Source organism: Neltuma alba, unplaced genomic scaffold (assembly GCF_004799145.2).
Source record: "Neltuma alba isolate B1F8T4 unplaced genomic scaffold, ASM479914v2 tig00012135_pilon, whole genome shotgun sequence".
In the NCBI taxonomy this organism is placed as follows: Eukaryota; Viridiplantae; Streptophyta; class Magnoliopsida; order Fabales; family Fabaceae; genus Neltuma; species Neltuma alba.
Window position 1 is genome coordinate 140190 of NW_021636686.1, and position 129318 is coordinate 269507.

The 129318-nt window shown below is 35.3% G+C and overlaps 16 protein-coding genes, 1 non-coding gene and 2 pseudogenes across 19 annotated transcripts; 7 read left to right on the forward strand and 12 right to left on the reverse strand.

Annotated features, from left to right (window-relative positions):
- Window positions 1-11241: 11241 nt before the first annotated feature.
- Window positions 11242-12177, reverse strand: LOC114723332 (uncharacterized). Its single transcript, XM_028909527.1, has one exon. The coding sequence runs from the start codon at window positions 12175-12177 to the stop codon at window positions 11242-11244; it is 936 nt and encodes a 311-aa protein (XP_028765360.1).
- Window positions 12178-20707: 8530 nt separating this feature from the next.
- LOC114723333 (putative disease resistance protein RGA3) lies at window positions 20708-23514 on the reverse strand. Its single transcript, XM_028909528.1, has 2 exons — window positions 21007-23514; window positions 20708-20761 (listed from the first exon to the last, which is right to left on the reverse strand). Exons 1-2 carry the CDS (start codon window positions 23512-23514, stop codon window positions 20708-20710), a joined length of 2562 nt encoding a protein of 853 aa, XP_028765361.1.
- Window positions 23515-25746: 2232 nt separating this feature from the next.
- LOC114723385 (poly(A)-specific ribonuclease PARN-like) lies at window positions 25747-29580 on the reverse strand. The gene is made up of 8 exons (XM_028909579.1): window positions 29234-29580; window positions 28717-28847; window positions 27600-27797; window positions 27413-27525; window positions 27168-27281; window positions 26973-27087; window positions 26657-26872; window positions 25747-26419 (listed from the first exon to the last, which is right to left on the reverse strand). The coding sequence occupies exons 1-8, from the start codon at window positions 29542-29544 to the stop codon at window positions 25794-25796; spliced, it is 1824 nt and encodes a 607-aa protein (XP_028765412.1). The 5' UTR covers window positions 29545-29580; the 3' UTR covers window positions 25747-25793.
- Window positions 29581-31440: 1860 nt separating this feature from the next.
- Window positions 31441-44192, reverse strand: LOC114723374 (serine carboxypeptidase-like 20). Of its 2 annotated transcripts, XM_028909566.1 has the most exons (15): window positions 37597-37784; window positions 37322-37497; window positions 37078-37223; window positions 36562-36638; window positions 36286-36408; window positions 36076-36178; window positions 35956-35993; window positions 35788-35889; window positions 34907-34987; window positions 34582-34824; window positions 32999-33064; window positions 32645-32766; window positions 32072-32185; window positions 31826-31871; window positions 31441-31745 (listed from the first exon to the last, which is right to left on the reverse strand). In XM_028909566.1, the coding sequence occupies exons 2-15, from the start codon at window positions 37471-37473 to the stop codon at window positions 31662-31664; spliced, it is 1497 nt and encodes a 498-aa protein (XP_028765399.1). In that variant the 5' UTR covers window positions 37474-37497; window positions 37597-37784; the 3' UTR covers window positions 31441-31661. The 2 variants fall into 2 exon arrangements, with proteins under 2 accessions (XP_028765399.1, XP_028765400.1); XM_028909567.1 differs by lacking the exons at window positions 37078-37223; window positions 37322-37497; window positions 37597-37784 and adding exons at window positions 43753-43898; window positions 44021-44192.
- On the reverse strand, window positions 38048-42449 carry LOC114723375 (serine carboxypeptidase-like 20; annotated as a pseudogene).
- Window positions 44193-46174: 1982 nt separating the features above from the next.
- LOC114723373 (monocopper oxidase-like protein SKU5) lies at window positions 46175-52508 on the reverse strand. The gene is made up of 9 exons (XM_028909565.1): window positions 51807-52508; window positions 51035-51144; window positions 50678-50948; window positions 50459-50597; window positions 48741-49101; window positions 48247-48612; window positions 47878-47956; window positions 46861-47057; window positions 46175-46382 (listed from the first exon to the last, which is right to left on the reverse strand). Exons 1-9 carry the CDS (start codon window positions 51945-51947, stop codon window positions 46274-46276), a joined length of 1773 nt encoding a protein of 590 aa, XP_028765398.1. The 5' UTR covers window positions 51948-52508; the 3' UTR covers window positions 46175-46273.
- A 1814-nt stretch (window positions 52509-54322) lies between these two features.
- LOC114723377 (uncharacterized protein At4g29660-like) lies at window positions 54323-56863 on the forward strand. 2 transcript variants are annotated; one of them, XM_028909569.1, is made up of 3 exons: window positions 54323-54434; window positions 55234-55437; window positions 56487-56863. In XM_028909569.1, exons 2-3 carry the CDS (start codon window positions 55255-55257, stop codon window positions 56592-56594), a joined length of 291 nt encoding a protein of 96 aa, XP_028765402.1. In that variant the 5' UTR covers window positions 54323-54434; window positions 55234-55254; the 3' UTR covers window positions 56595-56863. The 2 variants fall into 2 exon arrangements, with proteins under 2 accessions (XP_028765402.1, XP_028765403.1); XM_028909570.1 differs by lacking the exon at window positions 54323-54434 and adding an exon at window positions 54966-55134 and having other exon boundaries at window positions 55235-55437.
- Window positions 56864-58968: 2105 nt separating this feature from the next.
- LOC114723391 (small nucleolar RNA U30) lies at window positions 58969-59055 on the reverse strand. The gene has a single exon (XR_003738232.1). It is a non-coding gene; the product is annotated as a small nucleolar RNA U30 (small nucleolar RNA).
- A 688-nt stretch (window positions 59056-59743) lies between these two features.
- LOC114723376 (uncharacterized) lies at window positions 59744-60650 on the forward strand. The gene is made up of 2 exons (XM_028909568.1): window positions 59744-59870; window positions 59996-60650. Exons 1-2 carry the CDS (start codon window positions 59863-59865, stop codon window positions 60573-60575), a joined length of 588 nt encoding a protein of 195 aa, XP_028765401.1. The 5' UTR covers window positions 59744-59862; the 3' UTR covers window positions 60576-60650.
- Window positions 60651-64226: 3576 nt separating this feature from the next.
- LOC114723334 (UDP-glycosyltransferase 83A1-like) lies at window positions 64227-66922 on the reverse strand. The gene is made up of 3 exons (XM_028909529.1): window positions 66439-66922; window positions 65013-65874; window positions 64227-64332 (listed from the first exon to the last, which is right to left on the reverse strand). The coding sequence occupies exons 1-3, from the start codon at window positions 66920-66922 to the stop codon at window positions 64227-64229; spliced, it is 1452 nt and encodes a 483-aa protein (XP_028765362.1).
- A 4762-nt stretch (window positions 66923-71684) lies between these two features.
- On the reverse strand, window positions 71685-73606 carry LOC114723335 (UDP-glycosyltransferase 83A1-like). Its single transcript, XM_028909530.1, has 2 exons — window positions 73123-73606; window positions 71685-72568 (listed from the first exon to the last, which is right to left on the reverse strand). The coding sequence occupies exons 1-2, from the start codon at window positions 73604-73606 to the stop codon at window positions 71685-71687; spliced, it is 1368 nt and encodes a 455-aa protein (XP_028765363.1).
- A 1083-nt stretch (window positions 73607-74689) lies between these two features.
- LOC114723325 (GPN-loop GTPase 3) lies at window positions 74690-79591 on the reverse strand. Its single transcript, XM_028909519.1, has 10 exons — window positions 79260-79591; window positions 78168-78318; window positions 77933-78041; window positions 77761-77842; window positions 77392-77477; window positions 76942-77045; window positions 76714-76844; window positions 76535-76628; window positions 76035-76090; window positions 74690-75155 (listed from the first exon to the last, which is right to left on the reverse strand). Exons 2-10 carry the CDS (start codon window positions 78210-78212, stop codon window positions 75056-75058), a joined length of 807 nt encoding a protein of 268 aa, XP_028765352.1. The 5' UTR covers window positions 78213-78318; window positions 79260-79591; the 3' UTR covers window positions 74690-75055.
- Window positions 79592-86032: 6441 nt separating this feature from the next.
- Window positions 86033-88348, reverse strand: LOC114723371 (probable anion transporter 5). The gene is made up of 2 exons (XM_028909563.1): window positions 88231-88348; window positions 86033-87912 (listed from the first exon to the last, which is right to left on the reverse strand). Exon 2 carries the CDS (start codon window positions 87756-87758, stop codon window positions 86445-86447), a length of 1314 nt encoding a protein of 437 aa, XP_028765396.1. The 5' UTR covers window positions 87759-87912; window positions 88231-88348; the 3' UTR covers window positions 86033-86444.
- Window positions 88349-93923: 5575 nt separating this feature from the next.
- Window positions 93924-97777, forward strand: LOC114723370 (DAR GTPase 3, chloroplastic). The gene is made up of 9 exons (XM_028909562.1): window positions 93924-94142; window positions 94863-95003; window positions 95080-95196; window positions 95452-95595; window positions 95677-95763; window positions 96238-96353; window positions 96592-96773; window positions 96945-97002; window positions 97121-97777. The coding sequence occupies exons 1-9, from the start codon at window positions 94005-94007 to the stop codon at window positions 97242-97244; spliced, it is 1107 nt and encodes a 368-aa protein (XP_028765395.1). The 5' UTR covers window positions 93924-94004; the 3' UTR covers window positions 97245-97777.
- Window positions 97778-101031: 3254 nt separating this feature from the next.
- On the forward strand, window positions 101032-103280 carry LOC114723337 (oleosin 1-like). Its single transcript, XM_028909531.1, has 3 exons — window positions 101032-101055; window positions 101275-101311; window positions 102925-103280. Exons 1-3 carry the CDS (start codon window positions 101032-101034, stop codon window positions 103278-103280), a joined length of 417 nt encoding a protein of 138 aa, XP_028765364.1.
- A 1827-nt stretch (window positions 103281-105107) lies between these two features.
- LOC114723338 (uncharacterized) lies at window positions 105108-108632 on the forward strand. The gene is made up of 12 exons (XM_028909532.1): window positions 105108-105194; window positions 105324-105395; window positions 105496-105617; window positions 106399-106500; window positions 106578-106694; window positions 107043-107111; window positions 107353-107419; window positions 107697-107750; window positions 107833-107922; window positions 108112-108171; window positions 108251-108289; window positions 108516-108632. The coding sequence occupies exons 1-12, from the start codon at window positions 105162-105164 to the stop codon at window positions 108630-108632; spliced, it is 942 nt and encodes a 313-aa protein (XP_028765365.1). The 5' UTR covers window positions 105108-105161.
- A 397-nt stretch (window positions 108633-109029) lies between these two features.
- Window positions 109030-114202, reverse strand: LOC114723326 (ubiquitin-like-conjugating enzyme ATG10). The gene is made up of 8 exons (XM_028909520.1): window positions 114081-114202; window positions 113882-113947; window positions 112309-112399; window positions 112169-112219; window positions 111809-111892; window positions 111579-111681; window positions 110550-110647; window positions 109030-109651 (listed from the first exon to the last, which is right to left on the reverse strand). The coding sequence occupies exons 2-8, from the start codon at window positions 113893-113895 to the stop codon at window positions 109451-109453; spliced, it is 642 nt and encodes a 213-aa protein (XP_028765353.1). The 5' UTR covers window positions 113896-113947; window positions 114081-114202; the 3' UTR covers window positions 109030-109450.
- Window positions 114203-118320: 4118 nt separating this feature from the next.
- LOC114723339 (TMV resistance protein N-like) lies at window positions 118321-119774 on the forward strand. The gene is made up of 2 exons (XM_028909535.1): window positions 118321-118826; window positions 119543-119774. The coding sequence occupies exons 1-2, from the start codon at window positions 118321-118323 to the stop codon at window positions 119772-119774; spliced, it is 738 nt and encodes a 245-aa protein (XP_028765368.1).
- A 6096-nt stretch (window positions 119775-125870) lies between these two features.
- Window positions 125871-128836, forward strand: LOC114723389 (TMV resistance protein N-like; annotated as a pseudogene).
- The last annotated feature ends 482 nt before the right edge of the window (window positions 128837-129318 follow it).

The following is a 129318-nucleotide window of genomic DNA, read 5'->3' on the forward strand; positions in this document are numbered from 1 at the left end:
AATACTTTCAAGAATTATTGTGCATGTCTGACTTTTCAAGATCTACTATTCCCATATTTTAATAAATAAAAAATTCAAACTTGAAAATTATCATTACTTGTTAAATACACAGTTACACACACAAACACACTAAATTAATCAATGCAAGAAAGCAATTTGTGAAGTAACGTTGTTCTTCGCTAACACTGACAATGGATACCATGAATTTAGTAACTAGGCAGTACCTTTTGAGAACTTTTTGTTTTTTTGGCCCACAATCTTTTGAAAATATATCCTTTCAAACATTATCAATTTTACCTCTCGTTTGTAACAAATTGATAATACCAATATATGCATACAAAATCCCTCTAGTAAAGTTGGTTAACTTTTTTCACATATCAAAAAATAAAAGTTTAGTTATTAAACATACCTGAAGTAATAATTTTTTTTTTTACTCCTAAAAAATGTTGAAGTTACTTTTAACGTTAAATTAATTATCTTTCCTCTCTCCCCTATATTTAATAGGGTTAAAAGTAAAAAAATTACATTAATTATTTTAACATCTTATATTTTGGATTATAATTTTTTTTTGTAACTAATCTTTTATATTATGAATTGGAGAGAGTATTATAAAAATCTGATTGTGACAGCATGATGACTCAACCACACAAGGCACCAACAAAATAAATATCAACACAACTTATAAATGGGAAAATTCCACTTAGTCCCCGAAGAAGAAACTTAATTTCCAATAGTCCCATAAGATTTTGAAACTTCATTCCATCCCTTTTGACAAAATTAAATTAAATATTATAGGTGGAGAGACAATTATGCCCTTACATTATTTTTTTCTTCCAAAAAAAAAAGATCAACCCACCACAGTTTCAGCAATCGGCCACCAGAATACCAGTGGTCGGATCTCCAATATTTTTTAAATAAGGTGGCTAGGGATTTGACCGGTTAGGGGCCATCTAAGCTCTGGTTGGCTGATCTTTTTTTGAAGGAAAAAAAATACAAGGGCATAATTGTTTTTCTCTTTAATATTTAATTTAATTTTGGTAGGGGTGGAATGAAGTTTCACAATCTTATGAGGGCAATTGGAAATTAGGTGTTAAGTGTCTTCAAGGGCACTAAGTGAAGTTTTCCCCTTGGGAATTGGTCTTTGCATTTTCACAGACGAAGATGATACAACATCGAATATAAAAGGGTTTTGCAAACACCTGAAAACTATTAAATCATTATTAGTTTGACTTGGTGTCACGTCAAGGTTAGATGCATTTAATTCATTGTCACCTAGGAAGCTTTTCTTATGTGTCAGGGTGGCCTTGGCATAAAAAGATGGAAGTCAAAGCCTTGCTTGCAAAATATATTTAGTGTTTGTTAGCACCTGCAACAAGGACTCCTTACCCAAATGTATTTCTGAGAAAGACGAAGGAATACGATCTATAGAATCCCAGATGTGGAAAAATATTAGCAGTGTTAAAGTGTTAATCCTTGATAATCTAGGATGGAAATTGGGAAATGGTTCACAAATCAACCTCTTACAGCTGCCTCCGGTGGCTTTTGCAGTGTGTCCGCCCATTGACAATAATATTAGTGGTTGACTTGTTACTACACGATCAAAGATGTTGGAATGTGAGACTTCTCAGGCTCCTTCAATAGAAACATAGTAAAAGAGATTCTTTACAGCCCATTTTTAGTGCTCCAGTGTCGTGATGAATTAATATGGACAAGTAATTGTAGTGGTAAATACTCAGTGGCAAATGGGTACAAAACTCTGGTAAGTACTCATCTTGCTTCTGATAATTCCTAGGAGATAATCAATAAATTTCATCTCCTCCCTCCTATTGCTTTAATTTGTTCATTTGGAAGCTCTTGTACCATGCCACACCTGTCAAAGATATCATGATTAGACATCATATAAATATGGATCCTAATTTTCTAGTTGGCTGCCCAACGGTTGAAACCAGAGAACACTTGTTTCTACTTTGTCCATGGTCTAGAGCTATATGGTTTGGATCACATTTATCCTTTAAATTTGATACTGATCAAACAATTTCTGTGGATGTGTGGCTACATAATTCACTCTCACGTGTAGATAAGGTGTTTGGCAAGTTCATATGTCTGGTTTTATATTACATCCTGTATTTTAGAAATGAATGCCTTTTCAGAGATGCACGTATTGACCCAAGCCAGGTTCTTTCTGTTATATATGCTGCCAATACAATAGGTAGTCAATGGCACCATATGGATCAACAACAAAGAACTCCTAAGACTCCTAAACCTCAGTTGTAGGATATAATTATGGGGACTAGTTGGACAATAATAGTTCATACGATAAAAATTCACAACGCCAAGTCTCCCATGAGGATCGAAATTAAGATCTTTTACCAAGGGGAGCTCTTTCGTACATTCTCTTGCGATAAAGGTAATTATCTAAATTGGTTTATTCATCTATCTGCATTAAGGCGAGCTAGTAAAACAGGCTATTATCTCCTCGCCTACATCCCATGCTTTGCACATCCACTCTACAACTGACAACCTGATCAAATTGCTTCAGCAGTAACTAAGTATCCAACATCATAATAATGTCCTTTTGGAAGGCTATTTATGCCTAATTAGGATGTTTAGGTCCTGCTCTTATGGTTAGGCAGTTTTTCTTGGAAATTGCCTAACGTCGAAACGCCCATGAAGTGACGTCGCCAATGCCCTCTTAAAGCTGGCCTTTCAACCATGTGAGGTACCGACCCATATAATTCTGCAATTAATTAATCAAAAGAAAGCTCATATATAATGACATAATGGAAGGACCAACTATTAATTAAACATCCATTCAGTTCCATACTTGCAATTGATTGTTCCGAAGATGTGTAATAGCAGTAAACATCAGTATTTTTCTTAATAAGCAGTCCCTTGATTCGAAAGCACCGTCAGTCCGTTGTTACTGTTATGAGGAAGCAAGACTAAGATCACACATATTTTCTTATTAAGATGGAGGTGGGCAAATGAATAAATTGCTTAAACATGAGGGGATTGTATATTTTGTATATTGTAATTCCCATGCACATATGATGTAATTCACTTACCCTAATATTTTTGCCTAAGGCCGAAATGTAAGTCAGAATTAGTTAATGTAATCAAGCAACGGCTAGGGGAGTAGTGCGATGGAAAACGCTTGGAAATAATACTACATTTGATTCTTAATATAAAAACTAGTTTGACTTTAATTTGATCTTAAATATAAGGCCTTAATGTACTTTGTCTTTCATATTTATTCTTTTTTTTAGATAGTCCTTGTAATAATTGTGTATATTTAATATTCCATCAAATAGTAGTTTTAGCTAATGCACATAATTAGTAAACATATTTTAGGAAAGAAAATACTTATTTATTATAAATAACTAACTTAATTTTCTCAAATCAGTCAACTAAGTCTTATATTAAGGATTAGAGGTAATATATAGATAGTCTCAATGGTTTCTTTGCCAAGGCCTAAGGACAATAGAGACCTAAGCCACGAGCACCTAGGAGAAGGAAGAAGAAAGGAGAATACAGATGTTAACATTATACGTGTTAATTATGATCATTAATCATGTTGAAAAATATAGCAAGAACTTGTTGAGAGATGATCATGACTTATTTCACAAGAGTATTAACATTATTAATTGGCACCCAATGTTTTGTGAAAGTAACTAAAGCTTTTATATGTATGATGAATAGTTTGTGAAAAAGTTGTCATCGGACAATGCAAGCTTTTATATCCACGTTATTTCATCCACCTTGAACTCCATGTATGATTTCCAAAATCTGGTTCCATAATTAAAAAAATTGATAAAATTAATAAGCAAGTTATTAATACCTCCAATCAGTAATATAAAATCTAGATAACTAATTTAGAGATTTAAAAAAAGTTAGTTAAGTTGGTTATTTGTTATATATGTATATTGGTCTTCTTAAACTATCATCTTTAATAATGTGTAGTGAATGATTGAAATTATCTCTTGATAGGAACCTCTTACAATCAATAGGAATATTTTGAGAAAGATGAAAAGACAAAGTGAATTGAAATCTTACATCTAAGACTAAATCTAATTTATTAACTAACTCTTATATTAAGAACCGAATGTAGAATAGTTTTCTCTATTTTTTAATCATACTCTTATAATTTTTTTATTAGATGCTTGTAATTTTACCTTATTTTTTTTATTAAGTCCTAATAATTTTATGTAATCCTTTTTTGGCCAGAACATAATTTTATCTGATTTTCAATTAGGTTTTTGTAGTTTTTTGCTCCCTTCTTTTGCCATGTCTAATATCAAGTCCATGTGGTGACAAGGTGACAATGACCTGGCATATTGAGTGTCATGTAAGAGTGCCATGTGTCTTTTAACAGTCAAAAACATTGTGATAACCATGGGGTGACATTGCTACAATGTGAAAATTTTTGGCGTAACAATATTGTTCCTAAAATTTTTTTTGAATACCCATATCTCCTAAGTGAAAATTGTTAGGACAAAATTAGAAGTTATGCTTTTATAATAATTTGATTAAAAATTAGGTAAAACTATAAGAACATGATTAAAAAAAAACTATACGGCTCTAATCAAGAATCAGATAAGATTATGAGAACCTACAAATTAATTTCCTCATAAAAGAACAACACACATGACAATTTTGAAACAAATATTTTTTGGAAGTGTAAAATATGTAAAGCATTTTTAAAATTTGGAATATTTTTTTTAAATGCCAGTAAAAATGAAAATGCTAGACCCCGAATTCCCTTCATCTATAGATAGGTGTTGGTCCTGAGGATTTTCATTAAACATGGAAGCAAGGATAATATCCGTAATCCAATTCTTGTCTCATCAAATGTTGATGAAACTCTTTAATTGTATTTTATTTGCGTAAAATTCATGGTGTTTAGAGGGATTATACCTGAAAATTTTAAGAAAAAAATATTTTAAGAGCCGTGATATTGTTTCAGATTTATATATTTAGAAAAATCTCAACAAAAAAAAAAGAATGTTGAATTTTAAAATTTTAAATTAGTATTTGATTACGATATTGGTAAAGAAAATGACTACACTTGAAAAAAAAATGACAACATATTTTTATAGTAACTAGAAATTTCTCTCTCGTGCAATACATGGATTAACATATATGATTAGATTTAAAATTTTAATAAATTGTATTATTTAAGGTGGCTCAAGATTTACTTCTTATAAGAGTAAGTTTTTTTTATTTATTCAAATGGAATTTAGATTAGAGATGCAGAATTTAGAAAAGATAGATAAAAATTTGAAATTAATTATTTATTTCTCCATTTAAGCCTTTGATTAACATATCATTTAATTATGATGCTCCCTATTTAATTCAATATATTCAAATTTTAATTAAGATATTACTTAATTCAAATTCAAAATTAATTATTAATTTTTTTTCCTTGAGCCTTCAATTGAAATCTCATTTAATTTAACATATTCAAATGATCAAATCCTGATTAAGATGCTATTTAAATATCATTAATTGAATATATTTAGATCCCATAATATTATACATAATTTATTTTTAAACTGAATATTACAAATTTTTAAAAATATACAAATTTTTAAAAATATAACTGATTGATGATTGATGGATCGATTATTGATGGTGGAAGTGTACTGACCAGCTATGCTCAACTTGTGGAAAGTCAATGTGCACATGGTGGACACGTGAGTTGCTCCTTCTCTGGCCGTGAGTTGAAAGTGAACAGAGGAAGCTTCGATTTGATTTTAATATCATCATTCTTCGTCATTCCTGGATTTTTTTTTTTTAAAGAGAAGTCGAAAATAAAAAGTTTTAAGTAAGCAGTTATCATTTAATATTTTAGAATTTGTGCTATTCTATTAATAATTATTAAGGTTTTTTTAGTAATTATATTATTTATTTGGGATCTATTGCAATTTTTCCTCTTCCTTTTTTTTTTTTAATCTTCTTTCGCAATCTGCTCAATCTCTTGCCAAGTAGCTATCCATACCAGAGTACCTCGCCGTGTCCTCCATGGCTAAAGATAGCTCGAGCTTTGTAAGAGTTGTTTTCAAATCCATGAAGAGCTAATTTCGCTTTCTTCTTGGCAGATGAACTGATGCCTGAGCTTCTACACAAGAGAGGGAGTCACTAGATCCTTTTCTCTTTTAGTTCATGAAGATCTGTTCAGATATTGTGGTTGTACTGTAGATGCTTGGATCTACTTCTTTGTGTGTTTGATAATGCGTTTGGAACTCGCATTGCAGTTAAGTGTCTAATGATTCTAATTTAGAGGAGATTTATTCATATTGAAGACTCGTTCGAATCTAATTTCATGAGTAATTGATTAATTAGAGCTATTCATTGTTCAATGGCAAATAAGAAGTTTTAATTGCTGTAGTTTCTTTAAATGCTCATTGAAGTAGGACCTGTTTGGAATAACTGATAAATAGCTTTTCAATTATAATTTATGAAATACAAAAAAAATATGTAAGAAGAACTTTGTCTCAATTTACATAAAACGTATTTACAAGTGATTTCAATCGTGATGACAAACAGAGCTGTAGTATCCAACTTCTTTCCTATGGTGGCTCTAAAAATCCATAAGCGATGAAGGCTAAGCAATTCTTTAAGGGCGGTTGTTAAGATTTTTTTTTTTTGGTGATACAAGGAAAACAACACAGATTACACGTAGACTCTTCTAGGAAATTCCACTCCAGCACTATCTTCGTGCAGAATTTCAATCACTTCACGAGGTGGCGTGGCCCATTCTTGCCTTCGCGTTCCGATTTTTCCACTGAGAGAAGCAAGCTTGTCCGCACAGCGATTGCTCTCCCTGTAGGTATGCTTGATCTTCATTGTCCAGTCTCTATTTATTAGATCCCTGATCTTCAGGGCTAGCAGCTGGTTATAGTTTACCAGCCTCTCACTGTTGATGTCGTTCACTAATTTTTCTGCATCACTCTCCACAATGACTTTTTCAAATCCAACTTCCAGCATAGTCGTAATCCTTCAATAATTCCCCATAGCTCCGTGCTCGCGACATCTCTCTCTCTTAATTTCATTGCAAATCCTCTCAACCATTCTCCACAATCACCCCTAATTACTCCCCCACAGCCCGAGTCCCCTGTTTTTGAGTGCATTCCATCAACATTGATTTTACACCAGCCCTTCTCCGGGGTTTTCCATCCCACCATAATGATCTTCTCTTTGGTTTCTTGGGTTCCCACCGGTTCCCAACGTTGTCTAAAATTCTCAAGATGCTTCTTGACCACTTCGGCTCCATTCCATGGGTATCTCCACTCCTCTCTATGTGTAAGGCAATTTCTCCATTTCCATAGATGCCAACACCCTGCAGCAAATAATTCTGGCCAGCGCACCTCCTTAAGCCCCATAGCTTGTTTTCTCATGTTGCGGTTGAACCATTCTTTCCAGTTTCCAGTAGTGAATTTTTTCCATTGATCTCTTGGCACTAACTTCCTCCATAGGAGCTTGGCAGCTCGACAGTCACGTAGTACGTGTAACTGGTCCTCTTCATGTATCTCACAGATTTTGCAAATGTTATTGCTTCCAGTCCATTTACTCGTGAGGACTTGTGTTGGAAGACGGTAGTGACAGGCTTGCCACATGAACATTTTGATTCTTTCAGGTACTTTTAGCTTCCAGATATATTTCCAGTGTTTTCCTTCCATTTCCTTGCTGCTCTGCTGCATCCACTTATAGGCGCTTGCTATCGTAAACTGCCCATCCGGTGTCCATCTCCATTTTACTTTATCCTCCCCTCCCTCTGGTTGTGGGGGAAGCATGAATATGATTTTGTCCACCACTTTCCTCGGTAAAGCCCCCTCTAAAACATCTATTTTCCAATCTTTATCCTCACCTATAAGATCCTTCACTCTCAAGTTATTATCAAGCTTACTTCTGTCTGTCACGTAGGTGTATAAGGGTTCTAAAGCTTCCAGCCATCTGTCTGTCCAGACTCTTGTGTTGATGCCATTTCGAATTTCCACACTTAAGCTTTCCTCAAAAATTTCTTTCAGTTTCATTAGTTCCTTCCATAGTCTTGAATCTGCTGCAGCTGCTCGCAAGTTCCAATTCCCCTCGTTGTCTCTTCTCATATATTTTCCTGACAGCACCTTAACCCACAGCTCCTCTGGTTTGTCTTGCATTTTCCAGATTAGTTTTAGCAAAAAAGCATCATTCATTACACTGAGGGATTTAATCCCCACTCCCCCATCATCCTTTGGTTTGCATAGAGTATCCCATGCAATGGGGTGCCATTTCCTTTGCCCATCCTGCTCTCCCCATATGAATTTACGTTGATCCTTCTCCAGCACTTCAATAACATTTCGTGGTATTCGTTCATGCTGCATGGTATAGAATGGGATAGAGTTTGTGACTGCATTGACGAAGGTTATCCTTCCTGCTAATGAAAGGCTCGCTGCCTTCCATCCACTTAACTTCCTCTTCACCCTTTCCTGGATGCTTCTGAACTTATCTCTTCTTCTCCTAGGAAACGCAATTTCTGCTCCCAAATACCTCCCTAGATCCTCCACTTGTCGAAACTGGCTCATTCTACATATTTCTCTTCTTGAGTGTTGTTTCACATTCGGAGAGAAACATATCTGAGTTTTTTCAGCACTGACTCTGTGGCCTGACATTCCTTCGAATTCCTGTAGACAATTTAGAATGATTTCCATTTGCTTAACATTAGCCTCTGCAAAAAGAACAAGATCGTCAGCAAACATCATATGGGATATTATGGGTGCACTCTTTCCAGCTCTCAAACCTCTCCATTTTTTCTCTCTCACTCTATCCAGGATCATATGTGTGAGTTTTTCCATTCCAAGCACAAAGAGATAGGGCGAAACAGGGTCCCCCTGTCGGAGTCCTCTTGTCGGTTTGAATTCTTCCATTCTTTCCCCATGCCACAAAATTTTTGTTGACGTAGATGTCATGCACATCATTATTCGTTCAGTTAGCTCCTTTGGCCATTGGAGTTCTTGTAGTACCTTCTGCAAGAAATTCCAGCTCATTCTATCATATGCTTTTTCAAGGTCTACTTTAATTGCCATAAAACCCTTTAACCCTTTCTTCTTCCTCATCGTATGTATTGCTTCGTTCACAATAATGATATTGTCCTGTATATTTCTTCCTGGGACGAAGCTTACTTGAAATGGGGAAACTGCCTCCTTCATCGCCTCTTTCATTCTCTCTACAATCAACTTGGAGATGCATTTGTATAGGACGTTGCACAATGAGATTGGTCTTGGCTGTCCAACTTTCTCAGGTTGGTCAACTTTAGGAATCAGTGTGATTAACGTCTGGTTCACTTCACACACCCTTTGAGGTTCGTTCCATAAGCGTTTTACTGAATCACATATGCTATTCCCAATTATACTCCAGTTCTTTTGAAAAAAGAGTGCCGGGAAACCATCTTCTCCTGGGGCTTTCAGGCTTCCTATGGAAAAGATTGCCTTGCGGATATCCTCATTGTTGATTTCTTTTTTCAAGACAGCTTGAGTCTCTGCCTTCATTAGAGGCCACGAGTGCACTGTTTGGTGCCACTCTCTTTCCTCATTTTCTTCTGTGAAGAGTTTTTTGAAGGCTTCATTGATCATCTGCCCTACCTCTTCCTTTCCTTCTACCCATTTGCCGTTTGCATCTTTTAGACAGGTCACTCTATTTCTTCTTCTTCTAATGTTTGTCTTAGTATGATAGTACCTTGTGTTTCTATCCCCATCTTGTAGCCATTGGGTTCTCGCTTTCTGGAACCAAAGTAACTCTTCTTGCTCCAACACTTCACGCAACTCAATTCTAAGCTCTTTTTCCAGCCACTCTAATCTTTTGCAATTTCGATTCTGGAGAGCTTTTTCAATTCCCTCTATTCTTCTTTCCAGCTCTTTTTTCCTTTTTGCTATATGCCCGAAAACTTCTACATTCCATACTTTTAGATGCTCTTCCATCTCTCCCAGAGCTTTCCAACTCTCCGTGTTATGGTTCCACTTTTCCTTGATTACTCTAGGAAAGTCTTTGTGTTTACACCAGGCTGCTTCGAACCGAAAAGGCCTATTCTTTCTATTTCCCCTGTTCACTGTTAAAGCTATCAACAAGGGGTGGTGGTTAGATTCCAGTCTTGGGCCAACTTTCACTACAGCTTCACTGAACTGATTCCTCCAAGACGTGTTACATAATGCCCGGTCCAGCCTTTTATAAAGTCTATTTCCAAACTGAGTTATTGGGCCTTTCCAAGGGAACTTGGGCCCTTCTGCTCCCATCTCTAACAGTCTACATCTTTCAATGTTCTCATTAAATCTGGCCATCCTTCTTGCGTCCCCACTCCCTCCTCCTCTCTGTTCTTCGTGGGTCCTAATGTCATTAAAGTCTCCCGCAACAAGCCAAGGCTTGTCCATTTTCTTGCTGATTTCTATTAATTTTTCCCAGAGTATTTTCCTCTCCATCTCTTTGGGGCTTGCATACGTTGCTGTGAAGATCCACTCTTCTTTACCCATACCTTCCACTTGACAATGAAGGAATTGTTTATCTGATTGAAGCACTCTTATACGAATCTCATCATCTTTCCAAAGTACCCAAATCCCACCAGACATTCCTTGGGCTTCTACCACAGCTTGGTACTTGAAACCCATCTTTCGGATCACTTTTTGAGCATTCTCTCCGCTACATCTTGTCTCAACTAATACTACTATTCGAGGTTTAAACCTCCTTGTCACTTCTTTTAGGGCGATACCGAAATCTTTTCCGGCGGCCCCTCGCACATTCCATACTAGAATCATTAAGACTTGAAGCTAATCACGACTAGCTTAGCTCAATTCGACACTGTCATGTGCCCAACTCCTCCTTTCGGCTCCACTCTATTATTCTCTTTCAGCTGCTCATCACATATTATTTTTTCCACGTTCGACAAACTCAAGTAGCCTGTAACCTCATTTGGGTCAGGTGGTTCCGCATAATCTATCAGGGGGTTCTCCCCACCTGTCTGCGGTAGGCTTTCAAGAAAATTCTCCATTATGTGGGCTTCTATCTCCATTCCCTCACTGTTTCCCTGTTGCCCATTCTCCTCTCGTTGCTCTAGCATTACTTCAGTTCTCTCCTTTTCTGGCCCATTTTTCAGCTCCTCATCCTGGCCCATTATAATGTCCCTCGTTCTGTTTTTGTTTTGGGCCTCCCCCTTTTGAGAGTTCCTTTGATTTTTATTTCCCCCCTTTGACTCCCTTAACGTACTCGCAACTGGATTCATTGAAGCGTCACCAATCTTTTCCTCCACCTTTTTCGCTTTACCATAACCCTCTTTTTTCCTACTCGCCGCTCTATTTTTCCCCCTTCTTCTGCTTTCTTTTTCTCATTTGAGGTATCCTTCAGAGCTCTTCTCTCCGTACTCTCCTGATTTCGTTCCATCTCTGCCACTGGCTCATCTTCTAAGACAGCAAATCTGGACTCACTGCTTGTTTTTCCGTCTCTTCGGCCGCCTCTACTCTGACCCACCTCTATCTTGTCAGTCCTAGGTACCCCTTTTCTTCCTTTTCTCGAGTTCTGTACCACCATCCACCCTCCATACACCGCCGATTGCTCCTCCTTACTTTTCCGGCTGTGTTCTCCTGCTCCGGTACTCTTCTCAGTTTCCTTCTCTTTTGCTTTTGTCGTCTCTCTCTCGGATGATGGTTTTGCTGGGCAGTGGTCAGCATCGTGCCCAAATTTTCCATAGTGAAAGCATATGAGGTGCAGTCCCTCGTATTCTATTCTGAGCTTATTCCCATCTATACTATAAGCCGATAAGAGGGGAACATTCAGGTCAATCTCCACACACAAACGGGCATACATGGTTCTTGCTCTTGTTAAGGTCATTTCATCAACCTTAATAGGCGTACCTATTTGGCTCCCCAGGTTGTAGAAGAATTTTTTATCATAGTAGTCCCCAGGTAAACCAGGAAGCCGGACCCAGGCTGTGACTTTTTGAATTTTTTCATTCCAGGGGTTGAAATTGCTTTTCCATGTTTGTACCGTGAGGTAATGGTTTTGAATTAGCCAGGGGCCACCCTCTAGAGCAAAATAATAGTCATCTATATCTGTAAAAGTAGCAGTCATGTACCCATTACCGATATCGGATAATGTCACAGTCCCTGTCTTTCCCCACATTGCCTGCACTATCCTCCTCATCCTCATGAAACCCATCGAGCCTCCTAGTAACTTCACAATTAGCGTACTCTACCATTTCTTCCCCAGTCTGTTTCTTTCAGCCTCCGAGAAAGTGATCTCTGGGCCTCTTTCAGTATTAACAATGGTGACTCCCTCCTTTAGATCAGCATCATCATACACAAGGAGGCTTCCGTCCCAATCCTCTTCCACATCTTCTCTGTTCTTCTCGCTTTTCTCCTTTTCTTTTCCTGATCTTGGTTTCAGTATCTCCCTATAGGTGATGGGTTCCTGTGCAACCAAGTCTGGAACTTCCATCTCTTCTTCCATCCAGTCCTCGTGTCACGGTTTCAAAACACTATCTCCGGTGAAATTTCCTACTATTTTTTGTAGTTTCCCCCTGTTTTCCAGCAACTCTTTGTCCATTTTTGAAACTTCTCTTTGTTCTTCCAGGTTTTCCCTTATCGCGTTTCTCTCTTCAGTGCTTGGAATGGTACTAGCTCTCCCTTCTGCAACTGTGTGATCTCCCAAAGGACGATCAGGTGGTTGCTTCCGGGACACGGAATCCTCAGCATTCATGTTCACTCTCACAGCTTCTCTCTCTAACTTTCTCTCTCTTTTTTCAAGTGCGGTTGTTAAGATTTGTTTGCGTGTTCTTTCGAATTTGATTGCATTCTCTCTCATCAATTCGATTTCAGCAACTGTGTTTCGTACTCTCTGAAAATTTTTGAACCAATTATTTGAATAAGATAATTTTTCTTCATTTTAATTTGTTGAAGCACTCAACTCACTGATTTTCCAGAGAACTTTAGCTCCTCAAGAGTTCGACTTAGGACATTCACAATTTACTATATATTTGATAAAATTTGATAAGCTCAAGCTATAGAGTTCATCAAAGGTCCCATAACTAGTGTTCATTTCTAGTGTATCTATTTCCAAACGTGTTTACGCGTCATTAAAATTTCCTGCAAGTTTTCACCTATATTTTACAATGTAGATTATGCAGGTCAAATTTAGAGTATTTGATTTGTCAAATATCAAAATATTAAAAAAAAAAAAAAAGAGCTTCTCTACCTCCATTCTATCAATGTATAAAAGTAAAAATGATACCAGATTTAACGTGAAAGCCCTCTGATACCGAGGGTTTCCACTATATCCAAGATCATTACAATCCTTTTCGGAACAGTACACTTTTAAGTAAAAAGATAAGTATAACATGTAAGCACTCCTAAAGTTACAATCGGATTGATGAGTGCGAAATGAATAAAAACTCGACCTCACTTATGATGATTCCACAAAGTGAGTGATATTGCTCTTTTTAATTCTTTTTTGCCAAATATATGCAATCTGAGATTTACAAAAATCAGCTTTTGACCCTGCAAGGAAAAAAAACCAGGAATGTAAAAAAAGTTCAAATTTGTTAGTTACGAATTTGCCATTTTCTCTAAATTTCCCCTCTAATTATACCTGAATAAGAACTTAGGCATCTCGTCATTCTATTCAACTGCCACTTACAGCCTTTAATATAAGACCTTATTTAACTTTTATTTTGGTCCTAAATATAAGACCTCAATCCACTTTATCTCTTATATTTATCCATTTTTTTCCAAGATAGTCTTTCTAATAATAGTAGTTCTAGCCGATAAACTTGATTAGCAAATACTCCCTCCGTTCCTTATTATAAGAGACGAATAACCGAATTACGTTGATAAAAAAAACAGTTAAAATTAGTTAAGAACAATCAATGTGTAAAAAGTATAATCTTTTTTCCAAAAATGCCCTCATTAATAAGGAGAGAGAGCATGAGAGAGAACAATTAAATTATTAAAAGAAAAAGAAGTGGGTGGGAGAGAGAGTGTGAGTTAGAGACAATAAATATGGGTAAAATAGGAAACCAACACAAAAAAGTAGAGATAACTTTTAAGTGTCTCTTATATATAGGAACATGCCATAAGCATCAAATGTCTCTTATAATAAGGAACGGAGGGAGTATATTTTAAGACAGATAACACCTATTTATTACAAATAACTAACTTAACTTATTTTCTTAATCTACTCAAATTAGTCAATTAGCTCTTATATTTAGGACTGGAGGTAGTAATTCATAACTCCATAGAATTAACCTCATGCATGCACGGTATTTTATAGCTAACGAAGCATCTTTATGCAGCATATAAATATTGATTACGGAATGTCACCAAAAAAAAGGCGAAAAATGATTGCGGAAAAAATCAAAAGGGTGTGAGACCTGGAGTTTATTCTCATTTGGCTTCAATCTTCTGAAAGCAAACTGTTGGTTCTCTCGGATGAATACATATTGAAAGAAAGATCTATCAGATTTGAAGTCCGCTAGCTGCAACGGCTTCGCTGGACAGAAATCTGCATAATTTGTTGAGCCCAGTGAATCTTTCTTGCATTTGAGGCCAGTGACTCAAAAACTATCGGAAAAGAGATAAATGGAGAACAAAACGAAATGTAACCAGACACATTGAAACTGTAGATTTCAAATAAGCACATCTAAATATTAGATGGTTTTTTATGGAGTTCAAAATATGTAAGCTTTCAAACTCAAAATTTTAAATTCCTTTGCAAATAATTCATTGCAGCCGTATTCAAATTCAGGATAGGGATGTAGTTTGCTCATCATATTCATCGACTTCTGAAATTGAGCAACAAACTAAAATCATTTAATTAAGAAGACATGGTGATATAATTTGGAACCCAATTTTTCATTAGATAATGTTCTTCAGAATAGGCTTTCATCATAAGTATATACATATTACCAATTTCATATTTCAACTCAATAAGAAAACAACTTACAATGCAGTAGCCATAACTCACAAGATCAATCTGAGCATAGCCATCTTGACCTGAAATTTTCATTGACACCTAAATATTTAGTTATAATTTGATTTTATAAAAATGTTATATTATCCTATGAAATTAGTTGTCAACTGACACTGTCTAAGTTGTCAACAGCTCTACTTGGATTGTTAATACTTATTGTTGAGGTTGTCAATGTATTTTCACATTAAAATTCTACTATAATCCTACTGAGTTTAGTTAAAGTTCTTAATGCCTTTGAAAAGCCTCCCATTTCAGTGTTAAAGTTGTTATATTATACTATTTGATTATAATTTATTCTTATATGGAGGTTATGTGATCCTATAAAATAAGTTATCAACGGATACTGCTTAAGTTGTCAACAGCTTCTCATTAGGTTGTTAATAGTCACCACTGAGGTTGTCAATAGCAATGGCAGAGAAAACGTGAATCGAGAATCTGAAGGGTAGTAATGTTATTTTACAATTAAAATATAATATTCTAAGATCCCTTGAAACCTGCTAGTAATTTTGATATTTTATAAACTTTAGATAAATAAAGTCTACTCTTGAGAAAACCTGTGTGTCGTTTTCCCAAGAATATCTGTCATTTGGGGGTAAGGAACGCGTGACTGTTTGGAAAGGCGGCGTTTGCCGATCCAAAAGGTAGAACTGCCGTATTAGGATTAAATTGCCACATGTGGGCGTCTTCTGACCACAGATCCAAACATGGACTCACAATTATTCCTCTAATTTTATTTTCCTAATTTTAAACGGAAAAGAAAGAATCAATTTTTGGAATAATAATTTTTACCAAAGTCCACGCAATAGACAGGATGTGTATGGCGTGACAATGATTGTGATTTTATGGAGTACACGATCATTATAGTTTTGTCTTGTCTAATTTAATACACAACTATGTAGAGACTAGAGTGATAAAATTGAGTGTTAAAATTAATTAAAATACACTTTTAATTAATTTATTGGGTCCGTTTAATTATTTCCGCACATAATTTTTTTCACAAATAATAATTAACCAAAACTTCTCGATGAGAATATCTAACTATATATCTTCTTTTTTCCAAGGTAATTCTATATCAAATATATAACAAAGCTTTATTATCCATACCTGAATTATAAATAATATGATTTATTTTTTAGATATTTATTTAATCTTTTACTTTTGCTTCATACTTTATATAGAAAATTGTTTTTAAAAAAACATTTCCAATTTTTTATTAGAAAGAATTAGCTTGGTGTTCTAATTTTATTTGATGTCCTGAAAAAGAAAAAAAAGAAAATCAAAACATAGAATTTACTTAAACTTTGCACCTTTTTAGCAGCACATCTAAATCAATCTCATTTAAAAATTTGATATTAAACATATCAACTTTTAGATACAACTAAATAATTTCAATGATTATTATGTTAATTGTTATTTTTCCAACAGAATCTTATGTAGGCGAGCTTTACTTTTCATGTAAACTAGATGTGTGGCAAGTCAGAGATGAAAAAAAGTGATACTCCTTTCATCCTCAATTATAAGAGCCTTTTTTTTTTTTTAATTTGCAATCTCAGAAAATATTTTAGGTTAATTGATATCTAAAGCATTTTTATTTCTTTCAGCCCTTGCATTAAATTTTTAAATTTTTAGAAGAAGAGAGCCATAAGATTTTAATCATTTATTAAGACACATGAAACGTATTCTTTAATTATTCCTGGAAAACTTTGCAAAGAGTTATAACTAGGGACATCAATCCCCATAACATTGGTTCTTAGGCTCTCGAACTGAATTAATTTATGAGAAAATTCCGACGAAGAATTAGGTAATAAATGTGTAAAGGAAAACGAATCCAAATTTGTCGTCCTATACATATGATAAAATCAGGGAGGTTCTTCTTTACCAAAATAAACTCCAATTGGCGTTTATTAAGTCAACGTTGAACGAAAAAAACAAAAATCTATCCAATTATTTAGGTATTGGGTCAATATATTATCATTAATGAAATGACACATAACTATAGATAAATAAATAAATAGATCTATAACAAACTTGTTCATTCACCTAATCAAGCAAAATAATGTCAAATCATGCATTCTATAAGTATAGAGTACAGTTGTTCAAAGTTATTCATGTTAATTATGATTATTAATCATGTTGAAAATATAGTAAGAACTTGTTGACAAAAGATCATGACTTATTTTACAAGTGTATTAAAATTATTAGCACCCCGTCTTTTGTCAAAATAATTAAAATTAATATGCATATATACTTCAATTTATGTGTCAATGCTCAATAGTAATTAATAATCTTGATCTAATAACATTGACAAATATAGTAGAAGTGATATATGTTCATGTGAAACTGAATAGATAATTTAGTACTGTTACCAGTTCTTAATATAAGAACTCGTTTGATTTTTATTTTAATCCTAAATATAAGACTCCAATCCCTTTTGTCTATCATATTTATTTATTTTTTTAAGGTAGTCTTTGTAATAATGATAAGTATAACCAATATATTTGATTAGTAAGCATATTTTAGAAAAGACAATACTCATTTATGACAATTAACTAACCTAACTAATTTTTTTTAATTTGTTCCAATTAGTCAACCAGTTTTTATATTAAAGGGTAAAAGTAGTATAATAGTTTTACTAAGATTACAACTTTGCGAATTGATGATACCTTGTTCTAGATGAGGAAGTAGAAAAAAAAGAAGAAAGAAAGTACTTTCTCCTTCTTCTTTTTAATATTAGAGCTATTTTAACCTAATTTGGATTGATGAAGAAGTTAGGTAAATTAGCTAATTATAACAATTGTTAATCTCTGCAAAATAACCTCGTATAACATTAGATTATTTATTAAGTTAATCGGTTTGAAAAAAATAATAAATATGAAGAACAATGTGAATTGTGATTTTATATTTATGACCAATTTAACCTTCCAATTATATTTTATATTGAATAACTGAGGTAGTAATTCGCTAGAATCCATAAATTTAAATTGTAAACCCAGTACCATGGATTTATTTTAATGTCTTGCGTGAAAAGCGTGCAGCTTAATTACCGGGTACTCTGGCAGTGGGAAGTCGTGCTATTTTAATCAATAGCGTCAAATTTGAGTCTTGATTATAAATACAACTGTATTTTTTTAATTCTTTTTAATATAGTACAACTGTATTTGTAGATAGAGCTTGAATGCCTTTTTGGTCCCAGGCTTAATCAGCTTGATTATTCAACTGTATTAAAAGCGGATGCACCTAGCTAGTGTTATATATGGTCGCAAGTTGATGAAAATCTCACAACCATAGGAGCTTACACCTTTTTTGTTAAAAAAAATTGTAGAAATTAATTATGTGGGGTCCGAGGTAAGTCAGTGGCATATTGTCATGGATTCTATGTTATTATTATTTTATTTGATTAAATAAATTTTGCTAATTATTATTCACCTTGCAAAATACTCACCACGAATGCCATAAATATCATATATGTTAGTTTGTCAATTGCTGTCTCCTCTAAAATTTCCCCACTAATAAATACTAATAGTTTTTGAGCTAGATAAATAATTTACAAAAAGTAAAAAAAATTAGTTATGTTGGTTATTTGTAATAAATAAATCATACATTTTCTAAAATATCCTTATTACTTATGTGCATTGAAATTAACTCTTGATGAAAGTTCTTTAAGATATGCAATCATTATAGAGATTACTTAGGGAGTTAGGAGTAAAATGGATAAGTATTGAAAATAAAATGAATCGTAGTTTTATATTTATAATCAAATTGAGCTTTTCAATTAGCTCTCAAGAATAATGAAAGTAGTATTGACTATTTCATAGCTATGGGAATTAAACTCATAAATACATAAGACTCTTGTATGAAACAAATAAACTTTAGGGCCTGTTTGTTTGATTGGAAGAAAGGAACTCTCTGCTCGTTTGGTTAGAAATTTTGAGGGGAAGGGAGCCAAAATCTTTCCTCTCCTCCTTTACTCATATTTTAGTTCCCCTAACTCGGGATTTTTTTTTTTTTTGTTGAAAGGAGGCCAAAATCTTCCCTCTCCTCCTTCACTATTCTTTTTTTTTTTAGAGATATTCCATTAATGGCATAAAATATATTATTCCAATTTCCGTATAGGCAATGGCTTCGCTGCCCACCCCAATTAAGCTTTCATTCATTTGAGGCCAGTGACTCAACCATCATCAAAGGGATATATGAAGAAAGGAAAACGAAAGGATATTGTCATCAGACAGGTTGAATCTGTTAGATTTCAAATAAGCACATGGAATCACACAAGCGAACTCAATAAACTGTAGATTTCATTGCAACTGAATACAAATTCGGAGTAGGAATGTGGTTTCCTTATCACATTCATCCAATTCTGAAATCGAGCAATAAACGAAAATCAATCAAGAAAAAGAAGACATGATACAATTCTAGAGAGGCTTTCATCATAAGTATATACATATTACCGTTTTCACATTTCAACTCAGTAAGAAAACAACCAACTTACGTGCAGTAAACATAACTCACAGGATTAACCTTAAACATAACACAGGATCAACCTGAACATGGCCATCTTGACCTGCCTTCATATATTGGATCAAGTATGGGCTGGTATGAGCAAGCTCAGGTGTCTGAAAAGTTTCCCTTTCTTTATCCCAAATTGAATACCTGCCAAGTTATAAAAATAATTAACAGATCATGGTTCCTTCAATGTCAAATTAAATATTAATAAAACTTTCAAATTTGAATTGAAACCATGAAATTATGATAATTGAGTAAGAAAAGGATTGAAATTAACTAAAGTAGCAGAGGAAGTGTCAAATTTGGAGTAGGCTGGAGCACTCTTTAGTTGTTCAACAATTTTCGTAAAAACAGAGCAAATACAAATAATCATCAAGTAACCCATTACCTTTTTCAATGTTTTCAAAGTTTTATAATCCACGTAGCTGGACAAAACTAGTTTGAAATTTAAAGAGTGCACAAGCTAGTTGGTCGGCGAACAGTATAGCAATTAATCATCCAGTTAAGTAGCAGCGATGTACCTTGTTCTAAAGATTCATTGAGCAGAGCTTGCTCTGCGAAGCCTTCTCTTTTGAAAATACGATCAGCTGCAATATAATCAAACGTTAATTACTAAGAGGAATGGAGTTTAAAGATTAGGAAGCATTCTAGTAATGAATTCTTATATAAAGATCCTAAATATTATAAGATCTAGTTTGTAGTGCATTGTAATTTTTTTTTTTTTTAATAAAGTAGTTATAGATTTTTTAATTAATGGCATAATAGTTACTTGCGAGTATACCTTTACATGTATGCGATGAAGAGTTTGATTTGATGTCAACCGATCCGTACATTTGGGATGTGAGCAATTTTTGGCCACTCTGCTCCTGTTTCTCTTTCGCACCTTTCCTGTAGAAGTGAAGATGCAAGCAGATCTAGTTTTTCTAAATTAGCAAGGCGATGCATTCCTTCAGGAAATGACTCCAAGTTTGGACAAGCCGCAATGTAGATATGTCGGAGTGAGTGGAGATCACAAATCCACTCAGGTAAAGCCGTGAGGTGATCGCAGAAACTAAAAATGATTGTTTGGAGAGAATGTAGGCAGCGATGGTCTTGACACCCCACATCAACATACTGTGAATCAAGGTAGCAAATCTGCAATCTTTTTAGTGTTGCAGGTAAACTTCGCATATGATGGAATGGTTTCTTTAGACTCGAGAAACTCTCAATAGTAAGATGTTCAAGAAAGGAGAGATTTTGCATCCATCCCTTTGGTAATGCTTCCATGCACATCCTATCAATGCAAAGAGACTTAAGCATGGATAGAGATTCAGCACAGTTTGTTTTCACATTTAATGTGTCTAGCAATGGCTTTGCGCCACAATCACTTAATTGCAACCTCCTCACGAGATTTGGAAAAGTAGGCATGTAGTTTAGGTTTGGGCAACGCCAAATTTTTAAGGATGAAAGACGTGAAAATGGAGGTAATGAATGATGCCACTCAACATCTCTTGTATTTTGGATATCTCCCTCCCTCACCCATCCCCTCAAACTTCCACACCTCTGAATGTTTAATTCCTCCAAAGATGGGAAGAAGTTAGTTGATGAGGAACATTCTTTATAATATATGCACTCCAATTTAACCATCCCAAATATGTGAAGACTCTTGAGAGAACCAAGCCCTTCCAACGCTGCCAAATACTGACAATTGTAGATGTCACTGAACCTCAATTCAACAAGATTTGCACATGACAAGAGCCAATCGGAAAAGCATATCCCTGGGTACTCTTCTATTGTCAATGCCTTCAAATTTCGATGAGGGTGAAGATTTTCCAATAACTGCGTGGCATCACGATCTTTCATCTTTGAATATTGTCCCCACCTCAAGGTCAAGGAAATGAGGTTTTTCTTTGTTCTCAAATTAACACCCTTGGACTCCTCCTCTACATTCCTCACTAAACCAAGTTTCTCAATGGTTAATCTACCTCTGAGATTAAGTTCTTTTAAGTCATTCAATTTGGCCTTCTTTCTCTTCTCATCATCATCACCCACTATGAAATGTGACAAATTTTGCAGAGTCGTCATTCTGCCCAACCCAATCGGCATCCCATCTTCAAAGGCCCAGCAATATCCTATATCAAGTCGACGCAAGTTTATTAACTTTGTGATAATATCCCCAGAAAATTCAAGATTACCACAGTCTTGCAGTCTCAACGTCTGCAAATTGACCAAGTTGCTAATACTTTCGGGCAAACAAGTCAATTGAGAACAATCAGAGAGATTAAGATACCTCAGATGGCTCATTTTACCTATTGATTCAAGCAAATCACTCTTGCGATAGTGTGACAAATCTAGACTGCGCAAGCGTGTGAACACAAAAGAATTGGATGGATTCTTTTCATATTCTCTCTTTGTTTTGAGAGCGGTTCTCGATCTACCAAAGCCCTGCAAATCTTGTGAACTATCAAAGTTATATTCTTTAGGAGAAGCATGTATAGTACACCTCACAACATTTTGTCTCCCCTCAACATATAGACAATGATCAGAGCTAATAATTGATCGGGACAAGTCATGCATCAAATCATGCATTTTAAATTGTGTGATTTCACCTAATTCATCCATCACGACATCTTGCAAGAAAGACTTCATCAACAAAATATGAACGTAGTCTTCGCCAACATCTTCTGGACATCGCTTCTCAACTTCACTTTCAAGGAAGCCTTGTGCCATCCACAAATCAATCAGTATATCCTTCTCATATACCCAATCTTTTGGATATGAAGAACAATAAGCAAAACATTGTTTTAATTCACTTGCCAAACTGTCATAACTTAACTTCAATATTGGCATAATTGAATTATTGTCTTCACATAACTTCCAAAAGTCACCTTCCAAAATAGCTTCCCAATCACTTTCCTGCGCTTTTGATCGCAACAAACTCCCCATTACTCTTATTACCAGCGGAACACCCTTACATTTTTCTGCAATTTTATGGCCAATAGACTCCAGATTTTCGGTCATTATTTTATCTTCCTCAAATGCCAATCTTTTCAACAGAGTCCAAGATTGGTCATTTTTCAGTCCTTTCAAAAGATATGGCATTTTTGCACCCATTTTATTGGCTACCGCCTGATTGCGTGTAGTCAACAAAATCTTACTACCCTTAGCACCACACGCCAAAAAGTTCCTTAACTCTCCCCACTTTACGGGAAAATCATCCCAAATATCATCTAAAACTAGCACAAATTTTTGGCCAGCTAAATTTTGTTGCAGCTCATTTTGAAGTAGTTCTAATGATTGATCGTCCTGTTTTTTGCCAAGTAATGATTCGAGTATCTGCTTAACAAGTGCATTTACATTAGAATCTTCAGAAACACACACCCACATTCGCTTGTCGAAAAAACGTTCCACGTCAGTATCATTGTACACCAATTGAGCAAGAGCAGTTTTACCCAAACCCCCGATGCCGACAATAGCAACCAAGGAAACCTTTTGATGGCTATTATCATCATTCAACAACAAATCAATTATGTCCTTCTTGTTTCCCTCCCTACCAACCATCTCCTCTTGGAGCACAAAAGAACTAGTTTCCCTCCAGTTCTTCTTTTCATGCTTCGTTTCAACATCTCTTCGATCTAAATTCAACTTAGACATAGTTTCAACAACACCATTAAATTTCCCTCTGATTTTTCTAATCCTGCTTGCAATTTTGCGGCGAAAAGCAATTGGGTTGGAGGACGAAAAGAACTCACGTACCTTTCCCTTTCCATCCCTCTCGCGCAGCAAATGTTGAGTGTGGATCTCATCAAGCAAGTCATCTGCTTCGTAAAGAACTTGTCTTAGCTTCGTTATCCAGCGCTGGATGAGTTCCGCAGTGTGCTGCTTTTTGTCAGCATCAGCAAGCACGGCTTTGATGTCTTTAACAGTTTCCTTCAGCCATTCAATCTCAGTCTCAACCCCATAAATGGAAGCAACCTCCCTGAAGGCTGCTGAAGCCAAAGTGTTGATGAGACTTGTAGCCACGCCATATGGGACTTGCTCGGCCATCCTTCCAAGACAAAAAGAGAGACTCTGGTGGAGTTCGGTGACTAGATCTAGCAAAGATGAATCTGGAAAGACTATGTTCTGACAGTTCGTGGCCTATATAGAAGAAATATGACCATAGTTTTGCAAGCTAAGCCACGTGAGGTGACAACCAACCAACCAAGTAATTAATCAAAAAGGAGCTCGTGTTTCTCGTGATGGCTGCTTGGTCTGTCAGAGAGAACAGCCTGGGATCCACGTCCTGATTAACTTTTATCAAAATATGCTTTCAATGCGGCACGGAACGTCTCCATTGCAGGTTCCCTCCATTTCTCTCCATTTAATTAAAGCGCAGCGTTTAGGGTTAAAAACAAAATCTGGGCCGCCGCTTTATGCAATGACGTTGAGCCGTTAATTGCCATTTCATATTTTCATTATCTTTTCTCTTTCTCTCCGTTGTTGCTCCTCAGTCCTCACCCGTCAACCCCATTGTCGTCGGCACAGTGGCTTACGGTTCTCTTCCTTCACCCATCTAGCCGTCCTTATACCATTGGTAATTAGTCATGATAGAGTGGCCTCTTCATTCATCTATCACCCATCACGGTCCTCGTCATCCGACAGAGATTTCTGAATGTTCGGGCTCTTCATCATCCTTGTCTACTGTGGTGCTCTTTGAAATATAATACGATGAGATTCGTTCTCTTCCAAGGCTGATTAGATGAAACAACTTCGAATAGAGGATCTTTGTTCTGTTTATCCCCGCATGCCATCTATTCATTTTTGAGGTGGTCGAGCTTGATAATTTGTGTATTCCCGTTTTGATTATTAATTAAGACCTCGTTTTGGTTTGATCTGATGCACTTTCTTGGGACATTTTTCTCAATCCCACAAGGATGGCCTCTAATATGTATATATATTATTATGATTTCATCGAATGGCTCTGGGGCTTTTATCACTTTTTAACTTGATTTATGGTACAAAATGTGAACTGCAGAGGTGGGTATAGAAAGAATGGAAACCAAACGGTTCCCTGCTTTATTATTTTTCTGGTTAAAAGATTATAAGAAGTCACCAGCCAAAAACTTAAAAGGGATGAAAATAAACCAACAACACTCCTTTTCTCCGATGATTTCTTTTCACAGACCACTCGTGAAGTTTTTTGGAGGCAATCCAAGGAGATTCCCGTTCTGATGAAGGAACACGATCAGCTGAAGCATATTCATGGACGGCATCCAGATCGCGAAAAAGAAAACCTGATCAGTTTTGTTTTTCACCCTAAACGCTGCGTTTAAATTAAATGGAGAGAATATTTTACAACTAAACTAACTTCACAGCTAAACTTTCAAACACTACTCCATGTCCTTTTTCAAATACTACTCTATGTTTTTTTTTAATTATTTTATAACAAAACTAATTTTTTTATTAATCATCTAAATAACTTTTAATTTTTTCAACTAACTTTTTAAAAGCATTTATCTAAACATAAATCTCATTATATTAACTGATTTTTACTCTAACTTTAGTTATAAAAATCAGTTGAGTTAGAAGGCAGTTTTACTCGAGGTCAATACAAATATATCCTAGTGGAGACTGGAGACATTCCGTGCCGGCTTTCAAGGAGCCTTCCCATTAATCCCATACCACCAACTAATGCTTAGTTTATATTATCAGAGTGACTTCTGTGTTGGTCTGTGTGTTTTGATTTTCTAGTTTTTATAAAAGAATTGTCGTTTGTATTAGTTAAGAATTGATTTCACATGTTATGCTTCTTTGAAAGAGCCTAACGTCACGATTCGCCATTGCTTCCTCGAAAAACCGTACAGTGTCCTGCTTTCACCGTGTCCGCGAAGCCTACTTGGGGAGGACAAAAACAGTAACGGTGAAATTAATTAGTGGCTGAAGGCACTCGTAAATAAATATTGGAGGTAAATTAATCAAGTCTCCCCTGCTGTAATTATGTTATTTTGAGGTTGCTTTGTTTGTTTTGTTTTTTTTTCTTTTTCTTTTTTTGGGTCAGTTTAAGGCCTAACCCCAACATGCTAAAAGCAAACTCCTTCATCCTATATGCAAAGGGTGCGTAAAATTATAATACTCGCCATCATATAGTGACCTAGACAAGCAAGCGAATCGGTATATAGTTATATCAGTTCTTGAGAAACTGCTACTTCGATACTTGATGAGGCATGAACCAATAAAAAGAATTCAGGGAAAAAATCATGTCCAGCTACTTGCAAGGCAGTAAAGAAAAAACTTTAAAAGGCTTAAAAGAATTTTCCTTCTCAATTAAAACGATCAGGTAACCATCAACGATTATCCAAGTTCATTACATTATCATTATGGCAGCAAATATTGGAAAATTCTCCATCAGACTTTTCCAGAGCTCCATCCAGCGACTCTGAGAGATTGGCCTCCCACAAACCTAACCTACAAACTGTCCTGTAAGTGTCATAACTGGCTACCCTGAGGCCATTTGATACTAATTCCCTCAACAACCCACTAATTTGTTCATTACTCATTGCATTAATAAAAGCTTTTGACAACCCAGGTTCCCAGAAAACAACAATGGCACAATCTTTATCCACCAGTTTAACGTCAAACTCTCTAGAAAAGATGCCATGAGATTCCTGAAGTAGATTCTTCAACATGCTTGCCGTGATCCTGAACTGAACTCCCCATAAGAAAACCAATTGTTCACTGTTAACTTTTCTTGTATTATTTGCCCAGATGCTAATGCTCTCATCAGCCAACTCTCTGGAATCAGCTGTCCATGGATGGAATACATTGGTGAAGTCTTGAAGCTCAGCGGCCAAATGCTTATTGCCAGATTCAGTAACACACGGGGAAATTTTCAATATAGAGCAGATCTTCATAAATAAATAGCATATCCTTAATGCATCAAGTCCATCATTCTTGCCTCCATTTGTAGTAGCTGAATCGAAAAACAGGAAAGTAAAAGAGAAAGAAAGAAAACATATGATTAAATTGCCAGCTTTAGATTAACATAAAAATAAATAAAAATTTGTCATTTACCCAAAAAGAAAATGAAATAAAAAGGGACGAATTCACCATGGCTCTTAAATTTTCGGAAGTGATGCATGCAAGGATTGATGACATAAACATGGTAAGTAGCTTGAGGATAGGTGCCAATATCAGGATGAAGGCTTACCCTGGTCAGGAATTTCCACATCAACAGTTGCAAAAAAATGATTCTTCAAGTACAATAAAGCAGCAGATATGCTGGTCATGTTTCTCACGGCCTCAAATTTCTTCATCATATGATTCACATCAATTACATGGGAGAAAACTGAACGGAAAGAGTTTATAAACTCATTCACTTCAGAAGGAAGGGGAGCAATGAATTTTGAATGAATAAACGCACAATCTGCAAATAACAACAATAAATAAAAAGTTAACAGAGGGAAGTAGACCAGGCCAACAACATAAGAGAACTAAATTAGGAGGTTTCCATCTAGGATATACACCATCAAGGCATTTGTGGAAGAGAACAGGTTTCTGTGAAGCAGAAATCAACTCGATCACCTCTCGAAACCCACGAAGCTTCTTGTTCTCCTCCTCTTCTAATTTTTGACGCTCCCTCTGCCGAGTAAAGTCATTATTATTTCAAGAGAAGGGGAAATGTTTCCAGTGACTAGACGAGATTAAAAACTTATCATCACCTCAAACAAATCCTTATCCTCTTTCGACTTCATCAAAACAAGACAGATAGCCAGAGCAGTATTACCCTTTCCAGGCACCAGCAAAGGAACAACATTGGGAAAGTTTACCAGCATCTACAGCCACCAAAAAATCCAACAAACACAACCCCAAAGTAAGTAAGAAAAATGATTTGATCAGTTATATGAAGTGGGGGTGATCAAGCTAGCATATGCTTAAAAGTCAAGACATTGTTACTTCATTCTACCTCCAGAATCAGCTGCACTTGTCTATCACTGCAAACATCTATTGTGAGACAATGTCTTGAGCCGAACATTTCACTTCCCATCACAATTTTCCTAAGGGAGGCGAGGAGAGCATCTGCATGGTTAAAGAATAAAGGAAAGTTCGAAGAACAACCTTAATCCAAAAGAATCTGCCGAAGATATTCTCACCATCTTTGCTTGTGCTTTTGCCACACTTTTCACAACTTTTTATCCAATATTTGATCCGTGATTTAATCCTTTCAACAAAAACAGTATCAGCAGTAGTAGAGGTTGAAGAAGAGTTATTCACATTAGGACAAGGCATGTAATTCCCTATCTGCATTTTAGCTTTAGACTCTTGTACTCTAGATAGATATGATACACCTGCCACATAGGGTTAAGAAAGCACATCAGCGCCTCAAAATAAGTAGCAGAGTTGTAGACTCTTTTAAAATAGCATGGCATTTGCTATCCATATCCACATATTTAAGTAGGCCACACATATTGGTGGAATGAGCATGAAAACAATATCTGTCCAGGGGCACAAGCAAGTCCTCAAATCCTACTATTAGAGGAAATCAAGCAGTGATTGATTGATATATAGATGGCACAAATTGTTTATGCTTTTTAGGTATACATTCAAATCGTATTAAAGAAAAAATGGCTAGTGAACCTAATCAAGCCTTATGCCAACTAAGGCAGAAGAAAGTTCTCAATTTGGTTCTTAGTCTTACTGATTCTGAAGGAAGAAAGGGAGATTAATGCAGATTTCATTCTTATTTCCTTCCACAGCATCATCCTAGAAATGAAAAAGGAAGAGATCCTTCTATGCTCAGCATATGAGAAAGAAAGTGTAAAACAAAGACTAGCATAGTGGAAGATGAACAATAGCAGCAGGCTTTGTCCAAGCAAACAAATAACACTTACGCAGCAGGACAAAGTGAAATTGCATAGCAAGTTAGCAGAACTTACTTGACCATACAATAGATCATGTGTGGTACAGGTTTCAAAGGAAATTTAAAAAATAAATAAAAATAAAAACGTTGAGTACTGCAGTTACCTTGCTTAGACCAAGACATCAAAATAAACAGATGAAAACACTAATATCAACGGAGCCTGAGCAGTTGATTATCTTTAGTCATAATTTTATTCAACCACAAAGGGAAGCGAAAAACTCCAAAACCGCACTCAGCAAGTCCCAAAACCACTCAGTCATTGCGCTCTTACGATTTCCCTTAATACGAATAGCTTTTTACAGACCAAAAGAATTTGTAACGAAAAAAATCAGGACATTAAGAAACTTTACCATCGTATATGCAAGCATTGAAATCAAAACCTTCACGAGCCATGGACGTCAGATGTGATGTTTGGCATGAAAAATTATAAGAAGGCATCCCCGTTCTCAGTTCATCTCTGGGAAACAAAAGAAAATTGTACCTGCACCATATCCGTTAGGTCACTTTGTCGTCCCCCTTTCCACTCTACAAGCATCACTTGGAAAGGAAACTCTCTTGTCACCCTTGATAGATAAGTGCATTTTGAATTTTTTCAACTACAAATGATTTCTTTCAATGTAACCTCTCATTGGTTGAAAGATAACAAATTGCTCATTTGGAAACTTGAGGCCCTGCCACTCTTATTGTTTGACTCAATTACTCCTAGCCATGAAATATGTTAAAGGAAGCATTAAAACAATGGAGGGATCAAAAATCAAATCAAAAGATATCATTCCCAATGAGAATTTGAAAATGTTCCATTTGTCAGGACAATGATAAAAATTTCCTGTGCAACTTGCAAAAGAGAAGGTGATACGTGGTACCCACGGGTTAGCGATGAACTTATTGGAGTCGGCAATTGAAAATGGACAGACAGCAAACTGAAGTAGCTGAAACCGCTCGGCGGAGTGCCTGGCCTTGCAATAGGCGATTTCCACCGTGTCGAAGGGAAGCACACGGTGCCACGAAGCCGAGAAAGAGCCTGTCTTCTCCATAGATACTGCTACGAAGTCAGAGTTTGAAACATGGGTCTCTAACTCCTTCAAGGATTCCTGGAAGTTGGTCTTCGTTACCTGCTTCACCTTCCATTTCTTGTGCACGTTGGTGCAGAGAAGTCGCCTCTGCAACAACAGAGACATGGATGCCGGAACTATTGCCGGATTCAAGGTCCATGGATCATATACCCCGGGGGAATCGGGTCGGGTCCTCGGATGCTGCAACTCTCTCTCTCTCTCTCTCTCTCTCTCTCTTAAAAAATATGGAGAATTTTGTGAATTCAATGTTTTAATTTAATCCAGGAAATTTTTTTATGTTAATTACAATGAATTATTTTAATTTTAAAATGATGGAAATAAACAGATAACAATTAGTTTTTTACTCATAAATTCATTATATAAAGATAATGATTATTTTAACGTATTGCGTTTCTCCCAGCAAGCCAAGCAATACATACATGTATGCATTGATTTTTGTGGAAGGTATATATGTATTGATAACCTCTTTAACATTTGAAACTTTAAGATAAACCTCTCTAAATTCTTATATTTATGCAATTATCTCCTCTATGATTAATTTTGTTCATCATGTATCAGCATATAACTTCAAATTTATGAAAATTATCTGCATATAACTCAAAATAAAGAGTTAATATGAACACAAAAATAAACTCTACATGAATATATAATTGCATCCGAACTTAACCGTTTAGTATTAAAAATTAATGGATTATTCGTACATAGTTATTTTTCCTTTTGCCAACATATTTATACATAAGAATTTTATGTAATCCAACTCAAGGGGTGTTTAGCAACCCCCAAAAATACTTTTAAAAAATACTTTTCTGCAAAACGAGACAAATTCCTCCACATATTTACTTCGTAAACTGTAAAAATACTTTTAAAATCATAGTTTGGTTTCTATCCAAATATTTTTTTTAGATTATAACAATTCATAAATAGATTCTTTATCCGAGTTTTTTTTGGGTAGGCTTTGGCACCCATCATTAACTCTTTTAATGCTTGACATGCTAGTATTTTATATTTGCATCTGTGAAGCATATTACTTCTGCAATATGAATTGTTTTAAAATATCACCTTTGTAACTTTTCAAACCTTTATAAAGTAAAAAATATAAAGTTATAAACATCTTCTCACAATTGACTCTTATTTCCGCAGCACTGCCTAGTATGACACCATCATCATAAAGTAATAATTAAGTCACCCCACCACACATTCTCATCTCCATCCTTAGATCAAAAAATGCATCTGGATTGTTTCATAATCCTTTTCTCTCCGTTTCCTCTCACAATCACATCTTCCTCCGTAGATAAAAAAATGGATGGTTTTATTTAGCACGGGAAGAACATGAATGCTTTTTCAGTCTGTGGGGAACAGACTAGCTTAGGTGGAATCTGGAAATGGAAGCAGGAGCGGACCATACTAAGAAAGTACTATGGGCAATCCTGTTCGGGTATATATGCTGGGACATATGGGTATCAGGGTGTAACAAGTTACTCGGACGGCAGGGGAACCATGAACAACGGAAAGCAACCAACAGCGTCCTCGGAGCAGCTGTGGACCAGGATTTGAAGAACAAATGCATGTTCTACAAGGATCAGACAGAGTTGCAGCAGAACCACACCCAAGAAGAGGAAGGCTTCGTATAGCTAACAACGGACCGCTCTACACTACAGGATGGAAGAAGCAGCTATGGGGGAGTAATCAAAGAACACAATGGAAACTGGATATGCGGTTTCAGTGTGAAAATCACTTCTGTACCGCCAACGATTGCTGAACTAATAAGCTACATCCATGGTTTGCAAATCTGTTGGCCGAGGGGTCTGAGGAAAATCATTATTTTGTCTGACGGCAAAAGCGCTATCAACTTGGCTACTAAGGGATGTGATGACAATCACCCTTTAGTGACTTTGTTGAGGAGGCAAGATTACTCATACACAGAAACTGGGAAGTTAGGTTCACCCATGTTAATAGGCTTCATGTTAGAGAGGCTGACTACATGGCAAGGTTAGCTCATAGCCTTATAGGGAATTCCCTTGATCAACCTCCACTTTTTGATTTTTAGGTATGTTAGTTATTACATATAATAGCAATAGTAATAGCAATCGTGCCAACACACTGAAAGACTTCGAATACTCACATAAAACACAGACATGATCGCAATTCTGCAAAAGCTAGGAATACGTTATTGAAATACACAGAAAATCCAGATCAATTTGACCTCCGTTTCGTCTCTCCTTCTATATCAGCAATCCATCCAGAAAGCGCTTGTAGAAATACAATGACTCTTGTGGCTTATATTCTGGAACAGTGTGCCCAGCTCCCTGCACCATCATCAAACAGAATCAGAACACAAGATCAAGTGGTCTTGAAGCAATTTGGTCAAATTTTCCGGTGTACAAACCTTTATGGTCATAAAGGTGAGATTTTTATCATATCCTTGTATATAACTGCAAGAAATGCAGGAAGTTAAACAGATTATCAGGTCAAAGATTCTAACTGCATTATGAAAAAAGCATAAACTGATATGGTATGCATAGCACTAGAAAACATTCTCCAAATTGTCAACAAAGTTCCTTCTGTTTCCTGGATTATTCATTTGAAATTCATTCGGTAAAATAAGATAAGAAGGAAAAGGAGCTAGAAGTACCCAGCAACTTGATTATTGACCATCCATGGCCTCCATTCATCCACAACTTTGTATCCCATTGATCTAGTCCATGCTTGACTCCCAGTGAATGGAATACACATATCATGATCCCCGCTGCCAAAAACATGTTTTACATTATATTAATCAATGAACAGCAAAAAGAGCAGACACATAACAAGAAGCATGCAGATCATCAACAATAGCGGTGATTCTTATATTGTGCAAAGAATTTGAAAAAACATGTCCGTGTAATTAGACTACTGGAGAATTTCTAGTTTCATGAAAACACCCAGAGAAGGATGATAGAAGCAAGCAATTAATTAGCTACTTTAAATATGGCCGAATTAGAAGATATTAGTTTTACCAGCTCATTACACGGCCAATGATTCAGCAAGTATTAACCAAATTATTAAAAAAATGGTTAAAACAGCAAACAACCATTGGCGCAAAAGAGCTTTCAAAACCGCTGAGTAAATCCATTAGGGAAACTCCCCCAGAAAAGTCATATGCTGAATTCAGAGGATTTGAGATGCTAAAGGTTCAAGTACCAATGATTTTAACCTAATAATTTACCTGTATATAAGTGCTCGATATCCTCTGGATGTCAGGTTCTTGTGGAATTTGATCATGCTCCCAGCATCATGATCGTAGAAAATATTGTCCGTGCATAAATCCCAAATACTGACATCAGCTTTCTGTTATGTCACAAAATCAGTTTTTTTTTTTTTTTTTGGTGAGACAAGATTTAAAAGACAGATAGGCTGCTCCAACTCGAAACTAGAATGCACTGTATGTAGTGGATGACAATCAACAAAGGTTTAACCAGCAAGAACTGAACCAAACACCCTTTGGTCAATGGAGTTCAATACAGGTTGGGTCAGAAACCAGTGTTTCCGCTTCACAGTTTGGGCAATTAAGAAACCTCACCTCTGCAGTGTGAATTGCTTTCCTGACTATGTCATTGTTCAACCATGAGTTTGCGACCTCGTCATCCTGAAGATAATTTTAGAATTTGTTACTTAACATCCCAAGCTACAGGCGATACCACAATATCAACAATGACTTGATTGCGATCATAACAAGTATAATGATAGCAGATATGATACAAGAAAACAGAGAAAAGAAAGATTGGACTTCCGAAGCAGCAACTCAAAAAGGATTAAAGATGTAGTACCAGAACATAGCTTTAACATCATGAGACCATAAACTACAAGTTATAGCCATCTCATCTATGATGACAAATGAAGCACCACCATTAGAAACTAAAGTTAGTTTTCAGATGACATAAATCAGTGTTGGCAGAATCTGTCATATCATTATTGGTCAAGATATCTCCCCAAGTTTTTCAATTCTTATGGGAACACTGATTTGAAACAAGATCAAACATAAGAACATAAGAATGTCGTTTCTTTCTTTTTTTTCCCAGTAAAGTATCTAAAGGGGAAGGGGAAAAAAAATAGAATGGAACTAAGGATTCTTGCACAATGCATTTTTATGTCATGGCTTAGGTAGTTTTGTCGACATGGATTGGTCAAATCAAACACCAAAACTGATGAACAGGAATCATCTTGTCTCCTTGATTTCAGTCCGAAGCTATATTCTCCTGTGAACAAGTTGTATATTCCAGCTTATGGTTTCAGGATTTGTATTGATTGATGCCATTTTGGAATTATTGAGTTGATTTAGGATTAGTTAGTTGATGAGTCATTTGTAGGATCGAGTTGAGACTACTCCGACTACTCCTTCTGATTTTATTGTTGACTTACATTGTGACTGTTGACCGAGTTGGTTCACCTTTCATGATTAATTCAATAGATTCCATAACAAAGCGCAGCAGTGGTTGTTGATAGAAGGACTGGCCTGTCAAATTTCTTCTCCTATCCAAATAGTTTTATGCTTGCTATAAATTCTGCATGAGATATGAGTTTTAATTGGCAAAAGAGCTAGCAAGTAGTTAGCTTAATCTTTTGATTCGGTTATTAACTCCAAATTTCAAGTGAACTAGGAACGCGAGGGCCGAGGGCTATCTCGAGGGGAACATTTATAGTATAAATTGAGAAATCATCACCGTCACTCATCTTTTCTTCTATCAATTCACTTCATCCCTCATCGAGAAAGGCAAAACCATAAATAATAGACTTTAGGTGTAAAATAGAAAATCAACCAAACATTTACTCTTTCTCTTCACTGTGATTAATTTATTAATTTGTGATCCATAGGATTAGCAAGAAATCTTAACATTCACATAAGCTGACCTAGGCTAGATATCACTTTACTACATTTAGCTTAGTTAATTTTTGAAGAGTAAAATGCAATGCTTTTCACTAACAGATGTCATATATGTCTAACTTGCTTTAACACCTCATAACCTTATTATCAGCTTTTTTCACTGCATTGATTACTAATTAAGTGTGAACAGATAGACATCAAATCCTGAGAAATCAACCCGAAAAAGATCCATATATAGAGATTCTAGAGAAGAAAATCAATATAAGAACAAAGCAACCTACAGTGCATGGAACGTTGTGGCTATTGCTGAGTTGCGGCCAAGTTGGCACAATTCCATCTCTCACGGGAGCTCTAAGGGGCCAAGCACGACCAAACATCCTTTTTCTCACAGGTAGAGGTCTCTTGGTCTCACCCAACTGCCGGAAACTGGATGGCAACCTGATATAGGATGGTGTGGTCTCTATTGTCTCCGGCCAATGATAGCATGGTTCTAGAATGTCATATATGTTTAGCCCATCAATCTCCTGCCATAGCAAGAATCACGAATGAGAATCTAATTCATTTTGGTTCATTTCCTTCCAGAAGCCTATTGTACAAGTAGATTACCTGATCAACTTTTGCTAGCTTGCTTGCACAATTTTCATTCAATGGATTATAGAAATTCCCATTGCACTCAACTCTAACCTCCTGCACATGTAGTCATGTACCATTAATTATATGAAACATGTTCAGGAAACAATACAACTTCGCCAAATTTGTAAGCAAAAGACCACGAAGACAGCATTATTGAGACAGTTCTATCAAATCATGTTCAGTTTTGTCAAGGACCAATTCAACACAAAAGTAATCTATCAAGCGAAGGCCTAGGATTGGTTTTTATTAATATCTCTAACATTTCATTCAGGGAAGACCTTCGAGCATCCATGTGAAAAAAGCACAAGTACAATATATATTATGTTAAAATTTAATTTTAATTAGGGAAATAGATGTGGCAAAGATCAAACTCACAATAACTTGTTTATAGAGGCTCAAATAACATGTCATGGACCAATTGGACTCATAAGCTTAGACTGTTAAACGAAGGCCTAAGGTTGATTTTCACTAACAATATTTAACTGAGAAAATTCGATCTGGGTAACAAGACCAGTTCAGTGGCACAACTAGATTGACCAGGAGACATCGTTAATCAATTTAATAAAACCACAGATTATTAATTTCAAAATTTTATGTAAGATGAAATCAAACACTCGGCAACAACATCTGTTCAGATATGTGTTTGCAGGCATGTGTGGGTGATAATCTACTAGTGTGGAAGTGCGGAGAAAGTTATAGAAAAGCACTTAGATTGTCCGAAAATGGAAGAGACTGCCAAATATTGTTAATATTCCATAAGAATGTGATATGAAATCAAATCATCAATTTGTTAAGATGATAATTATGATAAGCTACTGAGTGAGTTTGCTATGATTGAAGGGTTGTACTTTCACCTCATACAATTCATCTGAGATGAGACCCATCCCATGTGCAAATGGAACAAGAGCATTGCCATCAAACTCATCATCTGTACAGCCGTTTCCAACCAAATATCCCTGCACATAATGACTTTAGTTTGCAGCTACAAGCTTGAAAACAAAGACTAACCTAAAGATAAAGACCTTGAAATTAAGGTTGGGCCTTGCACCAGCTTCAATTCCTATGAAAGACATTAAAAACGGAACCTTAGTTGTCATTCTAACTTATGTTAAAAACAGGAAATTCATGACAAAACTTATTACCTTTCATTACTTCATAAGCTAGTGTAGGTACATAAATTCCGGCATATGACTCTCCAGCAATGAAGAATGGATTAGAAAGGAACTCAGGATAGAGTTCAAACCACTGGTTTGTTCAAGATCAAGATAGAAATGTAAGCAATCTGTAAACCATGCAGAACTACTGACTCAGATATTATATTGTCAAAATTCCCAATTTGTTTCACTAGATACCTTAAGGAGAAAGGTGTGTGTATCTGAAGCAGTCTTTATGTCTCCAGTTATGTAATCGGATTTATTCTTTGAGAAAGAAAACCCCACACCAGCTGGAGAATCCAAATATATAATGTTGGAGACCTGCAACGCAAAGCAAGCAATGTATGCATAGATTAGAGGACTCCGAGAAAGGAAGACAGTTACCCACTCATCCTGAAATATCAACAAGCAAAGAAATTGTCCTTCTCTTTTAAAGATAAACCCTGAATCAAACAAATGTAAAAATGTTTAGACCTTTGACCAGCTGTAAGGATTTAGGTGCAATGTAGGCAAGGATCCCTTGGTTTTGGCCTTTTCAAAATTGAAAGGACCTGAAATTTACCATGGATTTAGTCAAATATAACAAGCGAACGATAATAAATCAAGCAAACTATTCTAATGAATTTTTTAAAAAGAAAAACAAAACCAGGTTTCGGAAAATACAGAAACAACAGAACTATTCTAATCAAGCAAACCGCTAGTTTTTTATTTTGATTTCTGATGGATAGACACGAAAGACACTAGGCAATCATCATATTTAACTGTTTACTAGAGCCAAGTGTTAAAGGATGTTTAGATTCTTCAACCTGGCTGACTATTATTGGGGTCAGTCGACAACTCGTAACAAGCCACAGTAAGTACTTGCAAATTGAAGAATGAGTTCACATCTTGGCATCCGGATTGCGAAACAAACTGATAAAATAGTGTTCACAGATAACCACGGCCCAAAATTTATCTACACTACAAAGGCTGAATATAATGAATTATTACCATGCTCGTATACGAAGGCATCGAAGCTAGAGCATCCGGGCCCGCCGTTCAGCCATAAAACCAAAGGATCCTCAGATGGATTGCTTTCTGATACCACAAAGTAATAATACAGGCTCCTCCCATGACTTTCATCCACCGTCACATAACTACAACATCCCAAAATGAGACAAAAACAAATCCTCCATTGGTCAACGAAGGCAAAGTAAAAGCCCAGATATTGTTTAAGAGACAATCTGAAGCATACCCGCCATAATGCTTGGAAGGTATAGTGCCATTAAATCCAGGAATCTCTGTTATGAGAGCACCTTCAGGAGCTGACTGAGTTGGCAGAGAGCTTAACAAAATGTTAACCAGGACGAAATAGAAGCAGCAGACCACACTGTTCACCGTAGCCATGCTGTTCGATTAATCAGCAAGCAGCTACAGAGCACAAAAGAAGTATTAAAGATCAAGAACATTCCAATTTACATGACAGACGAATAAAGGCGTTGAAAACGCAAGCATAAATGCGGGCCCCACCTGAGCTATGAGAAGCTAACAAAGATTCTCAACTTCTTCGAATTGTTGCAAGAGATAAAGTTAGCCAAGTGTGGTTCTGGGGATGAATCGAGCAGAAAGTTGAAAGCGCTTTTTCTGGAGCCTGGGATACCTCAATCCTCAAACATGGCGTCGTCGGCCCAGGTATCAACGCAGAGTTATTGGATTCTTGCGGAGTGGGACACAGGAACTGATTACTTGGAGGAGCCCGATTGGAAAATGAGGCAGGGAAGGATATGTTTTTTTTTTTTTAATCAGATTCCATGTATGATCCTGATGTCAGAAAGAAGATATCCCTTGGATATTTGATAGTTTTATAATTTGTATTAATTAATAATATAACACCGTAGATATTTGTATCCACGATTCAACTCATATTTTCTTCACCGCCTTCCCCACCAACCAACCTTCTTTCCACTTCTCATCTATACGATTAAGATGAAATTAAGACCATTCAGATTTAGAATCTTGCAAAGTGAATTTCTTATAATAAAAATAGCAGTTCTGCGAACGCTCTGAAACACTTTGAATTTATTCTCGTAAGGTACAGATACATATATAATAGCAATGGCAATTCTGCAAACACTAGGAACACATCATTGAGCTACCCAGAATATCCTGGTCAGTTTGATATCTGTTTCGTCTCTCTTATCATATTGACGATCCATCCAGAAATTGCTTGTAGAGGTACAGTGCCTCTTGCGGCTTATATTCTGGAACAGTGTGCCCAGCTCCCTGCGCCATTATCAAACAGAATCAGTAACACAAGATCGAGTGGTTCTTGAAGCAATTTGGTCAACTTTCTGGTATACATACCTATATGGTCATAAGGGTGAGATTTTTATCATATCCTTGGATATAACTGCAGCAAATACAGGAAGTTTACTGAACGTCAGGTCAAAGATTCTTGCTGCATTATGATAAAGAAGCATAAACTGATAGTATTCATAACACTGGAAGAACTCTCCAAATTGTAAAAACAAAGTTCCATCTGTTTCCTGGATTATTTATTTGAAAATTCATACAGTAAAATGACAGAAGAAGGAAAGTGTAAGAAGTACCCAGCAGCTTGATTATTGATCATCCATGGCCTCCATTCATCCACAACTTTGTATCACATCGAGCTAGTCCATACTTGACTTCCAGTGTATGGAACACACATGTCATGATCGCCACTGCCAAAAACGTGAACTTTTTACAGTAAATTAATCAAGTAACACCAAAACAGAGCAGGATAAATAACAAGAAACATGATAATGGTGACTCTTATGGCGACGGACTGTTCTGCCAAGAACCTGAGATGTAAAAACTTTTTACAGTATATTCCTTTTCTTTTCTTTTCTTTTCTTTTTGACAGGATTTACAGTATATTCCTTGTTTTATGAACTGTTGTTCAGGAATATCCATGGCGACAGCTGTTGTATATTTGAAGTGCATGGTGTCACTAGTTGATATACAGCCATAGTTTGACACAATGACGGACCAAGGAAAATTAGTTGGTGGGGGCCAATTTGTGTCAAATATGGCTATCGATGTTCTATGAAAATATGATTTAGATATTTATTAAAATTAATAACTAAGGAAATATTATACATTCATATTTGAAATAGTATATTCATATTTATAATCAATGTAATAGAAAATTGCTATTTGATAAGTAGGAAAACAATAGAAAATTATAAATTTAATATGTGTGTGCGTGTCTTTTTTTAAAAAAAAAAAAAAGTAAATGGGGTTAAACATAAATCTTTTTTGGGGAGGGGACAAATGAAATTTTTTAAGGGATGCTAGTAAAATCCTAGGAAAGATATATTGAAAAAAATAAAAAAAGTGATGAAATTTTTGTTACTAATCAATTTAGCAACTGAATTCTGTCACTAATTAATTATGGAATTTACAAATTCTATTAGGGCTGGTAATATGAGCCAACCCGCGAATTGTGGATTGGCCTATGGTGGGTTGAGCCCATGGCGGGTTATGCTGAAAGGGTTTGTTTGAAGGTCGGTTGGCTTTTAGCCAACTCTAGCCCCCTAAGGTGGGTTGGTAGATTAGCCCGCCAACCTGCCAACATTTTTTTTTTGAATTTTTTTTTACTTTTAAATTTTTTTCTTATATAATATCAAAAAAAATAAATTTTTTGTTTTTTCTTGAAATATTTGATTGAAAGTACCAAATAAATTATATAAGTATCTTTTTTAATTTTTTTAGATATGATATGATACATAATAATATAATTATAATAATTAAAAAAAATTTTAAAAAATAAATGCAGGTTAGCCTGCGGGTTGGTGGCTAACCCGTAGCGGGTTATGAGCCTGGCGGAGCTGGTTAAAAAGGCTCGTTTATTGGCAGGTCGGCTTTTAGCCAATCCTAACCTGTTATTTTTGACGAGTTGGCGGGTTGGACCCGTGAGTCCAACCTATATTACCAGCTCTAAATTCTGTCCCTAAACTTCATCGTTAATTCACTGTTTGTTTGGAGTATCATTGTAGTTTTTTTCTCCATAAATAATATCCATATGTGATGTTAACATTTTGCAAGTGTCACAACAATATTGCATATATTATGTCCGTCCCTAATTTTCAGTAACCATTCCTTATAAAGCGTTAATCAATTTTGCATAAAAGAATTATAAGTTGTTGCATTGTTCAAATTCATGAACCGTGCGACTTATTTCTTTACATAATTTGTCCTAATCAATTACACAAAAGATGTAAAACATTAAACGAAAAGCATAAACTGAAAAGAGCACCTAAAAAGCTTCAGGAAATCAATAGGGAAACTTCCCTAGAAAAGTATCAATGATATTCAAATTAAGAACGTACCTGTATATAAGCGCTCGATATCCTTTGGATGTCAAGATCCAGTGGAATTTGAGCATACTCCCAGCATCATGAACGTAAGGACTAATAAGTTCCGTGCATATTATCCAAGTCTTGGCCTCATTTTCCTGTTATATATGTCGCAGATCAACAAGAATTGAACCAAATATCCTCTGGTCATTGCAGTTCAATCCGGGGTTGGTTCACAAAACCAGAGCCTTCATTTCACTGTTTTACTAAACAAAATGGAAGGAAACCTTACCGATGCAGCGTGAATTGCTTTCCTGACTGTCTCATTATTCAGCCATATGGTTGCAACCTCATCATCCTGAAGATTAAATTAGAACTTGTTATTATTTCCTAAACATTTCAAGATGCAAGCAATACAACAACAGGACACACAATGAGCTTTATTTGCAATCATATCATGTATATAATGACACTTGTTGATGGCTTATCTGATACAAGAAAACCAAGGGAAAAAAGATTATGATATAAAGTCAAAACTGTCTTATTTAAAATGTTTCTTTCAAACCGCAGTTAAGTGGAATTTGTCATGTCATTATTGGTCAAGGGTCAGATATATCCCCAACCTAGTTTTTCAATTCCTATGTGAACAACACTGATATGAGGGTATCATCTTGAATAAATGAGGTTCAGAGCATGATAGAGAGAATCTGTTCAGTAGTGTGCCTTTTCCTCATTCCATGAAGGGACACAAGAAAGAGAATATTTTGGAAAGCACAAGTGATTAACCTATACAACAAACACTAGTACTATGACCGGTTTGAGACTAAGGAATGTACAGCATAATCAATTTTGTAACTTTAAGCAAGAGTTATTACTAAATTTGCATCAGTAAGTAGTTTTAACTGTAAATAAGTAAACATTATATCAAGGGAAATCACCCAGGAACACAAATCTACATTTAGATTATAGAGATCCTAGCAATGAAAATCAATTTGAAGCAGGGACATAATTATAAAATGATGATGAACCATCAGACAAGGACACCCACAGTGCATGGAACTATGGTGTTGCTACTGCTAAGTTCCGGCCAAGTTGGTACAATTCCATTTTTCACTGGAGCTCTAAGGTGCCAAGCACGACCAAACATCCTTTTTCTCACCGGCTGAGGTCTCTCGGTCGCGCCTAATTGCCGGAAGCTGGATGGCAACCTAATGTAGGATGTTGTAGTCTCTACTGTCTCTCTCCCATGATAACATGGTTCTAGAGTGTTGTATACGTTTAGATCAGCAATCAACTGCAATAGTAAGAATCATGAATAAGAGCCTAACTCTTCTTGGCTTTAATTCAAACAGAATTCGGTTGTACAGTTAGATTACCTCATTAACTTTGTCTATCAATTTCTGAATAATTACCATTGCACACATTTTTGGTCTCCTGCATATGAAGTCATGCGCCATTAAGCATATAAAACATGTTCAATGAACAAGTCAACTCGAAAGTGAGCCATTAAGGGAAGGCCTAGGATTGGTTTCTTGTAATATCTCTAACATGTCAGTGACATGAAAACCCTTTGGGCTTGCATGTGAACAAAGCACAATGCATTACTGTTCAGATTTAATTTTAATTATATAAATGATGGTTGCAAATATCAAATTAGTCATAATCACTCGGTAATGAAGGCTCAAATATGCCATTTCAAGAACCACTTTGACTCAACAGCTGAACTTCTTAAGCGAAGACAAGTGATTGGTTTTCACTGACAATATTCCATAAGTTTGATATAAAATTAAATTCTTAATTATTGAGATGATAATTATGACGAGCTCTTAAGTTAATTTGCTATGGTTGAGGGTTTTTTCTTAATCACCTCATACAATTCATCTGAGATAAGACCCATCCCATGTGTAAATGGAATAAGAGCATTGCCATCCATTTCGTCATCTGCAACGCCATTTCCTACCAAATACCCCTGCAAATTATGACTTTAGTTTGCAGCAACAAGCTTGAAAACAAACGATTAACGTAAAGATAAAGACCTTGAAATTCAGGTTGCGCTTCGCACCAGCTTCAATTCGTATTTTTTTAAAAGATTTGGGGGAAAAAAAAAAAGAACCTTAGTTGTGATTGTAACTCATGTTAAAACGGGAAATTCATGAGCAAACTTGTTACCTTTTACTACTTCATAAGCTAGTGTAGGTACATAAACTCCAGCATACGACTCTCCGGCGATGAAGAATGGGTTAGAAAGGAACTCAGGATAGAGTTCAAACCACTGTTTCGTTCAAGTTCAAGGTGGAAATGTGAGCAATTTGTAAACCATACAGAAGTACTGATTTAGATATTATATTGTCAAAATTCTCAACTTATTTCACTAGATACCTTAAGGAGAAAGGACTGTGACTCTGAAGCAGTCCTTAGGTCTCCAGTTGGGTAATCAGATATATTTTTAGAGTAAGAAAACCCCACCCCAGCTGAAGAATCCAAATATATGATGTTGGAAACCTATAATGCAAAGCAAAATAATGTATGCACAGATCAAAAAGACTATGAGAAAGGAAGGCAGTTATAGAATCATCCTGAAATATCACCAAGCAAAGAACTTGTTCTTCTCTTTAGAGGATAAACCATGAATCAAATGAAAGGTAAAAGTGTTTAGACCTTTGACCAACTGTAGGGTTTGAGGTGCAATGTGGGAATGGATCCCTTGGTTTTGGCCTTTTCAAAATTGAAAGGACCTGAAATATACCATGAATTAGTCAAATATAACAAACCAACAATAATAAATCAAGCATATTATTCTATTGAATTTTTTTAAAAAGAAAAACCAGGTTTCAGAAAATACAGAAGCAACAGAATTATTTGCTGTTGGTTTGTGATTTTGATTTCTGATGGATGTACGGAAACGACAGTAGGGCAGTTTCCTTATTTAACTGCTAAAAGATGTTTAGATTCCTCAATCTAGCTAACTATTATTAGGGTCAATTAATCAAAATCCACATTTTGGTATCCTGATTGAGAAACAAACTAGCCCAAAATAGTTCCTACAGTTAAAAAAACAAAAGGAAAACACAGAAGCAATGGTCTAACACAGCGCAGACCGTTTCCAAGCTCCAACTCTGCAAGGTCACCCAAAGTGATCATTATAAACCGGTGCACAAGGCTCCCACCGGGTAAAATCTAAGGAGGAATAGATATTCGGAGCCTTTATCTAGGCTATTGTCAGGATTTGAACCTATGATTTTTAGGTCGCATGGTAACATCTTTACCATTGCTCCAAGGCTCACCATCTACCCAAAAACACTACCGATATCAAAATAAAAGGCCATTGTGGGAATTGAATCATTACCATGCTCATACACAAACCCATCAAAGCTAGAGCACCCGGGTCCACCGTTGAGCCATAAAACCACTGGATCCTCAGATGGATTTCTTTCTGATTCAACAAAGTAGTAATACAGGTTCCTCCCTTGACTTTCATCCACAGTCACATAGCTTCAACATTTCAAAATGAGACACAAGCAAATCCTCCATTGGTCAATTGAGGGGGAAAAAAAAGTAAAATCCCATTCAAAAGTGGGAGCAAAAAAGCTAAAATGGATGAAGACAATGTATACCCAGCATAATGCTTTGAAGGTATAGTGCCACTGAATCCAGGAAGCTCTGTCACGAGAGCAGCTTCAGGAGCTGATTGGGTTGGCAGAGAACTCAAGAAAATGCTAAGCAAGACCATGTAGAAGAAGCAGACCACATTGTTTCTCGTAGCCATACTGTTTGATAAATGATATGAAGAAGCCACAGAACACAAATCATCATCATCATCATCATCAATATATATGCACAAAATATGGGTAAGTGATTCATTGACTTTTGTGAACGCATACCAAGAAGAAAACGATATTGTATAAATAAGTATATAGACATATAGATAGATGCAGACAAGGGAATTTATGGTGAAGATAAATAAAGACAAAAAGGTATGCGCAGCATAATGATGCTTGGAAGGCATAGTGCCATTGAAAATCCAGGAAGCTCTATCACGAGAACATCTTTGGGGCTGGTTGGTTTGGCAGAGAGCTCTGAAAACAATAATGCCATGTAAGATGAAGTGGAAGAAGAGGACCACAATGTAACTGTTTGCTAGCTGAAGCTACAAAACACAAATAATTGTTCTTTTTTGTTGTTTTATTTTTCTGTACTCAATTAATCTGTTCTCTATGTAACATAAACGTTCTAATAAATCATATTATCCATTGGACAATGAGAATATATAGGACTAATTTCTAAACTTCATGCATGGATGGACTCACACTAATTCTTATAATAGTATTAAATTTATACTGAGCAGTACCATGAAAACTTAATCAATATAATTTATCTCATATTACTATGAGTTTTCTATTTATAGAGTCAAAAAAATAAGTCATATTATTCATGACTTATTAATTAGATAACTAAATTTTTCATATTATGCATGGATAATATACATATATGGATATAAAAAAATTTGGATAATAAACAAATTACACTGTTATAAATATAAAAAATTGTCTTATAAATATTAAATTTCCTGATATTTATTAGCATTAACTGAAATTTAAATGATCTATTTTTATTTCATTTTCTTATCTGAACATATAATGTTTTTATAAAAAAAAAATTTTAAATAAAACTCTTTTTCTTAATTAAGCATATATATCTTCTTATTGGAGCATTATTTGAGACACTATGGAAGACTGAAACCTTGATTTGCCAAAGTTATAAGAGGCTAGTCCATTTTACTAGATTCAACTTCCATTGATAATTAAAAAAATTTTCTTTTCATTTAAATTCCCATAAGAAAAAGCATTGGTCCTTTTCAATCTGGTCCCAACTATTAAAAATGAAAGGTCTATAGTGGTTCCGTGGGAAGGAAAAAAAATAACCGGAAAGGTCCATGGTGGAAAAAGGGCTAAAAAGTTAAAAACCAAAAGAGATTTAAAAATTTTTTAATCATTTTTAATTGGAAAAATGACAGAAAAATACCTATTAAATTCCCAAAAAATAAATAGGTCATACTGAGGTAATGATTTTAACAAGTCAAAATATGTTAAAATCATCTATTTATCACTTTGAAATTCAATATCCTTCTTATTTTCCCTTTTTAATTGGAGGACGATTTTTCAACTTGTTTTTTTTTTTTTTGGGCCAAAAGCCTCTCCGTTCTAGAGAGTGAGACGCTATCATTTACCTGGGTTTTGAACTTTGGTTGGAATATGTCAATTCATAAAAGAAATTGATGAATACATACATACATATATATATATGTAAGTCCCACTGTTCGTATTCTCAAATTGACATGTGTACTCCTTGTGCCTTGGGAAAAAAAATAGACATATTTTAGGAAGAATGATGAATAAAGATTATGAAAATTATAAAATTTCAAATAAGAATTTGTTACAACACTTTAACAAGTTATTACAGCAATTAATTTGAAAATAACAATACATTTTTGTAAAAATATCTTATTTGTCATTTTCCCCTTACTTTATGCAAAGTAAGCCAGTCTTATTCTTCAAATAATAACAAAATTTGAACAAAGCGTTAACAAATAAGGAATCAATCCAACCATTTCTATATGCTAAAACTATATAATAGACATGTTCATCATGTATGAATATCACTTGCAAAGCATTGCAAAAGGGGAAAATGGAAAGGATATCTATAGTTTACAATTACTTACTTTTACATTGCACATGCTGATTCTTGCTCAACATGTTACATTCTTACAAAAAAAAATTTCTTTTTCCGTAATTGTGACTATAAAATTTGAAATGATCATTTTCATATTACAAATCAAGCTTGATCCCATTACAGGTTATGAAACTCAATTACAAAACAAAATTCCCAAGAAATGCTAACAATAACATTAATAATATTCTTCTATGTTTAATGCAGAGAGATGATGCTGCAGAGAACAGGAATTTGTGAGACTGTTCCCTGCAGAAGAGAAACACACCAAAGAACTCCGTTAAAGGGAAACGCATTACAAGTAAAATATAATATACTTCCATGAAATCCCTGATTAATCTAAAGCAAACATTATAAAGAAATAGCTAGACAAATACCAGCTCCGATCTTTAATATAAAAGCTCTTTTGATTTTTATTTTGATTTTAAATATAAAACCTCAATTCACTTTGTTTCTTATATTTATTTAATTTTTTTCCTAAGGTAGTCCATGTAATTATAATAATTCTAACCAATACACTTTATTAGCAAGGATATTTTAGGAAAGACAATACTTATTTAATAGAAAAAACTAACTCAACTAATTTTTTTAATCCATTCAAATTAGCCAACCAGTTCTTATATTAAATATCAGAGGTAATATAATAGAAAAGAAGACTGTTTTCAAACCAAAGTAAATGAAGATAGAGGTTCAATCTGAAGATTGAGGTTGTTTTCTGAACACTTACTTTTGTAGGGATGAAAGTAAACCACAGTATATTGCATTTTCAGGCGAAGCAGCTTCCGTATCTTTCATTTCTGGGTCTACAATTTGGACATAAAGTTCTTGGCCAAGATGCCAAGAGTTGAGATTCTCGGCACGAAGGTTCCAAATACCAGGATTGTCGAGATAAACTAAAATGGCTGTCCAAGCCCCAGGAAAGACCTAGAGACATGTAGCAAATAAGTCGTTATCTAACATATTAAGCCACATTCATCTCTCATTTTGCTTGACGTTGCTTGTGAATATTTCTGAGACAGCTAACAAGAAAGTTGACGCAGAAGAAAAAGGGAATAAAGAAAAGGAGTTTCCATCAACCAATAAATGACTAACAGCAAGAACTGAGATGCATACTTAAAACATATCGGTTAAATTCACGAGTTGGAGATAAGCGGACTCGAACTGCTGACATCTGCCATAGGGTAAACCACCGCCTCCCAGGCCCCTGACTGATTCTACCGCCAATAATAGACAATACCCCCAGGGGGGAATACAACTTTTAACACCCCCCCCCCCCCCGGTTTGTATACAAGCCACTTTTAACCACTTTATACAGATCAGGAATGTTTGTTAAAGTTACCCGGAGTTCATGAGTTGAACTATTCAAAAATTACAAAAACTTTCCCAAACTACCCTTACTAAATTGTGATCCATCTTAATTATATTTCTAATTTTCTATTAATCTCTCCCCCCTCCCCACCTCCACCATCTTAATTGGACACTATCATAAAGGGATTTGGATTCCCTCGATTGAAAGATATTAACTATCAGATTGTAATTATGAAGATTATTGTTTCATGGGAAGTAGAGCAGAGAGATTGATAGGAAACCTTCAAATTACAATAGATTAGGCAGGATGGAAGGATTTTTGCGTTAAATCTATAACCAACCTCTTTCTTGTCATCATACCCCTTTCTTGTTAAAATGGAAAATGGTCAATTTTGATCACACCCACAAGATAATTTCGTAAACGAGGAAGGAGTACCTGTGTAGTTGAGCGAGCCACACCATCCCACTTGTTATATGTGCTTCTGCTATTTTCTGACCATATTCCAAAATCCATGCTGCAATCCAAATGAGAAATTAACTCTCATTTGAATACTAAAATTCAGAGAAGATTTAAAATAAAAATAAAAAAGTAGGTACAGTTTTTTGCTGTTTGTTATCAAGTTCTTCAATAAAGCCTGACACATAGATCGTTTTTACAACCATGGCGAGTCTTATAGAAGTTAAAAACTTTTATCCACTTCTTACATTTAGACTGAAGAACCTTGATAGCAGACACCTAAAGAACTTTACCTTAAGTCTTTTCCTTAAAAACATCTTAACAAAAGTTCTAAAGCCAAAATCTTACCCAACAACAAAGAATGCATAGCCATCCAAATGATAGGTCTGCACTGTAGTGTCATTGTTTTGGAAGATTATCTCAATAAATGCTTTGTAAGTAGCATTGATCAGAGAGGTATCAACTTTTGGAGGTCTGTTCATCAATTTATTTGGAAAATCAAGCTTGTACACCCCTAGAATTTTATATTGCTGTGCTAGCGTCAGGGGTGTTGAAGGAGGTAGATACGATATCCCATTGAGGGTAGTACGCCACTTTCCATTTACAAGCTCTGGAGGTCTGTTAAGAATAACATAAACATCTGTGACAGTAATATCACCATATCTGAAAGATCCCTGCGGGTTTGGGCGTGCAGCACCAGCTGATACATTCCACCTATAACATACCATCATCAAATGCGAAACTGAATGGTCCGGATCCATATGAGAACAAAATAGTCCTATACCTAAACTCAAACTGAAATGAAATAGCATTCCTAAAATGGGAAAAGAAGAAATGTAAACCTTATCGATCGTGCTTGATTTATTGAGAAAGAAGGATCATCTTGATCAGAAAGACTGGGAAGAGGACCTGAAGCAGGTCCCTGGGAATTAGAGTAATGCAAAATGGCAACTCCAGTAGCTTTAGCCCAGGAAGAATTAACAAATCGAGGACTTGCTACAATATAGTAGTCAGTGGTGGCATTTTGGTCCATTGTAACCAAGAACGAATATGACTGACCCACATGAATATCCATGCTTGCATAGTTTTGCTGAACCGTATATGAGCCCTCAGTCTCCACAAGAATCAAGTTGTGATTTTGTATCCTAAAATTCAAGCTAGTGGAAATACCAACATTGTGCACCCGTAGTCTATATGTTTTCCCTGTTACACACAGAATAATAAACAGATGATAATCATCAAGCATGTTAAAAAAGAATTGCATATGCATTTTATCAGATTCATTTTTAATTTAAATGCATCATATAATCACAGCGGAAATTATACATTCATTCAAATTATTTCTTATTTTACAGCACAAAAATATAAGCCCTCCTAGTTTTATGTGAGCTCTAATTGTCCCAAAGACTGGTTTTTTCATTTTGGAAAGTAAACATTATAAAGATAAATGAACATCCTAATCACTACTGATTTGAAGCGCAAATCTATGGAGAAAACATTGACATCTTAGACATATTTTGACATAGACTGTGGGTAACATCCCCTGGTATGAGTTGAGATGTGCCTAACAATTAAACGGACAGAAGAATAAACAAAGACATAATTGTAGAGTAAATTACTCATGTGCCTTCCACACACCAAAAAATACATACACACACACACACCCACAAGCCCAAATAGAGTAGATTTTGAGACTCTAAGCTAAAATCTCAGCAAATGAAGAAAAGAATAACAAGCCCATGAAATGAATTTAAATGGGCTTATGGGTGCTTTGAATTCCCCTCATAAAAGCCTAGCCAGTTATTTACCCTTGCCTAGCAACTACTAGTAAAGAATTTTCATTAGTTGCATCTCGCATCAACCAAATACCTTCTTGAGCTGCCAATGTTATTTAGCAGTATTCCTCCTCCCAGTCTACAATGTTACAGGTGGCTTGCACCAAATATGTCTCTATATCTAGTTGATAAAGGGTGGTAGGAATTTTCAGAACCTTGTTCTACAACATACCTTGTGTTTTTCTCAGAAGTTATTTTCTTCTCTCTTTTCCCTTTTTTTTGGGGGGGGGGGTGGTTGGGGAGGGGGCCGCTCTTGGATCGACCAGAAAAATTCTCTTCCCCCCCCCCCCCAGCAAAGGACAGAAACTCTATTTCAGAAGTAACTCCTAAAGTTTTATCAGATTCTGCGGTCTATCTTTAGTCGTATTTGAATTCTGCTCAGAATCAATTATCTTTGCTTGAAAGGGTTTTCCTTGGAATTATCCTAATCCATCCTAGCATAATACGGGTTGTTCCTTTCAAACTAGAGTATACTTAGGACAGGGATAAATCTGCTACTTGCTGATCCTGTTTTTAGGAGCTACTGAATTTCTTGGCCCCCTCATTAAAGGGTAATGCTTTACTTACTTTTTGGTGATAGGAAGAGGTTTAAAGGAAATAAATACAAAATCAAAGGCATATAAAATATGGAAGGGAAGTTGAAACAGAATGGTATGGAATGAGTATATTGTAACAGTATAAAGCCATTAAACAAGACAGATAATATGCATGTCCAAAATTCTTACCTGGTTCAACATTTATTATCTGGTAAGAAATGCCACCAGGGACAAGTGTGTCATCATAGCGGTAAGGACCTAGACCATTAATAAGCACGCCATCAGGGATTCCAAGGTCATGTCCATCTTCTACATCTTTCCTGAGCGCCTGAATAAAAACAAGCATTGGTCAACACCTCTGAATGAACTGACATAATTACAAAAATTAACAACAGAAAGCAGTGAGACCTCGTGACTTTTGGTGTACCAATCACTCAGAAGTATTGTAATATCACCATCTGGCAATCCAAAGGGAACAGGAATAACAGGTCGGTTGTTTATGATAATTCCACCATATCCACCTGCAGCTCTTTGAAAGTTTAGGGAAGGGAAGTAGAAAAAGCTCCCTATCTGATCTTTGACTTGAAACTCATATGTCCAATTCCAGCCAGCAGGAATTGGACAGTTAGTTCCAGAAACTCCGTCTTGCCATGAGTTTCTCCTGTGTTGTAAGCCATTCCTGCATTTAACTATTCAGCATAATCACTATCATCATCATCCTTACTAATTATCATCATCATTCTTGACAGAATACATTTGTGTTACCATGTCAGGAGTAATGGCTCATCAAGGTCATTCTTGACATTGACAACAACGTTCCAGTTTGTGGTGACATTCACTACTGGTCCAGGAAACTGCCCATTGATCCCAATTACCTGAAATTAAGATTTCAGATTAGAACTAGAGAAACGAAAGCTTACAACTGCTTACCCAAAAAAAAAAAAAAAAAAACCTCAAACTTCAAATTTTTCGAAGAACTCATAATACACAAGAAGGTGGCTCTGCACAGAAGTGAATTATGCAACTTGGAAACCCTCAAAGCAATTGTGAGAGGTCTATGTAATAAGTCTCGTGACAATTTCTCACTTGTGAAAAATTTTCATTATTAATCAGTAAACAGTTGACTATAACAAAATCCAATAAAATTTCTCACTCGTGTTAAAAAATGAATTCTACAACTTGAAACCTCATAGGAGTGTTCCTTCCTGTCAATTATGTAATACATTCCCATGGACAGAACGGAATCTGTTTGATTACATCATCATGGAATTCCATAATCACAACTAAATGCAAATTGAACTCAGAAACTCGTAATTCATTACAATGAATTTGTCATTTGGTTAAAATCCCAAGCTCAATTGCACCGAATCGAATGAACCAAGCCGACATTGCATGAAGCAGTAATATAAAGTGTCGATTTCGCTCTAAAACATAGTAGTAAGAGTTTGAGAAGCAGAAGCGAAAGAGAAACTACACCATACTTGTAAAAGTAACTAGGAGAACTGCCAAGAGATGTGAAATGGGAAGAAAAGCAAACCTTTTGTTTAACTCCAAGAGGGGAAGCTGCAATGTAGGAGACAGTCCAATCGTAGAAAACAAAAGGGTCTCCAGCAAAAGCAACGTGTAAGAAGCACAGAAGGGTTGTGAAAAACCAAGAAGATAGTACAGGTAATGGCATCGGATTTCTCCGTTTATGTCTTCCTGGTATCCTTTTCTCAAGTTTCTGTGCACAGAGAAAGAGGAAGGGGGGGAGGGGGAGAGAGAGAGAGAGAGATCCCAAGATGAAACAAAGTTGGCAGTGTGAAAACTGAAACGCACATGTGCTAGAGAGTTCTCTTCTGCAAATTGCTTCTGCCGCTCTGTTCAGCAATGGGCCCCTCTGTTTTCACACACCCGCCGAGGATGGCGGGCCTCATCTTGTCTTTAATTACTCTGTTGATCATTGCTAAAGCTCGTTGCTTTATAATCTGTCTTGTTCTTTTCATTTTAACCAACATAATCTGTCTTGTTTCATCCATGAATAAACGAAATACTATATTAAGTAAAAGCAATCATTCCTCTTGATCACATATATTCATAACACAAAAATGAAAGCCCAGGTGATAAAAGAGATGCCTTTTCCCTAAACCAACAGTAACACAGTGATCCGTTTGTACTTTGAACTAAGCTAATACACATCCATTCTTCATAGAAGATGCTGTATAACAAAAGCAACTCATTGCTACAATTTACGCGTGTAATCTATTTTACTGGATGAGATGATGGATCTGATCATTGACAATTTGCGGTGTGTGTTTTGCTTTTTATGGGAGAGGTGGTGTCCCCACTTGTTTTGAATGAACTGTTTAAAATTTAAATGCATCTTTAAAAGAACTCCGATTGCTATCATAGTCAAAAGAGAATGGGAAGAAAAGAAGAAAAGAAAAAAAAAAAATCAGGTTTTGGGTGGCGTGGTCGCGGATATGGTTCAGGTCTTCAACTATTGAGTTCGCATCCAGCTCATTCTCTGAATAAAAAATTTGAGTGAATTATAAATATTTATAACTTATATTATTGCTCATCCTCTCTCATCCCCTGCTGGCCAATTTCTCACCCCATAGCTATTAGCTAGGTTTCTTGCTATTCCTTCCAATCCAGCTTTTTCCCATTGTCCATGTTTTCACTTGCAGAAATCATGTGTTTAGGTCTAAGTAAATCGCATTTTAAGTATAAAAGACAAATTGTAAATAATCCCATTTTTGGACTTGTAGATTGGAGATATTTCGCTTGTGATAATTACTATTATTTGTAAATACTTGAAGATCTGGGAAGTTTACCTGTATATAACATGAACAGTATCGAAAACTACTCTCAAATGCAAGAACCATAATCACAACGTATAAAATACTAGTACCATTTTAATTATAAGAGCTAGTTGATTAATTTGAGGAGATTAAAAAAAGAAGTTAAGTTAGTTATTTGTAACAAATATGTGTTGTTTTTCTTAAAATATAATTGCTAATCTAGTATATTGGCTAGAACTACTATTGTTAGAAGGACTATTTTGAAAAAAAAATATATAAATATAAAAGAAGAAGTAGATTCAAGGATAGAAAAAGATGATTACTGATTTAGATTTGTAAATATCAGTACTTTTGAGCTTTAAATACCTGAATATCGATAGAGGTCTAGCCCAAACTGGTTGAGAATCACCCACAATTTAATTTACATGTTAAAACTCCACTGTCACTTGCAACTTGTGCCTTGTCGCGTCCTTGTTAAAGCTGTTTAAAAAGATTTAAAAACAAATACAATAACCGATCCTAATTTGGAAAGAAAAACAAGTGGTCTGAACAAAAAAGGCCATCATATGTACAAACACCTCTCTCAGTAAATTTTCCCTCCTTATTTCCCTCCTTATTTCTCATAAAATTCTCTTTACAAACAGAAGTTTAATGACTAAATTATGCAGTCTAAAGAATAAATAAAATTAATTAAAAATAATAAATATATAAGAAATGAATTTTTTAAGCATGTCTTTATTTAAAAGGAACAAGTAAGAGAGAAAAAGTATGAAAATAATATAATAAAATTTTTAATTAATATAATATATAAAATTAATTAGAAACAAAAATAATAAAAACTTACAAACCTACTCCTCCGGTCCTTAATATAAGACCCATTTAACTAATTTGATTATATTAAGGAAATTAGGTAAGTTAGTTAATTATAAGAAAAATGATACATTTTTCCTAAAATACCATAGTCATCTTTCTTAATACCTCCTCTCTCTTATACTTAATTATGGTTGAAGGAATATCCATAGGGGTAATTTAGAGAAAATTGATAAATATGAGGAATGGGTCTTATATTTAGAACCAAAACTAACTTAAGAATTGGGTCCTATATTAAGGATCGGAGGAGTATTATTTTTAGCTACTATTTTGAATATTTTTGTTTTTTTATTTTTGTAAAAAGATAAAAAGAAAAAACTCTGTTGCTCCACTTCGCGGCTGCCTCCCCCTTTCCTCTCTACGCTCTAAACCCCTAAACCCCCCAAAATTCTGATCCTATTTCCTAATTCGTCTGTCTCTCCAAGCTCTTCGGCATACGCATCGAACTTTGCTGCTGCTCGTGACCTCGTCTCCTTGCCGCTGCTGTCGTTCCTTTCAGCTAATATTTTCTGGTATTCTGGCCTTTTCTTCCATTCTGGTTTGTAATTTTGTATCGAATGAGTTTTGCTGTTTTGCATATTTGGAATTGAATTCTAAGATATCGTGATCTCTTTATAATGGCCAGATACTCTAAGTAAGAACTTTAGATATTACTGGACCTTAATCATATTCTGGCCTATAGTTATCAGTATTGCCATGATTATACTCTGATAATGCTGTTATGTGGTCCTCTTTTATATTCTTTCTACGAGCATGCAATGTTGATGTTTGCAGTCACCATAAAGTATGCATTTTTCACGTAATTTATCATTGTTTTTAGTGCTGTTATTCTAGCGTTTTGTTTGGAGTTGTTCCAGAGTCCTTGGACTGATATCTCAGAGCAATTTGACGTTTTCTCGAAGAGTGCCTCAAATGTCACAGGGCTTCCTGGCAGCTGCTTGGTTTTACTAGTTTTGTTATGAATTAGATTTTTTTTTCTTTCAGGTTTTTGAAGTTTGTTAGCTGTATCAAATATAACACTTTTGAGTTGATTTGGAAAGCCCTGTCTTAGCGAAAAGTTCTGCAGAATCGTCAAAAGCGAAAAGTTTTGCAAAATTGTCCCCGAAAAAAAAAAAGGGGCGTTCTTTCCTTCCTTTGTTGGCTATTCTCCTCCATCCATACATGAACTTACCCACTCTCTGGGGTTTATTGGTCAAAGCCCCAAACACAAGGGTTTTCTGTTTCTTTTTTTTTTTTTGAATCCCTGGTGCTAGATTTAATTCTATTTGTGGTTTTTAGTCTTCGAAAGCAACTTCTGATGCCCATTTGTAGGGTTTAAGGGGAGGTAGTGAAATGGCCAGCTATCTCTGGAGGAAGTATTCGGACTATTTGTACACAAAGTGGGAGAGAACCATTCTCTGGGACATGATCGAGCCATACAGAAGACCCAAATCCTTCACTCCTTTGGTGACCATTTACATTGCAGCTTTCTACACTGGAGTCATTGGGGCTGCTATCACTGAGCAACGCTACAAGGTTCTATTCTCTTTCCAATATAATTTTGGGCAGAGGGTTTTGTTTTAACCCAAATTTACCTTCTCTTTTTGTGTGTAGTCTTTTGCTCAGCAATGCTGTGGTTTTGTTGATACTGTTCGGTCATCACAAGAAAAGTGCTAATAAAGTTTGGCTGTTACGAAGAACTATGGGAAATAATAAGTTTTGGTGCTTAAATATGCTGGTACATTGAAGTTAAAATCATTGTTGTAATCATCACGCGTGTGGATTATATAGCACGAGTGTTCAACAATCAGTCTTCTAATGCACATTGCTTTGAATTCCACTCTTATAGCATAAGCTTCATATCCTGCTTTGGCTTGTCTGGTATTGTTGGTTTATTTCTATCTTTATTCTTTGATAAAAGTGGTTTTTTAGTACCCTTGTGTTTATCTCCTCGGAACTGCTGGCTCAAGGGAAGATGGTTTGGTTTCACTATTGCAAACAACATAAAGCTCTAGCACTGTGCTGTTTTTGCTGGATTATGGTGTCAATCATTAGAACAGAATGCATGGTTTTCTAGGAATTTTCTTCTTTAGTGGAGGGTTTTTTTTTCTGTCCTCAATATGCATTTCAGCAAATGGCTCCCCCCCCCCCCCGGGTTATATCCTTGTGAGCTATGTGGGATTGGCAAGTTTTTTTGAGTTAATGATTATAGTTTTTACTTGCTTGATGGTTGTCTTCCAATGTCCATTGATGTGTTAATTTCCTTTCTCATTAGCAAATTCTCGTGCCGAGATGCGATCTGAAAGTGATCATGTTTTACTTTTCCATTCATGGCAGCAGATAAGTTGTCTGATAATCTGCCTTTTAATGATAAACATTATAATATATAGCTTACAATGATAAACATTTTTGGTCCGAAAAACTCGCTTAAGCATTTATGATAAAATTGTGGCAATGGTTATCATTTTGGATGGAAAATCATATGCTTGGGTTAGCATTTGCGTATTGTTTAATGCTTGTTAGTATATCATGGAAGCTTATTCTAATTACTGAGTAAATTAAGAAGTGATATTGTCACATCACAGGAAAAATACTGGGAAGAGCATCCCGGGGAAGCTGTGCCTCTCATGAAACCACAATTTTATGGCGGTCCATGGAGGATAATGAGGGGAGAGGTTCCTCCAACTGGGTGAAAATCTCTGAAGGCTTGTTTCGTACCTTTTTTCCTATCTACCTCGTGTTCCTGCTGTTGTACAAAATTACTCAGTTTTGCTGTTTTCTAGGCACTGTTTAGAAGACTCTTTTCATAGTATAATATCAATATAAAGTTACTTAGGCGTTTATTGGTTATGACTGGATTTTTTAATCAAAATGTGGTTTATAATGTGACTATTATGATACAATCAGTCATATATTACGGAAATAAGAAAAAGGTTCAGTGATTAAAGGAATTGATAAATTGGAAATGTACAGTGTAAACCATGATTTTTGCTTGTATATTCCTTTGTCTTTATTACAAGGGATTTCCAATATTTTCATGGATCTTAAGAGAAGGTTATTGTGTTGTTAAATTTGTCTAAAGATATGTTAAGATTTTGATTATGCACAACTTTTACTCACAATTTATAAGATTAACCACGCATTATGATTTAGAAGGACAAAAATGAATAACATATAAGATAATGTAACATGACATAGTATATTTTGTACGAAAAAAGTCTTCTGACAAAATTTTATGATAAGGATTCAAAGAAAGCACCTATTTTATAGGTGCTCTGTATTACCTTACATGTTTAGCATATTGATATTGATTCACTGATCACTCATTCAAACCTGTACTGCATCTATCTTACCCCTCATTTACAAGCTTCTAGTGATGTTCCAAATTTTACAAATTTCTTAATTCTGTTTATGGAGTAAATAAAGTGCCAAGCTTTCGGTATTTACAATAACAGTTTGCAACAACCCATGCCCCCTGCCTATAAGAAGAGGACAGGTTGAAAACAATAGTTATTTCAATACTGCATTACAGCTTCTGATCTGCTGGTCTGTAAGTCTGTAACCTTGTGCTTTTTTCCCTTTTAATAAATATGCAACCTTATACTGCCTAATCAAGGTCATCAGACTCTAAAACGACTTACTAAATAAATTAATAAAATTTATTAAGTTATAATAAATAAATATTATTTTTTATAATATTATTAATTAAAATTACCATTTGATAAAACTTTTAATATTTATAATTACTATAAAAAATTATTTTAAAAAAATAAATAAATATAAAAGACTGAATTAGAATCTTATATGTAAAACCAAATTAAAATTTAAACCAGTTCTTATACTAATTCTCACCCCCCAGCACCAGATGTTATATACCCAGCACCATATGTTATATAGAACTAAATACATATAAATATTAGCTCGGATGGGAGGTTCCCTTCCAAACAGCGGACCGATAAAATCCTTCGATGACAAGTCAGTAATCTCAAACTTGAATTCGACAGGGCAGTGAAACGCAAGATGTGTTCTCTACCCTTCCTCGTACTTGCAGAAGACGCAAGCTGGATGCAAGCGTTGTTTGTTCTCTCTAATGCAATACTGTCCTCTGCCAGCCTGCCTAACCAACCACTTGAATTGTGGCGGTGTTTGTATTCTTTCATTGGAACCCCCATGGGGTGTTTGTTAGGATATGTTTACTTATAATAAGGATTGTTTTAAGAATATCATTGGCTGTTCCTCGTCCTCCGATGATGAATGTCCTCTGCCAATAGACGCATGCTACCCAATACGTATAACATTGTATTCTTCCGGTCATTAATATAAAACCTAATTCTTGAATTGATTTTGATCTTAAATATAAAACCCATTTTTCATATTTATTAATTTTCTCTAAATTACCCCTATAAATACTTTTTTAACAATAATCAAGTAGAAAAGAAAAAAAAATATTAAAAAGATGATTATAGTGTTTTGAAAAAATACGTAACTTTTTATATAATTAACTAACTTACCTACTTTTTTTAATCTAATCAAATTAATTAAATAGTTTTATATTAAAGACAAGAGAAGTACTATTCCATCATTCAAACATATAAAAGAAAATTAACGGTCAAGCATTTTGCAAAACTTATATGTTCGAACCCCAGGAAGAATCCAACTCTTGTATTAACCATGTCTTATTATTTCCATGTACTAATTTTTATGATTATCGTCTGTGATATGACTCGAGCATTGACATTCGAATAAAACAATTCACACGAACAAAACAGAACCGGAACACTAGTCAATGGAAAACAAAATTTATATTTAAAATTAAAAAGGTTTGCATTCGTTCTAAACTAGTTAAAACGAAATTATTAATTTGAAGGTGGAAATCGATATGTTAGGCTTAGCATTATCTAACAAGGAAGACATTAGTGAAGTTAAAATGTTGACAGCAGACGGCCATCATTCTTCAATAGATCTGAAGTTACAGAACCCAAAAGAAACAGAAAATATAAGAACATAACGACAACAAAAGATTGGAAAAAGCTTCCAGCTTGGAAGAGAGAGTAATCATATGGAGGTGCTCAGAGAATAGTAGAATGGAAGAGAAAGTTTTTCCACACGAAAAAGATCAGATTAACGAGATTATTTGATCTCATCATCATCGCACCTTCAAGTCGACTTCAGCATGAACAAGAAAACAGAAACCACAGAACGCTATCAAAGCTACAGACAAAGAAATTGAAACAGGCTAACAAAACCATCGCATTTAGGGTTTCCGACTTAACTCGTCGATTCTCGTACCTATACTTATAGCCACTGAACAGATCCTTATTGGGCTTCATCCCTTGAGCTACTTGGGCTTCCCAGATTGCCTTCAAAAAAGAAACTAGAAAGAAAGAAAATAACGGCATTTTTATTTAATTTCAATGCAATTAAATATTTTATGGAATAAATTAGTTTGTAATCGAATCAAATATTTAAATAAAAAACTATGAAAAAAATTGAAATAAAAAATTATATGAAACTTCTCGAAATATTGATTTTATTCCATTTCATATTTAACTTTCAAAAAGGACCCAAATTTAGTTAGTGAATATACTTTTTTTAAATAAATAATTAACTTATTTTTTTAATACCTAAAATTCTCAATTTCTTATACTGAAAATTGGAAACAGTACAATTTAAAAAAAAAATTTCATATTCTGTCTGAAAATTGGAATTGCAAGAAGTTTCACGGTTTCTTCTTCTTGGAAAATAAATAAAGTTAAGAAACGTAGACTTTTTGACCTCCTTTTTGTTGCCGGGCTTTTAAATATGAAAACCTCCCAAAAAGCAATAATGGAGCAAAAGCAAACAAAATCTGAAAGTAAAGCATCTTTCTTCTCAAGGAACCCAACCAAAAACCCTTCCAAGCAATATTTTTCTCTCTAGCTCTGCAACCCCAAACCCCAATCGCCGACATTCTGTTCCTCCATGGCAGAGTATATATCTCTCTCTCTCTGAGATTTCTTGCTTTACAATCAGCATTTTTTTTTTTTATATCAATTGTCTTTACGTTTTAATTCATTCTAAATCCCTTGTTTCTCTGTAATCTCGTGTTTTCCAGATCCGAGCAGTACCCAAAGGAGTATTACAACACGGAAGCCGTTCAAAGAGTCTCGTCTGATTCTTACTCTTCATCCACAACCAGCGTTCACGTTACTGCTCTCGATGGCCTTGTCAATGTCAATTCCCTTTTTACCATCGCTGTCTTCGTGGGTCTCTCTCTTACAACCCCCGGTCAGCGAAGTCTTGAGAATCGGTCCACCTGCGACGCCGGAATCGACGTCGCCAAGAAGCTTCTCGTCTTCGAGGTTGTCTCTTTCAGCTTCTTCCTCTTCTCGTCGTTGGTCGCTCAGGGCCTGAAGCTCGCCATCAACTTGCTTAATAGCAAAGACGTCGATGAGGCTTTCAGAGTACACATCAATCTCAAGGTTTTGAGGTTCGGCATGATGGGCTCCGCCATTGGATCCGTAATGGGTTGCTTGTTTCTGATGCTTTCGATGGTCAATGTGATCGAGATTCGGTTAGGGATGTTGTCCTGCGGCAGCAAATCTGCTACTCATGCCGTTGCAGCTTTGGTGATACTGGTTTCTTCTGCTCTTTTGATCTATATTTCGACTGCTATATATGCTTTTACGCACTAAGTTAACTCGGAAATAGCTAATTTTGTCTATACATTATTATGAAATGCCCTGGCTTTTGCTTGATGATGTAGAATTGAAATATGCTGGATTGTATTTTTATGTCCAACCCATGATTCTTCTTCTGCTTTGGAATTGCTGTGTCCTCCAGAGAGATATTGCTCAATTTTCAGTTTTTGAATTAGCAACACCTAGCATTATTCCTTCGCTTTTCTGTGAATTTGGTATTGATTGCTTGCGTGGGTGGTTAACAATTGCCCTACGTTTGGATGGTTGAAAATTAGGGAGAAAAGAATGGTAGGAGGAAAACCTCCCAATTTTAACATGTCACTCTTGCATTTACTCTTTTCTGAATCTTCCACCAAATTCTCAAGTTCATTTAAGTCCTTCACCGCATTACCAATGGTCAAGCAAGTATTGTTCAATCACTGACATGTTGGCTAACACAGATCCCACACAAGGTTGTTGGGTAAGTAGCGTGCGAGTAATGATTCTCTCTCTCCTTGATCTCTGTTTTACGCGCAGAATTTATGTGATTCATCAATGAGGATAATTTCATTTGACAAGAAGTTCTTGGAGGAGGAAAGGAAGGCCTGGGAGGGGAAGAGGACCTAGTACTAACAACTTGGAATTTGGCAAAGATCTGCATCTTTGAAAAGGTGGACTTAATTTAATTAAAAGTTATTGAAGGACCTACTAACAAAAATGATTTTGAAATGACTTAATACTTGCCTATCAGAAATACCTTTTTTTTCTTAAACAATGGTTATTGGGGAGGAAAAAAAGAGTTAAATTGTACTCTCTCCGCTCTTCTTTATTAGAGGCAAATAACTAATTCAGATTTCAGAACGACTAACAAAATACAATTAAAATTCATTAAAATCAATAAATATGCTACAAATATATTTTAAAAAACATTTTGATTGGATAATTGACTGGAGAATTTTAATAATTGATCATAAATATTTTTTTTAATGAGGATAAAAAATTTATTAGTGCTCTCAACGAGAGGTTTTTGTTTATCATAAATAAGACGATAAGAACCTTCTTAAGATTCTCTTATAGCTCGGCCTTGTTCAAATAGACTTTGTTTTATTATTCGGTTCTTCCATTAAGTAGGCCAAGCCTATCTTACCAACAAAAGGCGAAGCCTAAAACGGGCTGATCTATGTGGAAAAAGAAAGTTCCATGTCCACTTGTTATTATCTAACCCACGATTAACTTTAATGTTGTGCAACCAACAAGGATTGATACAGTTGGTAAGAAAGTCGGCTCATAACATATAAAATCGTGAATTCAAATCCCGCTGTCGACATGAAGATCTTGTTGGTGGGCGATTTTTAAATATTTCTGTAAGTGTTTTCTGAGACTATATGCATGTCCTGATCCTGGTGAGTCTTTGAGACCTAACTCATCTAAGCTTTTTTTATAGCAAAAAAAAAAATTAATGTTGTGCCAAAAAAGAGAAAAATAAAAAGGAAAAACAAAGTCAATAGCGGGCTATATGCAATGCTTTGGTTAGTAACGTGTATACCTGGATTACTGTACCGTTGTTTTATATGGTTCATGAATTCACACACACACACACATTTATGTTCCTAGAATACTGTAAAAATTAATATGATTCATGTATCCCAGTTTAGTGTATATAAAAGTGTGCGTGATTTATGTGTTAAGTATTTAACAGGGGATCATAGATTAATCTGTTCAAGAGTTAATATCTATAAATATATTTATTATCCTTTCAATAATCTTTAGTTCTCAAATATGGGAAAGGAGTGGGGGGCATGGAGAGAGGAGCTTAGGAGAAAGAATTAGACTCTTACGAGAGAATGTTGACTGAAAGAGACTGTTGAAACAGAAAAAGCAAGAGATATATTCTTTAAAGAATCAGTTTAAGCAGAAGGACGTGGGCTTTGGATAGTTAAGGCTGTGTTTGGGTGACACCTCAAACCATAGTTTAGGGAATAAATCACCCAAACACCTACCCAAAAACCAAAACCATGGTTTTGGAAAAAGCAAAAAAAATTTGCTTTTGGAGAAAAAAGGGAGAGTGTGAGAACCTATAAGATATGTATCTTATTATTTTTTTTATAAACATGTTTTTATAAACATATTTAATTTTATATTTTATAAATATATACATATTAATTATTTATTAATTATATTATCTTATGTATTATTAATTATGTTAATAAAAAATATATTATTAATAATTTTATTCCTTCAAATTAAAATATATCATAAAATCTATTTTTCCTGTAATTATCATATTAACTTATGTTTTTTTTTAGTAATTTGTATATATAAAAAGTGCTTCTAATAACAACTATCCAAACACTCTCACTTCTCAAAATCACTTTTTCATAAAATCTATTCTTTCCAGAATCTATTCTTCTCATAATCTATTCTCCAGAATCATTTTTTCAAACCACAGTTTGGTTTCATCCAAACACGGCTCGGATGACCACTAAAGCAACTGAACTCAGTAACTGAACTCACGACTAAAGTAATTGAACTTACTACAGAAGTTCGAGTTCTGCGAAGTCTTATCAAAACATGACATCTTGTGTGGGAAGTATGACGTGCGTGGCCAACTGAAAAAGAAAAACTATTAGCGCCATATATTACTCCAATTTTTAATATAAAAATTAGTTAATTAATTTAAATAATTTAAAGAAGTTTGTTAAGTTAATTATTTGTGATAAATATGTGTTGTTTTTTTAAGACATTTTTACTAATTATGTGTATTAGCTAAAATTATAATTTGATTAAATATTTAACATATACAATTATTACAAGGACTATCATAGGAAAAAAATAGATAAATATGGGAGATAAAACGTATTAGAATATTATATTTAAAACCAAATTAAAAATTAAAACAAATTCTTATACTGAGGAATAGTGGTAGTATTTCCCTAAAAGATCATGTCGGTGTGTTTTTGGAAGAACTATGTGAAAGTTGAGTTGTCTTCTCTCTGTTTTCTTTCATTAAGCAACGGTTGTGATAGCTTTCCGGTTTTTTGTTTTTTTTTGTTTTTACTCTCTCTGACGTTTATTTTCGGTACATGTTATTCTTATTTGATCAATGCACAGATTTTCCCTAGTTTTAACTTCTGATTTCTTATGGACTTTATCTATTGACTTCCTTGAAATCTACAATTTCAGGGGACAAATTATGTTGGAAAAAAAACAATAAAATACCCTCAAAATTATTAAATAACAATTTAGGGTAGATAAATTTCAAAATCCCAATTCAGATTCCAGGTAGTATTTTGGAATTTTCAAATCTTGTAAAATGATAACATTGTCCTTACTGTCGGTGACTACTCCCATATAGTTATTGACTACTTTATTTTAACTATTGATTACTTTTGTTTTCAAAGTTCCAATGAATATTTTTATATAGCTATTGACTACACAAGAGTAGTAAATCGTATTACTAGAATAGTCAATAGCTTAGCAAGAGTAGTTATCAGAATTTAAAAATAAATATAGTTAATAGCTAAAAAAAGTAGTCAATATATAAGAAAGAGTAGTCACTAGAGCTCCGTTGACTAGTTACTGGAGTTTCGGTAACGTGTCATCAGGGTTTAAAAATAAATGTAGTCAATAGCTAAAAAAGAGTAGTTAATATATAAGAAATAGTAGTCATCGGAACTCCGACAATCGGTCACCAGAACTCCAGTAACCGGTTGCCGGAGCTCCAGGGTCGCTAGCAGGGTAGTCAAGGTTGGTCGCGCAGCGGCCAGAATTGCTGATATGGCAGTATTTAAAAAGAAAAAAAGAAAAAAAAAAGGTATTTATGTAATTTTACAAGATTTGAAAATTCCAAAATAGTACCTGGGGTCTGAATTGAATTTTTGAAATTTAGATATCCTCTTTTATCATTCAGTAATTTTAAAGGTATTTTAGTGTTTTTTTCCCAATTATGTTTTATGTTATTTATATTATTTTGATTATGACTGGCTGTCAGATTCAAACATTATTGGGTGTTAGTCTTTTCAAAACGTTTTGTCCTGTGAATCGAATTTGAAACTTCGAGACGTTCTCTCTTATGAGTGGAAAAATTATAGTTGGGTTCTGTAACCCAACTAACGCTCAAGCATCTTTAATTTTTCTTACATGTACGGCATATGCCATATGATATGGTATGTGATTTTTGACCCAAACAAAAAAAAAGGAAAAAATTATTGTCTTATTTTCATATTCCCTTTCCTCCCTCGTAATAACCTTTTCTTTTCTCTGTTAGTTGTCAAATCACAATTTATCGTAGCAGAAAAAGAGAAAAGGTCAAAGAGTAATAACAAGAAAACAGCAGACATCTCATTCATATTATTTATTTATTTACATACTTACTTCTACATGGAAGCATCTTACATCATTTTTCTTGGTGAATAACATCAAACATCTTATTGTTTGACCCAGTCCACGAACTTAGCTAAATTCTCGAATGAGATACCCCCATCTCTTAAGTTATTGCTGATAATCTTCTTCAGCTTCATGGACCTTTCCCTTGAGCTTTCATCTTCAAGCAAGATGTCCACTTTTCTCTTGATTTCATGGCGAGAGATCAGTCCTTGATCATCAAAATCAAATCCCAGTCCAACTTTCCAGGCTTCACAAATATAAATCTTGTCAAAAAAATGGTCACCAAAGTATGGCCAACACAGAAAAGGCACACCATTGATCAAACCTTCCATGACAGAAATCCAACCACAATGACTAACAAAACAAGCTATTGCAGGGTGGCTCAAAACATCATGTTGAGGTGCCCAGTTAACAATTTTCCCGTTTTTGCCTTCAAACCCATCTGGGTATGTCAATTTTGAGTCTTTACCTTTGTCATTTTCCCTAACAACCCAAAGAAAAGGCCTCTGAGTAAGCTCAAGTCCAAGAGCTAGCTCTTGAAACTGGCTTGTATTGAACTCAGTGAAGCTGCCAAAGGCAACGTATATGACAGAACAAGGAGGCTGCTGATCTAGCCATTTCAAGCATGATTTGTCCTCCTCCCAGAATTGTCCAATTAGTGACTGAGTACCTGAGCTCTCATGGCTCTTCATTAATGGCCCAATGGGAAGGATCTTGGGGTATAAAGTGAAAGCTCCAGGCTCAAGTTCAAAAATGGTATTGCAAAGCCACCAATCTGTTAAGTTTGAAGCTCTTACTATTCTTAAAATGTAATTGAATATTATCTTTTGAGAGGCTGAGTTTCCTATACAACACCATGGAATGTGAGTTGTGCTCATCTTAGGAATATCTAGGGATAGCTCAAATTCTCCTTTTGCAATTGGGATTCCTACAGTGCCAAGAGACATCAACTTAGGTTAAAACATATACAAACAATATACCAAAGTTTTAAAGCAATAAAGATATGCATGTCAATAAATTAAAATCCTGAAAATCGGATTAGTTATTAAATCGGTCAAGACAATAACTTAAGGGTCAATGATCTAACTATGGTTGAATTAGCATCAACCAATCATTATTAAAATAATATAACTTAGTTAAAATATATAAAACATTTACAAGTAACTCTAAAAAGTGTTATTTAAATGAAAAAGTGATTAATTTACGAGTAAATGAAACATTCATATATAAACTACTCATAATCCAACAAAATAGAACTACTAAAGCACAAATTTGATGGATTGTTATTTAATCTTAATTCAGACTAGCTTCATTTCCGGTTTAAGGAAGTGGGAAATATAACATTCAATCCAAAATCCAAGACTCTTAATCTGACCAGTTAGGAAATTGGTTCACCAGTTCACTGGTCAGATTATCAAACTCAAATTGAGTTTTAATCTCATACAATGAATAGTGTCGTGTGAAAAAGAAGAAAGGGAAAAGATCATATAACCATTAGAATCTATGAGTCCATCTTCAATGAGCTTCGGCGCATGAAGTTTCAAGGCTAAAAGAGCTGCAGATGCAACACAGATGACAGCAGCTTTAATACCAAACTTATGTGCAACTTCTAAAGCCCATGCCATACTCGCATCTGCCACCACACAAGTGATTCTGTCACCATCTTTAAGAATGCTATGTTCTAGAAGCTTCTCGAACTCCGCTTTCATGGTCTTCAGCATTGCCAAACATAACCTGGCAACGTCATTTCTGTCATCTTCGGGTCCCATACCATCTGGAATTGACACTAATGTGAAAGGCAAGCTCTCCTCAGTCTCTTCCATATTCATTGCCTTCAACATTCTCTTGTGGTTGTAATCAGAGTTGGCAAAGGTGATTTTGAAGCCATTTTGGGCTAATTTATGAGAGAGGTTCATTAGACAATTGACATGTCCTTGAGCAGGAAAGGGTAAAACCACAACATGGGGTCTGCTCATTCTCTATGTCTGCTGATGATCACAATGGCTATGGATGTGTGTCGACAGGAAGAGCTATATTGTGGTTTATTTTATAGACAACAATGTGGGGAGAGGATAAGTTTCTTTCACTTATGATATTAATTAGTTTGTTGAATTCTCACAGAAATTTCAGTACTCTTTTGCTTTATTGGAAAATAAACGGATAAACTGGCAAGTCAAAGAAAGGTACAAAGGAAGCATTTATTAGATTCAGTATGCGTGAGTCAAAAGTTACGTTCCTAGCTACCATAATTATTACCCCCTTTGTTTAAGAAGAAAATTTTTTTTAATCTTGGAAGTAGTAAAACATTGACCACGTTTTAATTTTTTAAAAAAAATTTATTGTATTAAAACATTTCTGACATTATTTCCATAAATAAGAGGGTAATGAAAAAATGTGAATTCATATGCTGCTTTAAACTTCCAAAAGGACAAATAAAATAAAAACAAAAATTTTTCTTCTAAGTATACTTATATTATGAACCTGAGGGGGTAATAATTTTTGCATTTAATATAAATGCTTGCAATTTCACATCAATTCTCACAATATCTTTAGTTATTAGTGCAGGTTTTCTGCAATCGGATCATGAAACTTCATGAATGGTGGCTCTCTCCAAGAGCCAACCTCGATCCATTTCGGTTGGAGCTCATGGCACTCCGACAAGGCCTTCTTTTAGTTACTGAATTAACGAGATTTTTTTATTGTGAACCATAGGAGTACATAAACTTGAAATGAGATATACGGAGGCCTCGTTTGACAGAACGTTTAAAATCTCCTATAAGCATATTTTATATAAGTTGAGATAAAATTCATTTCACATACTTGTTTCGTATTTTATAAATCACTATTAAAAAACAGTTTATAACTTATTTATAAACTGTTCCAACCGGATCCGGAATGGAAGAGAAGCTCTAGAGGCAGAAGCAGAATTGAGAAGTTAGTATGAGGGTGATGGCGGAGAAGTTGAGAAGGTTTGAGAGTGAAAAGGAGGTAAGCCAGATTAGAAACGAAGACCTTGTTATAAATGTTGGCTCTAGGTGTGTCAGAAAGAAGTCCTTTTGACACGCCTCTTTCTTCTTGTGAATAGATGTCTTATTTTAAGACACAGTTAGATCCTCAGGACAAACGCTGGTGACATGCTTAACTGTAACGTATTACCTTCCGTCCTAATTATAAAACTCAGTTGATTAATTTAAAGAGATTAACGAAAGAAGTTAAGTTAGTTATTTGTAATAAATAGATGTCGTTTTTCCTAAAATATCCCTATTAATCAACTATATTGGTTAGAACTATCATTATTAGAAGGACTACTTTGAAAAAAAATACATAAATATGAGAGACAAAGTGGATTAGGGTCTTATATTTAGAACCAAAATAAAAGTCAAAGAAATTCTTATATTAAGAACCGGAGGTAGTACTATATTTAAAAAAAATTATAATAAAATATACATGAATAAAATAATATTTTATTTTTTTGAAAAACAATCTTTTCCGCCGAGTTTGGTGGAAAAGACGGGAGGGAGGGAGTTGTACTAAATGAAAGAAGAATTTTGGAGAGTTGTAATTAATGAAGTTGAAAAATGGGGCGTATTAATTGAGGGGGAAAGAGGAGGGAGGACGCGGTTGAATAAAATGATATAGGGGGCGGTGTAGGTTCAAGGACAACAAGGGAGAAAAATAAATGCAAGCGTGTTAAACGTTTTGGAAAGGCAGAGGGAAAGGTAGAAGGAGAGCAGCGTGAGAGAAGCAGAAGTACTAGTATTTAGAAGGATAATATAAGTTTTGAAGATTATTAATATAAAATATTTTCTATATATTTAGAGCTTTATATTATTAATATTATTATAATATTTAGAGAAAATTTTACAATTTAGATATAGAGTAAATATGAAATTTTGATAATATATGACCGTAGAAATTTAAAAACACATTATTAAGAAATTTTAATCGGTTTATATTTGTTTAATGATTCTTTTAAGAAATATAAATTAAGATTTTATTTGAAAAATTTGTTATTTAAAACCTATAGAATGTTTTTACCAATTAAATTTAAGTTAAATAATTTATTTGAGTTATTTAATATATTATTGAGATTTTAATTGATTTAAATATTGAATAAGTTAAAAATCTATTGTTGAAATAATTTTTGAAGGCTTGAAAAATTATAAATTGAGAATTTTAATATAAAATATTTAGATTTGGGGTCATAAATATTAAGTTATTAATTTTAAATATTTTCTTATGTGAACAAAAGTTTGTTTCCAAATAATATTGGGTGAGTTAATATATTTCTGTAACTTTAATTTAGAGGGTAGCATTAGAATTTTAAAATAATTTTAGAATAGTTTTGTTATATATTAATAAATATTTATGTGTAATTTTGTAGACTCTTGAGAATTTTAGAGTAATCATTATGTGAATATTTGTAAGTTCAAGAGTAATAGGTAACTTTGAAAATTCTCTCATGTACATGTGAATTGTGTATGATTATATTTTGGATTTACTAATTTGTATTATACCATATTAAAATATATGTATGTATTATGACTTTTCAAATAAATGTTTTAATATGTTACTTTAATTTGTTAAGATTTATTGCTATTAATTATGATCAATATTTAAATATATTAATAGTTATTGATACAGAAATTTTATTGTTATCTTATTTTTAATAATATACAAGACGTACGTATGATGTAACATTATTTGTATATAACATATGTATTGTTACGCTAAGAATAGAAAGAGATTTGCATAAATATAAAATTACCATGTGGTATGCCATCACTCAGTGCATAATGGATGGCACTTGTTAGGACCTTTTTCTTCCATGTTTTTGTTTGGCCGGGAATTTATTGGAAATGTGGGATATGTGATACCTCCTTATTTTATTTGCAAAGGAAGGGAACCATAGTCCAAACTTGAGTTTTATATCTTTAGTTGGATATATCTCTAGTTTTGGTGAGTTTGGAATAATTCAGTAAAATAGATTAGTTCCTATTAGACTATGTGTTAGCCTATGGCTTTAATTAGCGATATAAGAGTGGACGGTGATATAAGGAAGGATACATATTGCATTATTTTTGGATATATTAGAAAATAATGTTGGGATATTGTTGAATTAAAAATAAAATTAAGGTGAATGTATAAATCCATGATTTTCATATACAAATATATATATGTGTGATCGGATTTTTGTGTGTCATATGTGATTTGTTTGTATAGGTTAAAATTTCAGTAGTTATTGAGACGTTAGATTTCATCTCTTATATTAACAATTTTCATGTTAATGATCTAGTAGGAATTAAGGGAAGGTACCAATTGAATAAGCCGTGAAGATTTATATACTTCTTAAACACATGTTATGTTAAATTTTTATTTACCATGACTATAAGACTTTAATAGTTTATTTTATTAAGTGATGACTAAAAAATGTTTTTGAAATTATAACTTGTACGAAAAGCTAGAAATACATAAGGACTTTTAAATACAATATTATATTTATTAAAATAGATATAATTATCATAGTATATAAAAAGAGGTGACTGTAAGGACAAGAACAAGGACCCGCTATTGAAGTGTTTTTTTTTTTTTTTTGGCTATTGAAGTGTTTAAGCATTCTTTTTTCTAAGAAAAAACCTTTTGTCTCTTGCTAAATTCCTTTACCTTTCAAAATATTGTTAACACATTGGATATGAAGTTCAACACTTTAAATATATTACAGAAGTGAAAATACGAATTAATCACATGATTAGGGCCTCGTTTAAATCACATTTACAAGAATATTTTACGTAAGTCGAGATAAAATTCTGTTCACATATTTACCTCGTATTCATAAATCACAGTTAAAAAATTACTTATAAATAATTCTAAACAACAGATCTTAACATGTCTGCCATTACAAATAGTTTAAGGAGATGAACGAAGAGGAGAGATCATCCCAGAGTTCTGCGAAGTTTAGTCAACAAATGATAATAACTTGAGAGAGAAGCTCTGCGGAGTTACGTACGTGCACAGTCAACTGAACGTTTTTGGGAGAACTCTCGTGAAAGTTTGTGTGGCCTTCCTTTAATTCGATCTTTTTTATTAAGCTATGTGCGTACTTTTCAATGCTTTGAATTCATATATGATGAGTCATACAGCTTTTTCATTTATTGCTATGGGAGTCGATGGCAGATTATGCATGGTTCTGAATTATGATGGACCAGAGGCAGTATTATATTATTACTATGCTTAACAGATGCAGAATGGAAAAATTAGAGTTATTTATTGGGAAAATCTAAAAAAAGTGACTACTGAATTTCAAAATACCAAATCAGGAATTATTATAAAAATAGGTTGTCATTTGCTCTTTGAATGTAGTCATTTTCTTTATAAGTGTAGTAACCAATACTAATTTAGAATTTTGAAATTCAGCTATCACTTTTTTGGGATTTTCTAATGACTACATTCAAAGAGCAAATGACAATCTATTTTTGTAATAATTCCCGATTTAGCATTTTGAAATTCAGTAGTCACTTTTTTGAGATTTTCCCTTATTTATTTTCATATTCCCTCACCAACCTCATAAGTATTAATCTTTTTTTTTTTTTGGCTCGCTTTCTATTAGTCAAGTTTCAGTTTCAATTTAGCGTAGCTAAAAAAACAAAGTATAGTTCAAAGAGTAATAACAAGTCAACAACATGAATTTTATTCTTATTATAAAATTTTTTTGGGTGAATAACATCGAAGTCAAACATCTCATTGTTTAACGCATTCCACAAACTTTAAGAAATTCTGAAATGAGACACCCCCCTCTGTTAAGTTATTGCTGATGATCTTTTTCAGCTTCATGGACCTTCCCTTTATGCTTTCATCTTCAAGCAACATGTCCACTTTTCTCTTGATTTCATGGCGCGAGATCAGTCCTTGATCATCAAAATCAAATCCCAGTCCAACCTTCCAGGCTTCACAAGTATAAATCTTGTCAAAAAAATGGTCACCAAAATATGGCCAACACAGAAAAGGCACCCCATTGCTCAAACCTTCCATGACAGAATTCCAACCACAATGGCTAACAAAGCAAGCTATTGCAGGGTGGCTCAAAACATCATGTTGAGGTGCCCAGTTAACAATTTTCCCATTTTTGCCTTTAAACCCATCTGGGTATGCCAATTTCGAGCCTTTGTCTTTGTCATTTTCCCTAACAACCCAAAGAAAAGGCCTTTGAGTAAGCTCAAGTCCAAGAGCTAGCTCTTGAAACTGGCTTGTATTGAACTCAGTGAAGCTGCCAAAGGCAACGTATATGACAGAACAAGGAGGCTGCTGATCTAGCCATTTCAAGCATGATTTGTCCTCTTCCCAGAATTGTCCAAGTGACTGAGTACTTAAGCTCTCATGGCTCTTCATTAATGGACCAATGGGCAGGATCTTGGGGTATAAAGAAAAAGCTCCAGGCTCAAGTTCGTAAATGGAATTACAAAGCCACCAATCTGTCAAGTTTGAAGCCCTTACTATCCTTAAAATGTAACTGAATATAATCTTTTGAGAGGTTGAGTCTCCTATACAACACCATGGAATGTGAGCTGTGTTCATCTTAGGAATATCTAGGGAGAGCTCGAATTCTCCTTTTACAATTGGGATTCCTATAATGACAAGAGGCATCAAGCTTCGTCAAAACATAAACGAACAACATACCAAAGTTTCCAAAGTAACAAAGATATGCACGTCAATAAATTAAGGTCCTGGAAATAGCATGATTGATTGAACTGGTCAAAATGATAATTTAAGAGTCAATGGTCTAAGTATGACTGAATTGGGGTCAACCAATCATTATTAAAATAATATAACTTAAATAAAATATATAATTTCAGGCCAAAAAAATAAAATATATAATTAAAGTATGTAAAACATTTACAAGTAACCCTAAAAAGTTTTATTTAAATGAAATGTATAAATCACTCATAATTTAACAAAACAAAATTACTAAAGCACAAATTTAATGGATTGTTATTTAGTCTTAATACAAAAGAGAGTCATTTCAGGTTTAACGATGGGGAAAATATAAAATTCAATCCGATCACTAGTCAGGAAACTAGTTCACCAATTCACTAGTCAGATTATCCAATTCAGATTGAGTTTTAATATCATGTAATAAATATTGTCCTGTGAAAAAGAAGAAAGGGAAAAGATATATAACCATCAGAATCTATGAGTCCATCCTGAATGAGCTTTGGCGCATGAAGTTTCAAGGCTAAAAGAGCTGCAGATGCAGTACAGATGACAGCAGCGTTAATACCAAACTTATGGGCAACTTCTAAGGCCCATGCCATACTCACATCTGCCACTACACAAGTGATTCTGTCACCACATTCAGTATTGTTATTTTCTAGAAGCTTCTCGAACTCCGAGTACATGGTGCTCAGCATCGCCAAACATAACCTGGCAAGGTCATTCCTGTCATCTTCAGGTCCCATACCATCTGGGATTGAAACAAATCTCAAAGTCAACCTCTCCTTAATCTCATCATCCTTCATTGCCTTCATCATTCTCTTGTGGTTGTAATCTGAGTTGACGAAGGTGATTTTGAGGCCATTTTGGGCTAATTTATGAGAGACGTTCATGAGACAATTGACATGTCCTTGAGCAGGAAAGGGTAAAACCAGAACATGGGGTCTGCTCATTCTGTGTGTTGCTGATTATCACAATGGCCTACGCAAGGAGAAGAGATTGTTCTGTTTAATCTTATAGACACAGGAGTGTAATGGTGGAGCTAGGCATCATAGATAAAATAATTAATGCTGGGGGAAACTTAAGTATTTTCACTCTTGACATTGATTAGGTTGTTTAATTCTCACAGAAATTTTAGTTCTCTTTTGCTTTGCTAAGAAAATAATAAGTTAATAATTGACAGAAGTCAAAGGAAATTAAAAAGAAGCATTTATTAGATTCAATGCATGAGCTAAAAGTATACTCCTCTGAGTTGTTAATAATAATTACTCCCTCTGTTTAAATTTATTCTTAATTTATTGCATTGAAACATTTTGATATTACTCACATAAATAAGGTTGTAATAAAATAATGTTATTTTATATTGCTTTAAACTTCTAAAACGAAAAATAAATAAAACAAAAAATTTCATCAAAAAATATTTTTATTATGAAATTGAGGGAGTAATAATTTTGTGCATTCGCTGTAAATGTTTATAATTTCACATTAATTCTTACAATATCTTTAACTAGTAATTAAAAAAAATTTCCTTTGGTAAAGAAAGAAATTTTTGAAAAATTTTAAGTGAGAAATTTTTTAGAAATCAGAATTATGTTAAAAATAAAATCATTATTAAATTAGTCAGATTTAATTTTTTTTTCCTCAATTTTTTTCAAAGGCGTATTTAAAAAGTTTTTACAAATCCTCCACATATTTAATGTCACATCTACCTTTTAATTAATTTTTTTGGGGTCCATATGAGATGGTTAAATCAAAATTATACAGTAAACAGGAGGAATATATGCGCATCGATAGTTGAATTGGGCTTAGTTGAGATAAACTTGAGAGAGATGGAGGGAAAACGTTCAGAGACAGAAGTGAGATATCACAAAATGGTGTTTGGAAGAAAAAGACAGAAAGCTCGATCGAAGAAGGTAAGCCACATCAGACACGAACGACTCAGAATTAAAAGCAATCAATCTATGTGATGACAAGCCATTGCAGGAGGTCAATGAAGCAATTATAAACCATTATCTGCTGAACTTAGAACCTGATTATGAACTAACATAAAATTATGTCAACTGTTATCTTTTTTTGTTGCGGATGTTCAGGTTTTATATTTGGAAGCTAAACAAACCCCTCAACTATCTCTTACATTTAAGATCACAGAGAATATATCTAATTATAAAGCTTCAACCAGACAGACCCAACAGTTCCATTTCTTTCTCATTCAAAGTCCACTCATTCTCATAAACACAATCTGCGTCTCCATCTTTGCCCAAGTTTAGAGAATTCACCACTGAGCATCAGACAGAGATCCTAAATATATTGACAATGCTACCTTGATAGAATGTTTTTGTAATTATGAATTTGTGATGGCATAGCTTTTGAAATTATCAGAAGATGCTGCATTGGAGAAAAAGCTACTCGTCATCCTCTGGTGGATCAAAATCTTTAACCTTTACATCTGCATCTTCTCCATACTGAATACAATTATCAATTTGGGCCAACACATATCGTATGCTGCAAAATGGAAACAAGCCATCATTAAGACAACCATTCTGTTTTTAAATTCAATTTCACAACAGGAATTTCAGGATGAGAATGCATCACAATTCATATTATGTACAAACACATATAGTATGTTCACGAAGATAATAAAATAAACCATGTTTTCTTAGGTTGCATTTCGTATCAGAACAAGAAATTACATTTAAAAACATGTAAAAATGGCAAGGATATGGAATCCTCGTTGGAAAACAAACGGCAACACGATAATGAAAGAAAAATAGGCATTCAGCAAAACACCAGATTATCCGAGAGAGACACTCCCTTTTAGAAAGGCTAAGATAAAACACCAAAGATAAGTTATACTGCCACATCATTCTCAAGATGTTGAACTTATATTCTCCCCGTAGCATGCACCAACAAGCCTTATTCCCCTAAGCAGAGTCGGCTATATCCTGCATTAGATATACTTGTGAAAAAAAATTCTAAAGTTTTCTGCGGAAACCCACTAATCAATTGGAAGCCAGTTTCTTTTGTGAGAGCAAATCCAAGCGGATTTTACTTTTTAGGTTTAACCGCATCCAAATCCTTTGACCAAGAGTAATCTCATAGGCACGACTCTATAGGGCTAAGCCATTAAGGGAAAGCATAAGCTACAAAAGACATATTCAGCAGTTGCACCTCTGCCAAACTATAAAACACTTGCACCAACTCAATCCCAACTCAACACCCAATTTTAAAGATTCAGCACCATTTCTGTTATTACTTATTAAAGACCCCATGTTTGTAGCCATGATGTTCAAAGTCACTTATTAACCAACACGGATGGATACTACACCCAAGGGCAAAACAGATTATTTATATCAAGAGCAGTCTGAGAGACACGGAGCAAACCTGCTTTCCTTCCTCAAGTCCAGTGGAATAAAACTCACCATGCTATAGTCATTCACCTATAAGAAAAACAAAAATAAATATGCTGAAAAAAAGATAATAAGAAGCATCGTAGAGTTCAAACAAAAAAATCAAAGGAAGCCTCAACCTTGAGGGTATGTTCAGGAACGACGTCATAAAACGAGAAGACAATGGAATGACGGTCATAAAAAATTTTAGGAATCAAATCATTATTCCAATCTCAATGTTAAACAAAATACATAGCAAATTTGTCCATTCAACAATACACATACTAAACTTCATAAAAAACCATTGAACTATAAACTGAAATTATCCATCATAAGAGGAATTTTGAACAATTTTTACAATGACAAACGAACTAGAACTTGTCAGGTCAAGCATAATGGCAGTTGACAACCAGACTAAGCATGAGTGATGACAGGCTCGCAACACATAATTGAGGAAAAAAACTGTATATTTTACTAAGAACATAAATTACCCACCAATTCAATCAAAGCTTTATTCAGCTTTGCAAACTGAGGAGCCATCCGTTGATTCAATTCAGACAACAAAAAGCGGGGTTCTGGATCCAAAAATCTAAAAATAATACAGATTCAGGATATATTAGGATTTCAACGTATGAGGATGGTCAGATGAATGAAATATTAATAACAGAACTCACTCTTCTAAATCCCTTTTGTTAGTCACAAGGTCCATTTTAGAGAGAATATTAACATGGGGTAATTCCAATTGAACCATTGCAGAAAGGCAAGCCATGCATCCACTTATAAATTTGGTGACATCTGTCATGAACTAACAGATAGAAAACTATAAAGTTAAGCAAACATTATGAAAAACTATGATAGAAAGTATACAGTATGTATTAAAAAAAGGGACCAAAATATAACACCTGTGAGTCAAGCAAGTATACTGCACAAACATTGAAATTTTTACGTTTCAAATGTTCAACAAAATTCCGAAGCACTGGCACATGTGAATAAAGCTCTATCTGACCTGAAAAACATTACAATTACAAGCCTATGTTAAAGTAATTCATTTTTCTGATCGCTTTTAACCAGAAAATTTTATAAACAATTTAACAATAGAAAAGATAAATGTTGAATGAAACAAAAAAAAAAAAGTGGACATGCATTAGTTTTACCAATGCACCCAATACATAATTAGTTCTAGAAGATGCTGATTTTGACATGCGCATTAGATGTGGTATCTCACCTCTTTTGATTTCACTATCTTGAAATTATTACAATATATTTAATAATTAGTGAACTAACTAATCATGGTAATCTGTCAAATAGCAATAAATGATTGAATGAAAAGTTTAATGATGTGGCATGAATACCAGGGCAGTCGAAAACCAAGTAATCATCATCTAAGTAATTGTCCAGTTCTTCTGTGAACCAATTATCCAGATTTTCTTCAAGGTGTCTAAATGTGATTATTAAGGCCACAAAATTGTCAAAAATAATGCTTAAAATAGTTAGCAAATACATAAAAAGGGATGAAGATACAACAAGATAACAGTAAAGAGATAATTCATAATCACATTCTCTAGCTCAGTAACCTATCGTAAAATATATACAGAATCTTGCTTCAGGCAAGGGTGTTAAGAACTTTGCCAAATGAAAAATTAGAAAATGAACGAACCAAGACAAAAGCAAAAACGAAATAAGAAACCCTGGATTTTGCTGAAAGACACAGAAAAGGATACTCCATGCAGTACATAAGACCCCCATTAGGCCCTAACCCAAGTTCCTCCATGACATCGTCCAAAGAAATGAGTTCCCTTATATCTGCAAGTATTCCAATGTAAAGAAGTTAAACCCTTGCAACTATAATCGATAACTCAGAAAAGAAATAAACAAGTCCCACAATGTATTTACCCATTGCCACAGGATAGTCAAAATTTTCAGCGGCAGGGTCCAAGTTCACAACATGCATTGTCCGACGCACAGCTTCACAATGTTGGTACAAACTTGAGCAATATGTGGACTAATACACAACGTAAAATGCATACACCAATCAGGATCCAAGCACACACACAAACATAGCACATACAGGAAAAACTCATCCAGTTTAACAAATAACAGGACAAAGGAAATGAATAATAGAAATTACCTTGCCACTACCAGCGGGACCTATCACAAGCTGAGCATAACCCATGATTGATTGATCAGCGTTCAATCAGTTTTCCTCAGAATCAAAATCAAGAGGGCAAAGCAACAGCTCCAGTGGTGGCAAGAACTCCACCAGTTATGTAAGCAATACACTGAACCCCAATGGCAAAATACAAATTTAGAAGATCAGATTAGGCCATAAAGGGCAGGCACCCAAGATAGAGATAGAGAAACAGTAAAAGGAAACCTTAATTGTAAATATCCAATATAACAGAAAGGAAAAGAAATATATGAAAAACTTCGTTAGAATGTAAAAAACCTCCCTAAACTTTGCCTCATATGTGGATAACCCCCTAAAACATACATAAATAATCCCTGGCCTTTAAAACTAGATACTGGACCGCCCAAAACATGAAATATTTGTAACATCTTGATGTTAGTCCAATATTTTACTAACAGAAACATGACATTAAGTTGCATATAACCCAAAATTCATGAAAATTATCCGCACAACATAATTAAATTTCAATGGAGTTACCAGTACACAAAGTGAAGTTTAGAATATCGCTTATTCTAACACGTAGCGATGATATGCTTGTGACCCATCAAAACTAGCATATTATTCCAAACACATTATGGTAATCCCCTAATTAACATAAACAAAAATGAAAGGTAAATAGTGCAAAATTAATCGCCACAATAAGAAAAACTAATGGACCATCCTTTTCCATGAGTATGCTTATATCCACTATGCTTTCATCCATTAAGTAATTTATCTCATTCAAGGTATTATCATCTGACAATATCAAACCAATAAACCATCAAAAGAGCACCCAAAACAATATCCTTGTCAGGGTCCAACACAGTGAACAAAAACAAATATAAATTGCGGGCATGAGACATTCTTTGACAGCACAGCCTACAAACAAACAACCTGGAACATCTTCCACACACTGAACGTGAAAATGGGAAAGATGAAACAGGGAGCTTCTTAAAGAAACTTAAATATTACAATCACTCAGCAAAGTAAGGAACCCAGAAAATCAAATGATGCTGAGAAGGTAAGGGGTTGTACAAAATTTTGCAAGGTTACCTCTATGAATCAAGGAAGCTTCCTCTTCCTTCACTCACTGCAAGTCAACAGGAAAGAGATCCTTTCCAGTTTCCAAATGCAAGAATAGCGACCGACTTAAAAAATTCGAAAAGGAGGCCTATATAAGCTTACTAATAAAGGGACCCTTTTTTCAGGCTCTCTATTACAAATTGACACTATCTCCCTCTGCTTAGAGTTTCCTCTCTCTCCGCTGGGCTTCTCTGTTCAAACTCCCTCCTGCTTGAAGAAGTGGTCTCCCGTTCCCAGTTCACCAGACCTTCCTTCTCGCGCCAGGCGCCAGCCCTATTCTCTGCACTCTGAAGTCGACGCGTTATGGGCTCAAAGATTGAACAGAACGGGGTTAAACGCCAAAACTTCCAGCGTTTAATCCTTCTTAAAACTTCAGTTCTTCTTCCCCTTTTTCTGGTCATTTTTTTTAATTTATTACGCACACAATATCTGTGTTGCTTTTATATTTTAAGAATATTAAAATCTAAAATACTACCCATTGAGCAAAAATGAAGAGAAGAGAAAAGTTGAGAAAAGAAAAAAAAATAGTTAATTTCAAATGAACTATAACGACCTTATTATCTTTAAGAGAACATTTATGTATCAAAAAATTTATTATTCTTTCATATTATTTATATAATGTTTATCACATATTATTAATAATAATTCTAAATGGAACAAGCAAAGACGCTTATAAACCATGAACAAAGATGGAGAGGATGGGAAGGAAAAAGGGCCAAACGATGAAAAATATTGACGGACAATTTTGGGGGGGAAAAGGTTTTTTTTTTTACAAAAATATCTTAAAATAATTGAAAGTTGTTATTTATTTTCTCAAGTTTTCTTTTCCTTCCACTTTTCTCTCATTAACTAAGCGAGGAAACTGCTAATTTTCCTTTTTACTCTTACATCAGACTTTTATCGAATATATTTTGAACTTTTTTGTATCTTTAATTTTTGGAAGATAATTTTTTTTTTTGGTGAGTATAAGAAATATCATCTGCTGACATTAGAGAATAGGCTGCTGAAGACCAAGGATAGACCCCTCTCAATTAAATCACCACGTACAAAAGGATTGTGATTTTTTTTTTAAAGATAAATTTCAAGGAAGAAAATTACATTTTTGAAAATATTTTTACGCTCTCTCTTGTTTTTCCCCTAAAAAACAAAAGACTAATTATATAATGATAACAGAGAAGAGAGAAAAGTCCAGGAGAATGCATTCAACAAACGTAATGATTCCCAGTACACTGATTATAACCTCCCTCTCTATTCGCATCGCGCATATTCCCTCTCTCCTCTAACTAACTCTATATCCAACTTACCGATATGCCCTTCCCAAACAGATAAGACAAACTATAAGGTAACTATAAAATAACATAAGGAATAGCACGTATCAATACTCCCCCCCTCAAAAAGGATCCTTGTCCACAAGGATGGTGTTGGTCGGAGGAGCCTTAGTCTGGAATTGAGGAAATTGTTGTTGAATCACCGAAAGATCTTCCCAAGTAGCATCTTCAGCCTGAGAAAATTTCCAACGCACTAATACTTGCGTCACTGGTAGATGATTACGCTTGACAACCTTTCTGCCCAATATTTCTTCTGGTTCTAACATGAAGTTCCCTTGATCATCAATAGGTGGCAAAGTAGAGGCCACGTTAGCAACTGATCCAGCATGTTTCTTGAGGAGAGAGACATGGAAAACAGGGTGTACTCTAGTCTCGTTTGGTAATTGCAGCTTATAAGCAACAGGCCCCACTTTCTGAATAACTTTAAAAGGGCCAAAATAACGGGCAGCTAACTTGTGCAGGGAGGAATTATTGATTAAATTCCTGCGGAAAGGATGGAGTTTGAGGTAAACCATATCACCCACCCCAAAATGGCGTTCAGTTCGATGCTTGTTAGCTTGTTGTACCATTCGATGCTGAGCTTTCAACAAATGTTGCTTGAGAAGTTGAAGCACCATTTCCCTAGCAAGGCAAGTCCGATCAACTAGGTCATTAGGAGAATCCCCAGCAATGTACGGTAAATGAATTGGAGGAGAAACCCCATAAACAGCCTCAAAAGGTGTCATTCCAATAGCAGAATGATATGTAGTATTATACCACAATTCAGCAAGTGGCAACCATTTGACCCACTGCTTAGGGAAATCACCAGTCATGCAACGGAGATAACACTCCAAACAACGGTTGAGAACCTCTGTTTGACCATCTGTTTGAGGATGGTAGGCAGAAGAATAGTGCAGCTTAACTCCATACAACCTAAATAACTCCTTCCAAAATTTTCCACAAAAAATTGGATCTCTGTCCGTCACTATAGACTTAGGGAACCCATGCAACTTGACTACATTGTCCAGAAACAACTGAGCTACTTCCACGGCTGTAAAGGGATGTTTTAATGGAATAAAGTGAGCAGCTTTGGATAGTCTATCAACTACCACTAGGATTGTAGTCTTAGAGTAGGATTTTAGCAGCCCACTAATGAAATCCATAGACAACTCAGCCCAAATATGCTCTGGTATAGGTAAGGGCTGAAGTAACCCTGGTGAAGCAACCAATTCAGGTTTAAATCTTTGACAAACATTGCATTCTCGAACAAAGTTTCGAACATCCTTCTCCATTCCCTTCCAGTAGAAAAAAGAAGAGAGACGTTTAAAAGTAGGATGCATACCAGAATGAGCCCCAATTCCATCAGCATGAAAGTAATGGAGCAAGTCATGACGAAGTCCTCGATCAGCTCCTACCACCAGTTTCCCATTTCGCTTAAGTAAGTGATGCTGCCAGGTATATTTAGAATGCGATGAAAAGTCTTGCTCCGGGTCCTTAATTATTTGCTGCAATTGGTCATCAATCAACCAAGAATCCCTCACTCTTTCATAAAGAGGAGACACTGGAACTGTAACAGCAAAACAAATTCCTTCAGCTCTACGAGAAAGAGCATCCGCAGCAGCATTATCACTCCCTTTTCAATACAGAATTTCGTAATGTAAGCCCCACAGTTTATGAAGCCACTTAAATTGATCAGGACTCAAATCTTTTTGTTCCAATAAATGTTTCAGAGGCAAGTGATCAGTTTTAATCAGAAATTTACGCCCACATAAGTAGGATCTCCACTGTTTCACAGCAAAAATAATTGCAAGTAGTTCCCGTTCATAGGCTGATAAGGGCTTCTTTTTAGGGGCCAATGCCTTGCTAGCAAAAGCTATCGGGTGTCCATTCTGGGATAGAATAGCTCCTAACCCAAAACCAGAAGCATCAGTTTCAACCACAAAAGTCTCATCAAAGTTAGGAAGCACAAGTACAGGGGGTGAAGTCATGATCTGTTTCAGTTTATTGAAAGAATCAGCAGCAGCTTCGGTCCAAATAAAAGGCATACTCTTCTTTAATAAATCAGTCAAGGGCTGACTAATAATACCATAATTGCGTATGAATCTTCTATAATAACCTGTAAGGCCGAGAAAACCCCTTAATTCTCTGATAGTATTCGGTTTAGGCCATGCAGTAATAGCGTCTAGCTTCCGTGGGTCAGCCTGAACTCCTTTGGCAGAGATAAGATGACCCAAATAGTTTATTTGAGTAGCAGCAAAGATACATTTGGAGACCTTGGCATATAACTGGTGATGTCTCAATGTTAACAAAACAGTCTCCAAGTGCTGAAGATGAGAAACCCAATCTTTACTGTAGACAAGTATGTCATCAAAGAAAACAAGTATGAATTTCCGCAAAAAAGCTTTGAAAATAGAATTCATAAGGCCTTGAAAGGTAGCTGGGGCATTTGTCAGCCCAAAAGGCATAACAAGGAATTCATAGAGCCCTTCATGTGTTTTGAAAGCCGTTTTATGGATGTCATCCATCTTCATACGGATCTGGTGATACCCTGCCCTTAGATCCAGTTTGGAGAAATAAGTAGCCCCTGTTAACTCCTCGAGCAGCTCTTCGATCACTGGAATAGGGAATTTATTCTTAATGGTTGCCTCATTTAACTTCCTGTAGTCAACACAAAAACGCCAAGCCCCTTCCTTCTTTTGAACCAGCACGACTGGAGCGGCAAATGAACTAGAGCTCTCCCTGATAATGCCATTAGAAAGCATATCTTGAACCTGTTTTTCGATTTCGGTTTTCTGAGCAGGGCCATATCTATACGGCCGGCAACTTATCGGTTTGTCATTCTGAAGAGGAATAGAATGATCAAACTTACGGGAGGGTGGCAGACCTTTTGGCTTAGCAAACACATCAACAAATTTTTCCAAGAGCTGCTGTAATTCCTGTTGTTGAATCTCGGATAGAGGGGATGAAGCATTCAACCCCAAATGCATATGAGAGGAATCATGAATCAAGAAGAAATGGGCGGCCACTACCAGGTCACGAACAGAGTAAATTTCCTCAGCTTGTGTAATTGCATTATAACCAATGCCATGCAACTCAAGTAGCTTCCCGTTAACTTTAAACTCGAAAATTTTGGATTCCATATCCATCGAAAACTTGCCAATGGTGCGTAACCACTGGGTACCCAAAATCATATCATAGCCCCCGATTTTCATAACTAAAAAGTCAGCTGAGAAAGTATTATTACTCATTTCCCATGCAAGGTTCGGGCAATGTTTGTTAACGGTTACCTGGCGTGTATCAGCTACTGTAAGTGTCACCGCACTTCGCTCTTGGGGTTTCAGCTGAAGACGCTTAGCCACAGAAGCGTCAATCACGTTATGAGTACTTCCAGTATCCACTAATATAATGACTTGCTGATTCTTGATACGACCCAAAAGCTTCAAAGTAGACGTGGCTTCCTTTCCTTCTATGGCGTTAATAGTTCCCACGCAATCCCCCGGAACGTCTTCAAGAGCATCCTCAAAATGGTCTTCCTCATCATCAATAATTAGCATGAAAAGGTGGGATTCCTTGCAACGGTGACTGCTCGAATACTTCTCAGGGCACCAATAGCACAAGCCTTTGCGTCGTCGTTCATCCATCTCTTTTTTGGACAGCTGCCGCGAAGGTTTTGAAGAACCAGAGAGTGATGGAGATGATAGTGCGACAGACTGAGAAGTGGGTTTGGGCGAAGACTGGGCTTCGGATGGCGTAGGCCTTGTCTGAGGGAAGAGACTCGAATGTGGGCTAACACTGGAGCCCATAACGATAGGTGACCGAGCCCCAAAAGAGGCGCCTGAGATTCGTGGCGAAGGGGAAAACAGTTTGCGACCCGACGGAGTTGCAGAAGGGGCATTCTCATGTAGCGCCTGGATAGTTCCCTCCTGCATTCGCGCGCAACACATGGCACTAGACAAGGAGGAAGGATGGAAGTTGAGAACGCACTTCTGGATGTCGGACCGTAAGCCACCAATGAACAAACTCATCGCAACCTCATCTGGAATATCAACCTCCGAAAGCAACTCATCAAATTTCTGCTCATAAGCAAAAACAGTACCATCAAGTTGTTGGAGCTTTTTAAGAGCAATCGTCGGGCTCTCCTCCCGAATGTCGGCAAACTTCACTTCCAGTTGGCGGAAGTACTCGGACCAGGTAATGTCAGAGAAGGTGCGATGCCGCATAAACGTCTGGTGCCAACGAAGGGCATGGCCCTCCAAGTGGATGCTCAGTAATCGAATGCGCTGGTCTTCCGGAGTACCGTCAACTTCAAAAAACTGGCAGCAACGATAAGCCCATCCCCGAAAGTCGGAGCCGTCAAACTTCGGAAACTCGACTCTACTCTGTTTCGTGGGAATCGTATAATGGTGGTAAGATGGAGACGGGTCGCTGAAGGACCCAAAAGTTGGCATGCGCGGAGGAGAAAAAGAAGAGCGACCCCCTTCCACCGAGCCATGAGCAGGGTGTTTGCCTGCATCGGAAGACAGAGCGGAGACCTTAGCAACCAATTCCTTGAAATATTCATCAAACTTAGCTGCGGAAGTCTTCAGGGAGCTAATATCCTGGCCTTGCTGATCAAAACGACTGTTCAGAGAATTGATGGCGGCTTGTTGGAGCTCTAATTGATGCTCCAGTTCGCCCAAACGGCCCCCAGATCGCGTCTCCGGAGCCATGACCGGAGAGATGGCTCTGATACCTTTTGATAACAGAGAAGAGAGAAAAGTCCAGGAGAATGCATTCAACAAACGTAATGATTCCCAGTACACTGATTATAACCTCCCTCTCTATTCGCATCGCGCATATTCCCTCTCTCCTCTAACTAACTCTATATCCAACTTACCGATATGCCCTTCCCAAACAGATAAGACAAACTATAAGGTAACTATAAAATAACATAAGGAATAGCACGTATCATATAATCTAATTATCAAAAGCAAAAAATGCAAATTTATTTCCATATTTTTTATTTAAAAATATTTAAACAAATTATTGCAATCCAAAACAAAAAGTAGGGTATCATGCCGAAGCTGATAAAATAATAAACGGCTGCGTGCAAGTTTATAAACGATATTGATACAAAAATACTAAAAAAATTAGACAAGATTTTCATTTTCTTCAAGGTCGATCGTACTTATCTTAGAACCTAATAACAACTAACGAATTCCTTAAAATCCAATGTAATTTTAATTTTAAAAATAATCACGATTTTTAACTTCTTTTAATTAATTTCTTTAAGATCCCAAGTCTTGTAATTTTTTCCTTAAAAATCCCTAGCTGTAGAATTCCTTGCTTAGAGCAACTTCATACCAACGCCATGACACAAGAACGTGGAAAATTCTGAATATCAACTCGGCAAGGAGATTTTAAATGGCCTGAAAGCAAGAATGATAATGAGCACAATTTCTCAGAAAAAGGTTGTATGGCACTCACAAGCATTCAAATCAGGTAACAGTATAATCTGAAGAGTGATCACAATACTAACTCTGGCCACTTACAAGCTCTAGCCCCAAATTATTTCTTGATAGCTAATAGCTGTGAATTGAGGTACCTGAATTTCCAATATGATCATACATTTACCATATCCAGGAATGGTACAAGTTGGAGAAAGAAGAAAAACAAAAAATTCTACATCAAAAAACAACAGAACATCATCAATATTGCTGAGGGGCTAGAGCCATGAAACTTGGTATATTCATATGGTCTCTCCTGTCCAAGAATGATATAATTTGGAGAAATACAACAATGAAATCTCCAAAAAAAAAAAAAAAGGCATAGCCAATGAGCCGCGCTACCATCAATCAGCATGTCTACCTCAGTCAAAAATTCTCTCTCCAGTTGAAAATTGCAAGAAAATTAAAGAGCTAAGAATGCATAGTATGCCTGGAATGAAGAACACTGCTCTCCAGCTTTCAGGACTAGTAAGATCCGAATTGGCAGTTTTAGCAGCTTCAAGAAGCTTGCCCGTAAGGTCAACTCCGACTATGCCGGCTAATGTGCCTGCAGTGTTAGAAACTCCCATAACTATTCCAGCATATCTTGGAGCAATATCCATGTGGTTCACTGCAAACCCAGCTCTGCCTAGCGCCAAGAAACCAAGAGCAATAGAAGAACAGAAGACAGCACCACCTGAAGTTCTGAAAATGGGAATTACCATTAAAGCAAGAGAAGCAACAAGAAATCCTATGGTGTTCAAGAATTTCCGGGTTTTAGTCACAGACATTATTCTCTTGGTGATCAAATAGTCGGCTACTACCCCCCCAATGTTTGAGAATATGAACATGTTCAGATAGGGCATCATTTTAGAAGAACCCATATCTTGAAGGCTAAGTTGTAGGCCCAATTCAAAGTATGTTGGCAGCCAATTCATCAACACATATAAACCATAATGAAAAGTGAAATTGTTGACAACAATTGCCCAGACTGGCAAGCTACTTAAAATTTTAACCCAAGGGATTTTTGTTGTTTTAGCTGAAACTCTTCCATGTTCAACTTTATTTCGGTGGCTTCCTTTAATAGGCAACAAGGATTCCCCAGTGGCTTTGGGGTGCTCAAGTCGGGGTGGATCGCTGGCATATTTGAACCAAAGTAGAGACCATGAAGCACCCAGTATTGCCTCAGCCACGAATACAGATTGGGGGCCTCTAAACTTCACCAGACTAGGAAGAAAAAGCATCCCTAGCGCTGCACCTAGGTACATGCCAGATGTTGTGAGAGAAACAGACCGAGATCTTTCATGAGGAGGAACCCACTGGGCAAGAACCGTGTGTATAGAGGGAAATATGAACCCTTGGGCCACACCAACAAGCAATCGTGCCATCACCAATACTAAAACTCTATTCGGATCCAGTGGAACCAATGCACAAGTTGCTGACCACAGCACAAATGAAAGAAGCAGTATCTTCCAACCCCCCACTTTCTGAGCCGCCCATCCTCCTGGCACTTGCGAACAGGCATATCCATAATAGAAAGTAGACAGTATTGCCCCCTTGCTAGATTGGTTTACTTTGGCAGCATCAGCAGCTATAGTGTATGCAATCGAAAAGCCAACCCGTTCTATATAACAAACAGATGTGCAGATAAAGGTCAAAATAACAATCAAATAACGATGGGGGAACCTCATCGTCATCTTTCACATTCTTCACCCGCGCTTCTAGGTCCAAGCAATCACTTTCTTTATTCTATTCAAATCAACAGCCCTACAGCTTGCTCTTGCCAATGGTGGGAGGTTCACAAGATAGAAGCAAGCTTAAGGCCATGAAACTTCAAATTGTCCACAGAACCTGGAGATCACACAATATCGCTCAATAATTAAAACTAGCAAGAACATAAGCCATCGCTTCCAAGGCTTCACAAAAAAGGGAACAAAAACAAGGGAAGAAATCCATATGCTAGATACAAATCGGAACTTCCAGTGCGCAGTTAGTTATATTAACTGATTTCACACATAAGAAAACAAATAAAGATGGATTAAAACGTCATTCTTTTATCTTTCCCCCTGTTCCAGTTCTTTTCTAACATTCAAGAGTAGATGAAAGATTGAACAGAAAGAGAATGAGAAGGGAAACACGTGAAACTGAAAGAAAATGAGAAATGAGCACCTTGATGATGGAGGACAAAACCGCCGGCGTTTTCCTTCCGGTGAGAAACGCGGCGGATCCGGGCCCGAGCGAAGCAGAGCGCGAAGAGGTCCCGGTTAGTGGGATGATTGGATCCGTGAAGCCTTTGAAGGGCGACGATTGTTTGGGTCAAGGCCTCGCCGGTGCTAAGCTAAACGACGTCGGCACCGTCCTCAGTAAGATCCGTTCAAAAATAAATTATAAATATATAAAATAAATAAACTTAAATCAATATAATAAATATTATATATGTATGTGTGTTTATATTTACATATTGGTAAAGACTCAACGTGAGATCTAAATCTTGAAACCGCGCCTTTTGAATCTTTAAGGCGTCTTGGTCCAAAAAAGAAATCTTTAAGGAGTCCAGAACATATTTTTATTACTCAATTTTATCTAAAATTTTATTTCATTTTTTAATTGTTTTACTTAAGTTTAATTTGATGTCCAAATTTCATGTCACATTTCAGTTTTTTTTTTGTTGATTACGACTGGTTTGGTGTGACCATTTTGTTTTAATATAATCATTGAACATTCACTAAAAAAAAATTATATATTCATTGAACTTTATTTTTATTTTCTAATTTCATTTTATTTTAATAAAATAAATTAGCTAAAAAATTGAAGAATACAATTAGGATAAATAAATTTTTTAAAAAAATGAAACAAACAAGAATTCAATCCACAATTTTTTAAACTTAAAATTATACTTGCAAGTTGCAACTGACCCCGGTTGCTCGACATGATAAAGTATACAATATAATTTCATAATCCTGAGGTTATGTAAATAATAAAAATAAAAATTTTTAAATGGGGTATAGAAATAGTAGATGACAAATTTTCTTGGAAAAATTACACTCAGGTCCCACAGAACACAATTAATATCAAAAAAGTCCCTCGAAATCGCGAAATGATTTTGAAGTCCCCAGGGACCTGTGTGTAATTAATTTTAATTGTGAAATTACTTACTTACCCTTGTTAATTTGAACATATTTACAACCTCAACAGTGGCTGTTAACAACCCAAGAAGAGGTGATTAACAACCTCAACAACGCCCCTGGTATTCCACAGAGTGAGTTGTCATGAACACTGCCGAGGTTGTCAATCACGTCTTCTCGGGTTGTTAACAACACTGTTAAGATTGTAAATAAAATTAGAACCTATTTACAACATCAACAGTGGCTGTTAACAACTCGAGAAAAGGTGGTTAACAACCTCAACAACGCCCCTGACATTCCACAAAGTGAGTTGTCATGAGCACTGTCGAGGTTGTCAATCACGTCTTCTCGGGTTGTTAACAGCCACTGTTGAGATTGTAAACGAATTGTTACAATAAAATTAACAAGGGTAAGTAGGTAATTTCACAATTAGAATTAATTACACACAGGTCCCTGGGGACTTCAGAATCATTTCGCGATTTTGTGGGACCTTTTTGATATTAATTGTACTCTGTGGGACCTGAGTGTAATTTTCCCAATTTTCTTTTCCCTCTCGAGTTCTTACTGGGTCTCCAGCTGTCTTTTGGGCCCAGATAACGATGAACAAACAAGGACCATTCCATCATTGACTTTTGGGAAAAAAATTTAATAATAATAATTATAAAAAATTAATTTAAATGTAATTTATTATCAAATATTACAACTTCTTAAAGCTCAAAGACAATGGAATCAGTTGAAAATAAATTGACTGGGTACACGGAAGGATTTTTCGTATATTTATAACCATGTAGTTTTTAGTATCGTTTTTGGGAGAAACCAAATGGATAGGGCTCTCTCAAAATGATGTTAGATCTGTTCTTATAAAATTAAAGGGGAAAAAATTAAATTGACCAAATTGGTCCGAAATTTTCTTACTTTTTGTTCACATGGTGTTCATTAAATAATTGTGTTTGGTAGCAATAAAAAATAAAAATAAATCAATAAAGAAAAAAACAAGAAGAAGAAAACATTATTTTTCCAAATAAATATATAAATCAATAAAGATGACTATTCTATTGGAGATTTGGAGGTGGAATTCATTATATTTTTATTATTATTTCTTAAGTATAGTTGTCTTTGCCCTTTTCCCTTATATTCTATTTTCATATTTATTTCCAATCAAATATATAAATAAAATATCATTCTCATTTGTTTATATCATATCATATTAAAATTGAAGATTTTTTTTTTTTGGTTTCATTTTCATTCCTTTTATATTGTTTCAAAGCGTTTGGAAATAACATCTACATTCAACGAAAATTAAAGAATAAAAAGTTTTGTATCACACTTATAACAATATCTCCATGTGACGTCGTCAGAAGCTACAAGATTTAAAGGACTCAGTGCTAAATAAAACTTTTACATAACCACGCCTTACAAATTGAGAAATAATACATTTTTCATATTGTATAAAACTAGATCCCATTTTTTGTGACTTTTTCATATCTTATAAATAATACAGTTTATAATAATTGTATATTTGATAATGATTCACAACTTTACCTATTGTTTTTCCAGCTGGTGTGGGCTGTGGGGGTGCTAATTAATTTCAACTTTACCTATTGTAAAGATCAAGTCATGAATTTCAATTTTGAAGTCAATTAATTGACTCTTTATTAATTACTCCCCTGTCCTTTTTTATAAGTAATCTTAAACTATATCACATGGATTAAAAAGTTAATTAAAATTGGTTAAAGATAATAAATATATAAAAATTAAAAGTTCTTTCTTCAAAATATCTTTATTTATGGGGGAGAGAATATAAGAAAGAGAATAATAAAATTATTATAATAAAAATAATTATGAAAGAGAGAATGTGTGATGGATAGAAATAATAATTTAAACAATAAAATAATAAATATATTGAGTATTAAAATAAGTAATTAACGGGATAACAATAGAAAAGTTTACTAAAAAAATTTTAAGACAACTTACAAATGTTATTTTTATTTAGGGACAAGAGGGGTATGATAGTTGTTGCTTATAAAAAGGGACGGAAAGAGTCCACATTTAATCAATCTTAAATACTCTTTTACTCTTTAATATAGGACCTAATTAGGAAATTAATGCTAGTTCTATATGTAAGACATATTTCATATGTTTATCAATTTTTTTCAAAATTAACCTTATTGATATTTTTCTAATAATAATCAAGTAGTAAAGGGAGGGACATATTAAGGAAGATACTTATAGTGACTTAAAAAAAAATCATATTAACTAATTTAACTAACAATCTTCATATGCTCAAATTAGTTCATTAGGTTTTAGAAGAATAATTAATTAGCTGGGTGATCTATACGTGTTTTTGATGATTATTGCTTGTATATTCTTACGCTTAGGAATATGTGTCTTTATCATGCCTTTAAACTAAACCCTTTAAATTTACAACAAATTTATCTTATTAGGTGAGGTGAACTACATGGATTATATTATGGTGCCCAATAACTTTATTGAGTATTTTGCGGCCTAGAGCTGTAGAAGTACGTGGAATTGTATGGTAATTATGTGAACGCTATCAGTTTAATCACCATCTCATCTAAGAGGTATTAAGTTTTGATCACCTTTCAATAAATTATTGCTTGAGAAGCTACTACTGTTTTGAATGGAGATCGGAATAGTTCAGCCGACGTTGATGCTAGCAACCTACTGACACTTGCCTATTTCCCCAGTGATATACTATCTTTAGTTTTTAATATAAAACCCTATTTGATTTTTATTTTGATCCTAAATATAAGATTCCAATCCACTTTATTTTTCATATTTATATATTTTTTCCAAAGTAAACTTTCTAATAATGATAGTTATAGTCAATATACTTGATTAGTAGGGATATTTTAGGAAAGACAATACCTATTTAGGACAAATAACTAACTCAACTTACTTCCTGATCTCATCAAATTAGTCAGTTGGCTCTTATAATTAGGACCGGAGGTAGTATAATTTTTTTTTTATGTGTCTTTGATTATTTTCCCTTTTGTTATATGAGGCCATGAAGGATCTTGAAAGATAACTCACCTCCCTCTTCTTTTGTATCGCTTCTCATCAATATATATTCAATAATTATTTGCCACTAGCCATATGATAAGACGACTCATACGCAACAACAAACGGTTTACTTTTCATAACTCATAAGGTTCTAGTGGCCTGAAATTTTTTGGAGGGGGGGAGGCTCTATTCTAGTCATTAAACTGTTTGCAGCCAATCTGTTTCTCCCTCATTGAAATCTCGGCTGTACATGTTATGTTTCTTGACTCTAGGATACGGCTTTGTTATATAGATAAGAAGTATTTGAATGGAATCTAAACTATCTCGAAACACTTTTTTTAAGTGTTTTTATGGGTCATCAGACACTTCCTAAGACATCTTCTTAGTCAATGTTGGTCATTTGATGATAACACAACGAGAATTGTGAAAATTGAATCTTTTTCTCATGTTAACATTGACATACCAAGCATCGAGCAAAATATGTTTAATATGCAAGGGGCAACTCACGGTGGCAGATATGAAATGCTCCAGTCATTTGGGCACTCAAATTCAAAAACCAATCATATTCAAAATCTAGGATGATTGTAGTTTTCCCTCAGCTCTAGCATCTAACCTAGATGGCCTATAAGCAGTCAATCATTATTGAACTTATACATTATGTTTTATGGTGAATTTTGCATTGCTAGTTTGAAACCAGCTATTGTACATATGATTGTGGGTTTAATTGGTTCCCCTTGTTTTGGATTTGGGGTGTTGCTGCTGCTACTCTTACCTCTTTGTTGCTTCTTAAATTTTTCCTATTTGCCTTGTTTTTTTTTTTCCTCATGAGTCAAAGACGGTATTTTTCAATTTTTTTTTTATAATTTTTGAAAAAAAAAACGTTGTGCATGGATGAGAGGGTTCCTGGGCATAGACCATAGTGTATAATAATTATTGTTACTTTTATGATTTATGGAAATGTGTTATTTGAGAAACTTACATTGGGATGATGTTCTAATGATTTGAATTATTATCTCCAAATATAAGAACTAATTTAATTTTTAATTTGACACTAAATACAAGACCCAAATCTATTTTGTCTTTTATATTTATTAATTTTTTGTAAGATAATCCCTGTAATAGTTATACATATTAAATGATTAACAAGAGTATTATAGAAAAAACAATATATATTTATTACAAATAACTATCTTAATTAATTTTTTTAATATTTTCAAATTAATCAATTAAGTCTTATATTAAGAAAAGGTAGCATATAATAAAAAAATTCAGCTAAATCCCTCCAAGCATATGAGATAACTTAGACTTGAGTAAATTTAACATTCTTTTTGTGTGATCGGATGTATCATTGTCCACAGTGACAGCTTCCCCTTTACCCCCTGTTTACTGCTTAGTTTGGAAAAAAAAAAAACTAGGAAAAAAACGTTAAGGGAAAAATGCTAAAAAAAATTCTTGTTTAAAAAATCTGTGAGAGTAGAACATACCCTTCATCGTGTATAAATGGTTTTCATGTTAATGATTGTTGTTGCATATTATTTATAATATGTTACATGCAGTAAAAAATATGTTATACTCATAAATTATAATTGTATTCGCTTAAATTCAAATCTTTTTATCTAATTAAATTTTTAAACAATCATGTTTTACCAATTTTTCCAAACGTTAGTGGATTGATTTTACAAAAATAAGTATACAGAATTATCACAACGAAAATCTGCCGGGCGAGTAAGCAGCAAAGGATAGAAGCTACCAGCCACAGCAGGAGCAAGAAACAATCGACGGAGCAACAACGCGATGACTGCTCAGCTATCTGCCCCGTGGCTGTCCAGGGCTCCGACAGTGCCTGAGAGATTTGTACCCAGTGGAGCCAGAATATGCCCAACAACTCTTACAACCTCAGCAACCCTCTCGTCTCAATCTTCGACCATCCAGGCACGCTTCAGTCTCCTCGCCATTCCTAAATATCTTGTTATTCTTTGCTTCTGGGCATTACTTCAAGTTATTTTACCTTTACTTGTTCACCCATGCTTCGGTTGCCTAGAAAACTAAACATGGTGCCTCAAGAAGTATCATGCTTTTAATTTTTTTCAAATCAGTGTAAAGCCGGTGTGAAAGTTGCCGAAGAGTGTTGTTGATCCCTGATGATGAGTTAAGCTTGGATATTTCTTGCAAAGCTCTTGTTTTGAAATTGCTAACTATGGAAATTATTTCATTTTTATTATGGTTGTGTATTGGATAAAAACTTTCGGTACTCTTATAGTGCAGGGCAATAGGTCCAACAGCCATTTATATATTTTCCATGTAATCTGCTTCTTTTCGGAGCAAAGCCACACATTTGGGATTTGTTTTGAAGTAATGATTGAGTTGAGTCCTAACTTTAGACAACCATTGCTGTTATGTCGATATATAAATGACATTATTAATCATTTTTCATTACTAGGAAAGCATGACAAATATTTCGTAATATTTCCATGGAAAGGTGGAAATCGACTTGATATAGCTTCTGAAAATTATACATACTTGTTAAGAAGTGTTAGGCTCACACTCAAAATTTATTCGCTATACAGAAATATGATTTGAACCATTGACTATCTCTAACTTTCCAAATTCAAGGTTGTTATTGAATGCTTATGGTGACTTGGAATATTGTAGATAGTTGAAGTGAAAAATCCTAGTTGGCAAGAAAGTGGATATGCCAATTCAAACGCATTCCATGGCGACCAAGGGGAGAGCATTTGGACTGATCTTGACACTGATCTTTATTACTGGACAAAGGCAATACGGCCAGTGCAGGTATGTTTAGTTATGTGCCAACATGGCGAGATCCTCTTTAACTTTAAGTATGCTGATTCTTCTTGGTTATTGGCAGTGGTTCCCTGGTCATATTGCAAAAGCTGAAAAAGAACTTAAAGACCAACTCAAGTTGATGGATGTTGTGATAGAAGTGCGGGATGCACGAATTCCTATGTCCACAAGTCATCCACAGGCAAGTATTATTTAACTTTTTTATTTTATGTTCAACTTGTTGTCTTAGTTCAGTTTGCAATTGGTTAAGCCTTCTTTTCTTTTCTTTTCTTTTCCCGTTGTCCTTGCTTATTTGAAGCCTTAAAAGCTAAATTTTTCATGATGTGGTTTGGTAAAGATATTCATGCTGCCATTTCAATTCTCCATTCTGTTGTTAATTAATATTGAAACTTCATTTTACTAACTTTTGGTCTGATTGCTACTTTTATCTTGGCAGATGGATTCATGGCTTTGTAATAAAAAGAGAATTCTGGTTTTAAATAGAGAAGACATGATATCAACTGCAGACCGCAATGCTTGGGCAGCATATTTTGCTAGGCAAGGCATAAAGGTTGTTTTCTCCAATGGAAAACTTGGAATGGTATGTAAAATATTTCACCCCAGCTTTCCATGGTTCAAAAGTTTCTGGTATGGCTTGTTTAGTACAATGTGGCAATTACAGGGCACAATTAAGCTAGGCAGGTTAGCAAAGACAATGGCAGCTGATGTAAATGTCAAACGTAGAACCAAAGGACTGCTCTCTCGACCGGTGTGTTGTTCCTACCAATTGAAAACCAATCTCAATTCTGTTTATGTTATTTAATTTTCTTGAGAACTGATCCGGTCAGTTTGTTTATTATATAATCTGATACAAGGAGTGTGTGTTTGGCCAAATAAGATGTTTCAGTAAATGATTTCATGAAGTTCATATTTTCTGATTGATTTGAGTTGCTTGATCTGGAAGTATTCTGTTTCGTGTCTTACACATGCTGCTGATTTATAAGTTGTTCATTCTTTTCTTCTTTGTTGTCAATGGGCGCCACTGAGCTTCCCTGGTCTTTATAAGTTACATTGCACTTCATGTCACTTTGTCATTCTGTTCATTTTTCTAGCCCAAATTTTATTTTACTAACTTTCAGTGCAAATTATATTTTACCATATACGTGTATTTTGCATTCATGGATTTGTTTTTGTTAATGGCAGATTCATTGCGGTTGACATTCTTGCTTTTTAAAATTAACAGGTGCGAGCTGGAATAGTTGGATATCCTAATGTTGGAAAGTCATCTCTAATTAACCGTTTGTTAAAGCGAAAAATGTGCGCAGCAGCTCCTAGACCAGGTGTCACTAGAGAATTGAGGTAACATTCTTCCCCCTTCTCCCTCTCCCCAACTAAAAGGGGGGGAAAAAGGATATGATTCCATCGATTATTTTTTATCCACAACTTGCTAGATGTGTCATAAACCAAGTACTTTTCAGGAATCTTATGTCACAAATTTTTAGTGCTAACTATGGGTCTGAAACAAGAAAAATATTGTGGATGTTTTGTCCCACATAGTACTACATGGTTTAATCGTACGTTCTTCTTAATGTAAAAGGTGGGTACGTTTTGGGAAAGATCTGGAGTTATTGGACTCTCCTGGGATACTTCCAATGCGAATCAGTGACCAGTCAGCAGCAATAAAACTCGCCATATGTGATGACATTGGGGAGAGATCCTATGATGTTGCTGATGTTGCTGCAATTCTTGTACAGATGCTCACAAGGCTCCCTCCGGTTGGTATGTATCATTTAATTTGGCCAAACAGTAATTGTCCCTGTCATTTTGCATGTCCATAGTATCTTTACAACATTCATAAGGAGTATAAACTAATCAAGATTTGGGATCTTTAAACCTAAGCATTTCACCTTCTTCCATAAGCTCTAATTCTCAGTTCTTTGGACAATGCAGGTACAGATGCTCTTCATAAACGGTACAGGATTGACGTAGATGCTCTCCCTGGTAAAATGTATGTTGGAATAGTTTTTGCTGCGTCAGACATGACATTAGGATTTGAATTACTGAATGCATCTCTTCCTTTAAATAATTTTATACTAATTCAGTATAATGTCTTCAATGAATTACAGGTTTGTAGAAAAGCTTGCACTTAATTTATTTAATGGTGATGTTCATCAGGCAGCATTCCGCATTCTGGCAGATTTTCGTAAAGGCAAGTTTGGTTGGACTGCACTGGAGAGACCACCAAGGTGATTGGTGGGCGTTGTTTTCCTTCAATTGAAAAACAAGAATTTGTGATGCCTGAGGCCTCTCGCGCCAGAACTCATTCACTCACTGAGGTATCAGCGAGTATCGAATGACATGGTTGAACATAAAGCTTGCGACTTTTTGTTGTAAAAATGCAATGGCCATTGAAGTTGGAGATTGGGGCTCAGAAAACAGAGGATTTGGCAGCTACGGCTTCCTGCTATACGATGCATTTGGTCTGGATTTTACCAAGTCTCGGTTTTGTAATTATGTTTATATAGCCTCGTAATCATAGAAGGCAGGGAAGACCAAAACCACAACGGTACCAAAAATAAATTGTATGAAATCACTAATGGTTTGTATATAACAAGTAATCGATTTCTGAATGCTACAATACAACTTTGATTCTGTCTTGGACAATGGAGTATCTATCAGACTAAAATAGTCCTTGTGATTTAGTTATCACTAAACAGGGATGTCATGTATAACTTAAGACATGTTTGTGTCTCTTTTGAATTAGTTTAATATAGGCATCATCCATAAATTTTGCTGCTAGCGTAAAACCTGTTATTAGAAGCCAACATCCATTAAGGGTGTGTTTAGATTGATGCTGATAAAACTGATTTTTATTTCATTTTATTTTTGCAAAAGTGAGTTAGGAATAGTATAATATGATTTATGTTTGGATTGATTTTTATAAAAGTTAGTTTGATAGATTGAAATTTGTTTGGATAAGTAATGAAAAAGTAAGTTGAGATATAAAATGACTAAAAAAGATATCAATTTTTTTTCAAATTAATTTGTTTAATTTATAAATTGATTTGTAATATAGTGATGTATATAAATATTTTAGAAAGATTATATAACATATGATATAATTAAATAATTTGTTATGGCTTTCATAATCTCTTCAAATTAGTCTATTGGGTTTTATATTAAGAACTAAGATAGTATATTATATGCATATAATTTGATAAATTTAAGAAAAATAAAAAATAAAAAATAAGTAAATTACCATTAAAAAAAATCAAATTATTAGATTAAGATAAGAGTAAGACTCATTTAAATATATTTATTTTTCTTTTCATCTTTTACCTAATGTCTCTGTGGCAACTGCAATTTGAGCTTTTCACTGCAACCAACTTTTGAGGCAAAAGTTGGTTCTACAAAAAATATAGTCAAACATTCCAAAAGTTTCAACTCATTTGCAAACTTTTGTTTCATCAATTCCAATATACTTTTTCTCCTTTCAACAGCAATCCAAACATGTGTTAAGGATGAGAACCAAACCATAATTTTAAAATCAATTTCATAGTATGTGAAGCAAATATATGAAAAGTTTGTCGTGATCTGTAAAAAAATATTTTTTAAAAATACTTTCTTAGTTAGCCAAATGCCCGAAGTCAATGACAATTCTTTGACCCCCCGAAAAGGGTATGCGTCTGAACTTGCATCGTAGGATTCGAGCGCCAGAGTCTCCCTGTCCAAGCTACACAGCAATGAAGAATCAACAAATTGAAGTGCAATTTATCAAAACATCTGGAAGGATCAAGACAAAAGTAAATTCATAATTCTTAGGATATTCAATAACTAGTCGGTAGAACTAGTAGCTATTTTTATGATGTTTTGACTCATGAATTAAAAAGAGTCGTTACTGAATTTTAGTATATTCATGACTATTTATCAATTTGGCCATAGAGAGAACGATTTACCGTTTAGAACTATTGCACTTTCATTTACATCCCAAAACAAAATATCATTATATCTTTTGTATGAATGCTTTATGTGATTTGTAGGGGTACTTATATCTAGATTCCCAAGGTGGCTAGAAGTTTTATTAGATGCAATTAATAGGTTCATAACTCCTCATTAATGAAGTGCCTAGCATGACTTTAGTACTAAAATGGGCATTTCCCAAAATCTAATACTCTTCTAATTTTTAATATAAGACCTAATTAACTAATTTGAGTAGATTAAGGATGTTAGTTAAATTAGTTAATATGATATTTTTATTAAAAAAAACCCCAAACATTTTCTTTAATTCCTTCCTTCCTTCCCTTCTACTTGATTATTATTGGAAGAATGTTAATAGGATTAATTTGAAAAAAAAATTAATAAACATATGAAATAGGTCTTCTATATAGGATTAATATTAACTTCCTAATTAGCTCTTATACTAAAGATCGGAGGAGTATTTTGCCAAAATTGGGGAAAGTTAATTTTTGAGTTTTGACAATGGATATTTGAATACACATTTAAGGCGTGTCTGATTATATACTTGAAAAATCTAAATGTGTCTTGATGCCAAACTTACTTTTACCCAAATAACTCATTAAGTGCGCATTGATATTAGGCTATGTTTGGAATGATGGTGGAATAATGAAAGGTAATGTTTCAAGGTGGAAGACAGCAGGAACACAGTGGGGGGACGGCAAAAGATGCTGGGGAGATGTGGTAGCACGCCTCTTCTATTTTTTATCTCAAGACCAGTGTATCTCGTTTTTTTTACCTCGGGTGAGAGAAAATACATGCAAGAGGGTCAGGTAGATAACGAATTTTAAAATCCAATTAATGTTCTAATAGTATTCTGTAACGCTCTGTCCACCGAAAAAAAGCAACTGAAAGTAACTTATTGTATAAGTCCATTTGAGGGCCAAAAGTCAGATATCCAAAACGTGGGCCCAAACATGATTTTTCCTCCCACCTACAGCTTCTCCGGTTGGGATGCACATTTGGGGGCCTAAACGGCATCCCAAACAGACCCTTAACATGTTTAGTTGGCTTTTTTAACAATGCACTTTTGAACCCATATGATTTCTATTGTAAATGTAACACAAAATGTGAATAGAAAAGCTAGCTAGGTAGATGTTACTTCAATGTTTAGCCTAACATTTGCAAGGCTAAATGAACAGAAAGGCACACAAGTTATGCCATGATATGAAACAACTTCAGGAGACGTCCTTCCCAATTCAATATAGATGTCCGAGGCATAACAGGTTCTCTAGTTTAAACCCAAAAAATCATGCGGTCAAATCCAGAATAAAAAGGATCACAGACTTGATTTACCCTCATAATTTCCATATTGATCTTCTGTCAGTGAATCATTTCCAGATCTTGAAGAACCAACTTCACTTCTCCCATTAATACGTGAACAAAACTGACATTTCTATACACCGTATATACCGCCATGCAATATCTCCAACCTCGCGATAATGGAAGAAGGAGAACACTTGGCTTGAGCTGCAAAATCGAAAAGAACACAAGGATAGTGAATCTTGAATAAATTGTGGCACAAGACAGGGCAGGCCCGTTGGGTTTGGAGGGTAATGAGAGGGTTACAATCTTCCTTTCCCCTTCTTTAGTTGGAAAGATGAAGGAAAGTACCTTATTTCTCGCTGATATGCATATCTTCTCAAGGGATTGCGTGTATCTAAAGGAACAAGTAGATCTTGGGGCAATGGGAAATACAGCTTCACATGCAAGAGACTTTTGACAGTCCCACGTTAGAGAGCTAGATGATGAGTAACGTAGATTTTGGCGATAGGAAACACAAGTGCACATGCAAGAAACTTTTGTCAGTTGCACGTATAGGGCTAGATGATGAGTAACGTAAATGCGGTTTCTTCTACTTCATCTCTAATTAGGCTTGTTTTCTGAGTCTTGAAATTTTTTATAATATAAAGAACAGAAAACGGTCAACATATATGTATATTTGGTCCTTGGTTGATGCAATATTATCACATTCAACCCTTGTGGGTACGTACTGGATTCTTCATGATATACCAGAAGAACGATGAAGACCTCGAATAGTACTCCGGTACGTTTCTCTCTCATATCTCTCTATATGTCATTTATTATCTTTTGCTTTGAATCCTTTAATTGCTGGATCAGTATCAAAATCTTGATGATCCTCCTCTTTCGCAGTAGTGAACATTGGACTTCGATTCTGTAGAAAATTTTAGAAATGATTGGTAGAAACTGGGGAGGGACTGTTGTGCTTCAACTAGACTGTTTCGAGCATTGAAAATACCCCAAGAATCATCGCAGAAGAAAACAAAAACCTCGTAGCTCCAATTGTGTAGAGACTAATTTAATTTGCTGATGTCAGAATAGGGATATATGAAGCAGTTAGTTAGAATCTACAAGGTCTGAAATTCTTTTTATTTTAAGATGCTAGCTGAAGCCTAAAAGCCTTGTTGAGAAGGCGTTATGCTTGACAGGATACTGAAAGTTGGTCTGATTCATTTTGGTACTGCTCCATTGATCAACACTGTTGTCTCTTGTTGTAGTATAACTTCAAAAACCAATATAATAGTTCATCTTGCTGGGTAAAGTACTCGTTTATCTATATAGGCCGTTTTCTTAGAATTCAGAATTTAGCAGTGAGTGGTATGTATGCGATTTAATAGATTTGTGGATCAGGTGATCTTAAGTCAGTGGTGTTAGAAAATCTCACAGCGAAGAGCATCGCTGTCGTTGAAGCAAAATTCTAGGCTGGACTAGCATTCACACGACGGACCTCGATGTAGGGGGGAAAAAACCCAGAGATTCCTCTTTCTCTAGCATCACAAGCTTCCACTCTGAGTTTGTGATTTTCCAAATTCATGTTTCCATTCATAATTACAACACAGCAAGATCATCTTTATCAAAGAGCTCCACATCGTGTAGTTGTAGAAAAAATTACGGTATACAAAGCACTGACGGAATGAAGCAGCTCGCCGAGCTGAGCAGCGCCAGCTTGTAACCCGAGCGGGGGCATTAAGGCAGTGGAACACGGCTTCGGCCTTACTGGGTTGGGCTATGTGGTGCAACTAGCTGGCTTGCCCGCTCCAAGAGGAGAGTTGGGCTGCGGGACCGGAGCGAAGGCTCTGGTGTCGTGGCTCCTAGACAAGTGGACACTGCGTGAGGCTGGTTTCACAGAACAGCGAAAACCTCTGGCTCTCTTCAGTGGAGGGATCACAGGCCGCTGCTCCTTTGGCCCACAATGCCTGGTTGGCCTAGCTGCTTGAACCACTGTTTTTTAACATTAGAAAATCTTCACCAAAAAAAATAAAAAAAATAAAAACAAAGCAGACAGCCAACCAAGCACAAAATGCTAGGAGCCCATCAAATTTTTGCATCATCAACGATATCATTAACTATTTTTTTTTTTTATAAAATAAACACTTTCAGGTTTCGAGTAATTTTTTAATAAATGTAAGATAATTTTTTAAGATATATCTAAGATAGGGGGGAGTATTATTTTAAACTTCAGCCACCATTCTAGCCATGCACTTACAATATTTAAATATGTTAAGAAATTGGGAATTTCACGCACAAACACACATTTTAACATTATTAAGATCTCTCCTCGTTTTGATTCGTAACCAAATGGGCTTCCAAGATGGGAACAAGTAAGCACAAGACGTGTCGTTAAGAGCAGCTGAACGTGTTCATGCAGCCCCTGCATGACAACCACCTCACCACGTGCCCCTCCCGCCCTCTCCGGCCTTCTGCCACCGCACCCCTCTTCTTCTTCTTCATCTTCCTCTTCTTTATTTAAACCCTTCCCACCACTTCCTTCTTTCACACGCCACTTCTGAAATCCATCGTATCATATCACTTTCGATAATGGCCGAAATCCGCCATCATGATTCCCCTTACTACGCTACGCAGAAGTACTACACCACCGACTCTGGGCCCCAACAGGCTGCCAAGGTCGCCACTGCTGTCACTGCCGGTGGCTCCCTTTTGATTCTCTCTGCGTTGATCCTCGCCGGCACCGTCATCGGCTTGACCATTGTCACTCCGTTGTTCGTGCTATTCAGTCCGGTGCTTGTTCCTGCTTTGATTGCGTTGATGCTCCTCGGCTTGGGCTTCACTGCCTCCGGTGGGTTCGGTGTGGCGGCTGTCACTGCGATAACTTGGATCTACAGGTACGTTACCGGCCAGCATCCCGCCGGCAGTGACCAGCTCCAAACTGCGCGTCACAAGCTCACGAATAAAGCCCGTGACATCAAGGACTACGCCCAGCAGAATGTCACTGGAGGACAGGGGTCGTAAACCTGCACACGCATGCACCCGATTTCTGCCACGTGGCTTAGAAGTGGAGAATTGAAAAGTCATTACATGGCGTGTGTCTATATGTTTCGTTTTGTTCCTTCCACTTTTCTCCTGGTTTTCTTTTTTCTTGTTTCTGTTTTCTGTGGGTCATGATCGTCTCCTGTCTTTTGAAGTGAGAATCAAGTGGATCGAGGACTTTCTTTGATTTCCATGCTCTTATTTGATTCAATTTCCTCTTCATAAAGAAAAACCTGAAATGTACAAACCGTAATAGTCTTAGAAAAGCTGCTGATAATCCTAATGATATTATGGGAATGAATGATGAATGTATACGTACAAGAAGTAAAAAAAACTTAAACTTTTACGAAGCTTGAAGTAACTTGATCAGCATCTGAGGTTAACTTCTGCTGCAAACTTTGAGTCTGCTGAGTGATGTGTTTTATAAATATAATAATCCTTATCTGAGATTGCCATTTGATAGAAAATGTAACTGTGGGAGGCTTGGTCTTGCTGTCGCTCCCACTGAGATTCTGAAAAATACTGAAAGGAAATAATGTATGTGGGCACGATCGATTTGATTGTGAAGGATATATTATCCCAATTGCTTTGTTAATAATCACAGTTTCAATAATAAGCACATATATATGGCTTACTTTGACAGTACGTAGATAGCATAGTGAAGCTTCTCACACGATTTCTGATAAGAAATTGAAGGTGATATGGGCTTTCAAAATCTCTAAAGGACTGTCCTATGCATTCTGATAAGAACAATAATTAACAGAGAGACCATAAACAGGAACCCACATAGAGCAACATGACATATATACATGGCAGCAGAACGAGGAACAAGAGAGAGAAGCTCCAGTCCATTCCTTGAATGTGTTTGTGTCGTTAATAACAGTCTCTTCTTCTTCCTCAGGCATACGCTAATCTTCTTCTCTGGTAATCTCTTCCAACAGTACTGTCATTTAGCCATACACAAGTGAACCCCAGAAACAGAAATGAAATGGGATCCACGCATATAAGTGAATACCACCCATGTTTTTATACATTTCGAGCTCTCTAGTGACTAGAGAAACTGCTTATCCTTCTAAATAAATTCACAAGAAGTTTCTTTTTTTTAAACTCTTATCCTTTCTCTCAAACTCCTCTTGGATGTGGAATTAAAGTTGTGCTTGGTTTTACTATTTAAAGCAGCTTCAAAAACGTATACGTTGGCGCCAACATAACACACAGACATCATGCTTTCTCCATTCTTCATTTGATAGGACTTGGAAAAACCTAGTAGACAGTGTCTTAGAATATCTTGTTAAGGGGATTGAATTGATTTTCACATTTCTATACAGCTCACTTTTCAGGCATCTCTTGTGGTGGAACCTCCTAAAAGAAAAAGAACGTTTCGTCGCCATTTACTCTCCACAATTTTCTTGATTTCTGCAGCTTTCTTGACTGGAAGTGCATTTGTAGTGACAGATTATAAAGAGGTACCCAAGTAGTCACTTAAACAATAGTTACCATACGTGCTTTCATATTCTTCTGTGATTCTTCAGATAATTATGCTATGGAGCATGTTACAGATAAGCGAACATAAAGAAATTGCATCTCGTTTTTTTGCAGAGGTTCCCAAAATGGCAATTTGTGGATATTTTGCTTGATACTAGAGCTTCTATGTGCAAGGTAAGATTAATAAACAGTGTTGCTTACTGTGCTTTCGTAACAAAAAGATCAAATTGATGTGTTTTCAGATAAGTTTGGATTGATTTAATTAATGGCAAATAAATTAAATATAATGTTTTTTTTGTGGATTTTCAGGGTAATTGCAGACCCCATGGAGCAGAGTCACTACCAAAAGGAATAGCGGCCATCACTTCTGACTTGGAAATGCGACCATTGTGGGGTCCCCGTAATAGGAAGGTTAGTCATTCCTCAAAATTATTGAGAATTAATAATATTACTCAATACTCTACTCTGTTTCTATAAGGATATGTTTTTGAATTATTTCGAGTAACTTCTGAAACTGTTGGATTCTTTCAGAGTACACAGTCAGTGAGAAATTTACTGGCCATGGCAGTTGGTATAAAGCAGAAAGAAAACGTTAATAATATAGTAAAGAAGGTGAGATAGTTCAGTTTTACTGGCAAACTTTTAATGGTTTTTCTTTTTCTTGTTTGGCACTTAAAAATTTCGTTTTTTTTTTTTTTTTCATTATGATCAGTTTATAGCAAGCAAGGACTTTGCGGTAATGCTTTTCCACTATGATGGGATTGTTGATCAATGGAGGGATCTGGATTGGTGTGATCAAGCCATTCATGTCTCTGCTGTCAATCAAACTAAATGGTGAACTTCCTTCTCTTGTCCTTTTGTAAACTCATCAACTTTTGATAAGAGGTTAATATAATCTTTAGCCTTTTAAGTTTGCTTTCATTTTGGTTTTAAGCTCTCATTTCAGTTTTGATCCCTCAGGGAGTAAAAAGATTTAGGTTTTATTAAATTATAGGGACTAATGTTTTAAATCAGAACAAACTTGAGGGACCAAACAAAATGAAGGCAAACTTGAGGGACTAAGAATTGTATTAACCTTCTATAAAATAGAAAGAATGTGGGACTAACATCGAAAAGTCTGATTGACGGATTTGAATTCTCTTAGTCATATTGTCCATACAGTTGAAGAGAGATAGATATGGTGATGAGTCTCATTAGCTCCCCAGAGGATTCAGACACAATATTTCTATCTCAACTTGGTTTACGATTCTAATGAAAGCTTACAATCAATTTTGTTTATTTCCACTTACTTTCTATTAATAACTTTCATGTAAGATATTACAATCAGTGAAACTAGAAATTGGTAAGCGAATTTTTGATTTTGGAGGCTTCTGAATTATCATGATGTTAATGTCTCTAATTACGAATTTTTACTAAATATGGACAGGGTATTGAGTATGGACCAATTATAGCCTATATTTTGTTAGGTTTAACATTAACTTATGGACCGAGATGGGAAACAAAGACAACATTAAAATTAGTTTAACAAACAAGAAATTAAATTGAAATTGTGCTTACCAATTAATTGTTAACATAGAATTTAAATGTGTTTATACATTTGCCTCAAATGAGTTAGGTGGTTCGCCAAGCGATTCTTACACCCAGATATCCTATTTGACTATTCATACATCTTCTTGTGGGATGAAGACCTCGGAGTTGAACACTTTGATGTCCAAAAGTAGGTGTGTTTGCAGTTGTTTTATATTTTTTCTTTTATATTTGTTTTCCCCATAGGTGATGCAAAATTTGATGCAGATATTTATCCATAGTCAAAGAAGAAGGGCTTGAGATATCACAGCCAGCACTGGATCCTGATGTCTCAGAGGTGCACCATGATCTCACAGCAAGGGACAGCAAGTCAATTGTTCACAGGTCTTAAGAGATTGCTACCACATCTTTATATGGAAAACACAGTAATATATGAATGAGAACTCATTGGACTTAGAATGTAGACAAATGATAAACCCACCATCACATGAAAAATTTAATTTTAGTTTCAAGAATTGGGAGATTACTTGGACATAGAGTTTCAGTTATTCAAGTTGAAGAATAATTCTATTATGATACAACTAGTAACAATAAGCTCTGGTGGCATTTTTTTTAGTCTGATATGTGCATTGCAGAACTACTCAAGGCTTTATTGCATTGAGCTTCCAGTCAAATCTCTGCATAGTACTAATATATTCTTTTAATTGAATTAACATTGAGCTATATTAACAGGAAAATCCACAAGACTCTAAGAGGCGGAAGGAAATGTGATGAAAACAGCACAGGTCCACCATGCACAGGGTAAAAATTCTGCATTCAGATGTTGTGTATTCGTGGTTGCAAAACTATGTTTTTATTAGGAAAGAATAAAAATTCCTCTCTAATCAAGTATTTCAAAGGGCTGCATAAACTGCATGTTGCCACAAAGTTTCATTCTCCTTTATATGACAAAAAGTACAAAACCAATGAGCCGTATCCTCTAAATTGAGTTCCAGTCTCTTCAGTACTTTGTGAAACAGGACTGAAATTATATGAATTCCAGGTTTGTGGAGATGATGGCTCCTGTGTTCTCAAAGGATTCTTGGCGCTGTGTATGGCATATGATTCAGGTTTGTGATCCGAAATTTAATTTAATTAAGCATAACTCAACCAGACATTTAAAACTAACCGTTTCTTAGGAATTTTCCCACCCGTGATTTTAACACTAAGTAAACCAATGGCCAACAAGTTGGCTTATGTTACTACTACAGTATTATCCCAAAATTGAACTTGTTAAATGAATAGGTTCCTTGTGTTAATACTAATTCCAATTTAAACGTAAACATATGATCAATAATAAATTCAGGCTCCGCAGTAACAAGCATTCTTCCCTGCACTTTTTGACAGAATGATCTAGTTCATGCATGGGGCTTGGACTTTCAGCTAGGTTATTGTTCCCAGGTATTTTGTCATCTAGTCAGATGAGTTTCTTTTATCTATTCCTATTTACCTTACTCATATTAGTAAGCATTCCTTTTGGCAGGGTGATAGGACTAAAAATATTGGTATAGTTGATTCTGAATATCTACTTCACTATGGCATACCAACACTTGGGGGCTCCCCAGCAAACAAGGTTAGAAACTTGTCCAAGTACTTGTTCTGGTTATTCCATTTAGGGATCTCAAGGACTGACCATTGCTTTTCTTACGAAATTGATATTATCTTATCTTAATAACCCCCCCCCCCGGGGGGGTGGGTCTCCTATTACGTTTCTACTGTTATCCTTCTCAATATAATTAACAGTTGGTTTAACTAATTGCAGACATCTGCCACAACACATGGTCAAGATGATGAAAATGCAACAGTGTTGAATGAAAAAATGGTAATAAACAAAAGCAGAAGTTCTCTTTATTCAATTCTTTGCTTGTTCAAACTGTAGCTAATTACTTGTGGGTTTGCAGGAGAAAACGCCATCTAATCAAGTTGATGCTAGATCTGAGGTAAGCCTTCAATTCTATTCTTTGACAAATTAATGATAAAATTTGATCCTGCAGGGCTTTTGTTGCCAAATATCTTTATACGATTTGTCATTCCAATAAAATATCTTTTGGAAGGGTAGGCAATTAGTTGGAACCAAATGATTCCAAAACCAAGAGATCACTGATCCATTTAGCGATAAAGGTGCTGTATTATACACTCTGCTTCATTTAGCGATTATTTTGGCAGGTAAGAAAGCAATCCTACGTTGAACTTGAGATGTTCAAGAGCAGATGGAAAAAGGCAGTCGCGGAAGACTCTTGCTGGACTGACCCTTTCCAACAGCCACCGATACACAAGAACTAAGTAACACTGATATTTTCAGACCTTTTTTTTTCTTTTCTTTTTTAAATATTATTTACCATCAGTGTTTACGCTTCAGACAAGGAGAAATATAAGAAACTTCTACAGTTGAGTTGCATTGTACAGGGCAAACATTGCATATCCTAACTTCTATTGTGTGTTGTACAAGTTTGTAAGTTGCACTATTCTTTTTTTCTTATGATCAGTAAATAATTACAAGGTCCCATCATGGCCAAACAAATGAAATTTCCTCCCACTTGCCCATGCTCTAATTTTTTTTCCTCGGAAAATTTCAATTCTTTATTTGGTAGAACCAGAATGCCAGAGAAGACATCAAGACAGGCCAACAAGGAAAGCTAGAATTAAAGGTCGACACTTGATAAAGAAGGCGGGAAGAAGATTTAAATTAACTTCTTAATTCTTAATTCACTCCATGCATGGATTTAGAAGCTTTAAGCTATATAAAACACAGACATTAAATCTATTTGTCTATATAATTCCATGCACGAATCAACAGCTTTCAAAATCCTCAAAAAGCTGCAGCCTTTTCTTCTTTCCCCAGTTTTTCTTCGACAAATGAAGCAAACAATATAAATATAAGCTTTCTTTAATTATTTAAATCTAAATACAGTAAAAGATAAAACATAATTAAAATAAACTAAATCCTTTATTTTCCCATATTACCCGAACCCTAAACCCCATTGTTTTCCATCTGCCTTAAACGCTATGTACAAGACATCCAGAACCAGCAGCAGCAGCACAAGACTTGTTTATCTCGTTAGCATAGCTTTTCAGCCGCTCAATTTCATCAGCAAGGGTAGTTAACGCCCGAAGTTCAGCATCTCCAGAGGAATTTTAAGACCAACCACTTGCCCCACGACGGAGAACCATGACACCAGATAATGTTCAATCGTGGAACCTTTTGTAGTCAAAGACTTGTCACTAGAAAAAAGCAGCTTCATCCACTCACTTGTCCCACATGGGTGTAATTTGTACCATGGCCGGTTCAAATATGGATGCTCCTACAAGATATAACAATAAAACCATTAAGAGTATATTCCAGGGGTTATGGGCAGAGCAAGCAATTATGCGTTTTGTCCGATTATAACATTGTTTCAAGCTAAACTGGAATGTCTTGCCAACTTCCACCTATCTGAAGTGATTCCTTGCATGCTCCATTTATGAGCAGCAGGTTGGATTGTAAAAGTATTAATTTTACGCAATCGATATACATGTTTTGTTTTCTGTAACACATCCGTATAAATGGGAAAGATTGTATTAGGATGCAAGTGTGATAAGCCCATCAAATTGATTATGTAGGGGAAAAAAAATTCGATTAACTCCAACATAGAAGGTGGCATCAGACATTGCACAACTTTTTTTTTTTTTTTTGGCCTGAGACATTGCACAACTTCAAAGAAATAGAGTTTCTAAATTTCAAATTCATAAAGTATATCCATCATATATAGTTACGTGTCACATAGCATAAGTTTGTTATTCACTTATTCGGTGTAAGCAGGCTATATGTAAAATCTGGTAATAGTACCAAAATAAACGCAATCAATGAGAACTGATTTGGCAAGGGATTGAATACAGCAAATGATAAAGAAAGGGCAAGAGTTGTGTGTGTTAAATACTCCATAACAACACTACCAACTTCTACCTAGACACTTCAGATTTTATTGGATCACACCATGTCCCTGCTTCATAGGAATTACCAAACACTGAAAATCAAACCGAACTGATTTCCGTTCGTAAAGAAGAGGCTGACATAGTTTATGATGACAGAGATGACCTAGCCTGTCATGTTGGCAATAACTGAATTGAAATCTATGAGGGGAGATTGATCTTGATAAAAATTAGAACCATATGGCAGACTTATAATGCTATACAAATCATCCCTTTCAAGGCATATCTTACCTCTTGAGTTATGAATGTCCACTTTGATTCAGATAGCAGCTTCACAGAGAGGCCAGGAAGGTCCTTTTCAATTTCACTGAACAGCAAAGGTTGTCCATCTATGTATTCCATATGTCAAACGGTATCACAAATTGTGAACATCATTTTCCCAATTAGAAGATAAATTTATAAAAGTATCCCCTTGAGCAAAGTTGATGGTTCGAATTTTGTGGATAGAAAAAACTTATAAAATTCTACCTGAAGCTAGTTCCGAAGGTTACAGGGGTTAAGATTTTGATAAAAGGTTCTAAGTTCAGCCCTCTTCTAGTACAAAATATGACTAATTCTATATATATCTAATGAGATACTTGACTTCATAAGTTTCTAAATGTTATTAAATTACAACTTCACAGAGGGACCAGGAATACCCCTTTCAATTTCACTGGACAGCAAAGGTTGTTCATCTACATAATAAAATAGCATCACACTTCCCTCGCTGTCAGCACTATTCTCTTGATTAAGGGAAAAAAAAAAAACCAACATATAGCAACAAAAAACGCTGATATAAATTTAGGGGATAATGCAACTCGGAACTCAGAAATACAATTCTGTCTTTATACTATTAGACAAAAAAAAAAAAAAATTGGGAAACCAAGCTGAATTTAGACATGTTCCTTAAAATTAAAAGCTTTAACTCAAGTGATAAGATTCAAAGGCTCAGGTACCAAAATACAACTTTGGCTTTAATTAGAATGAAAATAATGCTGCCGTCTAAAGGCCCTAAACATTCACCCCCGCTCGACCACACCCAAAGACACATAGCTACACGATTCTTTTTTGTTTCAGCAGCCTCTTCTAGCATCCAAATCTAATGACAAACGAACTGCAAAAGAATTTCATGCACCCAGATTTACAGCTAAATAACCATAAGGTGGTATTTTGTTTCAGTAAGTTCCAACTTTGAAGTTTCAGTAAAAACACGATTATGTATCTAATACGATATTTATCACAAACAACACGCTTTAGAAGAGGATAGCATGGTGAACATACCACTACGGTAAGCACGGAAATACAGCACTGGAACCTTGTACGAAGCACTGTAGACCACATGAAAATCATAGAGGTTTATTTCATGATAATCACTCTCTGGACCCTGCAAAAACAAATAGAACAATTACAATGAAGATTATAAAGACTGCCAACAACAATAATAGTAACCAAATTGATGTCGCATGCAAATTTGTAAGCTACATAAAGAATACCAATTAGGCCATACATACTAATGTGGCGCAATCAAATGGTTCTTCATTCTCCAACATATTCCGTTCTTCTTTACATGTCAGACTTCCTCCGTCCTCTTTTTCCTGCACGACACTTACAATCCATTGATTAACATCAACTCTCCTTTTAAGGGAAGTGTAAACTAAAATTCTGTCAGACCGTCCGGCAAAAGTTTTGTAGAGGAGTATCTCTTCTGAATTTACAAAGGAATTGGAAAGCTCTTTCAGGCTGATGTTTGCTTCTAGTTTTATTATTTTTATTACAGCATCATGAGGATTATACCCGCTGGTTATTGCCTCCTTTTCTCAGCAAAAATAAAATTTATCTATAAAATAAATCTAAAAGAAAAAACAACAGACCTCACTTGATTTTAAAAGGCGCACGTTTTCCAGTGACATATATCCTTCCACCTGAGATTGAGAGACAAATATAAGGAGATAAAACCCTGAGTAGCAAAGCATAGAGTCACGAGGTTGCAAAAACTATTGAAGAGGCCAACCTCATGAGAAGAAACCAAACGATGTTTTGGACATGGAATCCACAACCATGGAGGGGCTGAAGTATTGAACCTTCTCCACTCATTAGAAAACCTGTGAGCAGCCCGAAAGAAATCACTTAAAGTGAGAGTCCCATCCCAAGGGAATATGTTTGCTGCAGTTTCCTTCATATCCATTACAACCTACATTAACGATGAGATGCATTTCAAATATTGAATGAAATGATGGAGAATCCACAACTAATAATAATTCAAATAAACAAAAAGGAAAAACGAAACAGAATATCACATTAAAAAAATAGAATAGCTTCTTCAAAAGTACAAGGTTGTACATGCAGACAGGCAAGTACATACTATTTTTTTTTTTTTTGAGCTGAATAGGCAAGTACATACTAATATGCTATATTTCTCACATGAAAAGCCTAGTAGCTAAGGATGACTCAAGAATTTATTAAGTAGGTTAATAATGAGAATTCCACCAGTAAATTGAAACCTTAGTACAGGTTATTGGCTTAAGAACAATAATCTTTAGGACTTTCTTAGAGCTTAATTGTTGGCCCCATAATCTTATCTAGTTGTATCTTCTGCCATAGTTCTGATATCCTATCCGTAGTTTTGAGAATATCTTTTGGCATTGGTTATCTTTTGACCTCTACCCAGTAGAAGCGAGAACTTCAGTCTTAACCATTGAATGAGCTGTCATATTTTCTCTCATCCACTTACATTATCCTGTTTACTCTCTAATCCGGTACTAAGCAGTGTCAAAGCCTACCAAGGCCAACTATGCATGCATTGTTCTTGACTACAAGATAGGCACTTCTCAAGGGTACCAGAACACATAAACCCAATGATGCCGAAGAAAAGACAAGAGCACCAACATCAAACTTTAGCCACAAAATCACTCTTGCTCACATGAATGCACATGCCCAAGAACATACAGAATCCACAGTTGATAGTCTAAAGCCCAGAGGAGTTTTCCACTTGATAAACACCACAACATGCTGGACACTAATTGCCGAAGAAAAGACAAGAGCACCAACATCAAACTTCAGCCACAAAATCACTCGTGCTTACATGAATGCACATGCCCAAGAACATACAGAATCCACAGTTGATAGTCTAAAGCCCAGAGGAGTTTTCCACTTGATAAACACCACAACATGCTGGACACTAATTGCGGTGAGGATTGATCCTAGATTGAGTGTACCCAGCCTCAAATAAACCAGCTGCAATTGTCCTGCCTCCAAGGTCAGCCATCCCTGGAGTTACTTGGCCTTCGCCCTTTATTGATGGGATTCAGCCTAAGTGTTAAGAATTTGAGGGTTCAGGATTCTGGAACTAAACTAGATTGGAAATCACCTACCCTTGTCATTAAAAATACTCAGAAGCAAAAAAAAATAGTAATCCACTAAGAAGTAGAAATTAGCCAGCTATTTATAGACCCTTTACGATTAAAGAATAGACTGGACGCTTATATGAATATGTTCATCGCTGTTGACTACTTGTGAATTTACCGGCTCCTTATATTTCATAAACTAGCAAGTATATCAAGATATTACATATTAAAAATTCATACCAGCGATCTCTCATATGCGAGTCTAATCCGCGTAAAGAGAACGAAAAATTGGAGCCCGGAGTTTCACTAACTTGTTCCCATCGTCGTAGACAAAGCATCGAGGGTGGGAATAAAAGGAAAAAAGTTAATTTTCACCAAAAAAAAAAAGGAGAAATTTAAGGATTTGTTTTAACAAATTCTGAATTCCTAGGGAGCAAACCTAAACTGAGATGCTTCAATGGCAATTTTCGTTAAGGCAGTCAGCTCGAGGCGCGACTGTGGCTTAGTGGCGGTGGACGGCCGATGGTCTCCATTGCGTTTGGGGTTGAGACTTCGGTCCAGGGCCTCCCCAGTACGTTTCTTGGTCCGACGGCCGTGCCCAATAAAACGACAACGTATTATTACCGTGTTTTGGTATCAGCCGTTCGATTTGAATAATAATCTGGCCATTCGCTCGATCTTTAATTTGCGTGTGTAATTAAAGTTCAAAGCATATTATTGAGTAGAGCAGGTATTATGGGCTAAACTTAGAGGTTAAACCTGTCAACTCGTTAAAAAAGACAAGTTAGGGTTAATCAAAAGTCAACCCAATATCACCTGAGAAAATCTAACTCTCAGCGCTACAACCCACCCTCCTCATGGGTTAACTTGCGGGTTGGTAAGCTAGTCTAATTATTCTTGTTATATATATATATATATATATCAAAAAATGAAGTAACCCTTTCCTAAGTCCCTAACTCTCTTTTGTGAACTGCAAAGTCCCTCAGGTCACTCTTTCAGGGCCTGTTTGGAACAGTTTATAAGTAGCTTATAAGCTACTTTTTAATAGTGATTTACGGAATACAAGACAAGTATGTGAGAAGAGTTTTGTCTCGGCTTACGTGAAACGTGCTTATGAGGGATTTTCACTGCTTTGCCAGATGGGGCCTCAATCCCTCCGCCAGTTCGCCCTAACCTTTCGCCTCAAGGAAACAAGTTTCAACCTTTCCCCAGTTTCCACCCCTGCCCTTCACTAGTTTGCTTGAATTGTTTCTTCCGTTCCCTACAATTCCCCTTCTTCCTCACTTCCTCTTTGCTCTTCACCTGAATCAGTGAATCGCATCTTTCCTTCCCTTGATTCTTGAATTCCTTCGCCATTGTAGAATGCCAAAGATCGAGCTCGAGCTCTGCTCCATTTCTTGTTCAACCCTTCTCGCTAGCTTGATCTCTCTTCTCTTGTCTGTCACTTGCTAGCTCAATCTCTCTTCTCCTGTTCGTCACTTGCCAGCTCGTTCTCTCCTTTCAGGATCTCACTGATAGTAGCTTAACGGCCAAGGTTGACGATGCGACATGACTTCTAACTTCCCTCCATGTTCGTCTTCTTTGCCTCTCTGGTTATACATTGGCAAAATGAAAAAACAAAAAAGAAGGTATTCTAGGAGGTTAGTGGGTTGGGCCGCTAATCTATTTGGTGGGTTAGGGTTAGCTGAAAGGCAGCCTATCAGTGAACAGACCTTTTCAGCCAACACCAAGTAGCTCACAGCCTGCCTGCGGGTTGGCCCATTCTATCAGCCTTATTATTGAGCCACATGACATCAGTGAAATAAGAAGTAGTTATCACATAGCAACTCTTAATTAATCCAAAGACAAATAAATTTTATTGTTTATTTGACACTTGTACTTAAATTCATTATGCATCTATGTGTGTTTTAATTACTAATATAAATAGCAATATCCCAGTGATACTTGATTATTCAACTGGGTAAAGATAATTATTTTGTATCCATGTGAAATGCTGAGAGTTGGGGAGGGATAGAGGAGGCCATATGCTATCTCTGAAATAAGAGTTGCAGGGTGCCAGTTTTAATAGAAGAAGGTCTGGGAGCTAAGAATATATTTTTCTGCTAGGCTCCAAGATTGGCAGCAAGTTTTTTGGCGGTTGCAGATCCTATGAAATAAGATTGTGAAGGTGAAGGCTGATGATGATAACTGGTTGGCAAGTTTCTGTTACACATTTGATATGCATCCTAGGATAGCACCGAAGAGATAAGTACCAAATGCTGGCTTCTTTAATCAGCCAATGCCCTCACGCAATAGATATGCTACTTCTGTTCTTTAAATATAACATCCAGTTAAATAATTTGAAGAGATCAGATACTTACTAAAAGTATTTATACTACCTCTAGTCTTTAATATTAGAGCCAGTTGAATATTTAATTTAATTCTAAATATAAGATCTCAATTCATTTTATCTCTAAAATTTATAATGTTTTTTTCCCCCTAAAATACCTTATTGATTGTAAGGATTTTGCACCAAGGGATAGTCTCAATACACATGGTTAAATATGGTAGTTTAGAAAAGTTAATACATATTTATTACATTTAACCAACTTAAATAATTTTCTTAATCTCCCCAAATTAAATTGGTTAGCTAGTTTTTACATTAAGAGCCGGGGGTAGTATTTATCGTTCTTCTCTTAACTAATTTGTTGCATTTATAAATTGATATAATCTAATAATACATAAAACTATTTAATTTAGAGAGATAATGTGATTTATGCTATAATTATTAAGTAATTTAGTAACTTCTAAAATCTCTCTAAATTAGTCAACTAGGTCTTAAATTAATTAAGGAGGGGAGGTAATATATTAGTAGTTTATGGTATATTTAATTTATACTCCTTTGATCCTTAGTGTAGAATGTAATTGTGGAGTTGATGTTGGTCCTATATATATATATATATATATATATATATATGAGAGACGTATTGTACATGTTTATCAATTTTTTCTCAAATTAACCCTATTAATATTCCCCATAATAATAATTAGGTAGGGGAGGGAAGGGGAATTAATGAAGATGTTTAGAGTGTTTTAGGAAAAAAAATCATATGAACTAATTTAACTAACATTTTTAAACTATTCAAATTAGTTAATTAGGTGTTACGTTAACAAGAAGAAAAGTAATACTCCTATGGTCCTTAATATAAGACCTATTTAACTAATTTGATTAGATTAAATAAATTAGGTAAGTTAGTTAATTATAAGAAATATGACATGTTTTTTCTAAAACACCATAATCATTTTTCTTAATATCCTTCCTTCCTTTTCTACTTGATTATGGTTGAGGGAGTATCCATAAGGATAATTTAGAAAAAAAAATGATAAATATGAGAAATAAATCTAATATTTAAGACCAAAATTAATTCAATAATTAGGTCATATATTAAGTATCGGAAGAATATTTAATATTTGTGAAGAAACTGGCTAGTTGGTATTGTCGGCGTGACACCAAATTATAACGTTTATTTTTTTTTTGAGTGGAGTTATAACGTATTTTTAAAACACGCAGTATAGGGGTGCATTAATTAAAGACTGCACATGAGCATCGATTAGATAGTTAACTATGGGCCTTAAAGTTCCATTGGGTTCATGGAATTTGTTCTCAGCTTCTTTTTTTATTTTTTTTTATTTTTTCTATTTTATGGAAACAGCCACCGAACTTCAGATTTAATGACATGATTAACTTAGTGCGAGTGATTTATGCTGTACGATGTAAGAGAAGAGTGTGGTGTCGTAAAGTGCAAAACACTTGTTTTAATTGATTCTACCATTTGCCAAACATACTCTTAAGTATTTGATTAGTTTAGTTTTGTCTTGTATCATGATTTGGGTAATTTAGGATTAGGGTTTGAAGACAAATTGGGGGTTTAAGTTGAATAATAAAGATTTCACTAATTAAAGTGTACTTCGTGGGTTTGGTTTTGATTATTAGAGATTGAACTAAGTTTTGATTCTGACGAGTTTAAATTTTACCATGGATATGTTTCGGTATGAATCCAAATATGAGCAATTGGAGATTTTGACTAACTGATGTGATTGGGTGGCAACATGCTGGAGATTCCAATAAATTACAGCATTTGAGATGATAATTGAGAACATTTGGTCTGAGTGACAAGAATTACGCGTTCGTCCCCCAGGAAAAAAAAAGAAGAAGAAGACAAGAATCATGCGGACGAGTGTTTTAGAAATTGGGAGTATGCCAGCTAACTTTTAGTTAACTATAATTGGCTTTGCAGTCTTATGTTGATCAAATAATAAAATAATACAAATTATTCTCGTATTAGTTTGGACCTTTCATTTTATCAAAAAAACAAAGTAATACTTCTCCGGTCCTAGATATAAGACCCATTATGTGATATAATTTGTTGGAATAATCACTAGAGGGAGTAGATGAGTTGTGCCTGAAAATTGGTATTGGAAGCGAGTACTTCAATATATGATGAGTGGGAATATCTCAGAATTATTTCTCAACTTCCGCCGGCCAAAATAAAATATCAAACAGGAATGTGAGTGAGATTAAGTAACGATGTACGATAAACTCGACTGCTGATAGCCATAAACATGGGCACATGGCCTTGGGTCTCTTGAAGCGTTTTATTGATTGGCCTTCTTCCTGATTCCTTCAATCTCAATAGGCCATGGCTTCTTCTTCTCCTTTTAGTTCTTCCTGGACTTACGACGTGTTCTTGAACTTCAGAGGCCCAGACACTCGTCGCGTTTTCACTGCTCCTCTTTGTGAGGCTCTACGACAGTCAGGAATCCATGCTTTCATGGACGACGATATTGAAAGGGGAGAAGAGATCTCTGCCTCATTAGAGCAGGCAATTGAAAGGTCACGAATTGCGATCGTAATTTTCTCTCCATTTTATGCTTATTCCCGATGGTGTCTGGATGAACTGCTGAAAATAATGGAGTGTCGAAGAACTCAAGATCAGGTGGTTATTCCCATGTTCTATAACGTAGATCCGTCTGATGTTCGTAAACAGAGACGCACATATGGTGAACAGATGAAACGACACAGGCAAAGGTGGTTGGAAAGGAATGAAACATACTTCTCATTAAGTTTTCATGGGAGTGAGGTGATACGGTGGGAGGAGGCGCTCACGGCAGTTGCCAACATTGCCGGCTTTGATTCTGCAAATCCGTAAGGAAGGAAAAGATATTGATCAGGTCAAACTCCAAATGCTTCCACATATGACCTCAAGTGCTGTGAGAAAATTTCCCCCCTTAATTGATTATTACAAAATAATTGGACTAACCCCTTTCTATTTCATATATCATTCTATACTTTTTGGACATGTTTTAACTTGCATAAATTCTTCTTGTTTGTAACTCTTATACTCATGTTTATAAAATTTCTTGGTCCTGCCATGCATGCTCACAAACTTTTTAAGTTAATAAAAATGAAATTATAATTCGGGCAAAAAAAATAAAAATTGAAATTATTTTGTGTATATTATTAAGAATTAAACGTAAAATTTGTACTTTAAGATTTGTCACTAAGAGTATTATTATTATTATTTTTGGCTCATTCTCCGTTCCAATGTTTCTGCGGCTTTATTTTTAAGTAAAGGAATTGAAGAAATTGGGCATCCCTTCGATGAATTATATTCATTTGATTCAGTTTTAGATTCAAATTTTGCCAAAAAAAAAAGTGTTAGATTCAAATAAAACTGGGACTTTCCAAAAATTAGGATCTATTTGGTTTTGTATCTCTGTTTGGTAGGGATGTTTGGATTAGCTCGTTAATTAGAAGTAACTGAAGCATGAAAAATTTTCCTGTGATGCATATTGCATACAAGTCTTGTTGCTATTTGTAATAATGATGCTTATGATCGGATATTCAACATATATTGACAGGCATAAAAGTGATCTGATTAAGGATATTGTTGAGGCTGTTTCAGAAAAATTAGATGCTGGACAATTGTTCGTTGTTGACCATCCAGTGGGAATAGAGTCACGAGTTCATGAACTGACAATTGAATGGTCTCAAAGAAAACCAGAAAAAGCTCTTATTATAGGCCTTTGGGGGATGGGAGGTGTTGGCAAAACAACTGTTGCCAAAGCCATTTACAATAAAATTGGTCGTTAGTTTGGAACAAGAAGTTTCCTTGTAAATATAAGAGAAAATCCATTTAATGACCCAATTAATTTGCAAAAGCAACTCATTTCTGATATCACTAAAACACAAGTTTTCAAGATACCCAACATTGATAGAGGCAAAAAAATAATTCAGGAAAGATTTCCCAACATAAAAGCATTGTATTGGATGATGTGGACAGTCCCAATCAACTAAATGTATTCTGGAGGAGTCATAAATGGTTTTGTCCGGGAAGTGTAGTGATCATAACAACTAGAGATATACATTTGCTTAATGTCCTTAAAGCTGACCATAAGTATAGAATGAGAGAAATGAATGAAATTGAGTCTCTTGAACTTTTAAGTTGGCATGCATTTAAGCAATCAACTCCATTAGAAGCTTTTACTGAACTTTCCATGGCGATAGTTGCCTATTGCGGAGGACTTCCACTTGCTCTTGAAATTCTTGGTTCTATTGCATAAGAGAAAATTTCGAGAATGGCAGGATGCAGCGTCCAAACTGCAAAGTATTCCCAATAAAGATATACATGCAAAGTTAAAAATAAGCTATGATGGACTGAATGATTATATGGAGAAGGATATTTTTCTTGCCATATGTTGCTTCTTTAACCATAAGGATAGGAACTATGTTACACAGATATTAAATGGTTGTGGACTTCATGCAAATCACGGACTACAAATCCTCATAGAGCGGAGCCTTGTAAAAGTTGATAGGAATAATGAACTTGAAATGCATGATTTATTGCAAGAAATGGGCAAAGAAATTATCCGTGAAAGCCCACCTATATATAGATCCTAAAGAAAGTAGTAGATTATTGTTTTATAAAGTTGTACTTGAAGTGTTAACACAGAACATTCGGTAAGAATTTTCTTGATATATGCTTTATCTTTTGCAATTTTTGATGTGAAGGCATGCATTAGCTTTGTCTTAAAAAAGATGATCTTCCTTTTCTATTGCTCCATTTATATACAAGTTTAATTTTATACTATTCTCGATCTTATACATAAGAAGCAAGATCAAGCTATGCACGTCATATATTAATTGGCTTTCTCCCAACATGTCTCAAACGCTTCTATCGCTTATAACATATTTTCTCCAACACATTTACAGGGAACCAAAGCTATTGAGGGTATATCTTTGAAGGTGTACTGTCAGGAACTGATAAAGAGTGTCTCATTGATTCTGAGGCATTTCAGGAGATGAACAAACTTAGATTGCTCTAACTAGATTATGTAAATCTTAAAGGAGATTTTAAGCATCTTTCCAAAAATTTGAGATGGCTTTGTTGGCATGGATTTCCACTAGAATACACTCCAAGCAACTTTTACCAAAAGAAATTAGTTGCTCTTGACTTCAAATATAGCAACCTCAAAGTAGTTTGGAAAAAGCCCAAGGTACATATATTTGCTGTTACTCCTTTCCTTCTGTTCCTATATATAAGATATTTTTTTTTTAAAAATATGTTTCTCGTCATAAGAGACATTTTGGAGATTTTAGTCATTTAATGTGTTTTTTTTTCATATTTACTCTCAATTAATTATTTGTCTCTCTCATCTTTTTTTCTCACACATTCTCTCTCATTTCTTTTTTCACTCATTTTCTCTCCCACCCACATTTCCATAAATAAGGATGTTTTTGAAAAATAAATTGCATTTTTGTGTGCATATTATTACTTTTAACTAATTTTAACTAACTTTTGATTAATTGATTCGATTAATCGTCTCTTATAAAACAGAGAGAGTACTATTTATGAAGATGATTAATCAATATCACTTACAATATAATTCTTCTAGTATGACATTTATGAAGATTTTTTTTCTAGTTGTTGGAGATGTTGAAGACACTCAATCTCAGTCATTCGTGTCACTTGACAAAAACTCCTGATCTTACAAAACTGCCAAGCCTTGAAACGCTAGTGATGAAAGACTGTCCGAGCTTGATTTTAATTCACAAGAGCATTGGAGATCTAAAATACCTTCTTCACGTAAATCTAAAAGACTGCAAGTGCCTCAGAGATCTTCCTAGAAGCATTTACAGGGTGAGATTTTTAAAAACTCTTATTCTTTCAAGATGTTCAATGATCCAACATTTAGAAGAAGATATTGAGCAGATGGAGTCCTTGACAACTCTTATGGCAGATAATACGGCCATAACACGAGTACCCATTTCATTAGGAAGACTGGGAGGTCTTGCGCATGGATATGTATCTTTGTGTGGTTATGAAGGAAGAGCACAAAATATATTTCCTTCTCTCATATGGTCTTGGATGTCACCTAACAATATTTCGCAATCCCGTCTTGAAGAATTTGTTGCAAATTCTATCATCTATAGTTTTCTCAGTTGGACGGAATGATGGCTTTCGCGGCCTATCTCCATTTCTAGGCGATCCTGGGAAGCTTCGAGGGGTGTGGGAAGAATGCCGATCACAGTTTCGATTTTATGGAACAATGGCAAGACTTTTGGATGCTTTGTACGAGACAAAATTTTGAGCCAACTCGAGATATGCCACAGATATAATATATGGAAGCTTCTTCGTCATCTGAGGGCCATAACCAACTTCACATTGCAAAGCCTGCAGATTCCTTCAATTCTTTTTTACTTCAACTGGGAGTAGTGTGCGACAAAGCAGACTTGTTGAAAGAGAAAATTTCGCAGGTTTGTCTCTTTTTGTGTTTTTAGACCCCGCTTTGCGAAATAACCAACTATAGTTAGCATGATCTAATAAATGTTCTGATCCTTACTTTCTTTCCTTTTTTGGCCAAATGATTATTTGATTTCTGCGCTCACTCTATATTATAGGGATGGAATTATGGTGGGTGGGATGATCTCGCCTACCTAGTGATCAGTATCCTGATTGGTTCATCTTTAAGGGTGAAGGACGCTCACTACTTTTTAAGATGCCTCTAGTTGTAGGTTGTCAGTTGAAAGCGATGCTTCTGAATGTTGGGTATTCTTCTTGCATGGATAACGCAACGCCTCAATTTCTCATCAACGTCCGGATAATCAACTACACGAAGGCTACTGTTGATCAGCTTAAGGGAGACTCAGCAACTTTCCATGAAGATGCAAAGTGGCAGAGTATCATTTCAAGCTTTCAACCGGGTGATCATGTGGAGCTTATTTTAAGCATTTGGACCTCAATTCTCTGTGAAGAAGATTGCAGCGTACCTGATTTTTGAGCCTCGCCGGTTATTGAAATCATTGTTGAAAAAACTGAATGAAAGTTTTAGAAAGGGAAAATGACAATACTTAAGGACCATAAAATTTAAACTGTCAGTTGGTACAGATTTCAACCAAGAATATTGCAAGTCAGCTAGATCATTTTGATTCATAGAATTTTCCTGATCAGCCCATGACCTTGGTATTTAATTGGCATTTTCAAATTAAAGAGTGATTAACTGTCATTATGCTGCTAAAAACTGATCTTGTCATATTCCCTTTCAAAATCTGTCGTGATATGTCGGACAATATAGTGTGTTTGACTGTTTGTGCCTGAAAAAGAGTCTTGTTTTAGGATATCTTTTGATTGATACACGCTTTCTATTCCAACAATGTTATGTGAGGATCAACCCTCTTAATGCAATGTAATGTTGGAAGTCCAGATTTTAAAATTTTCAGAGACCAATTTGAAGTCTTTCTTTTCACCAGAAAACATGGAAAATAAAAACAGAGACTAACAATTTTGACCCAAAAAAAGACGGAGATTAAGAAGAAAGTAGTTCTTTAAGAAATGTGAGCTTCCTAAATCTGCATGTGACAAGACTTGTCATCTTCAAAAACAGGTTTTTCAGAAAACAAGGTAAAATAAGTTTCAATTTAAATGCAGATATAATTTTTTGATACTACTTTGTGAAACAACTTCGTTGGTTCTATAATCTGTACAGGTTATAGGCCTAAGAACAATGATTGGCCTTGTAATCCTATCTAGCTTTATCTTCTGCCATACTTCTAATATCCCATCTATAGTTTTGAGAATATGATTTGGCCTTGGTTACCTTTTGACCTCTTCCCAGTAGAAAACGAGGACTTCAGTCTTAATCATTGAACTAGTTTTCATACTCTCTAATCCTGCACCAAGCGGTGTCAAAGCCTACCAGGACTGAACTATTTCATTCATTGTTCTTAACCACAATATAGGCACCTCTCAAGGGTGCCAGAACACAAGAGCCCGGTGATGCCGAGAAACAGCCAAGGGTACCAACATCAAACTTTAGAAGACTGATCCTAGATTGAGTACCCAGCCTTAAATAAACCAACGGCAAATGTCCTGCCCCCAAGATCAGCCCACCCCTGGAGCTACAAAGCCCTTTATGGATGGATTTCGCCTCCTTGGAAGGTATCTGAGGGTTCAGCATTCTGGTCCTAGACTAGATTGAAAAGCACCTAACATTGTCGTTGAAAATACCCAGGAGCTAAAAAATTCCCTAATCTACTGAAAAGTAGAGATAAGCCTGATATTTATAGGCCCTTTACATTGTCTGGGGGAACAATTTGAAATTTCTAGCACGAAATTCCTTAGCCGACTTCTTGGCAATGAAGCTATGTTATTGTTGAGAAAAAAATCCAATATAATAAACACATATTGTCATGTAAGCATTCCTACGCAGATGTCACGTGGATAATTTTTGGTTGCCCCTTTTGATGAATGCATGAAAGAGGACTTCAAGTAATGAATATTAGTTGGATTTCGACGCGTTGAAGATTTACCTAATCAGCATTTTAATAGTCAAAGTTATGTTTGTATTAGAGTTGGATGAAACTGCACCGTAAAAATTAGTTCGTGATTGAAATTACACCTTAAAAAATTTTAGGACAAGGGATGTATTCAGAAAAATATTTCTGGGTATTAGGCATGCCTTAACCCTACAATTAATCTGCAATAATGAGGTTGAAATTAGATTTAACGGCAATCCATAACGATTGATTGGGTTAATTGAAAATCAAAATTGAAAAGCCAAATCCATCATCTTCTCTTAAAAAAAAAAAAAAAAAAAACCCAAACACTCCTTACGGATGTTTGGCTGAGGGCTTCATTATTGGTTTTAATCAAAATGAGTATTTGTCAACGGAATCATAATTTATGGGTATTTAAGCAAAATTTTTAAAAATCACGATTTTGGCCTCCAAAATTGATTTTTTTTTTTTGGGCATGCAAACACAATATGACAATACCTGTTGCTTAAAAAGTTTAAAATCACACCAGAAAACATTACATCTAAACCGTCCAAATATTACGATTGGGGAGAAAAAGAGAAAGGAAAAGGGATGAGAAAGAAAGAGGATAAATCTTTTTCAGTTTATTTAATTTCTTGCTCCGGCACCCCGTGCTCCACCAAACAACAACTTATTCTTTAAAATGTGTTCTAGTATCAGCCGTTCTATTTAATTTGATTAAAATCTTGGCCGTGCATTCCTTTTAGCCTCATTGACGTAATTTATTGAAAATTTAAAACATGATACTCTTCTGGTTCTTAATCTAAGAGTTAATAAACTAATTTAAATAGATTAAAAATGTTAGTTAAATTAGTTAAAATAATATGATTTTCTAAAGCACTCTAAACATCTTTATTAATTTTCTCCCCCCTTTTCTACTTAATTATTATTCAGAAAATATCAACAAGGTTAATTTGAAAAAAATTAATGAACATATTAAATAGGCCTTATGTATAAGATTAGCATCAACTTTCTAAGTAAATCTTATATTAAAGACTGAAAGAGTATCAAAAATCAAACTGAGCTCACCGGGTTGGCCTAGAAACACAGAAACTAACCAACAACCCAAGCCTTAATAAAAGAATTAGTTTGACTTTTAATTTGGTCTTAAACATAAGACCTCAACTCACTTTGTCTCTTATGTTTATCCATCTTTTTTAAAGAAGTTCTTGTAGTAGTTGCACATAATAAATATTTTATCAAATAGTAATTCTAGTTAATATATATGATTAGTATGAGTATTTTAAGAAAAATAACCCTTATTTATTACAAATAACTGATTTAACAAATGTTTTTAATTTATTCAAATTAGTCAACTAGCTTTTATATTAAGCACTAGAGGCAGTAGAATACAACCATATCTGATAGGAGAAAGGAGGTTTTCCATTATCTTGTATATGGGAAGAGACGGAGAAGATTGAAATGGTTTCATCGTCAACAGTGTATGTATGAATTAAACGGCTGGTTCTTTTTTTTTGGGGGGGGGGGGGAGGGTGATAAAGTAAAACTAAACTTGAAAAGGAAGGATCATAGCTAAATTATAATTGACTGACTTCTGGCGACCAAAAAAAAATTGTAATTGACTGCTGGTTTGTACGAAAGTATTCAAACTTGGGTGACTAATAAATGAATCAAGTATAAAGTCGCACTCCCGCGTGGATGCCATATCGATATTCTATATCTTGTGGTGAATTGTGATCGATCAGTCGAAGCGTTTGATTGCCCTCCTCTCTGATTCCCTCAATAAGCCATGGCTTCTTCTTCTAGTTCTTCCTGGACTTACGACGTGTTCTTGAGTTTCAGAGGTGAAGATACTCGTCATGGTTTCACTTCTGATCTTTATAAGGCTCTAAGAGAGTCAGGAATCCATGCTTTCATGGACGATCCAGGGATTGAAAGGGGAGAAGAGATCTCTGCTTCATTATTGACAGCAATTGAAAGATCACGAATTGCTTTGGTAATTTTGTCTCCGGATTATGCATCTTCCAGATGGTGTCTGGATGAACTGGTGAAAATAATGGAATGTCAAAGAACCGTGGCTCAGATGGTTATTCCCATATTCTATAAGGTAGATCCGTGTGAAGTTGGTCGTCAGAGAGGCAGATATGGTAAAGCAAATGGAACAACACGAACAAAGGTTGGGAAGGAGGACAAATGATCGGGTGTTGCGGTGGAGGCAGGCACTAACGGCTGCTGCCAACATCGCCGGCTATGATTCAGAAAATCGGTAATATTCCAAGCCTGCTCTGATTTTGAAAAAAAGAAGAGGAAATTATGATTGCTCGAACCCAAAATACTATTATTATATTATATGGCCCTGTAGGTGCTGTGACAAATTTTCTTCCCACTTTCTATTTTAAATATATAATTCTATACTTGGACATGTTTGCTTGCATAGATTCTTCTTTTTGGGACTCAGAGACATGTTGTATATAAAATTTAGTGGTCCCGCCACGCATGCTTGCAGATTTTGCGAGTTAATCCAAATGAAATCGTCTATCTTATATTTTTATTAAGAATTAAAAATAAAGTTTAATAATGTCACTAAGAGTATTATATATCCTAATTGTTATTATTTTTGGCCTATTTGCCTTTCCTATCCTTTTGCGTTATTTTCAATTAAAGGATTTGAAGAAATTGTGCGTTCTTCGATGAATTATATTCATTTGATTCAGTTTTAGATTCAAATGACATGAGTCCAAAAAAAAAAAAAGATTCAAATGACACTGAACCGAATTGCCGGATTTTCCAAAAACTAGGATCTATTTGCTCTTGTATCTCAGCTTGGGTCCACATCTTAATTCAACTTTGTTCATGCTTGCGCTTGTGTAACTTTAATTTGAATTTTTTTGGCCTGAAATGTGACTACGAATTTGCCCACACATACGCACATATATAATTTTATGTATATATATAAAGAATTTTCGCGTAACATTTTAGATCACTAAATTGCCACTTTTGAAATTTCAAAATCCAACAACTTTTCAACGACTTATTTATAATTTTAGATCACTATATTTTGGACAAATACTTAATTTTAATAGTGTCCTGTGATATTAAGCTAAATGCCAGCAAAACGTGGCCCAATTATTATGTAGAGTGAAAACCGAGCAAAAGTTAAGATAGTTCCAATTACATCCTCCATGTTTAGCCAAAAAAAAAAAAATTACAGCCTCCATGTGCCCTTGGCCTTTTGAAGCCCTCTCCTATTCGGTTCCAGCAAATGCTCATCATGCATGCACGCGCCCGCGCACTTAGTAGCTAGCTAAATTAGTCCATCTATTATTCTTCATGATCAGCTTTTTTTTTTTTGTTTAAAAATAAGTCTTGTTGCTATTCCTAGCAATGATGTTGATTATAGTTTCACGGATATTTAATATTGTATACAGGCAAGACAGTACGCTGATTAAGACTATTGTTCAGCATGTTTCAGACAAATTAGACATTGGACCATTATTTGTGGCCGAGCATTCAGTGGGTATAGAATCACGAGTTCATGAACTAACAATTGAATGGTCACAAAATATCTCCCAAAAAGCTCTTATTATAGGCCTATGGGGGATGAGAGGCATTGGCAAGACAACTATTGCCAAAGCCATTTACAATAAAATGGGTCGTCAGTTTGAAGCCAAAAGTTTCCTAGTAGATATAAGGGAGAATTCAAAGCATGGTAACGACCAAGTTAATTTGCAAAAGCAACTCATTTCTGATATCACTAAGACACAAGTTTTCAAGATAGCTAACACTGATAGAGGAAAAAAGATAATTCAGGAAAGATTTCCCCACATAAAAGCATTTGTTGTGCTGGATGATGTGGACAGTGTCAATCAACTAAACACATTATGTGGAAGTCTTGAATGGTTTTGTCCAGGGAGTGTAATAATCATAACAACTAGAGATTTGCATCTGCTTAATGTGCTTAAAGCTGATCATAGGTATGGAATGAGAGAATTGAATGAAACTGAGTCTCTTAACCTCTTCAGTTGGCATGCCTTTAAGCAAGCAGCTCCCTTTGAAAACTTCATAGAACTCTCTAAAAATGCAGTCACTTACTGTGGTGGACTTCCATTGGCTCTTGAAGTCCTTGGTTCTCGTTTGCTTGATAGAGAAATTGAAGAATGGGAGGATGTATTGTCCAAGCTAGAGAAGATTCCAAATGATAAGAAACAAGCAAAGTTAAAAGTGAGTTTTGAAGGTTTAGAACATGGGGAAGAATACATTTCTTGATATATAGAGTATGTTGCTTCTTTATCAATACAAGGATAGAAATGTACCATTCCGGTCCGTGTGTTTTAACATAGGATGTTCCGTCCCGAGCCTATCCAGATATATTATCTTTTTTTTTTCTATTTAAATTTTACAAGTTTTTATGTATGAGTTGTGTGATGTTTTTAGTGCATATTTTGAGTCTCTATATTTTCTGTTTTTCAAATGGAACGTTTTTCTTTTTTATTACTGTCAATTTTTATCAATTTTCTCTATACAATTCTACCATGAAATCTTATGCTCCAAGTACATTTAGTTTTGAAATTAAAAAGAAAAAAAGACTGGACGTCCCGTTTCATAAATACTCCTAGCATTGGGGTTACAAATTTAGTATCTTTAGTAATGTAATGTTTGAAACCTCTTGAATTTCATGACGTATAAATTTAATGTTTTATTTAATTATTTTTATCGGTACACGTAAATTTAAGAAAGACTCATATTTTGAGCGAAAGAGAGTACATGAACAAGGAGAGTAGATAAGCACTCCTTCCATTTTTTTAAGAAAAAAATTAGTTAAAATTGGTTAAATATAATAAACATATAAAAAACTGTAAAA

Coding starts and splice junctions, on each gene's coding strand:
- LOC114723370 (XM_028909562.1), top strand. CDS start 94,005: ATGACTGCTCAGCTATCTGCCCCGTGGCTGTCCAGGGCTCCGACAGTG. Junction 95,596..95,676: donor CCAATGGAAAACTTGGAATG/GTATGTAAAATA, acceptor TGGCAATTACAG/GGCACAATTAAGCTAGGCAG. Junction 97,003..97,120: donor GATGCTCTCCCTGGTAAAAT/GTATGTTGGAAT, acceptor AATGAATTACAG/GTTTGTAGAAAAGCTTGCAC.
- LOC114723377 (XM_028909569.1), top strand. CDS start 55,255: ATGGCCAGCTATCTCTGGAGGAAGTATTCGGACTATTTGTACACAAAG. Junction 55,438..56,486: donor TCACTGAGCAACGCTACAAG/GTTCTATTCTCT, acceptor GTCACATCACAG/GAAAAATACTGGGAAGAGCA.
- LOC114723373 (XM_028909565.1), bottom strand. CDS start 51,947: ATGCCATTACCTGTACTATCTTCTTGGTTTTTCACAACCCTTCTGTGC. Junction 50,598..50,677: donor GGTACACCAAAAGTCACGAG/GTCTCACTGCTT, acceptor GTTTTTATTCAG/GCGCTCAGGAAAGATGTAGA. Junction 46,383..46,860: donor TTACTTTCATCCCTACAAAA/GTAAGTGTTCAG, acceptor TCTCTTCTGCAG/GGAACAGTCTCACAAATTCC.
- LOC114723326 (XM_028909520.1), bottom strand. Junction 111,893..112,168: donor GCCTTTTAAAATCAAGTGAG/GTCTGTTGTTTT, acceptor AGTGTCGTGCAG/GAAAAAGAGGACGGAGGAAG. Junction 109,652..110,549: donor GGACATTCATAACTCAAGAG/GTAAGATATGCC, acceptor TATATCTTGTAG/GAGCATCCATATTTGAACCG.
- LOC114723325 (XM_028909519.1), bottom strand. CDS start 78,212: ATGGGTTATGCTCAGCTTGTGATAGGTCCCGCTGGTAGTGGCAAG. Junction 78,042..78,167: donor GTCCCGCTGGTAGTGGCAAG/GTAATTTCTATT, acceptor GTTGTGTATTAG/TCCACATATTGCTCAAGTTT. Junction 77,843..77,932: donor TGACTATCCTGTGGCAATGG/GTAAATACATTG, acceptor GAATACTTGCAG/ATATAAGGGAACTCATTTCT.
- LOC114723374 (XM_028909567.1), bottom strand. CDS start 44,172: ATGGCTACGAGAAACAATGTGGTCTGCTTCTTCTACATGGTCTTGCTT. Junction 43,899..44,020: donor CCTTCAAAGCATTATGCTGG/GTATACATTGTC, acceptor GAAATGTTGAAG/CTATGTGACTGTGGATGAAA. Junction 35,994..36,075: donor AGCTTATGAAGTAATGAAAG/GTAATAAGTTTT, acceptor TGTCTTTCATAG/GAATTGAAGCTGGTGCAAGG.
- LOC114723371 (XM_028909563.1), bottom strand. CDS start 87,758: ATGACGATGAGGTTCCCCCATCGTTATTTGATTGTTATTTTGACCTTT.
- LOC114723337 (XM_028909531.1), top strand. CDS start 101,032: ATGAAGACCTCGAATAGTACTCCG. Junction 101,056..101,274: donor AGACCTCGAATAGTACTCCG/GTACGTTTCTCT, acceptor AAATACCCCAAG/AATCATCGCAGAAGAAAACA. Junction 101,312..102,924: donor ACAAAAACCTCGTAGCTCCA/ATTGTGTAGAGA, acceptor CTGGGCCCCAAC/AGGCTGCCAAGGTCGCCACT.
- LOC114723332 (XM_028909527.1), bottom strand. CDS start 12,177: ATGGGTTTCATGAGGATGAGGAGGATAGTGCAGGCAATGTGGGGAAAG.
- LOC114723333 (XM_028909528.1), bottom strand. CDS start 23,514: ATGGCCGAGCAAGTCCCATATGGCGTGGCTACAAGTCTCATCAACACT. Junction 20,762..21,006: donor GTGGAAGTTTGAGGGGATGG/GTGAGGGAGGGA, acceptor TTGCATTGATAG/GATGTGCATGGAAGCATTAC.
- LOC114723339 (XM_028909535.1), top strand. CDS start 118,321: ATGGCTTCTTCTTCTCCTTTTAGTTCTTCCTGGACTTACGACGTGTTC. Junction 118,827..119,542: donor GGCTTTGATTCTGCAAATCC/GTAAGGAAGGAA, acceptor ATATATTGACAG/GCATAAAAGTGATCTGATTA.
- LOC114723335 (XM_028909530.1), bottom strand. CDS start 73,606: ATGAGCAGACCCCATGTTCTGGTTTTACCCTTTCCTGCTCAAGGACAT. Junction 72,569..73,122: donor TGGACTCATAGATTCTGATG/GTTATATATCTT, acceptor TTGTCATTATAG/GAATCCCAATTGTAAAAGGA.
- LOC114723385 (XM_028909579.1), bottom strand. CDS start 29,544: ATGTCTCTGTTGTTGCAGAGGCGACTTCTCTGCACCAACGTGCACAAG. Junction 28,848..29,233: donor AATAAGTTCATCGCTAACCC/GTGGGTACCACG, acceptor GATATGGTGCAG/GTACAATTTTCTTTTGTTTC. Junction 27,798..28,716: donor CAATGCTTGCATATACGATG/GTAAAGTTTCTT, acceptor AACCCTATGTGG/CAGGTGTATCATATCTATCT.
- LOC114723338 (XM_028909532.1), top strand. CDS start 105,162: ATGCGACCATTGTGGGGTCCCCGTAATAGGAAG. Junction 105,195..105,323: donor GGGGTCCCCGTAATAGGAAG/GTTAGTCATTCC, acceptor CAGAGTACACAG/TCAGTGAGAAATTTACTGGC. Junction 107,751..107,832: donor AGCTAGGTTATTGTTCCCAG/GTATTTTGTCAT, acceptor TCCTTTTGGCAG/GGTGATAGGACTAAAAATAT.
- LOC114723334 (XM_028909529.1), bottom strand. CDS start 66,922: ATGAGCAGACCCCATGTTGTGGTTTTACCCTTTCCTGCTCAAGGACAT. Junction 65,875..66,438: donor TGGACTCATAGATTCTAATG/GTTATATGATCT, acceptor TTGGCACTGTAG/GAATCCCAATTGCAAAAGGA. Junction 64,333..65,012: donor TCATTCGAGAATTTAGCTAA/GTTCGTGGACTG, acceptor CTGCCATATCAG/CAATTCTGGCCGCTGCGCGA.